The sequence below is a fragment of the Trichosurus vulpecula genome, chromosome 3, assembly GCF_011100635.1.
Source record: "Trichosurus vulpecula isolate mTriVul1 chromosome 3, mTriVul1.pri, whole genome shotgun sequence".
Lineage (NCBI taxonomy): Eukaryota > Metazoa > Chordata > Mammalia > Diprotodontia > Phalangeridae > Trichosurus > Trichosurus vulpecula.
Window position 1 is genome coordinate 5,286,083 of NC_050575.1, and position 144,179 is coordinate 5,430,261.

Sequence of the window (144,179 nt, forward strand, 5' to 3'; positions counted from 1 at the left end):
ATTCACTTATTGCCTTTCACCTGCCCCCCTCTTCCCTTCCAATAGAACTGCTTTTTCTTGCCACTTTCTTGTGAGATAATTAATCCCATTCTATCTCTCCCTTCCTCCTTCTCCCAATATATTCCTCTCTCATCCCTTAATTATATTTATTTATTTTTAGATATCTTCTCTTTATATTCAACTCACCCTGTGCCCTTTGTCTATATATATGTATATTCCCTTCAACTACCCTAATACTGAGATAGGTTTCATGAGTTGCAAATATCATCTTTCCATGTAGGAATGTTAACCAAACTGTTCAACCTTAGCAATTCCCTTAGATTTCTCTTTCCTGTTCACCTTTTCATGCTTCTCTTGATTCTTGCATTTGAAAGTCAAATTTTCAATTCAGCTCTGGTCTTTTCATCTAGAAAGTTTGAAAATCCTCTATTTTATTGAAAGTTCATATTTTGCCCTGGAGAATTATACTCAGTTTTTCTGAGTAGGTGATTCTTGGTTTTAATCCTAGCTCCTTTGACCTCTGCAATATCATATTCCAAGCCATTTGATCCCTTAATGTAGAAGCTGCTAGATCTTGGATTATCCTGATTGTGTTTCCACAATCCTCAATTTGTTTCTTTCTGGCTGCTTACAATATTTTCTCTTTGACCTGGGAGCTCTGGAATTTCATGACAACATTCCTAGGAGTTTTCTTTTTGGGATCTTTTTAAAGAGGGGATGAGTGGATTCGTTCAATTTTTATTTTATCCTCTGCCTCTAGAATATCAGGGCAGTTTTCCTTGATGATTTCTTGAAAGATGATGTCTAGGCTCTTTTTTCAATCATGGCTTTCAGGTAGTCCAATAATTTTTAAATTATCTCTCCTGGATCTATTCTCCAGGTCAGTGGTTTTTCCAATGAGGTACTTCACATTGTCTTCTTTTTTCATTCCTTTGGTTCTGTTTTATAATTTCTTGATTTCTCACAAATTCACTAGCTTCCACTTCCTCCAATCTAATTTTTAAGATAGTATTTTCTTCAGTGGTGTTTTGGATCTCCTTTTCCATTTGGCTAATTCTGCCTTTTAAGGCATTCTTCTCCTCATTGGCTTTTTGGAGTTCTTTTGCCATTTGGGTTAGTCTATTTTTTAAGGTGTTATTTTCTTCAGTATTTTTTGGGTCTCCTTTAGCAAGTTGACTTGTTTTTCATGATTTTCTTGCATCACTCTCATTTCTCTTCCTAATTTTTCCTTCACTTCTCTTACTTGCATTTTAAAATCCTTTTTGAGCTTTTCCATGGCCTGAGACCAATTCATGTTTTTCTTGGAGACTTTTGATGTGGGCTCTTTGACTTTGTTAACTTCTTCTGGCTATATGTTTTGATCTTTTTTGTCACCAAAAAGATTCTATAGTTTGAGTCTTTTTATGTTGCTTGTTCATGTTCCCAGCCAACTACTTCACCCTTGAGCTTTTTGTCAGGGTATGATTGTCTTCAGAGTGGCAAGTGCCTTGTCCCAAGCTTCAGGGTTCCTGCACTGCTGTTTTCAGAGCTATTTCTACACAGCAATCTCTGCTGCACCAGTGCTCCTCCTCCCCCAAGAACCACCAACCAGGGCCACAACCCAGATCCAAGCAGGGCAAAGCAAAAGAACCCTGACTCTGCACCAGTAAAGGGATCCCTGCACTCCTGCTCTGATCTGCCACTTGATTCCTCCCACTGAGTGGGGCCTGGAAAGCAACCTCTGCTGGAGCTCTGGAAGCAGCCACCTGAGCTGCTGTGCCACCTCCACTGCCCTGGGGCTAGGGCCTTGCACTTCTCTCACCCAGATCTAGCAGTTTTCCCATTGAACTGCTAAGCTGTCTTTGGTGTTTGTGGGTTGAGAAGCCTGGTAACTGCTACAGCTCAGTGATTCTAAGGCCTGCTCCACATGATCTATTCCTGGCCTGCTCATTCCTGGTGTGGCCCATACTAGGTTGTGCTCTGCTCCCAGCACGGTGCCATAGACCCTTCCCAGTGACCATCCAGGCTGTCTTGGGCTGGAGACTTGTTTTCCTCTGTCATTCCGTGGGTTCTGTAGCTCTAGGATTTGTTCAGAGCAATTTTTACAGGTTCTTGGAGGGATTTGGGGGAGAGCTTAAGCAAGTCCCTGTTTTCCAGCAGCCATCTTGGCTCTGCCCCCCTTACATGGAAAATTTAACAGTCATAACTGATTTGAGCTGACTCCAGTATACCCCTGTACCCACCCTTAAATTTCAGACTAACCTGGTACTGTTTAAGTAATAATAACAATAATTGATAATTGTACTCCAAAGAGTATGACTCGATTCTCTTACTCAAGTAGGAAATTTTCCTACTGGCATGATTTGTTTATTTGCCTTCACTGTCAAAATTCCTATAATCTTCTCAGGTTGATTAAGAAGTCATTCAGACTTAAAGTGAGTTGTAGGAAAATTCCTGACAACTGATTCATTAATGGGGGGAGAAGGGAGGGTCTGGGATTTATGTGATTACTTGAATTGGAGAGAGTTATAATCTCACTTTCATTTTTCTTTCAGATCAGCAGGGTTGAACCAGATCTATTGCCCTCAAGAGATGAGTGTGACCATTAGGGATACTGCTGTAGGGAATCTCTGAGAGGTCCCTGTAGCTAGGCCATGTCTAGGTTTTTGGGTTCAACCCTTCTCTCTGAGGCTATCTTCAGTCTCTAGAATGACCCTTGAGGGTTGGTGAAGAAGAGGAAAGGGAAAGTTTTCTCAGGACACTGCTGAGGGGGAGTGAGAAGCCTTTGTAGTTGTTTTTTCCACTTTTTCTGTTGACTGCCTATTTCTTCTAATGAACTTGAATTTCTCTAATTGTTAGTGATTGGAGCATTTTTATATGGCTGTTGATGGTTTGGATTTTTCCCCCTAAGAACTGCTTGTGTATATCCTTTGAGAATTAAGCTATTGTGAATGACTATTATTCTTACATATTTAAATAAATTCACAATATACTTTGGATATCAGACCTTTGTTAGATTCACTTGCTGCAAAGATTTTTTTCCAGGCCCTTGTCATCTAACACCTGGACTATTGGCAGGCACCATCATTCTCCTTCTCACATACTCTCTTGATCTCTGTGTCATCCTCAGCTTCTCACTCATTTAGCTTGTGTGTCTAATATGCTGCCATATCTTCTTGTTTCTACCTTTATAACATCTCTCCTATATGTGTCCTCTCCACTCGTACAGACTGTCACCCTGATGCAGGTCCTCATCATCACATGCTTGGACTATTATAATAGTTAGCCACTCTACTCAAATTCTTTGCCTACCCCTTCCCATCTTCCATTCAGCAGGAATTTTCCTAAAGTTCAGGTCTGATCACGTCATCCTCCCACTCATCGGACTGAAATAGCTCTCTGTTTTCTCCAGGATCAAATGTAAAATCCTCTTTTTGGCTTTTAAAGCCTTCTACAGTCTGGCCCCTTCTTACCTCTCCAATCTTCTGACACTTGACTCTCTTCCCTTTATTCTATCATCCTTACACAGAACCCTCCAGTTACATCTTTTCACTGACTCTCCTCCTTGTTTGGAATCCTATTTCTTCACCTTTACCTCCCAACTTCATTGACTTCATTCAAGATTCCTCTCAAATCATAGCTTCTGCAAGAGACCTTTTCTGCTCTCTTCTCAACTTCCCCTATTGGTAGTACCTTTGCTCTGAGGCCACCTGTTCCTTACATTGTATATATCACATATGCACATAATTATTTTCATGTTGTCTTTCAAGTTAAGATGTGAGGCAGGGATCATGTTTTTGCCTTTCTATTCTCAGTACTTAACACAGTGCTTGGCCCATGGTAAGCACTTGAGAAATACTTATTGACATTCTATGCCCTTAGTCCTAAGTTCCCTTCCAAGATCCCTCCAGTGCTAATATTTCACATTTTAAAATTCTATGTTGTATACAATAGCTTTATCTATTCCAACTCTAACATTCCTTGGATCCATTTATACTCTCATTTGTGTGTTTAAATTTCTATATGTAAATATGTATGTGTGTGTATATAGATATATAAACATACATATATATAATCTAGATGTATTTAAACTATATGTTCATATAGTTTAACTATGCAAATAATTTTACTCTTTGAAGGTATCTATTTATCAATGGGCACACAGTGATGGAAAAAAATCGATTTGCTTGTGGGAATTCAAGCTGAATCTAAAAAGTTTGGCTATTTGACAATTATTGTGTTTGGCTGAATGTTGAGATTGCCTTTTTGTTTGTTTATATGTTTGCTTACATGTCCATAACAAGTATCAACAAATAAGGAATCTTCTTGGTCATGCTGTCAGGGAAAACCTTATTGTTTGCCTTATAAAAAATAGACCATTTATCTTCCATCAGTCAATAAAAGTGTATTAAGCAGCTTCAATGTAGCAGTCATTATGCTAGGTTCTGGAATACAAATGCAAAGAATTAAACAATCTCTGCTCTCAAGGAGCTTACATTCTGACAAGCATATGAAAAAATAAAGAAAACAAATGACAAAATAAAAGTTAATGACAAAGTTGTTTGGGGCGGGGGGCACCAGCAGTTGGAAGAACCATGAAAGGCTGAATGTAGGGTACGTTTGAGCTTCTTCTAGAAGGAAGAGAGGAACTCTAGAAGGCAGAAAGGATGAGGGAGAAAATTCCAGGTATGAAGAATATCCAATGAAATGCCCAGAATCAGTAAATGGACTGTCTTGTGTGAAGAAGAGCAAGGAGACCAGTGTCTCTGAATTGTACAGCATATGAGGAGGAAGGAGTGTAAGGAGACTAAAAAAGCAGAAAGCCACATTAAAGGCCTTTGAACACCACAGGGTTATATTTTTGATCCTAAAGGTAATAGGGAGCCATAGGGGTTTAGTGTGTGTGTGTGTGTGTGTGTGTGTGTGTGTGTGTGTGTGTGTGTTGACATGGCCAGACTTATACTTTGGGAAGATCAGTTTAGCTCAGTAGAGGATAAATAAGCAGGGAGAGAATCTTGAGGGAAGGAGACTAACCAGGAGGCCATTGCAATAGTCCAGACATGAGGCAATAAGGGCCTATACCAGGGTAGTAGAAGTATCAGAACAGAGAAAGGGACATACGTGAGAGATGTTACAAAAGTAACATCAATAAGCTTTGGCAGCGGATTGGTTGTGGGGTGTGTGTGTGCGTGCGTGTGTGTGTGTGTGTGTGTGTGTGCATGCATGTGTGTGTATGTGTGTGTGTGTGTGTGAGTGAGAGAGAGAGAGATACTGAGGAGTTGAAGGCAATATCTAGGTTGTAAGTTTTAGTGATTTAATGGTGCCCCAAAAGTAATAGACAAGTTAGGGGGAGGGTTTGGAGGAGAAGATAATGAGTTCAGTTGTGGACATGTTGAATAGGAGGTGTCTACAGAACATCTAGTTTGAGATGTCCTCTAGGCAGTTGGATACATGAAGCTGAAGGTCCTCAGAGAGGTTACGGTTGGAAAAGTAGGTTTGAAAATCATCAGCATAGAGATAATAATTTAATTCATGGCAGCTAAAGAGACCACCAAACGAAATAGTATATAGAGAGAAGAGGGCCCAGGACAAAGCCCTCTGGGATAGCCATGATGAATAGGTATGACCAGGATGATGATCCATTATAGATAAGCCATGTTAGTATTTAATGATGGAGATACTGTGGAGGAGATTCCTTTTCAAGTATAGGTTAGAACAAACAGCCCCTGAGGTTCCTTCCACCTCTGGAATTCAGTGATTGTATAATATTTAATGTTGTGTGAGAGGTGCTAAATAAAAATGTACAGAAGTCACAGCCTCCCATCTCCTACCCCCAGATTGCTTTAATCATACTTTTCAGATTGAATCAATTTCTCCTTGAAGAATGCATCTTTATTGCTTCATTCCCCCAGATATAAGACTTACAATCTTCCCTCTTCTAATATTGATGAGCTGAAATGAAAATATCCAATGGCTGTTATACTCAGCTTTTAGCTCAAAAATTCTTTGTTGTTATATTTGAGCTCATTTTAAAGTTTTATTTTCTTTTAGAATGCCCTTTCATACCATTTTGCACAACATTCTAAGCCACATTCTTAATTGTGTGCCTTTTTCTTGCTTTCTTTCCTCAATTCTATTTCATTCATTTCAATTTGCTACATTGACAAAGCACTGGATTGGAAATCAAGAGTCCTGCCTCAGTCATGAATGTGTTCTGTGATCTTGGGCAAGTTGCTTGTTTTTTAGATTTCAATTTCATCTCTAAAATAATTTCAAAAACTGAAATTTCTTTAATCCTTTAGAGTTTTTGAAGTGCTTTACATTTATAAGAGAATGTTGCCAAAGTCCCTATGATTGGCTTAGGACTCACTGACTGTCTCCATACAAAAAGGGTAGAAATGTGGATAGGAAAATGGTGGAGATGACTTTGCTCCTTGTTCTTGGCTTTCTTCTGTGTCTTTTTTTTCTACTTTGAGAGAATGGAAGAGACTTGGAGTATGAAAAATGGTCATCTATAAACCCTCTCCACCTCTTCCTCTTTTTCCCTTTTTCAAAAGACTGTTTCCTTATTTTGCCAAGTCTAGAAGAGCAACAGTCACTCATGGGCCCAATCCTAATGTTGATTGGTTCAGAAGCTTTAACCTGCTGTGCTTTTCTGACCTGGGCTGCTTCTACTATCCTGGTAGCTTTTTGCTCCTGGGGGCTCACTATATTGATGCCAAATTTATCATGGGCATCTGATCAGTTTTACCTTTACTACAGTTCAGAATTCCTCATCAAACTCATGCAATACCCTCAGTCTTCCTCAGTAGCAAAGATTATAGATATGTGTCACCACGGGCAGTCTTGGTGGTCTTTTTTTCCCAAAAGAATTGGAAAAAGCTGACAAAGCATAGTACATCTAACTCTTTTGTAAAGAGAGAGCCAAGGATTTGAGCTGAGCCAAAAGCTGGAGGCAGTGGAGACTAGAGCCAAGCCATTGCAGAGATTGCATGTTTGGCAGAAACTGTGCATCCAGCTGAGTAGCATCTGACCACGGTGACTGTACAACCAACACCGTATAGGTCAAACAATAGTAGAACAATATGGCACCTCTCAAAAACATTAGCAGCCCTGAAGCTTCGGATGGGAGTGTTGCCCCTTTGCTTGTGGAACTCACCCATATATGTTCCCTGTGTGTGCCTCTTCACATGGTTCTCTATGTATACGCACACAGTTCTTACATATGTATGCATGAGAGAGTATGCCCCAGATATGTGGGAGAAAAGTTTCATCCCTATTAAATGATTGCCTGCTATTTTTCTCACTATTCTACTTCACTAAATGCCTTCTCTTTAAACTAATTTTATACTTTGAGTGGCTATTAAAAGTAAGTATAATGGTAGGGGGTCCTCTACAGTTTTACAGGAGACTCATAGAACATGTTGACCCCAGGGTCGATATCGGGATCCACACCACGAGGCAGGAGGTGCTCCCAGATAGTATATATATATATTACCTTGTTTAGTCTTCATAATCCTACAAAAAGTCCCCACAAACCAGCAGTAATACTCTCCTCTCTATTCTTACTCTCTGCCTGAGGAGCATGGGCTCTAACTTAAACTAGTTGGTATATAACATTTCCTCATCCTTTCTCCCTTTGAGGAGTCCCTACCAAATTTACATTTATATGTGTGGTATAACTGAAAGTTAATTTACTTTCTTGCTCCACTAGGATATATCCTGGTAAAAAAAAAATAATGTGTCTATGTTGTAAGTTCAACCCATTTTTGGGCTGGGTCAAGCAAGTTGTTCTTCAGGGCTGGCTCCTCATTGGACTCAGCCATGGCTACAAATGGCTCTGGTTGTCAGTGGAATCTATAAAGGGTTTGATAGATCTTCCCATCTCCCCATCTACCCAGTCACCCATGTGCTCCCTTCTCTAACCTTTTGTATACACATTCACTTTCAGCTTAGCCTCTAGAGAGTCATTAATCTTTATGGTTCTTCAGCAAACTCAATGACTTCTTATCATTTCATAGTCACTTATGGACCTTCCGTAACACATGACCAGAAAATGACTCCCCAAAGTTCCATATGTTGGTTTGGGGGCAGGCAGGGAATATTGTTCATGTTCTATATAACCTATCAGAAAGGGAAAAGCTGCATATTCTCTAAGGACTGGTCAGGCCCCCATTATAATTAGAATTAAAAAGTTAGAGCAAGAAGGAGCCTTAGAATCTAGAACGTTAGAAAATTGTAAGAGAAAGAACATTAGAACCTAGAATACTTTATATGGAAGAGACCTCATTGGCTACCTAACCTAACTCATTTTGTAGAGAAGATAGAGGCTCTAAAGGTGAAAAAATTTGGCCAATGTCTTATAGCAAATTAGTGATAGAGAAGAGTAAGAACTCAGGTTTCTGAAACTTCTGTCATTACTTTCCTCTGTACCAAATTCTGTTTTGCTGAATATAAGCCCTTTATCTGATACTGGTCAACTGGGGAAGGAAACCAAAGAAACCAAATTCATACAGGGAATTGGCAGAGAAGTACATGGGGGCTTGTGTGATTCTGTGAGTCAAGAAGGTGAAAAACTTCCTTACATCTTCAGAAAAGAAAGCATGGTACAAAAAGGGTAGAAATGATCACAGAGTCATGCAGAGGGCTTTAGCCAAACCTGAAATTATTGACAAGAACAACAGAGTCATGGTTTCTAGCTGATGACTCAAATCACCACCTTCCCTGTTTATTTTCAGCATTTTGATGGCTCCAGAAATGGGGAGATAAATCCCTACTGAAATTCAGATATCATCTCTGGACACTAGAGACTTAATGGTTACTTCCAAAATTAACCAAATCATAAGTTTAGGCAAGGAGATATCTCTACATTCTTGTTTCTGCTTTGGTGATAATGTAAAAAAGAAAGAAAAATGAGTTCTGCCACTGGAGGCTGTGAGAAAAAGAAAGGACATTCTAACCCGATCCAAATTGAACTCTGAAAACAAACCATGTCTTCACTGAACTTACTATAATGGGGGAGGGTGAATGAGTGGTAAACAGCACCACAACTCCTCTCATGCCCTCCAGTCTGATTTGGTGCTGAGTTTGTACCCTGACCCTTCTGGGGAGAATACATGGCCCAATGTTGAAAAGACTTGGTACTTTGATATGACACAAGAAATGCTGGATGGCCCTTTGGTTCTCCCCTACCCAACCTCGTAACAGTAGAAGGGAGGCAAAATGCTATTTCAGTTAAAAAGGAGAGTTTGCTTTTAACTGGTTGTCTTCTTTCCTGCTTCTTGACATGTGGAAAGCATTGCTCTTTCCTTAGGCTTCTTGTGAGAGGTAGCAGATGGGAAGTGCCTTTCTCCCTATTCTACCCTATATTAGCAACATGGTGTCTGTGAATACATGGCACGTAGGCAACCTGAGCCTTGACCTTGGGCTCCTGGCTGCCTTTTATGCTTTGGGTTTCTCATGTGAATATAGGTGACTGAATGGTGATTCTGAAATAGAAATTTCCAGGCTTGGAGGCAGGCTCATGAGTTCAAGATATCTGAACTTTAATAGTCCTTAGTTAGAACTGACTGGCAACAGAAGAAATTTGTGTTTTGGAAGGGATGACCATCAGTAGGAGGAGGAGATCTATCTATCCCAGTCTGACTTACCAGAAGACACTGACTTGAAGGAAATTGTTGGATAGTAAAGAGTTTAGGTGAAATATGAAGCACCAATTTATCAGTTCCACATATTGATTTATGTTCTGAAATTTAAATCTCAAACTCCCAGGAGGACATAATAGTTATATTATTGTAAAAGCTTGTTTAAGCTTTTCTATAAATGCATGAGTGTGGCTCTTCTGTGAATTAAACATTTCTTTTGTGTAGAGGAAATAAACAGTTTACTAATGTTTGATCCTTATTTTAAACCAAGGATCTATTGGTGTGATCGTCTTTCCACAACCTCTCCATCACTGATTATTTCCAAATTTGGTCAGAATTTAATTCAATTTCCAATTTGAAGTTGATCCACTGAAATTACTCTTTAGTCTTTCAGTCAGTTCTGAATTTGGCTGGCATCTTGCCATCTTGCCCACACAAAAAGCATAGGACATCTAGGAATTCCTTGGTTCCTTTCAGGCCTAAGATGTTAATTAGGACTTGAGATCTGTCATTGACACTACAACCCTGCCCTACACTGGGCTTATGTGGGGGGAAAAATGCACTTTTTCTAAGAACTTTCTTTTTTGAGGAGGGGGGTGAAATTGTTCATAGCACATTAATCATTGAGGGATGCATAGTTTCAGTAAAGATAAATTGTACAGGGGAGGGGCACCAAATCCCACCAAATGCAGGAGTTTATTCCTGGTTGTCTGAAGATTGGTCATGGTTTTTTTTTTGGTTTTTTTTTTTTACTGGGTGGAGTCTTGGAAAAGGGAGAGGCCATTTAAAGAACAGATTAGGATTCCAAATGATATCTGAAATGGGTGGCATTCTAGGCAAAGAAAATAATGTCAGCAAAGTAAGGATAGGCTAGAGTAGCTCTAAGTGTCTTGTGGAGCCAGTTGTTAAATTTTCAGAGTGAGCGTTTATTTCTCAAAAATTCATGACCATCACAAATTGGAGCTTGTTTATTGTTTTGTTATTGTCTAGACCTATGAAAGTGTTTATAATGCAGAATCAACTGCAAAGGGTATATGCATACATTTTTCTCCCAGAGGCCAGTTGTTAAATATTTACCAGCACACCCTCTTCCCCTTCCCCTTCACTCATTGCTCTATTAACGTTGCTTTAGTTCCTGGCCCAGCAGAAAGCTCAGGGAATAAATCATCCCCAGACTGAGGGCTAACAACAACAACGATAAATAATAATAATAATAACAACAATAATGACCTTCATATGGCACTTTAAGGTTTACAAAGTGCTTTGCACCAATTATTTTCCTTGAGCTTCCTAACACCCATGCAGCAAAGGTGCAGACATTCAAAAGAAGGGACCTATTTGTGGGACAAAATACTTCAGTTTGACTGGAGCATTGAGACCATCATAATGGCATCAGATTGTGGAAGGCCTTGAATGCTAGGCAATAAGATAGGTTAGAGAAAACTTTACTCTGTAAGTAATTTAGAGTCATTGAAGCATTTTGAGCAATCTTGCAGTGTGGGAAGGGTCTATTGGAGGGGATCTATTTTCTTGTTATCTTAGGATCTCAGTGTTAGAAGGGACGTAATCTAGGTTACCAAGTGATAGGGAACTCATTGCCTCTTGAGGTAGCTCAATTTGGGGATACCTCCAATTGTGTGGAAATTTTGTCCTATGCATCAGCGGCCTCCTTGTGATTCCCCCCCCACCCTTGTCTATACAAAGAAGCATTCAGACCATGGCTATAAAGTAGGACAAGACTGAATTTCCCATGGAGCTTAACGCTCAAAGATGGGCCTGATTCAAGTTATCAGGTCATGAATTCTGAAGATACTGTTTTGATAGATGCAAGGCAATTTCATCATGATGTGCAGAGTCTGATTGGTATGAGGGGACTTTAGGGAACATGAAGGTTTAAAAGAAATCTTTTCTTTGAGAAATATGAGGGAAGACAGGCAGATTGTTTAGAAGTATAATTGAAGTGCCCAAGAAACCAGGGATTCCATTATGTTCATGAGATCCAACGAAATAAGGAGAGAATATAAATAATCACTGATGGACTGCAGAGACAGTCTAGAGCAATATTTAATAATGATGCTAGGGATGTGTGCATTGAAGGCCATTAGATCCTAATTTTGGTTGACTCTGATAAAGCTTAACCCATGCTGCAGTCAACTGCTTTCCAAATACCCTGGGGGAAGGGAAGAGAGGAGTTTGAATTACTTGTTCAGAAATGAATGATGAAAACAATGTTTTTATTATTTTGTTTTGCAATTCTGTCTTGATTAAACATTTAACTATTTTATTGAATGACTCAAAAAGTTCCCAGGTTCAACCATGGTGTGGGTTTGAGCCAGAGGATATAATAATTGTCATCTGAAATGCTCCCACATCAAACTGTTAATGTGAATCAGAGGTGAGTGTCATGTTGGTGAATTCGTAGGGGCCCTTATTTGGGCATGTTTGTCATGGTGATGTACAAAAAGTTTAAGAGGCATAGTTTCTGGGTACCTGATAATTTTACTAATAATGCTAGCATATTATTAACAAAAAGATGTTCATTTAGCCATCTGTCTTAGACCAACGATTCCTCAAGGTACCCTCTCAAAGTTTATATGCCCTTGGGAGAGTGGGTATTCCTAAGGGTGGAAATAAATTCTGATTGGTTAACAATTAATAAGAGAGTGAATATTATAATGAGAAGTGGACCTATTTTAAGGAGGTTCTGGGGTACATGACTCTAATCCCTCAGTCTTGGTCAAAGACGCTTATCTCATCTGACAAAAGGAAAGATCCACATTTTCCCAGACCTGTCTGAGTGAAACACAATGGTCCAGAATCCACCAATTCACCTAACTTTTTGAACAGATCTGAGCTCTCCCTCTCAATATTAGCTCTGTGCATTTCAAAGGCTGCCTGAGCAACCTACAGGGGCTGATTTCTGAATGAGGAAGTAGAAAAGGGGAAAAACCTGGTCCTAATTCAATAATTAGTTATAAAATACAAGAGAGAAATAATAATTTCTCTTCTTACATTTATGAAAGCTTATGTTATTTATGAAGATTTTGAATCAAGATAAGGCACTACTAGCCTAGCACTAGTGGGACACATTTAGCAGAAGGAATGGGAGGAAGCAAGGGTAAATTGTCCTGTTGCTTACTGCCCCCTCCAAAAGCAATGAGTAATGAAATATCCTTAACCCCTATCTACCCAACACCCATATCAATTCCTCATTATCACTACCAGCTGTTTAGTTCTTTATTTCCCTCTATCTCATATTTGACCCTTGCCATCTTGACCTCCTGCACTAAATCCTGATAGCTCCCTGTCAGGTCCCTGTTCTTGCCCCTCACATTCCCCCTCCTTTCTTTCTGGTCCTACTGAAGTCCCTGCCTATGCCACAGAAACACTAAAAAAGTATTAGCGGACTCTTTTTTAGGGAGATGTTACCCAATAGATGGTAAAAATAGCAGATGGGCCTGAGCTAAAACTTATGTAGTTAGCCTAGTTAGCCTAGATGGTAGTAGAGAGCACTTCAGAGACCCTGAGATCAACAATGATTTCCAGTAGAAATAGAAGGTTGAAATATTGTCAAGCAAAGATAATGAAAGATTCAGTGTGGAGTCATGGATCCCAGCAGAAGTCATGGTACTTCTAGTAGAGTACAAAGACAGCAGGAAGAAATATGATGACATCTACAGAGGACATTAACAACTTTGCAGTTACGATCTTGTGGAATAACTGGCTACATTTGTGCCTTTGCCAAAAGTGTCCTGGTGTGGGTACCTATCATGCATGTGCTCTGGTCCCATGTGTCTTTTGGATGTGTGCCCTCCTCTACTAGTGGTGTGGTAACCTGTAGGAGGGTATACCCCATATATTGTCTCATGATTTGATTTGCTATGCTTATGACTGATTAAATATCTTTTGCTTTGAAATAATGTGTTTTATAACTGGATGACACTACCCAGATCCGGACATTTGTGTCTTGGTTGCTTTGTAACCAGGCATCTAGAAAGACACGTCAATGGTCCAGCACTTAGTTACCTGAACCAGTTAAAATTTGAGAACGGTTCCAATACCTTTTAAGGAAAAACTAGCCTGACATGAATAGGGAGAGGTGTGGTAAAGAATACCTAGTATACTCCATATACCATCATCAGCACTTGCCTAAACTATATAATAGCGTCCTTCCTTTCCCCATACTTTCAGGTTTTCCTTCTCTAATTCCTCTTCCATAAAGCTTCTAAAATCATCTTCCCAAAACATGCTGCTCTGTTCATAAATCTTCAATGGCTCCACATTGCTTCTGGGCTAAAATACCAACTCCTCAGCCTTGCATTTAAAAACCCATTCAGTTTGGCTCCAATCTGTCTTTCTTGCCACATTCCCATTTACTCTCCTTCATTCACTAAATATTCTAGCTTAACTGGCTTATTAGATCTTCCAGCATTCCGTCTCCCACCTTCGTACATTTGTTCAAGCAGCCTCCTATAACTATAAAGCTCTTTCTTCCAAACTACACTCCTCTGAATCCTTATCTTCCTTTAAAGGCTCAACTCAGGTACTGCTTCCTGAATGAAGTCCATCTGTTTTGCTGATTCCCTGTTGTTAGTGTTTTCTCCCTCTTCAAATGACTTTGTATTTTCTTATTTCTGTATATATTGTAGCTCCTTGGAGGCAGGGACAGTTTCATTTTTTTTAAATTTCCAGCACAGTTAGAGCAAGGCAATAATAAGTTTGACAAATTAAACTGAAATCAATCACTAAACATTTATTAAACACCTACTATGTGCCAGGCATTGTGTTTAGCACTGGGGATACAAAAAAAGGCAAAAGACAGTTCATGCCTTCAAGGAATTTATAATCTAATGGGGGAGACAACATGCAAACAAATATCTACAAAACAAACTACATTTAAGATAAATAGAAAATAATTAAAAGAGGGAAAGCACCGGAATTGAGAGGAAAGAATTCCTATAGAAGGTGAGATTTTAGTTGGGACCTAAAACAAGCCAGGGATATCAGTAGGCAGAGCAAAGGAGGGAGAGCATTATAGACATGGGGAACAGTCAGAGAGAATGTCTGCAGTCAAGAGATGGAATGTCTTGTTTCCAAAATATCCAGGAGGCCAGTGTCACTGGATGAAAGAATACATGTGCAGGAGTAAACTATACCTTACTTTCCAGAATTCTGGAAAGGTAGGAGGGGACTAGATTATTAAGGGCTTTGAATGCCAAACAACATTTTGTGTTTGCTCATGGAGGCAATAGGAAGCCACTGGAGTTTATTGAGTAGAGGGGGTGTATGTAGGAGTCTAGAGGGTGTGACATGGTTGGACCTGCATTTTAGGAAAACCACTTTAGTAACTGATTGGAGGATAGATTGGAGTGGGGAGAGACTTGAGACAGGTAGCCTCACCAGCAAGCTATTACAGTAATCCAGGTACGAGGTGATGAGGGCCTGCACTAGAGTGGCAGCAATGTCAGAGGAGAGTAGGGTACTATCTAAATGTCAGCTATTTTTAACATACAAAATCTCTGTCAAAGATCTAGTCAATTCTCTTCAGGTTTTCCTGAAAATAGATTTATTTATTATCTCTCATTTTTATATCATCAAGATTTCTGCCCATTTCCCTCTCCATCCCCCTCCCAGAGAGTCGTAACAAATACCTTGTTAGAAAGAAAAAGAGAAAGAAGAAAAAGGAAAAAAAGCCCAGACAAACTGATTGATACATTGAGAAAAAACTGAAATTATATGCAGTGTTGCACATTCTTGGACATCCCCCTTTCTATCTCTGCATAGAAGCAGAGTAAGGTGTTTTCTTATGTCTATTCCTTGGTGCCACGCTTGTTCCTTATTATTTTACAGGATTGACTTAGGATTGTTTCGTGGTGGTTGTTCTTTCCATTTACACAGTTGTAGTCACTATGTTTATTGTTTTCCTGGTCCCACTTATTTCACTTTGCATCATTTTGTACAGGTCTTTCCATGCTACTTTGTATCCATCGTATTTGCCATTTCTTACAGAATAGCTAAATTTCATTACATTCATGTCCCATGATTCTTGTACTATAGTTTAGCCATTCCCCATCTGGTCAGCACCGACTTCGTTTCCATTTCTTTGCTACCATAAAAAAATACTGTTGTAAGCATTTTGTTATATATGGGGACTTTCTGCCAATGACCTCCTTGTGGTATAAATGTAGTAGTGGATTCTGGCTAGGACAAAAGAGGACAGACATTTTAGCCACCTTATTTGCATAAATTGCTTTTTAGAATGGTTGTATTTATTTACAGCCCCATCAATAATGCATTAGTGCATCTTTTTTTTTTAAATAACCTCTACAACATCAACTATTCCCATCTTTTGTCATTTTCACCAATTTGCTGGGTATGAAGTGAAACCTCAGGGTTGTTTTGATTCTCATTTCTCTTACTATTAGTGATTTTAACATTCTTTGTTATGGTCTCATTTGGGAACTGTTTGTTCTTCTCTTTTTGATCACTTATTTGTTGAATAATGGCTTTTGGTTTTAGTCTTTGAATTTTTCAGGGTTATGAGGAAAATGGTAGAATGAAAACATAAGGTAGGTTACCGTTCCAGTCCTAAGACCTCCAATTAAACCAATAAAATGCCCTGTAACAACAATGCTGCTAGTAGCTACTGTAGCTGTGTAAGGCCAATAACAACAGCACACAGAAGGGTTGCAAACACAGGTTCTTTGATCTGCTTTTCTAAGGAAAGCAACTTTAAGGGGCTAACAATCTCACTTTAATCAAACATACATATATCATTCACTTAGCTCAGGGGGAAAAGATCAGCCCCCTGAACTTCAGGGCAAATACAAACAGAAATTATAAACAGATCAACAAACAGACCTCGTCTGATCAAATCACAATAGTTACCAGAGAACTACCAACATCTGGGTTTCAAAGCTGGGGGTGGGGGGCCATTTCAATGGCTTGCCCAGAGTCTTGTCACCCTTTCAATGAGTGTATCCCCAAAAGTCAAATTCTAACCTTCCAGTACATATACAGTTGTTCAGGGCCCTGGGGGCTCGAGGCTCACTATCCAGGGTGTGGGAAAGTTCCTCAACCACCAGCACCACATCACCAAAGACTCCTGATTGTCTTAGTGCTAAGAAACACTCCAAGACAAAAAGATCTCACTTTACCTGCCCCATTCAAATGAGGGCCAGACTTATTGAAGGCATTTGATAACCTTAGCTTCCCAAAAGAGAAGAACAGTAAAATATCTTTCTCTGATTACCATTATATGCCCCTAAATGGAATAAATACAACAATGAAAAGAAGAAAATTGAAACCGCAACAAATAATTCTTCAGAAAAAGAAAACCACAACATAATTGAAGGTCAACTCATCAATTCATTGCCCCTGGAGATCTTTACTCTCTTGTATTCCTGCCTGTCCCACTGCTTTCAGACCTGAGCAGGGATAGTCATACATCCCTCAGGTTGAGTGTAGTGTCAGGCAACCCCCTTCACAAGTTCCCTATTTTTTTCTCCAGCCCTTGAGATTTCTGACTCCCTCAAACTACTCTGGTAGTGGGATTCCCCCCCAAGAAACTGTCAAGAATATGACCATATAAATTATACAAATAGCAGCAAAAGCCCATGTGATTAATAGATGTGGAAAACCTTTGACAGAATTCATCTTTCATTGATATTAAAAATATTTGAAAAACAGTGGAATGGAAAGAACTTGCTCCAAAATCATCAAAAACATATGTTTTGAATCAAAAACTATGATTGTTTGTAAGGTGGACATATTTGAAGCCTTCCTGGCACAAAGGGAGGCAAAGCTAGGATTTCTACCTCCTCCCACCTAGTGCTTGATATATTTCTAGACATTCTAGCTGTTGAAATAAGAAAATAGAAAAAGATTAAAAGTATGAACATCCTAAAAGAGCAGACAAAATTCTTCTCATATGTAGATGATATGAGGCATATTTAGTAAATCCTACAGAATCTGAAAAGAAACTAATTGGCATTATCAATAGCCTCAGTAAGGTAGCAAGATACAAAATAAATGTACCTAAATCAGGCTTTCCATACATCTGTTTGCAGAAGATAGGATGGTGCACTTAGCAAATCCTACAGAATCAGTATGGTGTTATATATAGAAATGAAAAGTAAGATTTTGAGGAATAAAATTTATAAAAAATTCCAATTAATGTATATGATTTAGCTAGAAATTTGCCAAGCCTCTAAATTTAAAAGCTATGCATTTGGTAATCAAACTGACATTCTAAAATATTAGAAGACACTAACATTACACACACACACACACACACACACACATGTGTCAAGAGTAAATTTATTTTATGCTCATAAAACTATTGTTTGAATCCTTGTGATTTATAATATCATTAAGCACTGGAACCCATATAAAACCAACAGCTAGGATTTAACATCACAAAATGTATGACTGATAAACACTCTCTACTTAAGTTGTAACTTTAATATAAAACCCCAGCATGTAGCAATTTCTAGAACTTTCCACGAAGAATTTCACAAGATTATATTGTACAAGACTGGGACATTTGGATGATAGAGAGGAATATCTACTGATCAGTTGTCTCTCTCAAAGCTATTTGAATATTTACTCATGAAACTGGGCTTTGTTGCACATGCCCAAATCATCTAAGATGGAGGCACTCATGTGGGAGATGGCAGGATTCTGCTTCTGGAAAAAAAAAATATGCTGCATTCCCCTAGTATGTGAGTGGGAGCAACCTCTTTCCATTGGCTGTGCAGCCAAAATAGGCTGCATCTTTAAAACTATCAGGCTGGAATATTCTCTCTCTCTCTCTCTCTCTCTCTCTCTCTCTCTCTCTCTCTCTGTCTGTCTCTGTCTCTCTGTCTCTGTCTCTCTTTCTTTCTCCCCCCCTTTCCATCTTTCCCTCTCTCCCGCCCTCCAGAAGGTCTTGTTCTTAAAATTTAGCCACTGTGCACTTACTTGAGTGTGGGGGAATGTATACTCACTTTTAGGCCCTGCAGCCCTGAGAAATGAGCTTGGCAGTTTTGATCTGTTTTGTTTTTCTTTTTCAGTTCTAGGGATAGGTGGCCGAGTCTCTGGACAGCTTAAGCCATGGCAACTTTAGAGCCAAGTTTCTGGGTTGGATATTGCTACCAGCTCATAAGGGGAGTCCTGAGAAGCCAGAGCTCTGTGGGGCAAGCACAAGGGGACTTTGAAGTTGGAATTTGTTAGGACTGTGCTACACAAGGCCTGAATTAAGTTAAGAATCTAATTCTCTTCCCCTTCCTAGAGACTGAGGTGGTTTGGGGGGATAATTCCTTCCAGGTGTTGGAGGGAAAGTTTGAATATTTGTTCTTGCTATATCTTTGAAGTAAATATATAAAAGAGCATCTGTTTAGTGGTTAAATAGAGTTGAGGTGTTAGAACCCCCTAAAATTGAGAGAGCATACTTGATGGGAACTTGAGGCAATAGTAGAGAGACTAAAATCCCTGGACCCTCTTAAGGATTCTAGAGAACTCTAGGGGAGAGGTGAAATATAATATACTTGTCCTCCAGGGAGTGGGAGCCAATGTAGTCTCTGTTATACTAATAAAATCTTATCTCCTATAGATATGATCACTAAACAACTTTTAGTGATTCAAATAATTGCTTCTGACAATAGCAAATTAGTGGGAGAGCCAGGACTTGGATCCAGGTTTCCTAGCTCCCAGTCCAGTGTGTTTCCATTGCTCCTTGTTGCTTCCAGGCTCCTTCAAGCAGGCTCTGAAAAAACCAAGTGTTTTCTAAGTGTGAGTGTGTAAAGCTAATCATGTTTTTCTTTTTTTCCTTTTTGCTCCGTGCTCCATTCTGAATGTCTCCTTTGCTTGTGCAGTGGAGACAGGGATTATTAATGACCTGGTGACTGAGCAATGACTCTTTAGAAAGCAGAGGAATTGCATGTTTGGAAATACTAATTCAAGCACAGCAGGCAGTATTTACATAATCTATTTGGTGTGCATTGAGTTGAGAAAAGTACAGCTGTCTCCTTGTGTCTCCTCTGCACCTCATACTTGGTTCCAGAAGGATGGGAATTCCAATGAATTGTGCTAAGTTGGCCAATTGACCTGTCAGAGTTATTGGCACTGGCTCTCAGTGGTGGCCAGAATGTTTCACTCTACTCTATACACCAGGAGGGTTGCCAGAGGAGTATTTTACAGGATCTCTACCACCTGTCCTTTACAGATTGAAAATGAGAGACAAGGCAGGGGCTTGGAATTCGGCTCAGTATTTGTGGGCTCTCAGTTACAGAATGTGATTAACACAAGGAAAAAATGCTCTGGTGAGGGGTGATAGAGGCAGAAAGAAATTGTGAGGGAGGGGGCCAATCACCCCACTTGAGAAGCCCAGGAGTAAAAAGATTGGTTGATCCCTTGTTTGCAAGTTAGGAAAGCTGGATTCTAGTCTCAGCTCTGCCACTAACTCCCTATGCGGCCTTAAGTAAATCACTTCTCCTATGTGGATCTCCATTTTCTCATCTGTCAAAGTCATGGTAGAACAAGATGATCTCCAGGTTCCCCTGCAGTTCTGTAATTCTGCTATTCTGTGATTTCAGAGGCTCTGGGAAAGAGGGCATCAGATTTTAGAGAGTTTGAATTTAATAGACTATAACCTGTGTTTAAAGGGGGCAGCTCTCTATTACCTCACTTGATTTAGTGATAGAAAGTAGTCACACATGATGAGGTTTTAAGATATAAATGTGATGTGCCTACATCTGATCCAACTGAGGTTCCAATGCATCTTTATGTTGGGTCAAGAAGGTAATGCTATGATTGGCAGAATAAGCATGTTAGCCAGTTGAGACTAAATACCACAAATTTGTAGTGAGCCTAGCCAACATGATTTCATGATTTTCTCCATCTTCATTTAGCAGTACATATGGTAGGAGCAAAGTCAGCAGTTTGGGGGACTGAGCCAAAGCTGAGGTTTGGCAGGACAAGATCTCCAATAGGATAGGGGGCAAGAGACTAAAGAGAAGAAAATGTGGAGTTGAAATGGTTTACCAAAAAGTCAAGATAGGAGAAGTGGGAGAATCCAGCTAGTGCAAGGGTGATGGCCTGGGAAAGAATCGAAGGGTGAAGGGATTAGAGGTCATGGTGAAGATGAAGAATAGGGTTTGGGTTTGCAAGGCAGAACAGTTTGCAAGGAATAACAACAGATTGTGATCAGATAAAGGAATCTCAGAGTTCATGAACACGAAAGTGGTACCTTTGGGGATAATGCCAATATCAAGGGCATAGCAATTTCTTTGTGCATCTGAGGTAGAGTTGAAGAATAGGTCATGGAAAATGAGTAAGTTGTAGAACTAGGAGATTAGAATATTTACACGAATATCAATATGTATGTTGAAATCCCCTAATAAGAGGGCAGGAGTTGGAGGAAAGAGAAAGACTGTGAGCCAGGATTGAACTCATCAAGGAAGGGAGGAGTTTCCTGGAGGTCAGTAGGCAAGAACCACCACAATCTTGATTGGGTGCTAAATCTGTGTTGTATGAACCTCAGAGAAAGAGAGATGAAATTATATTTAGTGCTGGAAAGAATGCCCAGGTAAACTGTGCCATTGGGAGGGAGATAGCTTTCAGTGAGTTCAAGAAGATGGGAAGAGCAAAAAAGCTTTAAGATAAAGGTAAGTCCATTACCTATGGAGCAGGCATTCCAAAGAACACAGGGGAAAAAGTGGGTGGCATTCAGTGAAACTTTGGAGGAATTGAATCAGGGGGATGGGAATGGTCATGGCAGTGGGGAAAGAATAGGGTTTGAACACTGGCAGTTGGGGGTTCAGAATCACTGGGAATGGGAGGGAATGATGAGCTAGGAGCATGTTAATCACTGAGGAATGAGTTCAGGTAACTTCATTGTCCATAGAGATTCAGCCTGAGGGTGGAGTTGTTTTAGGACATTAGGCAGCAATATGTAGATGGAAATGGGGAGAGGGATGGAGTGTCTGGGCTCAGGCAAGAAGACTGCTATGCAGTCTGGAGGGGATTGCTAGAGGGGATTCTTTATTCCTAACATACAATTTCTGAAATGAAATGCCTCCCAGAATGTTGAATCTAGAAGGGGCCCTAGAGATCATCTATGAGGAAACAAGCCCCCCAACCCCACCAAAAATTTTCAAAGGTTATTTGCTGGAGAACCAAAACCAGGACCCATGTGTTGCCTTCTCGTCTAGTGATATTTCTGTTGCAGCAAACTATCATTTAACGATAACCAAAGACATGTATCTCAGGGTATTGAAAGAAATAAAAGTATGTGAAGAGGCTGGTTGACAATTTGTGTGCTATGTTGTAGGAAGATATGTGGTATATAGTGGAAGGGCTTCTCAGTTTTTTATTTGTCAAATAACACAATTGGCCTTTGGGGGGGTCCATCTAAAGTCTACATAACATCCTATAGCCTCATTTTCTTTTTTTGACAGGATTAGTAGGCTAGTTGATGCAGGAAATGCTATAGACATAAGAGCCATAGATTTCAACAATGCGTTTGATAAAATAGATGACTCTTGCGGCCACAATGGAGTGTTGTTTTCTAGGTGATAGCATTAGGTGGGCTTCTAGTTGGTTCAATGACTGAACTCAAAGAATGTTGATTAATGAATCAAAGTCAAACAAAAGAAGTCTGTAGTGAAGTGACTAGAAGTTCTGTCCTTGGCCCAGTTGTCTTCAACATTGCTAATAGCAACTTCAAAGAAGGTGTAGATAGCAAGCTTTTTTAAGTTTTAAGACAACATAAAGCTCAGGATAGCTAATACGCTGACTGAATAATAGGATCAGGAGCCCAAAAGATCTCAGCAGACTGGAGCTTGGTCCATGTATATAGTAAGATGAATTTTAATATTGATAAATGGAAAAGCCTACATTTGGATGAAAAAAATCAACTGTATGTTATGGGGGAGTTGTGATTTGAGGTTAGACATGCAAAAAAGTGTAATACATATCAGTTAACAATGTGGTGGTCAGTAAAAGCTCATATGATCAGATGTTTTGACAGAAAGACAGTGTCTAGTATTCAGGGACTATTAGTTTATGGTCTGTGAACTTGGTTATTTTTTTTCTTTTGATAACTAGAAAGAGAGGACTACTTTGAAACATTACGGTGTAATAGTGGGAAAAGAGCTGGACCTGGAGTCAGGAGAGACATAGTTTTGAATTTTTACTTGGCTCTGTGGTCCAAGCAAATCACTTCACCTCTCAGTTACTGTTTCTGCACCTTTTTAGTATGGTGGAGTTAGAGTGGAGGAAGAGGGGGAAAGGGGTGTGCTAGTAAATGTTTAACAACAAGCTCTCTGGGGGAAAACCACCCACCCCCACCATCACACACTTTTAAGTTTAATCTGCATCATTAACATTTTCTCCAATACTTTCTTAAGGGTAGATAGTCAACAACAAAAAAATAAATCAAGCTGATTTTTGATGTTTGACAATTTCCTAGGTATAAATGCACACACTGAAAATTTAACAATCAACTTTCTCCAGCTGGAATAAGTTGATTTTCACATACCCATTTTAACTCTGGTATAGGAATGGGCATAGGGGCCCTACTTGTGATTTCATTTATTGGTCATATGTTGGAAACATTCCAGGTAGGAAACTCTGCCAGGTTAACACCTTCTTTTCCAATTATAGTCTTAGAGGATTGCCTGGGGACCTTGAAAGGTTAATTGATTGGCTTAGGGTAACACAGCTACTATATCAGAGTCAGGACTTAAACCCAGGTCTTCCTGGTTTCAAGATTCTTATTCATTCTGCCAGGATGCTTCACTTTGGCATTTTGTGCTTTTACAGTCCTAAGTTCATTTCCTTCTCTAAAACCTTGTGGCTCTTTGTAAAAACCACCACTGACCTTTTTCCCTTATTCTCATACCCAGTCTTTGTTTCCCTCGGGCTGCTGTTCCCAGACTTCCCCATTCCCTCGCACAGTTATTTATGCCCAAGTTTTTATTCTGACAGTCAGTGCTCTTTCCATTCCTCACAGGGTCAAGCACAATCTGAATGCTCCGGAGCCCCTGGACGTAGGTGTTGATAGTGTGTAGGCACTGAACAGGATTATCAGAGAGCTGTGATTGAAGCTTCCTTGGGCTTGGTGTTGAGTGATTCAATAAGTTACAGTTCCCACCTGTCACCATCCAGTCATCTCAATCTCTTCTCTCAAACCAAAATTACATTTTGATAGAAATAATGCCACTCAAAGGGTGAAATCAGATCTTAGCATCAAGGGCATTCAGAAAACAAAGAAAAAGTGTCTTCGTCATGAAAAGATTTGGTTACAAATGTAAAGCCCAATTATATTCTCTGCAGGAAGAGCCCTCTCTAACTGGAGAACTCTAATCAATTAATCAATAAACATTTATTAAGCTCCTCTTGGGTACTTGGCACCATACTAGGTGCTGGGGATACAAGTGCAAAGGACTGAAACAATCCCTATTTGCAATGAATTTATATTCCAATGGGGCAGACAACAAGCAACACACACACACACACACACACACACACACACACACAGAGGCACCTATATGTTTGTATAGATCATAAAGTGAACAAATACAAAAATATCCAAAGTGGGGTACTTGTAGCTGGAAGATCAGGAAAGGCTTCGTGCAAAAGATGGTGCTTGAGCGCATTTAGGGTTAGAGGTAAGGCATAGGCAAAGGTGAAGAATGGGAGCATTCCAGAAAAGGAATTACGGAAAGATGGAATGGACAGTGAAAGGACGTGGATATAGGATATGGAATGTGGTGAGGACAGAGATAAAGCCAGTTTGTTTGGATCACAGAGTGTGGGAGGGGGAATAATATCTAATGAGGCTGGAAAATTAGATTGGGGCCAGACTATGTGGAGCTTTATAAGCTAAACAGAGAGAGGCTTCTTATTCCTGTTTTGCATCTCGTGAATTCCTTTGGTAAAAGCTATGGATGTTTTCTCAGAATAATAGCTAGACACCTTCCACTTCCAAACACTCTTATACTTATAACAACTGTATGAGGTTGGAGATGGAAAATATTAATCCCCACCTCTCCTTCTACAGCTGATGAAATTAAGACAAAGCTGATGTGATTTGGCCAGGTCAGTGGCAGACCCTGGATCCTTATGCAGTTTATCCTCTGCTTTATGGTATAGTCACTGGGTACATGTTTAATCTTGCTTTTTAGTCTGTGAATTCCTTGAGGACAGGAACTGAACTTGGTCTTATTTATCTTTGTGTCCTCTTCCTTCCTTTCCCATTTCCAATCCCCTACCCCCATTACCATGCAGTTCCTAGGACAGGACCTGGTACATAATTATGGCTCAATGTCTGTTGACACTTCAGTTGAATATACAAAGAACAGGTGTGACATACAGCATTACACAGGTTGAAATCACTGTTAATCAGGACAAATGCAGAAAACATTGCTGTCATGTTGGTACTAAATGAGAGCTGCATTGATTTTTGTTCCTATTCTGCAGTTTACTGATGTAGTTCTCTTTTGTTGCTTGGCACCTTTCCTGGAGATGAAACAGCAGTTACATTTGAGGACAAGACCCAAGCTTACAAGGTTCCCAGGCCAAAGATGACAAATATGCTTGCTTAAGCCATACTTCGTGAGCTTATTCCCTTCCCAGCACTTCAGCAGAAGACTTCTGGAGCACAAGTTAAAACAAAGATGCTAGACTCATAGACCTCAATTAATAGCACTCAGTAAAGGCCTCTTGGTTTTATGGACACATTAACCCTCAGAGCTAGAAAGTGTCTTTAAAAAATAGAATGTTGGAACAAAGAACAAAATGTTAATACATAGAAGAGACCTTAGAATCACAGAACCATAGAATGTTACAGCTGAAGCAGGCTTCAGATCATAGAACCACAGAGGGGGCCAGTAGAGAGAACAGAAAGGAAGATGCCTTAGAATGAAGAATATGAGAGATGGAAGGAACTTTAGAACATTTTTAGAACATGTGAAGTGGGACTGATCCAGAGGCTTGTATTTCTTTCCTACATCTTTCAAGAGCCTTTGAAACAAAAAAAATACACAGAATCTAAAAATGTCTTTCTAAGGGTCATTGCAGTGGGACACGAAGATATTATTATCCCTTGACTTTCCAGATAAGAAGGACTGAAAAGCTAACAATGAGAAGGAAGAGTTGCCATGATGGGCATGATATTCTCCATGGACCCAAAAGGGGCAATGAATAACTATTTTCCCACTTTCAGCCCTTAGCTGCAGTGCTAAGTGGATATGAGTCAGACACTAGTGGGAACAGGGTTGATTTCAGTGGAGAGAGTGAATTCCCATCCAGTTTGAACTGGGGGGTGAAGCACACAGCAGAGAACCAGTGTGTGCGGGACTTGAGGTTTCCACTGCTGTTTGAATCAGGTCAAGATGCCCAATGTGCAGCTAGAGCTGATAGGATAGCCGTGAGTGACTTGAGCTTAATCCCTTGGGATTACATTAAGCATTTGAACTATCAGCATCTCCCCTCTAGCAGTGGAACTCTTCCACTTAAGGTCTCATCATAGGGTTTTAAACAGTTTTAAATTCATTTTGAACTTAAATACAAAAAGACAAAAAGCCCCCCAACATTTCCATGTACACAGCATAACATAAAAAGAAGATTCATTATATAAAAACGAATTTTCACTTCAGACTGTTCACTTAAAAAAAACCCTATGTACTAAATACTACTTATTGTTTTCAAAGCTACCCTGCTTTTCTGTGCTTCTTTCTAACTTTTCTTTTGTTCTCTGCTATGCACTATTTTTTTTCTCCCTCGCTACCACACTGTAGAGAAGGCTACAATTACAGGCAAATGTCTATCTATGTATACTTTGTCTCTATGTCTCTATCTACGTCTCTGTCTATGTATCTATGTATCTGCTGTCTATGTATTTATGTATGTTTGTATGTATGTATGTATCTATCTATCTGTCTATGTATTTATGTATGTATGTATGTACGTATATCTCTATCTATCTATCTCTGTCTCTACATATCACCATACTATACATTCTTCTGTTTATAGGTTCTTTCTCTGGAGCTGGATAGTATCTTCTTTCATAGGTCCTTTATAGTTGGTTTGGGTATTAATGATACTCAAGGGGAAGTAGTCATCTAAAGTGATTCTTTATACAAAATTTCTGTTACTACGTACACATAACCTATTACACATTGTGTACTGGATCATGTAGCTAGAAAGAGGCTTTAGAAACACAGACTACTGAATTTTAGAGTTGAAAGGAACATTTTAAGGTAGAATGTTAGAACTGGAAGGAACCTTCAAACCTAGAATAAGAACTCACTTTTCTGCAACACTTTAAATTTCATGAACCATATTGCTTGCCAAAATATTGTCAAGTTAGCAGTGTATTTTTATCATTCAAATAGGTTAGGGACCTACTGTTATGATAACATGGAGAAAATTTTGCAAACTTGAAAGAATTTTGATAACTTTGTAACCCTACCTAAATATAAATATTTCTTTCTTTTTTTCTCCTTAAAAATAGCGTACTGTAATGGAATGAGTGAAATCCTAGACTCTGGAGAGACCTGGGTTCAAATCCCACCTCAGTGGGACATACTAGTTATATCATCACAGGAAACTTAGTTAACTTTTTTAAGTCTCTTTTTCCTTATCTACAAAAAGAATGATTATAATGGTACTTCATAGGGCCACCATGAGGATTACAAGAAATATTTGTAAAGTGCTTTTCAAACGTTAAATGCTATGTTAGGTATTATTACATGACTTGTCCAGGGGCCCAAAACTGAAAATCAATATTGAATTCCAGGACTCTCTTGATCACAAGTTGAGATTCCTATCTGACATACTACACCTTTCTCTATCACTGAAATTAGCTAGTTTAATCCCTGTCATTTTATAGAGGAGGAAACTGAAGCCCAGAGAGATTAAATGACATCTTCACTTTATGTCCAAGATCATATGATTAGTGAATGGCATGGTTCAGACTAGAAATCAGATCTTCTGTCTACTCTTTTCTAAGTATTTTATAACTATATGTTTATATATAATTATATATAATATAATATGTTACATTATGCTATATAGATTGGATTGGATGCAGTCAGAGAATATCTGTGCATGCTCTATACTTAGCCAGAGCTATAAGGTGGAAAGGGCATTTGTTTATATTGAATGAAATGGTGATAATAATGACTGTAATTTAACCAATTTTAATAATAAAATTTAGTTAAAATAGCGTAATGCAAATGGCAATCATATCTTGATTTTTGTAGAATTTTCAGCATATAAAGATTTTTTATATTCGTTATTTAATTTGAGCCTCCTAACAATCCTGTGGTATAGCTAGGGCAAGTATTATTATCCTTATTTTGCAGATAGAAAACTGAGTCCCAGAAGGTTAAGGTCACATAATTAGCAAGCAGTCAAGCTGAGAATAGAACTGAAGACTCTTTTGTAGCTCTGAATTGAGCACTCATAAAGATGTTGCTAAGGGAGCTTTCAGATAGGTTCTGAAAATATGCCAAACCTGGTTTCTTCCCTAGGTCATTCTTAGGATCATCAAGTCATAAGGACCCTAGAGATTCTCAGTGGCTTAAATTCCCAGCTGTATTTATGATGAAAAATAATTACAATGACATTCATTTGCCAGTGCCAGTATCCTTAACCTTTAAAGGGGCTGTCCATCAGCTTTGCAGACATGGAGAGAGGCTCATTGATTAAATTAGGCACTGAAATTTGTGATCTCCTTGTTAGGGTTGTCCCATTAGAGGTATCTGAAATTGACGATGCCTAGTGGTCTTATAAGTATGGTTTAAGACCTTCTGAAATGTCTTTGCCTTCCAAAAAGAGCAATTGAACTTTTAGGACTTTTCTAGATGAATAGAACCCACTTACATAACCCTCCCTGACCCTTTACATCCCAGAATAATACAGGCTAATATAACCAGAATGGTGATATTTAGCTACTATATTCAGAGGGGCTTATAAATTCTCTTGTTCTTTAATCATAGTTTCATCTATAGAAATGAAATGTAGGTACATGAAACACAGTTCACTTATTCATTTGTCTCAACTTTCCACAAAGATACAGAAAAGGTTGGTCCTTCTACTCTCCCATCAGTTAAATAGGTTATGGAGTTTGTTCTTTCTACTTCTCCTTGCCCATTTCCCTCTCCCCACATTCCACTAATTAGGTGTCAAGGTACCTCTCATGTACAGTAAGGAATATCTTATCTTGAGACAGAGGAAGTGGATTCAAATTTGAGCCCTATTATATTACTGCCAGTGTGATACTAAAATTACTCAGCCTCTCAGGAACTTGGTTTCTGTAAAAGGAGGGGGAGAGGAAGGAAGAAATATGATGTCCTCCAAGATTCCTTCCAGCTCTGAATTCTATGATCTAAGGCTAGCTATGTTTATTACCTTGGGTTATCAGAGTCTTCTTCCTAAAACTGCTTTAATTGATCATATCACCTTCTTTAAAAAATGTTTAATGGCTTGTCTTTGCCATGAGAATAAACTCCCCATGGTACCACTTCACCTTTCCAGCCATACCACCTGCTCCTCTCCCTGTTTTTCATGCTCCAAATTAAGCTACTAGTGGTTGCCTCAACATATTCCACATTTTCCCATGAAAGTGCATAGCCCATGCTGTTCCCTTTCCCTTGAATTATTTTTATTCCTTCTTTGATTTTCAATTCTTATGAATCATGCAGCCTTCAAGATTGGGAGTTTCTATGAAGTCTTCTCTGACTTTATTCCAAGCCAAAAGTATTCTGTCCTATTAGTTTGTATTGTAGTCATCAGTTGTAGCACATAAATACTAGCTAGACTGTAGTCATTGGTGAACTCTATAGTGCTTATCTTAGTCATTCCTGCTAGACTGCGAGCTCCATGAGGACAGGGACTATGGCAAATTCATCTCATTCTTTATAGCAACTGCTACAGGGCCTCATACTGATTTTTTTTGTGTTTTATTTTTGGCAGAGCAATTGGGGTTAGGTGACTTGCCCAAGGTCACACAACTAGTACATGTGTCACGTATCTGAGGCCGGATTTGAACTCAGGTCCTCCTGACTCCAGGGCTGGTGCTCTACTCACTGCACCACCTAGCTGCCCAAGGGCCTCATACTTATAACACACTTTCATAAGAAAATGTGGAATATAGTTTTTCTAATTTAATATATTTTATTTTTCCCGGAATTACATGTTAAAGCAACTTTTAACATTTTTTTTAAAGTTTTGAGTTCTAAATTCTATCCCTCCCTCCCCCCCCCCCCGCCATGGTAAGCAATCAGATATAGATTATACATGTGCAGTCATATAAAATATTTTTATATCACTCATTTTGTATAAGAAGACTTGAATAAAAGAAAAAGAATGAAAGAAATAAAGTGAAAAATAGCATGCTTCAGCCTATATTCAAACAATATCAGTTCTTTCTCTGGAGGTGGGTATGGATCATGATCCTTTGGGACTGTCTTGAATCATTGTATTGCTGAGAATAGCTAAGTCATTCACAGTTCTTCATCGTACAATATTGCTGTTACTGTGTACAATGTTTTAGTTCTGTTTACTTCACTTTGCATCAGTTCATGTAAGTCTTTCCAGGTTTTTCTGAAATCTGCCTGCTTGCCATTTTTTATAGCACAATAATATTCCATCATGATCATACACCACAGCTTGTTTAGCCATTCCCCACTGATAGGTATCTCTTTGATTTCCAATTCTTAGCCACCACAAAAAGAGCTGCTATAAATATTTTTGTACAAATAGATCCTTCCTCCCACCTTTTTATGTCTTTGGAATATAGGCCTAGCAGTAATATTGCTGGATCAAAGAGTACACATAGTTTTATAGCCCTTCGTGCATAGTTCCAAATTGCTCTCCAGAATGAGTGGATCAGTTCACAGATGCACCAATAGTTCATTAGCGTCCCATTTTCCCCATATTCCCATGAAGGCTTTCTTAATGCTCCAAGTTGCTACTGCCTCCCCCCTCCAAGTACCTTATATTCATTTTGTTTACATTTGAATACATTTATAAGTGTACAGGTTGTCTATGATTGATATACACACATGTATACACACATGTAAATACATATACATATGTGTACATGTATGCAAATGTTCAATGAGGGTAGGGACTGCTTAGGTTTTGTTTTTGTCTGTAGCACAGCACCCAGCATTTAATGGGTACTTAATGTATGCTTATTGTTTTACTGGTTGAGGTCTGTTGTTTCAACATACCATTGACTGTCGATATTTCTGGTATGATAGAGATGAAGGAGAAGATGAGTATCTCCCACCCACTATATAATTGCCAAAGTCCATTTTTGTCACATAGCTTTATAGCATATAAAATTTTGCCATAGTGATAGAAGAATTAACTTGATTGGCTCATGTATTGAGCACTCCCTACCCACCCCCAACTGCTGGTAGAATTGTTAATGGAGTGAAATGGTGAGTTTGCAAGCAGGCAAACTTCTGCCTGCTTGCCTGAAGAGATAAATATACATGTATATTTATGGACTTAGGAGGGACATGATGGCTCTCTTAAAGCATTTGAAGAGCTGTCATATGGAAGAGAGATTAGACTTGTCCTGCTTGGTTATGGAAGGAAGAATCAGAATCATTGGGTGAAAGCTACCAAAAGATTCCATTGCCTCCATAACAATTAAAACTGTCTAAGAGTGGAATAGAATGCTGTAGGAAGCAGTGAGTGCCTAATTATTTGGAGATCTTCAAACATGAGCTGGGTACTGCTACAGAGGCAAAATGAGGATTTATGCCCAAGTCCTCTGATGCTAAATCCAGTGCTCTTTTCACTGTACAAATGTAACTTCTTCCTTTCTACATCTGCTCTATGTTTTGAAATTGCCTTCTCTTTCACCCAATCCCAATTTCCAATTCCTTTGCTCTCAACAAGGATTTAGAATCCTAGCGAAAATAGAATTTTAGAGCTGTCAGTGACTGAACAAAATATTTATGTTAACCAACCCAAGTTCAGAAGAGTGAATCAAAACCCACGTGATTAAGTTATCGAACCACGATCCATTCATTTGACAAACCTTAGTAAGAGCCTACTACCAGACTTGTGTATAATTTGGCTACTTGGATGGGAATAGGCAGCCCAGCTCTATATACTTGCTTCATAAAACCAGCTGGAGTTCACACCGATGGAATAATGACCAAGAATCTCAATGAGAAACTAGAGCAACTTCTACTCCAGAAGTGTGCAAGAAGATCAGCCAGAAGCCCACGGGCTTCTGGAAGGAGGCATACCAGCAAAGCCAGCAAAAGTGCAGGCAAACAAGCCCCATTTCCCAGAATACTGGGCTAGAGACATCTGTAGTCTGAAAGATTATATGTCTGGGAACAGCAAGAGTAGAAGCTCAAGTGGAAAAATGATGAAGAGGAATCTTTCAGAAGACTTGTATGAGCAGATGAAAAGGCAAATCAGCAGAACCAGCAGAACAATTTATACAGTAACAGCAACATTGTGAAGACCACTGTGAGACTTAAGAATACCAAACAATGCGATGACAAACCACAATTCCATCAGACCAATGATGATGCATATTACCTCTGTTCTATCTTCTGATAAAGACATAATGGATTCAAAATGCAAAGTGAGGCATATATTTTCAGATTTGACCAATGTGGGAATTTGCTTTGCTTGACTATCTTTGTTTGTTCTAAGAGTTTTGTTTTTCTCTTTTATTAAAATGGAGAATGAAGTGAGAGGGAAAGAAATGTTTATTGATTAAAAAAATTAAGACAAAATAAAGGCAGTTGAAAAGACAGAAAAAGTCCACTAAAAAAGAAACATATGATCTCCTAAAAGACATGTTTAGAAAAGCCTAGGCAAGAAATACTAGGGATTCTAAGAGGTGGAAGTGAGAAGAATGTTTGTACTCTGCTCGGTGAACAGCCTGAACAAAGCATAGAGATGACAGATTGACTGTCCTGAGTGTAGGAACACCAAGCAGGGCAGTTTGGATAGTCAAGTACACAGAAGAGAAAGTACAATAAGTCTGAAAAGTTAGGCTGGAGCTAGCCTGGAATGGCTTTAAAAGCCAAACAGAAGAGTCTGCATTTTGGCAGTTAAGAAAGACAGATCCACTGAAACTTCTTAAACAGGATACTGCCCTCTATCAATCAATCAGTTTGGTAGCTGTGGGGAGAATTGATTAGACTGGGAAGAGATTGGTGGTGTAGATACTAGTCAGGAGGCTATTTCAGTAGTTCTAGCCATGAGGGGATATGGGCATGAACTAGGGTGGTTGTTGAATAAGTAAAATAAAAGCTATGAGTGGAGATCTTTGGGGGAAGTAAAAATAAAACCTGGCATCTGACTGGAAGTGAGGGGTGCGTGATTGTGAAGGGTGACTCAGAGGTTAAGTAATTAGGTGAATTGTAAGGACTATTGGGCCTGCAACAGACATAGGAAAGGAAGGAAGATAAGCCAGTTTGTACAACTATAGTTAGTGAAAGTTTAGCGCAGTGCCAGGCACATAGTAGGTGCTTAATAAGTGTTTACTGGCTGACTGACTGAAAGGGTAATAGATAGGCAATCTATTATTTGCTTAAAGCAATTCAGAGTAGTCTTCTTATACTTAACTCCCATTTTGTTATCCCTGAACAGGACACTCCATCACCTAATTGTTGGTCCTCAATTCCTTGTATTCTCCTCCTCCTCATCCGGGCTTCCTTGACTTCCTTCAATATGCAGCTCAAATCTTACATTCTGCTAGAGACATTTATCTCTGCCATCTTCCTTTCCCATCTTCTACCCCATCTAGTGCCTTCCCTCTGGAATTACTGGGATTAACTAACATTTACACTTTAATATCTTGTATCTGCAAATTTGTTTGCACATATTATCCCCTGTTAGAGTGTGAGCTCCTTGAGGGAAGGGACCTTGTTTCTCTTCATCAATTTTTGTTTTTTCCTTTGTATCCGACAGTGGCTGGCACACATTGTAAGCACTTAAATGCTTTCTGATTGATTGACCTTCCCAAGAATATTTCTTTTTCCAAGAAAACTTTGCTGACATCAATTAATCTCTAATTGATGGAATATAGGAAGAGTACAGAAAATTTTTGGAACAGAGATTCTTTCCAGTGGATCTTAACTGCTGGATGCCATGACCTTTGAAGTTTCCTGCATGCACAGGATTAAAGAAGTCAATTTCTCTGCATCTCAGATTCCTTTGAATAATAGAAAAATTAAGAGGTTGTACTAAATCACTCAGGTTCTTTCCAGTTTTAAGCTATGATCTTAGAGTCCTGTGCAATTTGGATTAGGCTGTCAGACAGAACTGGCCACCAAACTGCTGAAGTGGAGAAAAGGTAGGTGAAAAGATGACCAAGCCAAGTTTAATGTTTGGCTGAGCCTTGCTTAGACTTCAGGTAATTGAAAGATCATGAGGGTCCCAAGACCATGAAATATAAAGGTGAGGTACTTTCAGGTGTAAATGAAGCATTTCACACCTTGGAAGGGGTCTGAGGCCTTGAACAACTCAAAATGCTCAGAAAAGCAAATGAACTTACCTCAGAACACAAACTACTTTGTCCTTCTGTCCCCTCCCTCCGCCAACCCCAAGAATCTGGGAAATATAAATGACTGGCAACCTTAAGGGAGGATTGCTCTGAACCAGGAAGAATTGTCAAACAGTAGAGGCAACATCAGTCCCTCCTCCTTCCTGGGAAGTGACAAACCTCAAAGACAAGGCCTTGATGAAGTCACAGAGGTGAAGCCTCTATCTGTAAGTTAAGGGTCTCTTTTTCTTCTGAAAGAGCACAATCGCAGTACTGCTGAAAAGAACACTGTAACACCTCGGTAAGCATCTCCCAGCAGCACCCATGTGAGCCAAAGTCTAGAAGTAGTGGAGACTGCATTTGCCCATCAGACAGTGAACCCAGGTAGTCTAGGAGTCTGACTTACAGAGTACAGACACTATACCCTTTGAAGAGCCAGGCCCAGAGGCCTGGCCACTTGTATAGTCAAGCATGGAAGCATCCGGGCAAGATGAGGAGTCAACCCAGCTAGACAAGTCACCTTCCTGGCCTATCCTTGCAATGGGTGTTTCTAGCGGAGATGCCACATCTTTTGGGGGACCACCCCAGCTGAACCATCGCTGATATCCTGCCCTCCAGTGAACTTTATTAGAAATACTCAGAAGGAGAAAGGACATTGAGGCCCTGTGGTTCCAGAGTTGTGAAACTGCCTTAACCACGTGTTCCCAATGCGTGCGCCTTACTAGCGTTGTACTTTAAGCTTATATCTACTCTTCCCCCACCCAGACTGTGTGTGCATCAGGGGACAGTGTGCCCCAGAGTTCTGAGAAGAAGGTTTGGAACTACTGTGCTTGCTGTGACTTTTGAATAAACGTCTTTGCTAACGCATAGATTGATTGTTAATATTGTTAATGGGAAGCATGGGGGTGGGGAGGGGGACGGAGTAGGGGTCATGAGCTATAGTGTTAGGAAGATAGCCAACCGTGGGATTACCTCCAGAACGTGAGGCAGCAGCCACCCTGCTTGCCAGTACTGGTGCAAACTGAAGCAACGAGCCCGGACAGGTTGCTATCTTTACAATTGTACCAGGAGCCCTATGGCCAGAGCTGTTGGCACACTACTAATAGCCATCTTGTCAGTTGTCTTTGGCACAGGCCCTGGAAAGGTTTGAGATTCCGGCAGGAAGGCGGACTCGCTGGTCTGCTGACATTCAGTCACACATCTTTAAGTGACTCATAAATGACTAAGAAGACTCAATTTTTGCCTGTGACATCATCCTCACTATACAAAGATTTATTTTGGGCACCCAGAGGAAACGAGTTCCTCAAAATGGAAACAAATCTTGTCGTACAACTGTTTCAATGATTAATTTGGGCTGTTGGGTGAGTGCTGATGATGGACAGTTTGGGAAGGGCTTTTTCCCTTTTTGAGTGGTTCTTGGGAGGCATCCTTACAATATTCCAGGTAAGAGGAAGTGAGGTCCTGAAGTGGGGTTGTGACTCCTAGCACATAAGAGTGCTATAAAAACTGGAAGCTGGCTGCTATTAAGACTGCGAGTTGTTGCAGGAACACCTGAAGCCCTTATATGTTTTTCGTCATGTCATAGGTACTTTGATTTTAAGCAAAGATTATTGAGGAAATATAGTGTAGTAGGTAGCGTGCTGGACCTGGAGTCACGAAGATCTAGCTCTGACAGTTATTAGATGTATGACCCTAAGAATTTCACTTTGCCTTTTTGAGCCTCAGTTTCCTTATCTGTAAAGTGGGAGTGGTAATAATACATGTAGTACTCACCTCTTGCAATGAATTGTTGTGAAACTCAAATTGTATTATGTATACAAAACACTACATGAATGTCAACTCATTGCTTATCTTAGCATAGATTCAAAGTTGTAAGTGACCTCAGGGGTCATCTCATCTCCCTCCCTTCTCCTCCATTTTATAGATAAGGAAATTCAAAAGAAACATTAATTGAATTTCCTGAATCTATGTAATTAGTGTATAGTGCCATCCTGGACAAAACAGGCAATCCATTCACCACTTCCTCAGAGTTAGGTTGGAGCCAGCTCAGAAGGGCTGTTTGTTAAATTTAAATCGTGAAATTGGTAAATGGTATATATCACGGCTTGATTTATTGTTTCATTTATTGTCTAGACTTGAGAAAGGGATGGAGAAAATGTTGATAATGAAGGTATCACACATTTTTGGAGAGCTGGTTGTTAAACACTTACCGATACTCCCCCACATAACACTCTGCACGGGAAAAATTGTGATCTTCCTATTTGATGCTCTGCTCCCCTTTGAGGGGAGCACTTCCTCTTTCAAACTTACTCTGAGAAAGACATTTTATATCAGTCATCTAAACCTTGGTTTGAATTTAATTCACGGTGTGTTCTTTTCATTCATCTATTCATTCAGCAAATGTTAAATTTATGTAACCTGCCTCTGGCCATCCCTATAGGGTGCAGACAGGTTTGGGGCTGGGGACTGACCTGTTGAACAGGGAAGTGTACACAGATTCTCAAGTTTCAGAGTCTCCTGTGAGTTTTGATTTTTGAAAAGGGAAGAAAGTCTGAGAAAAAGAATAGAATCAGTCTTATGGAGCCAGATAGAAGAGAGGGTTGAGGTACTAGAGATGTGCGCCCTGGCATTGGGCACATTCCCCTTCATCCTACTATGGTTTCTGCTAACAAGCTACAGTTGTTAAACTGGGGCCAAGAGGCCAAACGAGAGACAACACACCAAGCTGAGTGAGACAGTCAGTGAGACACACATAGAGCCCCAGCCATGTTTCTTTCCACCTTTTCCCCATTCAGTGAAAATGTAGCCCTCAATTAACTATTGCAAATATCTACTTTCTGTTTTTCTTCCATTTCGGGGTGGGGGGGAAATTAAGGGAGAAAAACCTCTTTTAGTCCTTACCAATTATAGCTCCCAGACAACCGATAATTCAAATGAACTGCTTTTTCATTTCCTATTAATTTATTTCCCTGGATAGATGAAGCAAAACTCCTCCCTGCCTCTTCCAAAGTGAGGCCAGCTACATCTCCCTCTTAGGCTTCTAGGGATACCCCTTCGGAATCAGGGAAACCTCTCTTGAATGCTTTTGGCTTGAGCTGTCACTCTGGTGTGTTTGCCCTACTGTGATTAATGACCAATTTAATTTAACCCATTAATATCAATTATCCTGTACAAAGATAAAGCAAGAATAGTAGTTATAAGCATTCCTCTCCAATTCCTTGAGAATGTATTCTTTCCTATGCCATTACTATAAGGATAATAGCATCGGGGCAGCTGAGTGGCACAGTCAGTAGAGCACTGGCCCTGGGGTTAGGAGGACCTGAGTTCAAATCCGACCTCAGACACTTGACACACTTAGCTGTGTGACCTTGGGCAAATCACTTAACCCCAATTGCCCTGCCTTCCCCTCTCAAAAAATGAGGATGGGAGTATGCTGTTTTGTTTTTGGTTTTGCCCGTGTAGATGATATATGTCCCTATAGATCTGTCTAGAGGCAGCTCACAGAGAGGCAAGGAGAGAAATCCCTAGTGTTTCCTCTCCCCACCCTCCTCGAAGGGAGACTCTGATTCCTGTTCTCCTCAGAGAGGGGATACTGGCCCACAATTATATCTCTCTGGTCCTTTTAATATTATTTAGGGGAAGTAGTTTTCAGGTTTAAGCTAAAGTCCTGATCACTGTTCCTTAATGGGTGTAACAGTGAGGCTAAAATAATGACAACGTAGATGAGAATTGTCAAAATACCTATGTATACCTATGTATACCTATCACAAAGTAGACAAGACTCTCCACATAGAAGGTGGAAGAAGTAAACCGTTTATTCAAACACCGGAGAACCACATCCCACAAGCCATTTATCCGATCTATCAGAGCAGTAAAACATTCCATGCATAATATCACAACCTGGAGCCTCGCCATCCCAAAACCTCTCCGACCCCCTGCTGGGGGCTTCCCCAAAACAAACTCACAGTACGGCTAAGTCAGCCTGTTCAGCTCTAACAATCATGAGGGTGGCCATTAGCAACCATTACTGCTCTCTCTCTCTCTGTCTCTCTCTCTCTGTTTCTCTGTCTCTCTGTCTCTCTCTGTCTCTCTCTGTCTCTCTGTCTCACTCTGTCTCTGCCTCTCTGTCTCTCTCTCTGTCTGTCTTTCTCTCTCTCTCTCTCTCTCTCTCTTTCCCAGCATTTCCTGTGACATAACTTCCTTTTCCTGTCAGGAAGCTCCTCCCACCACATGTATCTTAGGCTTCCTGTGACATAAGCAGGTCACATGGCCTATTAATGGGTGGGAAAGACCTTCAAATCTAGATTGCTACTACAATGGGGAAGGAGTGTACCAGGCTATATATCCAAGGCTTGACCCTTTTCCTGTCAGATGCCGGGTCTACAATGAATACATATAGCAAATGGCAAAGAAACCCATTTATCTAAGTTGATAGCAAAACGGAAATCAGAGAAAGCCCAGAAAATACACAGAGTAAATGTGTGTTCCCATTGAGAACCAGATAACTCAGTTCATCCAAGAGAGAGAACCCCAGATCTCACCTAAAGTGAAATTCCCTAAAGTGTTTAGGGTAGCAAGCTTGGGATAGTGACATGATAGGGACTTTCAACTTCTCTTATGTTGACTTCTTCCCAGAGACTTTCTCTCTTCATGGATCCAAAGACAGGCTGGAATTGCATATTGCTCTAAAAGCTAGATGCCAGAAAAAGCAGATGTCTTTTTTCTTCTGTTCTCACCAACTCTATTCTCCCCCCTCTCTGTGAATAATCAATCTCCACCAAGAAGGAGAGAGTCTCACATAATTGACCCTTTGGGTCAAGGGTTATACCATGGCCACTGAGAAGAGTGGCAACAGATTTAATGCAGTTTCTACATATATTCTACATATATTAGCAACCATTAGGTTCACTTCCTAATGTGGCATGGACACTGTATGAGCCCCTGTCTATACCAATCTGCCAATCTCTGCTGAATAGGCCTAGAGTTAAAAAAAAACTCGAGTTCAAGTCCAAACTTAGGGACTTACTAATTGTGTGACCCTGGATATGTCATTTAACCACTTGTTTACCTCATTTCCTTATCTGTAAAATGGAGACAGTAATAGCACCTACTCCTGGGGGTTGTGGGGAGCAAATGAGATAATAAATGCCTGGCATAAAGCAAGCATTATGTTATATAAATGTTACCTGTTATTAATATTGTTGTTGTTTTTATTATTATTCCACAGGCCTCGTTTCTGGGCTAGCTGGCTACTCCTAGATCTCCTGATGGCTCATTTTCCTGACATTTCAAAGATCACAAGATCATAGTTCTCAATAACCTTCTTCACCTAAAGGTAAGAAATAGACACAACACAGACAGAAACAACATTGTGCAGGTTCTGGATGAGAGAAAATGCAAGGTCCCTCTCCCACCTTGACATCCATAGTACTCGATTCTCTTTATTCAGTGCCAACCAGTTAGGAAAGAGCCAAAGTTGAAAGACCCAACTGGCCTTCTGAAAGCACTCCAGTTCTGGATATGCCACCAATCAATAGTCTGTCTCCTCATCATACGGTTAATAGACTGACATTGAATATTGAATGTCTGTATCCTTTTTCTAACCCATCCTCCACAATTATTAAAGTGATATTTCTAAAGCAGTGGTTTGATCATATTATTCCCTTAATTTCAAAACTCTAGCAACTCCCTGTTATCTCTAGGATAAAATGCAAACTCTTCTATTTGGCTTTAAAGCCCTCCACAATCTGATTCCACTCTGCCTTTAAGGGTTTATATATTACTAATATTAAACTGGTTTACTTACTGTTTCTTATATACAACATTCCATTTCTCAAATCCATCTCTATGCCTTTGAACAGGCTGAGAGTATGCTCCTTCTTCCTCACCACTTCTCAGACTCCACAGCTCTCTTCAAAGCTCAAGCTCAAATATTACCTCATACATGAGACCTTTCCAGACTGTCCTCTATGCTAGTTTGTTTTGTTCTTATTGTTTTTCAGAAGTCTTCATGACCCCTTTTGGGGATTTTCTTGGCAAAGATACTGGGGTGGCTTTGCCAATTCCTTCTCCAACTCATATTACAGATGAGGAAACTGAGGCAAACAAGGTTAAATGACTTGCTTAGAATGACACAGCTAGTGTCTGAGGCTAATTTGAACTCACGTCCTCCTGACTCTAAGGCTGGTGCTCTATCCACTGTGCTATGTAACTGTCCTCTATGCTAGCTACCTTTTCCCTATCACCCACCCCAAACCCCAACAAAAAAGGAAAGATTTGATTTTTTGGTAGTGGGTGTTTCTAAGAAGAGATAGTATTTCTGAGATATCAGGAAGTTGCAAGATCTTACATTGTGCTATGTGACTGGGGTTCTTTTTCTTGTAGAGAACAGCAAGAATCATTGACTACCATTGGAGGAGTTGCTGATGACAGTGTGGATGAATGGCAACTGACTTTGTGGTTAGGACTAGCGGGCTGTGGCAGCTACAAGCTGCTTCAGTACTAGACTTTAATGGGACCAGAAGCAGAAGAGCTGACCAGAAACCAGCTGAACCCACAGCAAATAGAGGTGAATCAACTCCTGGAGTGGAACTAAGACTGTGGTGACAAGGAATGGAAGATATTAAAATTCCTATAGGCTGGTGACATGGAGGAGTGCTTCCTTTTCTTCCTTGTTTATATAGACCTGAGCTTCCTGGACAACTATTCTCTTGCCTAAATCCTTTCCATGACCTGGCAGTATAGTTCTGATCCCAAAGATCTGAAGGGCAAGCGGGAGGAGGTTTTTGGGGGGAGGTGATTGTAAGCAGAGGGCTCCATGGAGGAGCATTTTAAAGTTTTCCTTTCATTTTCAGTATTCAGTGTATTGTGTTCCTGTAGTATATCGAGTGCTTGTGTCCTGGGAATGTTGATCAATCAATCATTCCATAAACATTTATTAAGTGTCTAGTAAGTGTCTGGCACTGTACTAAGCACTGAGGACACAAAAAGAGGTAAAAGATAGGCCCTGCCCTCAGGGATTTTACAATCTAATGGGGAGACAACATATCCAAAGCTAGGTAGAGGATAAATGGGAGATAATTAACAGAGGGAAGGTGCTGGAATTAAGAGCAGTTGGGAAAGGCTTCCTACAGAAGGTAGGTCTTTAGCTGGGGTTTAAAGGAAGCCAGGGAGGTCAGTAGTCAGAACAGAGGAAGGAAGATCATTTCAGGAATGGGGGACAGCCAGAGAAAATGCCAAGTCAAAAGATGGAGTGTTTTGTTGGTGGAATAGCTAGAAGGCCAGTGTCATGGAATTGAAGATTACATGTTGGGGAGTAAGGTGTAAGAAGACTGGAAAGGTAGGAATGGGGAGGTTATGTAGGGCTCCGAATGTCAGCCAGTGCATTTAGTATTTGCTCCTGGAGGCAATAGGAAGCTACTAGAGTTTATTGAGTAGGGAGATGACATGATTGGTCCTGCAGTTTAGGAAAATCACTTTAGTGGCTGAATGGAGGATGGATTAGAGTAGGCAGAGACTGGAGATAAGCAGATCCAACAGCAGGCTATGGCTATATTCTAGGCATGAAGTGATAAGGGCCTATGCCAAAATGGTAGCAGTGTTAAAGGAGATAAGAGGAATATTTGAGAGATACTACAAAGGTGAAATTGACAGGCCTTGCCAACAGACTGGATGGAGTGTGTGTGTGTGTGTGTGTGTGTGTGTGTGTGTGTATGATGTGCCCCTCCACAATAATAAGAAACTTAGGAGGAGGGGAGGATTTAGGGGGAAAGATGATGAGTTCTATTTTGGACATAATGAGTTTAAGGTGTTTCCTGGATATCCTATTCTAGATTCTGAAAGGCAGTTGGAGATTTGAGATGGAAGGTAAGCAGAAAGATTGGAGAAAGAAAGGTAGATTTGAAGATTGTTACTGCAGAGATGATAACTCAATCTGTGGGAGCTGATGAGATGACCAAAGCAAGTACTACAGAGGGAGGAGAGAAGAGGACCTAGAATAGAACCCTGAGGGACACCTACAATTAGAGGGTATGATCTGGAGCAGGATTCAGCAAAGGAGACAGAGTGGTCAGATAGATAAGAGGAAAATCAGGAGAGAGTACTATCCCAAAAACCTAGGGAGAAGAGAGTCTTAAGGAGGAGAGGATGATCTAAAGTGTCAAAGGCTGCAGAGAGGTAGAGGAGAGTGAGAATTGAGAAAAGGCCAATGGATTTTGCAACTAAGAGAATATTAGTAATGGGAATTAGGAGATTTTGAGAGTAAGGTGGGAGCTCAAGAATTGCATGCAGATTCAGTATATGCATGTATATATATGTATGTATGTATGTATATGTACATGCCCATACACACACACACATTCACTAGCTTAAAATCCAAAAGCCAGGTCTTCTCAGTGCTGCCATTTGGAGCTTTGTTAGTAGTGATGGTGGAATGGTGTAGGCATTTGAAGCTTAAGCACTCTCTAGTGGCCATTAGAGATACTGTAATCTTTTATAAGACTGTGGCACATGCTTTAGAGAGGAAATGAGATGACTGTGCACCTTGTGGTTCAAGGAGCATGCTACATAGTATACAAATCAGATATTACCTTCTTGTGCTTTGTCACTAATATATTGACACGCTGCTATCCTGTAGGATTAAGGAAGGTAATATACAAACAAATTTGATCTGCTGCTACTATTTTAATGCCCCAAGTTTCTCAGGATACCTACACAAAGTTTCACGTTCTGTCCACAGGTGTTACATTTTGTACATGTTTTGTATTTATTTATGTAACAGGAGACTGAGCAATGAGAACCCAGTCCTGGGGCCATACGGATGTTTGGTGAGCCTACTTTTGAGTTCGCATAATAATGCTACTCAACACTGTAGCACCAATGCAATATTCACAGCGCCTCTGGTGGCTATGAATATGCTGGCATAGTTCTGAATCGCAAAATATAAGACTCCCCACATGGAAGACAGAACCAAAACATTTATTCAAACACCAGAAAGCCAAATCCATCACAGCAACAAAGAAGTATATACACATTATCACTGCAGGGGACACTGCCATCCCCAAGTCTTTCCTCTATTAGGACTTTCCCACAAATGAACACCCTTTAAAGCAAAATAACAAACAGGCTCCCTTAAGCAAAATGCCCTTCTCTTACTCATAGCTAGCTGCCTTGCTTCTCTGCTTCTTCTCTCTTTCCCAGCTCTGCCTGCTCTGACCAACTGCCTCTAAGCTCTGCTCTACCCTTTCTGTTCCACCCTTCCTACTACTACAGGCTTCATGTGACTCAAACTCATGTGACTTAGGCTTCTATGTGACTTAAGCAGGTCACATGGGCCTATTAATGAGTGGGAAAGAGCTTCCCCTTTACATTACCATTACAAACACTTCCTAGCACATGCGGATATTCTATTTCCCCTCCACTTATTTCATGGTGAAGTAAAGATCTTTTCCTTGACTATTGAAACTTAACTGAATACATATACAGAAGGTTGCAACTAGAAAAACTACCCTCTACCTCTCATTAGCTATGTTGAAGTAAGGAGGACAAAATGCTGTAAACCTCTGGATGAGGAAAGATGTTTGGGGTCTTCATCTCCTCATTCAGGTTTTCATGAGGTCACCCGTAGGGCCCTACTGTTGTTTCTATCACTGTTGTATCTAATCTGTTTTGCTCTTAGACTAAGGAATATTGAAAAACGGCTGCAACTGCATGAATTTTGGAAGTTTGGAAAAGTGAGCCACAGAGCTCTACTAGAATTTGTCAGCAGCTACTCTTGGTGAAGAGACAGCGATGTGCCTGACCCAGCAGAGCAGCAGATCCAGAAGCGGTGGCTATGCTTCATTCAGACGTGAGCTGGGAAGGGCAAATACTTTGTAGCAACCTCTTTAAGCTTGTGTCCGCTCACTCAAGGGACCAAAGTGGTAGAGAGGAGAGTGTGCCTCTGATTCAGGGAGATGTGTTTCTACTTTATCATTTCAATAAAATGTAGGTAGTAGAATGAATGGAGTACTGTGTTTGAAGTCTGAAAGGCCTGAATTCAAATTTGACCTCAGACACTTACTAGCTGTGTGAACCTGCACAAGTCAGTTAACTTCCGTTTGCCTCACTTCCCTTATCTGTAAAATGGGTTGATAGCATTTACCTCATAGGTCTGTTCTGATGATCAAATGAGATATAATTATAAAGCACTTCATACAGTGCCTGGCCCATCATAAATACTATATAAGTGTTGTGGAAAGCAGGCACTTGATTAAGCTCCCTGCCAGGTCCCTCCAAACACCTACAAAAATGGTTCTGAACAAATTCTAGAGCTGCAGAACCCAAGAAATAGTAAAGGGAAGCAGGGCTCCAGCCCAGGACAGCCTGGATGGTCGCTAGGAAGGCTATATTGCACAGAGCAGGGAGCAGAAGAGAACAGAGCCCAGTGTGGGCTATGCCAGGACCAACCAGACCAGGAGCTGGGCAGAACAGGCATAGCTCCCTGAATCATTGAGCTGTGGCAGTTATCAGAGTTCTCAATCCACAAACACCAAAGACAACAGAGAAAGTTAGTAGGAAAAGCTGCTGGGACAGAGTGAAGGGAGTTCCGGTGGGCCATCACCCTGGGGGCAGCAGAGAAGGTGCGGTTCAGAGGCTGCTTCCAGAGCTACAGCTGCAGTTGCTTCCAGCCCCAGGCCCACCTGGTGGGAGGAAATAAGCAGCAGATTGGAGCAGGAGTGCAAAGCCTGCTTTGCCCTGCCTGGATCTGGGCCACAATCCTGGTTGGTGGTTCTTGGGGGAGAAGGAGCACTGGTGTGGCAGAGCTTGCTATGTATAAGTAGCTCTGAAAATAGCAGCACAGCCCCTCAAGCTTGGGACAAAGTACTCTCTGCTCTACAAGCAGTCATACCCCAATGAAAAACTCAAGGGTCAAGTAGTTAGCTGGGAACATGAACAGGCAGCGAAAATGCTCTCAGATTCAGACTCATACTTTAGAAGCTTTTTTTGGTGATGAAGAAGACCAAGACATACAGCCAGAAGTCAACAAAGTCAAAGAGCCCACATCAAAAGTCTCCAAGAAAAATATGAATCGGTCTCAGGCCATGGAAGAGCTCAAAAAGGATTTGGTAAAACAAGTTAGAGAAGTAGAAGAAAAATTGGGAAGAGAAATGAGAGTGATGAGAGAAAACCATGAAAAACAAGTCAATGACTTGCTAAAGGAGACCCAAAAAATACTGAAGAAAATAACACCTTAAAAATAGACTAACTCAAATGGCAAAAGAGCTCCAAAAAGCAAATGAGGAGAAGAATGCCTTGAAAGGCAGAATTAGCCAAATGGAAAAGGAGATCCAAAAGACCCCTGAAGAAAATACTACCTTAAAAATTAGATTGGAGCAAGTGGAAGCTAGTGACTTCAGGAGAAATTGCGATATTATAAAACAGAACCAAAGGAATGAAAAAGTGGAAGACGCTGTGAGATATCTCATTGGAAAACCACTGACCTGGAAAATAGATCCAGGAGAGATAATTTAAAAATTATTGGACTACCTGAAAACCATGATCAAAAAAAGAGCCTAGATATCATCTTTCAAGAAATTATCAAGGAGAACTGCCCTGATATTCTAGAGCCAGAGGGTAAAATAGAAATTGAAAGAATCCACCTCCTGAAAAAGATCCCAAAAAGAAAACTCTTAGGAATATTATTGCCAAATTCCAGAGCTCCCAGATCAAGGAGAAAATGCTGCAAGCAGCCAGAGAGAATGAATTTGAGTATTGTGGAAACACAACCAGGATAATACAAGATCTAGCAGCTTCTACATGAAGGGATCAAAGGGCTTGGAATACAATATTCCAGTGGTCAATGGAGCCAGGATTAAAACCAAGAATCACCTACCCAGCAAAGCTGAGGATCATGCTCCAAGGCAAAATATGGATTTTCAATAAAATAGAGGACTTCCAAGCTTTCTCAGTGAAAAGACCAGAGCTGAATAGAAAATTCGACTTTCAAACACAAGAATCAAGAGAAGGATGAAAAGGTAAACAAGAAAGAGAATTCATACAGGAGTTACTAAAGTTGAACTGTTATGTCTACATTCTTACATGGAAAGATGATGTGTGTAATTCATGAGACCTTTCTCAGTATTAGGGGAGTTGAAGGGAATGTAGACAGAGGGCACAGGATGTGTTGAATATGAAGGGATGATATCTATGAAAATAAAATCAAATTAAGGGATGAAAGAGGAATATATTGAGAGAGGGAGAAAGGGAGAGATAGAATGGGGTAAATTATCTCACATAAAAGTGGCAAGAAAAAAGCAATTCGTTGGAAGTGAAGAAGGGGCAGGTGAGGGGGAATGAATGAATCTTGCTCTCATCGGATTCGACTTGAGGTATCTTACCCCACAGGAAAGAAGGAGGAAGGGGATAAAAAAGGGGGTATGATAGAAGGGAGGGCAGATAGGGGAGGAGGTAATCAAAAACAAACACTTTTGAAAAGGGACAGGGTCAGGGGAGAAAATTGAATAAAGGCGGACTGGATAGGTGGGAGCAAAATATAGTTAGTCTTTTACAACATGAGTATTGTGGAAGGGTTTTGCATAATGATACATGTGTGACCTATGTTGAATTGATTGCCTTCTTAGGAAGGGTGGGTGGGGAGGGAAGAGGGGAAAGAATTTGGAACTCAAAGTTTTAAAAGCAGATGTTGAAAAAGTTGTTTTTGCATGCAACTGGGAAATAAGATATACAGGCAATGGGGAATAGAAAGCTATTTTGCCCTACAAGAAAGTAAGGGAAAAGGGGATGGGGTGGGGAGTCAGGTGACAGAAGGGAGGGCTGACTGGGGAATGGAACAATCAGAATATATGCCATCTTGGAGTGGGGGGGAGGGTAGAAATGGGGAGAAAATTTGTAATTTAAAATCTTTTGGAAATCAATACTGAAAACTAAAAATATTAAATAAATAATAACTAAAAAAGAAATAATAAATAATAATTAAAATACTATATAAATGTTAGTTATTACTATTATTATTAAAAGGTAATTTGTATTAATTGGTTAGATTTTTAGTGGGGTAGCAATTATAGTTTCAACCAAAGATATAGGGGATTTATTAACTATTAATTGACAATTAAGGCAACCATACTGGTATGGGCAGTCAAGCCAATAGCGTAATAAATATACCCTTAGACCCTCAGTAATGTCCCTAGAATGCTGAGAGGAAGCTATGGCTAGTCACCTCTGATTTGACAGTGTGGGTGGGAATTGGGATTAGATCTCTTAGAGTCTTATCGGGTTACACTTACATATATCTATATGCATATATGTGTACATATATGTATATATGTGTGTGTGTATATATATATATATATATACACATACACATATGTTAACTTTTCACCCAATTGAATGTATACTTGAAAGCAGAGTTTCTTTTGATGGTATCCTTAGCACCCATTACAGTGCCTGGTACATGGTAAGCACCTCATAAATGTTTGTCTTTTGATTGATTGAGTGCTTGAACAACACTAAGGATATTTTAAAAAAATAAGAATCACATGAATAAAGCCATATACCCAATCAGCAAGGATTTATTAAGTATTTACTATATGCCAGCCACCATGCTAAGCAAAAGTGAAAATAGTCTCTGCCTTCAAGGAACTTAAAACCTGACATAAGTATCATCATCTCCTTTTACCAGATGCAGAGATTAGGGGCTTGGAGGTGACATGGCTTACCCATGGTCCAACAGTTACTGAAAGCATTAGTTTCTAGCTCTGGCCTCCTGACCACAGTTGGGGCAGTCCTTCCACTCTATGACACTGCCACTCTTGGCAATTTTGAAGGTGCTTTGAATTTTATATCCACTATCCTGAGGAAAGCCAAATGATGAGGTGTAGGCGAGACAAAAGTCATGGTGATTGGATGGTTCTGTTCCAATGGGGATTTTCTGTGCCCACATGGGTCTGCCCAACATGTCTGTTCTGGACCTAGATGAATGCCTTCAAATTTGATTATTCTACTTTCTGCTGAGGGACACAAGGGCTTTCTGAGCCTGTCAAAGGTGCTATTATATTCCTAACACTGGTAAGAAAGGTGTTCTACCCCCTCACATTGCAATGACTCTGTTCCTTTCAGCAGTTATGAAACACTAATGACATTATGGATAATTTTGTTCTGATTCACATATTGCTTAATTAGAATTTTGCCTGGTAACAGATGGCTGCCTTTATTAAATCACGATATATTTGACCCAACTGGAAGCAGCTGGTTTGGAGGTATATTATTATTTATTTTTTTCCTGCCAGAAAGTCAGGCTGAATGGAATCCAAATGCAAATTATTCAATTCATCTTCCTCAGAGACTGAGGGACTTTTTCCTTGAGACTTTTGGAGTCCCAGAGATGGGCCATGGAAGGTATAAGGAGCTTGTTTGATGCCAGAGGCAGATGCCACTTCACAGAAAAGCAGCAGAGCCATGTATGTGTGCTTAACACTCTGTTTTCTGGGGCTCCTGGGAACTACAGAGCACACATGCAAACCAAATCAACAAACCTGGGATGCTGATTGTTTATGTCAGTGAACAGGACATGGTGATACCTCACTTCTTCAGCAGCACTGAAGAAGGCACTCTTCTACACAAGTGAATTTTCTGAAGTTTGTCATATGAAGTGGACAGATCACTACTATTTCAATTCTTTTGCATGGAAGTCTTTTGAAAAGGTATCACATTTATCTCTGTCTCCTTCAAAAGAAGATAAGCATAATTTAACCTTTTTAAAAATTCAGTGTCCTCGTTACAGTTACCTCTTATTGTGCTGGATTATTTTTGAACTGGAAAAAAGCTTCAAAGTCATTTAAGTTTAATGCCTTCATTTTAGAGATGAGTAAACTGAGGTACAAATAAGTGATTTACCCATGGTCACATGAACAGTAGGTGGCAGATTCTAGATTTGAATCCAAATCCTACGTCTTCAAAGTCAGTATTACGTGGCCTCCTTCAGCCCATACTAAACAATTTTTTTAATTGTATGACTTTTTATGGCTATTTTTTCTGCTTTCATTAATCTTCTCTTTCTGTGTCAGGCTATTAGTGTGACCTCCGCTACCCAATTGATGACTTTTAATCTTACGTAAATCAGGAAAGAGAATCACCAGTTTTATCAAAATTGTGGTTACAGTAAGAATGAATAGGTTCTGAATGAAGTGGTAAGGGGAACTCATTAATAAAGTATGTGAGTTTTAGTGCACAAATGGGTTCAGAGGTCTCTTTTGTCTCATTCCTGTTTCTTGGTTGTTTTCTAGTTATGTGAGGTTAAAGCATAAGTGACCTCTAGGTGAATTTTTTATATGTATAAGTGAATTAAAAATTAAACATATATGCATGTGTTATATGAATATATAACACATGCATGTTATATAAATGTATCACATGTGTATAGTCATTATGTGTGTATATATATATGTGAAAGATATTTCTGTTTATATGTTATCTGCCCCAGTGGAGCACAAGCTCTGGAAGGTTCAAAAATAATAAGAAAGTTTTGCTGGCCAATGATGACTGTGTGTCTGTCATCCAAGGACAGCCTTGTTCAATGAAAATTCTGCCTGAAAGGCAGAAACCAGGGGAAGATAAAAAGTATTTTTGGCAACAACAAATCATGAAATTATCTCCCATTAAAGTTCAGTAGAGAGAGTACTGGACACTTAGGTGGCACAGTGGCTGAAGTTTTGGACCTGGAGGCCTCAGGCACCTACTAGCTGTGTGATTCTGGGCACTTAACCATTGTCTGCCTTAGTTTCTCCATCTCTAAAATGAGGATAATAATAATACCTGACCCCCAGTATTGTTGGGAAGATAAAATGAGATGACATTTGCAAAGCATTCTGCAAACCCTAAAGCACTATATAAATACTGCTGTGATGATCAGAATCAGAACTATTATCTGGAGTCAGAGAATCAAAGTTCAAAACCCAGCTCTGCCATTAACTACCTATGCTATCTTGGGCAAGTCATTTCATGTCTTTGGGCTTCAGTTTCCTCATCTGTGACATGAAAGTGTTGGACTAGAGGGTCTCCAAGGTCTTTTTCAGATCAAAATCTATAATCCTATTACCTCCATCCTACAATGGAGGCAAATTCTGCACTGATGGAATTATGGAACTTGTAAGAAATAAATCAAATCTTTTGAGTATGGATTATACCTGCTTTTAATCAATGACTTTATTAATGTCCATTGTTGAGACTTAAAGTAATCTCACTGAAAAAAAATCAGACAAGTCAGTCACTGCTGAGAGCAATAGGCCTTTCCATTTAGTTTCTTTAAGGGAAGACCATTTGGAGATAACTGAGGAACATTGTGGGGAGGCAAGAGCAACAGAAGGGGGGTATTGGGTCAGTACTTGACACTTCCAAATCAAGTCCTACATTTGGACAGGGACAGGGACAGGGAAGAGGTAGAAATAAGGATATCAAGAGACACACTTAGGCAGTATGGGAGAGTAAAGGAGTATGGGAGTAAAGGAGAAAGGTATTTATAACTGCTTTGTCAGAGGCTTCTCCCATAACAGGGTGCACCTCTTTGCAAAACCCTCACCAATTCTGTGGGAGGGACTTCTTGGTCCCTCCATACATTAGGACAAATCATCAAAATTGAAAATGGCCAGCTGGTTTTGCAGGGAGCGATCGATGCCTACTCAGGCTGGTCTGATTAGTTTCCCCTGGCAGGCAAAGAGGTGGTAATCAGCAAGGTTTGTGGAGGTTTCTAACTTAAAAGGTTCAAGGAATAATAGATATCAGATATTGGTGTGGAAAAGATCCAGAAAAGGGCCATAGCAAGAGGCCCTGGTAGGAGGAGGGTAGAGTCAGCTTGTTGGATAAAAAAACCTAAACTAAAAAGAAACAGATTCTTTTTTTTCAGGCTACAACCCCAAATGAATGATTATTTTTAGACCATCAGCTATGGCCTTTGGCTGCAGAGGTACTCATTCACTTAGAGACATCCTATCCAGAAATTTGAGAGTGTGTCAGTTTGAGACAGTTTGAGGGACAGCTATAAGGCAAAGCAGAGACATTCATTTTCCAAAAAGACCCAGGGACAGAGGGGCAATGTTCAAATGGTTCAAGGAGCAGGACCGCTGGCATCCAAAAAGAGTGCCAGATACAGACTAAAATTAAAAGTAGCTTTGACAATTGACAATTGACTTGAGTAGAAAAGCAAATGCTAGAAGCCCAGCTACATGATTTGTATAGCAGAGGTAATGAACGCAAAGGGTGAGCTTCGTGATGATTCCCAGAAAAGGGAAAAGATACAGGGGACGTGGAGTACGGCATTGGAGTATGAATTGCCTAGACACACGTATTCCATCTATATGTGCTTCATTACCACTGGACTTAAGCTTGTGTCCGCCATTCTCATAGATTTGTTCTTCAGTCATTTCAGTCTTGCCCAACTCTTCATGACCCATTTGGGTTTTCTTAGCAAAGATACTGGAGTGGGTTGCCATTTCCTTCTCCAGTTCATTTTTGCAGATGAGGAACTGAGACAAACGACATTAAGTGACTGATCCAGGGTCCCACATCTTACCACAGGAAGATGAATCTTCCTGACTTCAGACCCAACACTCTATCCGCTGCATAGACCTTAACATGAACAATAATTATGTGTAAAGGAAATATGAGCAAAAGACACTATAGCTAAATAGAAATCTAGCTGTCTTCTCTCAGTAGTTTATGTTCTTGGGTCAAACAAAAATGGGTCTATTTTTTCTGGTTCATTTTATTTCTTCTTTATCTACTCTATTCCATTGACCTACTTTTCTGTGTTTTGTTTTTTGTTTCTCTATTTATTTTAGCAAATACCAAAGAGTTCTTCATCCTCTGCAGACTTTACTCCTGATTCTCTGGATTTCTTTTTCTATCTTGCCTTCTTACAGTGAAAGGTTACTTCACTTCTGGATCTCTTCCTCTGATTGGTCAGTTTCTCCTGGAACTTCCATTTTAAAGTGCCAAGGCCAGCTATATTCATTGCTCCATTCCTCTCCTGGCTCTGCTCCAAACTCCCTAGACTTTTTTCTCCATCTCCTTCCCCACAAGGCTTGCCTTCTTGCTCCCCACCCCTACTTTTCAGCATCCTTTTATGAGTTGTCAAATCCATTAGAATGTTAATTCCTTGCAGGCAGGGACTTTCTTTTGCTTATACAGTAGAACCTCAGTTTATGGGTAACCTGGTTTATGCTGGACGAGAAAAAAATTTTCACAAAATTTGTCTTGCAGGATGAACAAAAATTCGCAGTAAGAACATCATGTTTGGACTTGAAAAAAATCAGTGAGTCAAAACATGAAAGTGATTCTAAAAAAAAAATCATAAGGCAGTAGTGTTAGTCTTACTTTTAGTGAAAGTAGCATAAAAGAGAACACTACCGATATGGAGATCCCTGATGTTCTCATGGAAGGAGATTCTCCTTCCAAGCAATAACCCTGGCCTGGCCAGGGGAAATGGTGCAGAGAACTCGATGTCCTGCACTCACCCACTCTGAATGTATTTATTCCTGATTCAAAATACCAAGTTAGCTTAGATCCACAGGCCAGAAGGGGACCCACTTGAACATATTGCGGCTGCTGCTTTGAAGAGGATGCTCCCTCCCCTGTTTTCAGCTTGGTCCCCTCCTCTGTTTGCAGACCCCTCCCATTTGCTCACAGGCTGTGGCCTGGGCCCTCCTGGCCATCTGCCCCCCATTTCCCCCACTTTAAAGACCAAAAATGTGTGCTTGGAGCCAAGCGACTCTCACTGGTTTAAATGTACCAAGAGCCCAAATAAATCTGCGCGTTTTTGTATTTCAGGTGCATTAGGGACAAAAAAACTTACTTAAAATTATAAAGAATTTTTTTTATATGAATATTTTTGGGGACGTGGTACCAATCACCCAACTTTACACTATTTCCTATGGGAAAATTCGCTTTGCAATACAAACAAAGCAGATGACGAAAAGAGTCTCAGAACAAGTTAAATTCATAAATTGAGGTTCTACTATATTTGTGTAATACTGGAAAAATCAGTTACTGTTAGGAAACCCTGAGAAACCCCCTAGCCACTGACAAGCACCCCCAGAAAGAATGGACTCAGATCTCTTCGGCATTTAGCAGATATCCCTGGAGCCCTGTGACTCCTCCAAGGAATGTCAATAGATAGGACCATCCCGCTGAAGGATAACCTGGCAGACCCTTTCTGTCTAGCAGATATCCCTGGGGCTCCGTGACTGCACCAAGGAGTGTCAATAAGATTATCCCACTTAACAATAACCTGACAGAATCTTTTGATCAGCCAGGACCTTTGTTCCTGTTCCCCCCACCCGATTACCTGGCCTGTAGGTTCCAAGAGATAATTAACCTCTGTACCCCGTATGTCCTATAAAAACCACATCTTCACCCCAACACGGGGCCATTGACTTGGGTAGCACCCCGATGGCCGCCGGCTAATAAATTCTCCATTTAAAACCTATACTCTGTGGAGTGTCTCACTCGCTTCTGGTACAACATTTGTATTTTCAGTGCTCAGTACGGTGCCTAGTACATGGTAAGCTCTTAATAAGTTCTCTTTTACTTCATTGGTTTTGGTGCCTATTGTGTTATACTTTAGGTATGATAATCTGATGTCCTCTTCATTTGTACATTTTCCCATTATGTCTTTGAGAATCTGGAATATTTTTCTTTCTAATTAATCATTATTGATTTTCCCCTAGTTCTATAAATTACCTAATCAGTAATTTGACTGGCATAACAATAGATGAATAAATTACCTTAGGTAGTATTACAATTTTTATTATATTGGCATGACCTAGCCAGAAGCAGTTGATAGATATCTCTCCAATTATTTGTCTTCCTTTATTTGTATGAATAAAGCCAGTCAGTCAACAAGAATTCATTAAATATTTGCTATATTTCAGGCACTGGGCGTACCACTAGGGATACAAAAGAAAGGCTAAAGACACTGCCCCTGCCCTCAGGGAGTTTGAATTCTTGAATTTTCATGAGGGAAACAATTTGTAAATAACTGTTAAAACAAAACAGCCAAACCCCAAGATATAGAGAAAGTAAGATAAGAGTGATTTCAGAGGCAAGATGCTAGTATAAGGGCATTGGGAAAGGCCTCCTGCAGGAGATAGGACTTAGGCTGTCTCTTGAAAGAAGCCAGACAAGTTCAGAGGTAGACATAAGGGAGTTTTCCAGGTGTGGGGCACAGCTAATAGAAAGGAACAGAGTCAAATGATTGAGTATTGTGAGGAGGAGAACAGAAGGAAGATAGTGTAACTGGATTGGAATGCACAGAGGGGAGCAAAGTGTAAGAAGATTGAAAAGTTAGGGAGGATCCAGGTTTTGACAAACTTTAACTGCCAAACAGAGCATTTTATAGATAATCCTGGAGATGACAAAGAGCCACTGGACTTTATTGAGTAGTCGGTGATGTGGTTAGACTATACTTTAGAAAAATCATTTTGGTAGCTGAATGGAGGATGGAGTGAAGTGGAGATGAACTTGAGGCCGGGAGATCAATTACAGTTCAGACAGCGAACAATAGGGAACAATAAAGAAAAAGAAGAGGAAAAGCTTACACTGCCTTTCTCAGGAGGAAACTCTTTTCTGAAATGAGCACCCAGAGTGCAAAGGGCTATGCTCACAGGGATTAGTGACTTAGAGTTGACTGGGAGTCTGGTCTCCTCACACCCTTAGACAAGAAACCAAGCTATGTTGGGTAAGTTTCTATGGCACCCTGCTGCACGTAAAGCAGTCCAACTGGAGATCCAGACAAAACATCGCCTCTGGGTTGCTCCAACATTTAAAGCACTCAAAATCTCCCCAATGAATATTTAGCAACACATATGAAAATGTAAAAGGAATTTGAACTTGTCTAATATTAGGAGGAGCTAGCTTCATTTGAAAAGAAAGCAAGTAAATGCATTTGAGCCCCAAACAAATTTGGGGCTCAGTCAAAAAGGGTCCTTAGCTCTCGAGTTGTATACATGATGAACATATTAACGTAATTAAACTTGGAGAAACCTGACTTTCAGACAGAAGGATCAGGCTCTTTAATCTCATCTCTGGCTCATGATATCCCTACTCCGGAGCTTTGGGGAGAATTTTTTGGAAGGTTAAGGATGTCTCATGCCTGATGTCTCCTCAAAAAGGAGGAATAGAAAGGTTTTCAATGTACGGTGTAATCAAGTATATAGGATAACTATTTCTTTCATTCACAGAAGAAATATTGAACATAAAAGATTCAAAAGTACAAATTTTCAGAAAAATTTAAATAAGCAGTTGCAGTAGCTACTTATACCTACTATTATACTTTCCCAGGAGATTGAGAAAACCTATAACCAAAAACTCCAATGTCAACATGTAAAGTAGTTTATTAGGTTGCCAAACTGTTATTTCGCATTTAGCCTCAGTTTTGCACCATATAAATAATTCCTTCCAGATCCATGTCTTCTGATAGGCCTGGCTAGTGTGTGGTTCATCCTCCCAGAGGCACTGGAATAGTGCCTACAAAAGGGAAGATAGTACTGACAGAGAACCTTGGGTTTCCCAATCTGTGGAACTGAGAAGGTTGCCTCTAAGACTGAGCATGTTTACCTCAGGATCTCTGCTCACTTCCTTACACTCAAGGTAATATGACTAGTGTGTGGGAGTGGGAGAACTCAGGTCTGATTCTGGAATCAGTGTTTTTACCATTATATCACTCCTTGGCTGATGTGTCAAATGGTTTCTTAGATCATCTGAGACCTAGTCAAGTTCATCTATGAATTAAGGGATGCTACAGCAACATAATATAGTCCCACTTATGGTTTGAGATTTCCTAAAATCTTCCTATCAGAGTCTCTGTGATATTATTGCTTATGGTCCAGTGAATAAAATGTAGAATCATAGGATATTGGATTTGGAATAGACCTTAGAACATAAAATGTTAAAACAGGAAGGGACCTTAGAAATCATCTCATCCAATCTCCTCATTTTATAAATGAAAAAAAAATAGGCATGAAAAGATATGGGACCTATCAGGTGTACTTGCTTTTATGAAATGGACATTGTAAATAAAGCCAAGTTAGAGGAAAATGCTGAACTGGGGTTTTTTTTTTTTTTCAGTCCAAGTCCTTGAATGGCAGAGTTTTTTGGTGTTGTGTGAAGAGGAATAAGGCTTAAGGGATATTGGGAAGTTCTAAAACCCAGTACAAGTGCTCACCCTCAGCTAATCAATTTATGTCAAACAAGCAATATCAACAAGGGAATGGCACTCAGATACTCACCAAGCAGGACAGCTAAGGCCTGGGGCAGGGTTCTAAGGCTAAGTGGATCAACTCCTCAAGCATGGAGGGTCTCAAAAGGTGCTCTGCTAGATGTGACAATAAGAACCACACCTCTCATCAAAGAGCTACAATTACCATATTTTGAAGAATTTTGAATGCCAGGCAAAATATTTTGAACTATTATAGTAGTAAGGCAAAATTCATGACCTTGGAGAGGGCCCTGGACATTCCTGAGTGGTTCAGAATCATGAAGCATAAGGAATTCTCTAGGTAGAAGGCAGAGGAAGTATATAACATTTATTTAGATTCCAGAGGATCAGATGCAAGGACCAATGCCCCCAATTTGATGTTGTAGTAATAATATTCCAAAACTGATAAACCCACCTCATTGTAGTAACAAAGAAATTATAACAAAATATTATAGCAAGGAACCAAGCCATACTTGTAACTTCCCCTTCTAGGGCCCTCCTGTAAAAGATCACTCATGAATCCTAACTCTCTGCTCAGCATTCTCTCCTGCAGCTCTGCTGACTCTGAGTTCCTTGATCTCTGCAACTCTTTCTCGCTCAGCACTCTCTGCTCTGCACTCTCTCTTGATGCTGGCTCTCTGCTTCTGAATCCTGCTGCTCTCTGCTCAGCTGCTCCCAGTTCTGCTGTTCCCAGTCCTGCTGCTCTCAGTTCTGGGTCTTTCTATACAGTTCTAGCTGTCATCTGATTGACTAGAACTCAGCACACATACCATTGGAGCTGGTCTTAGCAACTCCCCTTAGGGCCCTGAGGGCTTCACACCCACATTGGCCTTTGCACCTAGTAAGTAGGGGCTTTAGGCCTTCTTACAAACAAAAACATAATCAAGCTTTCCCACCTAGGCCCACCTGAGACCTATTGAATGGGTGGGGAATTTCTTTGATCAGATTAATACTATAACTATTTACATGAGAGCCAATAGAGAACTACTGAAGATTCATGAGCAGAGAAATTACAAAACTAGATTTATGTGTAAGAAAGATGGACTAAAAGTATAGGGAGTAGCAGTAGAAAGACTTATTGGTATGCTTTTAAAAATGCTGCAGTTAGGTGATAAGGAAAGATCACATAATAGGTTGGTTGCAGTGGTGGTGGTGTTTGTCCTTCAGTTTTGAAGAGGACCATGGCATCAGGGAAATGATGACATGACTTGCAGTAGACTTTGATTTGAGTGAGGGAGAGCTGTGCAAGGTCATCAACCTCACTTTCTACTTCAGTCCCATCTGGATCCAGTGACCAGATATTCATCAGAATGACTAGAGATGGCCCAGGATGCAATGGGAGACCCTGGCCCTTTTAGGCTAAGGACTTTTCAGGTACTCACTTAGAGTGAGGTAACACTCATTCAGTGAATAGGCCTCTTTAAGAAGTGAGTCAAGGGATGGCTTCTTTAATTAGAAAAAAAGAAAAAAAATCAAGCTGAGAGGGGATGACCCTTGGGGTTGCAGTTCCAAAGAGAAACAGTTACCGTTGACATTCACTCTAAGCCTGGAGGGCCCAAAATACAGCCATTAAGTGGAGCTAGGCCAGGGACCTATTGTGGTCCAATCAAAGAGCTTCAGAGTGAACTGGATTTAAGGTTTTGTGAAAGAAGAAAGACAGATAGACAGACAGACAGAGAGAAAGAAAGAAAGAAAGAAAGAAAGAAAGAAAGAAAGAAAGAGAGAAAGAAAGAGAGAAAGAAAAAGAAGGAAAGAAAGAAATCTAGCTAGTAAGCCCCAAGTTAAGTGGGCAGCTTCTGGCTATCAAAATTTACCTTCCTTTGGAAAGGAGAGGGAGAAGATGAGCTGAGTTACCAAACTAGCTGGGCCCCCTTCAGGCAGCTTGTTCTACTCACAGGTTGGGCTTGTCCTTCATTTTTGAAGAGGACCACGGCATCAGGGAAATGATGACATGACTTGCAGTTGACTTTGATTTGAGTGAGAGAGGTCACTTAGCCTCACTTTCTCCTCCAGAGCCCCGGTGTGGTGGGAACCAAGAGGAGGGGAAGCAAATCAAAGGTGATTCATTAGTGGAATCCATTGTCCATAAAAGTTGAGGGAGAGGGAAGATTCCAAGCTAATACTAGGGTTTCAAACATGAGACACTATGTGAATGGTGGTGTCACATATTAAAATAGTGAAGTTAGAAGGAGTTGAAGTTTTGAGGGGGAAGATAACTAGTTTAGATTTAGACATTAATTTAGAGGTCCATTTGAAGATGTCTAACATAGCAGTTGGGAATACAAGTCCAGAAGTCCAAAAAGGGGAGAATTAAAGGCATGGGAACCACTGTACAGATGTGGTTGTTGAAACCTTGGGAGTCAGTGAGTTTGACACAGGAGAGAGTATAGAGAAAGAATAAAAGAGGATCAAGGACAGAACCTTGGAGAGCACTCACAACACTCACATAACACTCATATTAATATGAAAAAGCCATCAAAGGAAAGAGGAGAATTTTGAAAGGTAGAAGAATGAGGTGAATGTAATATCTTTGAGGCAAAGGAAGGAAAGAACCTCTGTAGGAGACAGTAGTCAATAGTGTCGAGGCTGCAAAAAGGAACAAGTGAATGAGGATTGAAAATAAGTTTTTGAATTTGGAGAGAGGAATTTGGGGCAAGAGCCAGATTGCAATAGGTTTAGGAGGAACTTTGTTAAAGAACTTAACTGTGAAGGGGAGGAGAGAGAGATAGTAGGATAACTGGATAGGTTAGAAGAGTCAAAGATTTCTTTTTAACATTGGAGACACTTGGTCATGTTTTTAGTCCCATCAGAAGAGAAAGTTTGAAGACATAAGAAAGAAGTGGTATGACTATTGGAACAAGTCTTGGAGGAAGTGGTAGGGAATGAGTCAAGGATGCAATTAGAGGAATTGAGTGAGGAGGTCTCTTAATGGAACAAAATGTAGTAGAAAAGTGTAGATGCTGCTGCCGAGAAGTTTTGGATAAATAAACGGTGGGAGCTAAGGGAACTTATACAACGTGAGTTTTAATGTCTCAGTGAAGTGGGAGACTAGGTTATTTATTGTAAATGTCTTTTTCTCCCAGTTCCTGGTGTTACTGAATGATTAGGTGGGGTCTCTGAAGCACAGAAGTTCGGGTTATTTCCCCTGTATTGCCATTTCCTAGGGAAGACCACCTAAACTAACGTGAAGCATACCTATCCAATTTATAGATGCCACCATTCTAGGGAGGATAAAGAGCACAGGAGGTAAATCAGGGAACTCACAAGACCTTGACAGGCCACAACTGGCTTAAATCTAGCCATATGAAATGCAATAAGGATAAGTGTAACATCTGTCATTTGGGTTCCAACAATCAAATTCTCAAGTACAAAATAAGGGATAGAAAACACTGGGAAAATATCTGAGGGATTTAATGGATTGGAAGTCCAATACCAGTCAGCAGTGTAATGCAGTTACCAAAACAAAACAAAAGACCCTAATGATACCTGGAGTTTCATTAAAAGCTTCTGGGAGTAAGAAGGTGATAGTTCTTTTTTCTTGTCCTGATCAGAGCACATCTGGATTATTCCCCCATTAGACTACCTGTTCCTTCAGAATAGGGACTGTCTTATGGTTCTTTGTATTTCCAGCACTTAGCACTTGGCTTGGCATGTAGTGAGTGCTTAATAAATGCTTGTTGACTTGACTCATTCCCAGTTCTGGGGACCACAGTTTAGGAAGGACATTGATGAGTTGGAGAACATCCCAGAGAATGGCAACCAGGTTATGAAAGGCCTTGAGTTCATTCCACAATAGGATTAGTTGAAGGAACTAGGTGATGTTTAGTTTAGCAAAGAAAAGCTTTAGGAGTTGGAGGTGGGGTAGGTATATCAGCCAGCACACCAGCACAGGTAGGTGTATTAGCCAGCACCCCAGCACACCCAGGGTGGCCTGCTAGCACAGGTTCTTTCATCTGCTTTTATAAAGGAAAGACAGCTCAAAAGGGGTTAACAATCCTACTTTAATTAAACAATATAAGTAAAGAAAGTAAAGGTCATTCACTAGTTCAGGGGAAAGGTCAGCACTCTGAATGTGGAGAAAATACAAGCAGAGAGAAATTAGCACAGAAATCCAACAGACAGCACTCCAACTGTCTTAATGGAGTAATACATCATTAGACCAGGATCACTAGCATCTGGGTTCACAAAGCTGGGGGCTCCTTAACAATGGATACCCAGAGTCTCCTCTGGGCAAACCACAAAGACCTCAGGTGAACATTCTTCTCATGAGTGAGCCCCAAAGCAAAACCTCATCTCAGAACATATATACACTTTTGGCTAATATAATACACTTTTGCCAGAAGGCATCACAACTCTCATGACTTAGTGCCTAATTAGTGTAGTACCAAAAGGTGTGAAAGCCTTCCTGCAAGCAGGCCTTCCTGTAAGCAAGCTTTCCCTTAGGCAAGTTCCTCCCCCAATGGGCTCTATGTGACTCAGGACGTATCACAGGTGTGAACTGTGCCAGAGCTCAAAGTAGGAAGACATCCATGGTTGAAATACCTGTGTACCTTTAGACCTGTTCCAAGTTAAAAAGGGGACACATGTGGTCACATAGGCCTATTAATGGACAGGGAAGATCTTATATTCCATTAACCCTATAGTAGGCTGGGTAGAAATGATAACTGTTGTCGACTATATGAAGGTCTAATCTTCTAATGTGAAAGCTTGGACTTGTTCTGTTTGATTTCAGAGGACAGAACCTGGAACAGGTTCTTTTGCAAAGAAGCAAATTTAGTCTTTAATCAGGAAAAAAATCCTAGAAATGAGTTTTCTCAAAGTGGCATTGACTGCCTTGGAAAGTAGTAGTTTTTTTCTTCTTGGAAGTGTTCACACAGAAGCTAGATGATTACTTCTCATATGTATTGTTGGTGGGCCATGTTTTTGTGATATGGGTTGAACTAAATGGCTAATGATATACCTTCCAACTCTCCAGTTCTGTGGGTTGGAGACTGAATAAAATTATTTGATTTCTATTGCTTGCCATAGTAGCTATTATTAAGGAATTCCCATGAGTAAGTGTTGAGAATTTCAGGAGCCAATGACTACAGCATCTACCCTGGGCCAGGGGAGAGTGTGCCCAAATTCAGAGACAGCTGTTTCACTATTGGGGAAAAGACTGAAAAACCAGAGCTGGAAGCAAGGAAGAAGTTGGGTCGCAAATACCAAACTAAAGTTGAAACCAAGAAGCAAGCTGTAGGAACAGCTAGAAAGGACATGCCAGGAATTGCCAAGTTTGTAAAGCTTGAGGGGGCAAGTTGTTGGTTGTTGTTATCCTTTGTTCTCAAAGAGGACCAAAATGACATCAATATGCTAGAGTCAAGTTTTACTGTGTCTGACTGGCTGATCAGACCAATATGATCTTGGAATGCCCTACCACAGGTTGGGCACAGATCATCTGTGTGAACATTTGGGGTGGATACTTTCAATTTGTGCATCCTGCAGTTCCTTTGAGTTGTTTCAATTCTGTTTTGCTCATAGAACACAGCATTTTCTCTGATGTGGGCATGCCATGCTAAGCAGTCCTGTGCCGGTGTCTCCCATGTCACACAATCAATTCCAAAGTTCTTAAGAGAGACCTTGAGAGTATCCTTGTATCGCGCCTTCTGACCATCATGAATGCTTACCCTGTGTGAATTCTCTATAAAACAGTTTTTTTGGCAAACATACGCTTTGCATTGGAACAACATGGCCAGCCCATTGGAATTGCGCTCTCTGAAGCAGAGTTTGAATGCTTGGCAGTTTAGTCAGAATAGGGACCTCAGTGTCTGATACCTTATCCTGTTAGGTGATCTTCAGAATTGTCTTAGGAAAATTCTGAAGATCACCTACCAGGATACGAGGGGGCAAATAAGAATCCTCCAAAGGTATGATTAAGAGTCAAGAATGAACAGAGGCCGAACTGATGGGGAGTGCAATTCAGGTATGAGATCATGGGATAGTCACAGGGGAGTGAGACTGATTGCTATTCACAAGGGGTGTTTGTGGTTTTATTTTAAGGGAGAAGATGGTGGGTGTTTCTTAAAAGGACTTATCAGGCCAGAACCTTGACATAAATAAACCCCTTAAATGCAGAGTCATGATCAATTCCCTGGTGAGGCTGCAGGAATTCTTAGCTAAGCACTGAACATTTTTGACTATATTTTTCAGGACCTGAGTGAGCAGGAACCAGCCCTGAAAAAGCAATGGTAGCTCAGTCATCCCCTTGATGATGTTCAGGAACCTGGCCTAATTTTATGCTTCATGATTCAAATTCATAAAGCTGTAGTGTCCCTTAGTGGCCCAATTAAGCAGCTTGCCTTGTTTAACAAGGCCGTTGAATATTATTGTGTATTAAAATGTAGCACTTGCACCAGAGGTCGGTCAGGATTAGAGAGGTCTAAGAAAGCATCTTGTGGTTCTCACTGGTACTGAAGAAGGTGATGGAGCTCCTTCTCAAAGAGAAAAAAAAGGGGCTTTTTGAAGGCAGCAGTATGCAACTAACTGGGGGCCAGCTATGAGCTCAAGCCAGTGTCCTAATCTTCCTCTGTACAGAGCCAAGCAGCTGCTCTTCCTTTGGCCAGACCAGGAGGAGCCCTCAGTACTAAAGGGAAAACCCAGAGAATTTTAGAACCCATCAGAGAAGGAAAATGACTATCCACTGGCAAAGCTAGCTTGGGGTGTTTTTAGAACTGGTCTGGGAATGGAGAACTATTCCACCCTTATTTACCTTCATCTAGTTCCTGCTTCTATCTGTCCCAACAGACAAAAAAGGAGAAAAAGGAAAAAAACTAATGGGTCCCCTCTCCTCCCTTAGCTGCAGAGAGGGTAGCTAGCATTTAGAACAGTTATCTCTTTAAGCAGCATTTGGGACTTCTTGTTATTTGTTTGAAACTTTATTAAACACAAACAGTTATCAAGTCTGTGCCAGCTCTGCTTACTTGAATACATCTGGGGAGATTGAAAGGGAGGACATGACAACTCAGAAGGAAAGAGATTTAAATAATTGATGTTGGAAATTGGCAAAGATAACAAAAAGATAGTCAAGATTAGAGAGACTGTGAGAAAATAGGTATACTAGTGCATTATTGGTGGAACTGGGAATAAGTGTAAGTATTTTGGAAAGCAATTTAAAATTATTTGAATAAAGTGATTACATATCTGTATGGTTTGAGCGGCGGGGAGCGGGGGGGGGGGGCGCTACTAGACTTATATTCCAAGGAGGTCATTTTTTAAAAGGAAGTCTCCATATCCACCAAAATAGTAACTTTTTAAGACAGCAAAAATTGGTAATGAAGCAGATGCCTATCCATTTGGGAATAGCTAAGCAATTTGTAATACATGAATGCAACAAAAATGTGCTATAAGAAACAATGAACATAATGAATACAGAAAAACATGAAAAGTTTTATATGATCCGATGCAGATTGAAATAAATCAATTCAGGAGCAGCTAGGTGGCATAGTGAGTAGAGCACCGGCCCTGGAGTCAGGAGGATCTGAGTTCAAATCTGGCCTCAGACACTTGACACATGTACTAGCTGCATGATCTTGGGCAAGTCACTTAACTTCAATTGCCCTGCCAAAAAACAAACAAACAAATAGAAATAAATCAATTCAAGAAAGTTTCTTTTTCCAACAACCACAACAATGTAAATGGAAAGAATAACCATTAAAAATCATAAGTGAGTGCTGTAAAATTAAAAAGAATAAGCACAGCTGCATAGAAGAGATATGAGAAGAGAACCCACTTCTTGGGAGAGTTGAGAGGTCCATAGACATGTACATGTTTTCAATTTTTTTGTGATGTATCAAATGGTTTTGCTGATTTTCTTTTTTCTTAAAATATTTATTTTATGGTATGGTTCTCTGGAAGGTAGAAGAAGAGGAATACATTTTGGTGATTTAAAAAATAGCAATAAAAAATAGAAAAGACCTGAGTATAATTCTACAAGGTTAAAAAAAAGATCTTCGATGGAATAGAGGTCTTCTAAACATTCCTGATGGAAAGGCCAGAACGGAGAACAGAAAGACTTGAAATAGAAAAATGGGAGTAAAGAGAATCATAAAAAGGTAAATAATTGCTCTTTCAAATAAAATCAAGGGTAAAGCAAGAATGTACATTTCCAATATCATGATTTAATATAATGCTACAAATGCAAGCTATAGTGATTAGAAAGAAATTAAGGGAATAAACAGAAGCCAAAAATATTGTGTTTTTATGAAGGTATAGTAGTATACTTAGAGAACTCTAGTCAACTAAAAATAAAATAATAATTTCCAAAGACTTCTTATTAAATTTATGTAAATCATCAGTATATCTGTATATTATCAGGAAAATTCAGTAAGGAGAGAGAGAAGATATTTCAGTCCACGACCAAGCAAGATAGAAGATTAGTCATTTTCTTCAGGCCTCATGAACTCTCAAAACAGGAATTTGGGCAAGACATAAAGTAACCAGGTGTTTTCGCAGACTAAGACAAGAAGCTTAACAGGTAACATGAATTAAAAGCAGAGAAGACTAGTTCCTAATCCTTTATGTACTTACTCAGTACTTCCTACTCCACCTTACCCTAAGTTCTGTGGTATAATTTGTCCCACCAGCATTTTGTTTTTGCTAATGCCAAGGTCTATGCCAGCGTGATCTGTCCCTACCTTCATCACATCATTTTGTGGAAATAAGCTGCATATCTCAACTCTCCCCATCCCCTTGTGGTGAAGACAGAGGTACGGGAAAGTAACATCATGATACCCACCTTGGGAAGCAGACTGTTGTAGCAGTGCTCTGCCAGAAAATAGAAAAACAGAGGGAAATGGGGTAGGGTGCCAGAATATGTATGGAGTTGCACGAGACCTAAAGGAAAGAGAACTGGCACCCAGATAGAACTCATTCTTTCCCCATAAAAAGTCATGCACAGCAAGAACTGGGGATGGTGAAACCTCTATTCCTTGACATGAAAGGAGATTGAGGCAGATTTGAGGTCTAACGTTGGGGAATCTACCATCAAAAGGGAAGGCTTCAGAAAGTGCTGAACAAGTGAAACAAGAGACTGAAATTATCAGGAAAAAAGAAAGTTCAGTTAAAACCCTAGAGTACTGGCAGTTAAATCAAAAGATCAGATTTTAAAGTAGAAAGGAATGTGATCACAAGAATATCTAAATGAATCCAAACATCTCTAAAAAATACTTGAAGAAAAAGAAACTGAACCAACACCTAACCAAGCAGGGTACTCAGTGGATTTCCAGGAGAGCATGAATCACATCAGTATCTTCCTGGATGGTTCAAGAGAAAAATAAGTCTTCAAAACAGAAATTGAGGGGAATAAATGGCAGAATTTGTACAGTAGAAATAATTAGCAGAAGAGCAAAACTTGAATCCATAGTGTTCTCTCTCCAAAGGAGTTAAAGAGAGCAACTGTTTGAGAATACAGATATACTGATATGAAGAATAACCCAGATGAAATGAAAACAAAATGATAATGTTAAAAGAACAAATGATCTTTTTATAAGCAAAACATGTTGATTTCAAAGACAAAATGTATAGAGATATATTAGGCATTAATCATTTGTCTTCCAGAGGAACAAGCCAAGTAAAATAACTAAAGAATGCACAAAATACTTGGTGGTCTCCTTATTAAGACATAGCCACGAACTGCATGAATATAGCTACAAAAGACTCATTATACATTTAGAGGTCTAAATAATTACAGAAATATTAATTGCTCATAAGTAGCCCAAGGTAACATAATAAAATGCCAATACTGCCTAAATTAATTAATTTATTTCATGTCATACCAATCAAACTGCGAAAAGATTACTTTATGTAGCTAGAAAAAATATAATGAAATAATAATGAATTTTCTTTGGAGGAGGTCAATCTCAAGAGAATTTTTTTAAAGTGGAAAGAAGGGAAAAAAATAAAAATGGAAAGGGGCCCAGAAGTACCAGATCTCAAACTATACAACAAGGTAATAATCATCAAAATTATTTATTTAGTACTGTTAAGAGTAGCAACAGATTAGCTATCCAAAATAAAGAATCAAATGAAGCAAATCGACTCATATTTGTCAAACTCCAAAACTAAACTAAAGGGTAGAACATCACCACATTACCAAACCTAAAAGACAACTGGAAAGTAATCTGGCAGAAAATGGGTACATACTAACATCTCGTATCATACACCAAGATAAGTTCAGAATGAATATCTGAATTAGACACAAAAGGTGACATCATAAACAAATTAGAGAAGCAAGGAAAATATTACCTTTCAGATCTATGGACAGGAGAAGAGTTCATGACCAAACAAGTGATAGAGAGGATCAGAGAAGATAAAAAATGGACCAGTTTGTTTACATAAAGTCAAAAAAGTTTCTTTCCAAAAAGCAAACCAATGCAACTGAAATTAAAAAGGAAAGATAACTGGCAAAAATATTTTCATACCATTTTGTTGATAAGAGTCTCTTTTCTAACATATATAAGGAACTGATTTAATTATGTAGGAATAAGCACCATTAACTGAAAGATAAATAGTCAAAGGATATGAATAGAGTGATTTCTAAGGAAGAAGGCCAAACTTCCAATAATCATTAGAAAAAATTTCAAAATTAACTGCTAATTAGAGATATGCAAATTAAAGTAAATGTGAGCTTCTATCTCATATTAAAGTTAACAAAATAAAAGGCAAATATCAAGTATTGACAGGGATTCAGGAAAATAGATACATTAATGTCCTGTTAGTGGAGATCTGAAACTGATGCACTCATTCTGGAGAGCACTCTTAAATTATGCCCCTGAAGTTACTAAAGTATTCACACCCTTGACCCTGTGATATCACTACTAGGCTTATATCTCAAAGAGTTCAAAGAAAGAGAGGAAAAACACACACACACAGACACACACACACAGACACAGATACACACACACACACACACACACACACACACACACACCAGCTCTTTTTATAATAGCCAAAAACTGGGAAAGAAGAGGTTACCCATCAATTGGGGAATGGCTGGCAGAATCTATTTTTATAATCCCGTAGATTTCATGAGCCCCAATTCAAATTTTATATTCATTTACTTTTCTTTTTTTGAATTTATTTTTAATTTTTAGTTTATAATACTCAGTTCCATGAGGTTTTGAGTTCCAAATTTTCTCCCCATCTCTCTCCTACCCCTCCCCCCAAGACAGCATGTAATCCCATATAGGTTCTACATATACCTTTGCATTAAATTTATTTGCACAATAGTTAAGTTGTAAAGAATTATAACCAATGGATTGAATCATGAGAAAGGAGAAACAAAAGCAAAAGAGAAGGAAAGAAAAAAAAGGGCAAATAGTTTCCTCAATCTGCATTCAGACTCCATAATTCTTTCTCTGGATGTGGATAGCTTTTTCTATCAAGAGTCTTTTGGAGCTGTCTTTGAACCTTGTACTGTTGAGAAGAGCCAAGTCTATCAAAGTTAGTCATCACAGATACCGTGTGTCTGTAATCATGTATGATGTCTGCCTGGTTCTGCTCCCCTCACTCAGCATCAGATCACATAAGTCTTTCCAGATTATGATGAAGTCTGTCTGCTCCCCATTTTTTATAGCACAATAGTATTCCATTGCATTTATATACCACAACTTGTTCAGCCATTCCCCAATTGATGGGCATCCCCTTGATTTCCAATTCTTTGCCACCACAAAAAGAGCTGGTATAAATATTTTTGTACATATGGGTTCCTTTCCCACTTGTGTGATTTCTTTTGGATAAAGCCCTAGAAGTGGCATTGCTGGGTCAAAGGGAATGCATATTTTTTATAGCCCTTTGGGCATAGTTTCAAATTGTTCTCCATAATGGCTGGATAAGTTCACAACTCCACCAACAATGTAACAGTGTTCCAATTTTCCCACATCCTCTCCAACATTTATGAATTTCCTGCTTTGTCATGTTGGCCAATCTGACAGGAGAGATGTGGTACCTAAGAGTTGTTTGGATTTGCACTTCTCTAATAAATAGTGATCTTTAATTTCTTTCTCTAAAAACTGCCTGTTCATATCCTTTGACCTTTTCTCAATTGGGGAATGACTTGTATTCCTATAAATTTGGCTCAGTTCTCCGTATATTTTAGAGATGAGGTTTTCATCAGAGACACTGGTTGTAAAAAATTTTTCCCCTTTTTCTGCTTCCCTCTTAATCTTTATTTTCGTATACAGTGTAAGATATTGTTTTATGCCCAGTTTCCTTCATACTATTTTTTAGTTTTCCCAGCAGTTTTGTGAAATAGTGAATTCTTAGCCCAAAAGATAGACTCTTTGGGCTTATCAAAGAGCAGATTGCTATAGTCATTGACTGCTGCATCTTGTGTACCTAACCTATTCCACTGATCCACCACTCTGTTTCTTACAAGTAGTTTTGATGACTGCTGCTTTATAATCCAGTTTATTATCTGGTATGGCTAGGCCTCCTTCCCTAGCATTTCTTTTCATTAATTCTTGGATATTCTGGACATTTGGTTCTTCCAGATGAATTTTGTTATTATTTTATCCAGCTCTCTAAAATAATTTTTTGATAGTTTGATTGGTATGGCACTGAATAAGTAAATTAATGTACATAAAATTATCATTTTTATTATATTCACTTGTCCTAACCATGAGCAACTGATGTTTTTCCCTTTATTTAGATCTAACTTTATTTGCGTGAAAAGTGTTTCGTAATTGGTCCTGGGTTTGTCTTGGCAGATAGACTCCCAAATATTTTATAGTGTCTTCAGTAACTTTAAATGAAATTTCTCTCTCTATCTCTTGCTGTTGGGCTTTGTTAGTAATGTGTAGGAATGCTGAGGATTTATGTGGGTTTATTTTATATCCTGCAACTTTGCTAAAGTTGTTTATTATTTCCAAGCAGTTTTTCACTTGGTTCTCTAGGATTCTCTAGATAAATCATCATATCATTTGCAAAAAGTGATAATTTAGTTTCTTCTTTTCCTATTCTAATTCCTTCAATTTCTTTTTCTTCTCTTATTGCTACAGCTAACATTCCTAGTATTGAATTCGATAATAGGGGTGACAATGGAGATCCTTGTTTTACCACTGATCTTTTTGGAAATGCATCTAGCTTATCCCCATTAAACATAGTGCTTGCTGATGGTTTTGGGTATCGTTTACTTCTCTTATGGCAAAAGACTGAAAGTCAGAGAGCCACATTGTGGAGTTGAACAGATTATCAATGAGACTGCTCAAAAGAATCATTCAGTCATAACAGAGAGGAGCAAAGACTTTATGTCTTGAACATTTGTCTGAGCTGGACACCCCTTACTGGAAAGGTGTCAACTCTAATGGGATTGGAAACCCAAAGCTTTCAGTGTTCAAAGTTACTCATGAGCTCCACCTTGGGGTTCACTACAAATGCTCATGACTACTAGGGTAAGGAAAAGTACCACTATAAAATTATTGGAGCTTATGAGGTAATATCTCTTATAGAAACTGAAAAAGAGAAATTCTGAAGAACTTGACAGAGTCTCCCAAACCAAGTCATTATATGTCATAAGACTCAATGATTTCAAGGTATTGGAAAACACAGAAAGAAAATGAAAGGTATATTTTTTAAAAATTGCTATTGAATTATGGGAGAAGCCAAAACTTTCTAGAATACTCAAATTACAAAATGCTATGCTTTTGTAAGGTGGTAAGATTAGAGGATATATTTAATTTTGGACACATGGAAATAAAACAAGTATAAGATATATTTTTAATTATGGGAATTATATATTTGATAGAACATGTATTGGCTGGGTAGTCAAGAGATTTGGCTTCAAAGCTTGGTGTTTAAATTGCATCATATATATATATATATATATATATATATATATATATATATATATATATATATATATATATATATATATATATATATACATATCACATATATGAGAATTCTGCTTCATTAGGCGTCAACCAAATGACAGGAAGACATCCACTACACTGTTTTATTATGGTTATGAAATCTGCTGATTTTGAGTGTTAAGGTAAACCCAGAATTCTCAATAGCACCTAATACTTCCTTTACAATCTCATTTCTCTAGCATGACTGCTATCATGCAAGGTGAATTATATTTTAATAACTTGATTACCTTTTCCAGCCTCTTATTAACTGGATCTGAAGACTGATATTGACATCTGCTTCTTGACACCATATCAGACCCACAAGGGCACCTTGGCAGATAGACTTCATTTTTCAGAATATGGTGTGTGGCTCATGCCTTCTGTCTGTTCTAATAACTGGAGCACCAGAGGTTACTAGGGCCGGTAATCATAGAACACCCACTGGACCTTGGAATATAAAATATTAGAGCTGAAAGAGACCTTCTAGGTCATCAAACTCCAACTTCTTTTTATAGAGGAGAGATTGAGGCTGAGAAAATAAAATAGACTTTCCAAATATCATATATTTACTAGGTTGGTCAGTCAGTCAATTAACCTTTATTAAGTATCTGCTCAGTGCCAGGTATTGTATTAAGTAGGAGAACTGTGTCTAGAATCCAGGCCTCTTGACTTCTAGCCCATTGTTCTTTTCATCATACTCTGATACTTAATTTAAAACATTCCAGTTAATGACTCCAGTAAAAGACATACAAAAATATATTGGAAATAGCTTCTTTGTCAACAGAGATCATCTGTACTGTCTTTGTCCTATACTGATCACAATTATAGGGATAAAATCTACACAGACAATTCACTTTCCTAATATCTAAGATGTTGGGTAAGTAATTTCCCTTCTCTGAATTAATTCTGTAAAATGAAAGAGATGGGCTAGACAGTTTCAAAAGTCCTTTCCTGCTTTATCCTTCTACATACTATCAACTGGACTTCTTCCAGCTCTGACATCTGTTTTGTTATTCAGAGGCCTATTCCAGCTCTAACATTTATGTTTCTATCTAATAGTGTAACAAACTCAGCAAATTTCAATTTTTACAAGGTTAGACATTAAATTATCATTACAAACACAGAAATATGGGGTAGCATGTGCCCTCTACTGGTCATTTGACATTTTTTTTTTAATTTTTGGTGGGGTGGGATGAAGAGGATGGAGAAGCAGAACTGTGTGTGAATAAGGTGTCTTGGTTGCATCATGCATGTCACTATGAAAAGATGTTAGCGGAAAATTTAATGAAGAGGCTAGTCAATGACCTTCAGTCCTTAGAGACACTAGTTGGTTGTATGACCTTGGGAAAGTCACTTACCCTCTTGACATCTCAGTTTTCTCACACTTAAAATGAGACAACTGAACTAGGCATATTCTTGCAATATAATTTCAATCATTTAAATTTCTGTGTCTTAAGATTATACATCCTGATGCCCCTTCTATCTCTAGGTATTGTTCTCTCTTTAAGCATTCTATGCTAAGTCCTTTCCAATTTTAAGATCCAAATACTCCCAGTTCTACTATTTTAAGTCTATGATGCTAAGGTCCTTTCCAGTTCTAATCCTATTTTCTGTCAGCACTATCAATCAAGACTATACGGTTTCATGATTACAGTAACAAAGAGAGTCACATACACAGAGCAATTACTAGCTGGCTTGCCTGGGTTACTTGGAAGCTGAAGTGAACCTCGGTGTATCTAATGACTGGCAGATCATTCTCTAATAGAACTAAAGCAAAGCAGGCTGCTTTATGATATTCTGGCCTGGTATCTCATTAGGCTCCACCATGAAATCCTGGAAAAGGTTCTCAGGCTGAGCAGAGATTTTTAATGGCTTAAAATGGACAGCGAGGAGGCAGGGAATTTAGGTGGCATCTGTGAGAGGGAAAGTAAAGCTCAGCATGACTAATCCTGGGAGAGAGAGCATTTTTACTGCAGTTGTGACTTTCTGTTGGGAGGCTAAAGGTGATTGAAACAGAGCTAATTGTAGACACTAGTCATGAAACTTCAGCTTCATCATCTTTTTCTACAAAAAGATGCACTCTCGACACATATTCTTCAAAATCTGCAGAGGTAGGTTTCCTTTGAAGAAGGTACGTAGTGTACCTAGTCAAGCGGTCCTTTATTTTTATACTTAGCCTCCTTGGGGATTGTGCAACTACTTCAGCAAATATTTAATTATTTTGGCAGTTTGGTTTATCAAAGCTAATTCATGGGGTCATGGGATATAGAGCTGGAGGAAACCATAGAGATCACATAGTATAGATGCTTGAAACTCAAGATCCATGGACCCCAAAGATTTCAGTGAACTTGGGTGGGAAAAATTATATCTTTATTTTTGCTAGCCCTTAATTAATATTTAGTATTTCCTTCAATTGTTTAAAAACATTATTCTAAGAAAGGATCCATAGTCTTTGCCAGACTACCAGAACTTGGATGAAAAAATATATTTTCACTAATTACCAAGAAAAATTTAACATTTCCTCCAGTTAAAAAGACATTTTTCTGAGAAAAGGTCCATAGGCTTTACCAGACTATCAAAGCAGTCTACAATGTATAAAAGCGTTAAGAACCCCTGATCTAATAATGAAACTAAATTCTAGAGAAATGGAACAACTTACCAAAGGCCACAAAAGCTAATAAATGGCAATCAGAATTGGAACTCAGGTCCTCTGTCTCCAAATCCAACATCTTTTCCACTAATTAACAAAGATATTTGATAAGTCATGGAGAAGTGAACTATCTCCACTAAATATTCAAACATATTAAATAGACACACACACACACACACATAGGATACAGTTGAACAATGAATACTAGAAATATAGGAGATATTTTTGTCATACTATATTTTTTCCAAAGCCATTTCAATACCAGGAACAGTACCTGACATTCAGTAGATGCTTCATAAATGTTTCTTGACTGACAGCATATCAACATAACTATATTTTAATAGTCCTGTCCAACATGGATTATTCCTGTCTTTTGTCATCTTCCTAATTTAAGGGGAATGAGATGAAAGCTCAGGGTTGTTTTGACTTTTATTTCTCTTATTTTTATTCATTTGAAACAATCTTTCATATGATTGTTAAAAATTGGCAATTCATCTTCTCAGAACTGTTTGTTCACATCTTTTAGCCACTTATCCATTGAGGAATGACTCTTGGCATGTGTGAATGTTCTATTTGTGATGATAATTTAGGGAATGACACAGTACCAGGACAGGAGGAACCATGTGACCACATAGAAGACAGAGGCTAGAAGCAATGGCAGAGTAATGAAGAATTTTTAGGCCAATTTGATAGCTACAGGTGTGGGAGTTGATAGCTATGGCAGAATGGTGGAGCAAAAAAAAAGTTTTTGGACAAGGTGAGGGATTCTGTGACCAAGCTCTCTGATGCAAAAAAGAAGTTCGTGGATATTCATTGAGCTATTGGATCAAGCAGAGAAGTATTAAGAACCAAGATTTTGAGAAGAAAACCAAGACCTTAATTTCCATTGGTACTGTGAGTTGTACAGACTAGGAAAGTTTAGGAAAGGGAATCTAACTCTCTATTGACCCCCATTTGGTGGAGTGTACAACCAGATAGTGCTTTAAGTCTGGAGGTGACTGCGTAACTTGAAGGATAGGTTCACTTGAAGAAGAGGAATAAAATAGTGGACTTGAGCGTTTTCTCCTAGGAAGGGGAGGCAGTGTGCAACTCCTAAGGACTGACTCCCACCCCAAGGAATAGAGATTCACTGGAAAGAGGAGTTACCTTGACTATTAGTTGGCTCAGCTATGAGTCTTTTTTGTTTTACATTTTCTATTCAGTGAAATAAAGCCTGTCCTGTATTTGATGTATTGGTAGCATGAATTGCACGGAGGTGCAGGCCATCCACTGATTTGGTAAAGTTTTAGAGAAAAGCCAAATTCTAATTTCAGCAGGCTAAAATTGAGGCAGCAATCAAAATTCATATGTTCAATGGGTTAGGCATAAGCCAAAGTTCTCTTAATTTAAATCCAGTCTATGAAATTCAAGTGCTTTGGTTTTTGGTCATGGTTCTCTTAAATTAAAGTCAGTCTATGAAATTCAAGTGCTTTGGTTTTTGGTCATGGTTCACATTTCTAGGGAGGATTCTTTGGGCATCTTGAAAACTGTACTTCTAATGTAGTCTATGATTGCTTCATTATAATCTATATTCTATAATCTATAGATTCTATAATCTATATTCAACATAATCTATAATATTTAACAAGTCGTAACCATAGAAGAAAGGTAAATGTTAAAAATAATAAAAAAAATCTAAAATTTAGAAGATTTTGTATAAATACAATCAGTGCAGTTAGAATAAGAAGGAAATCTATGGATTGAGGGGGATGGAATCTTTGCATCCAAAATCTCTGAGGAAAGTCTGATATATGAAACCTGTAAGGAATTAACACAAATATATAAGATTAAAAGCCATCTTCCAACAGATGAGTGGTCAAATGAAGAAGTATAAATCACCAATAACCACTTGAAAATGTTCAGAATTACTAGTAAGCAGATAAACGCAAATTAAAATAAACCTGAGGTGCTACCCCAAGCTCATAAGCTAGAAAAATATTAAAAGGTGAAAATGGGCCATAGGAAGATAAGCGTGATAACTTACTGCTGATAGATCTGTGAATTGCTTCATTCATTATGGAAAATGATTTCAAATTATATAAGAAATGTTGTAAAACCATTCAAACCCTTTGACCTGTAGACCCCACTCATCAGTCTTTATCCCAAGGAGGCTAGTAACAGCAAGAAAAGAGCCATGTATATGAAAATGATCGCAGCAGAATTATTTGGATAACAGGAAGTTGGAAATGAAATGTTCCCAATTATTGGGGTTGGCTGAACAGGCTGTAATATTTGAATGTAATGGAATATTACTTTAGCTTAAGTAATGATGAATGAGAATTCAGAGAAATGCGTGGAAGCTTCAAAGGAGTCATACAGAGTGAGAGAAGCAGAGCCAAAAGAAGAGCATATACAATGACTAAAACTACATAAATCAAATAACATAGAAGTCTAAGAAATTTTGGTGAAACATAACAACCAGTATTGTTTCCATACTGCCAATGTTAAAAGACTTAACTTTTCCCCCTCTAATAATCCATCGAAAAAGGTGTTTGTTTGGTTTATAAAGTATTTATTGTGTCAAAACATAATCTATCAATAAATTTTCCTTTCCCTTAAAGCCTTCTCTGGGAACAGCAGCAGGGAAAATTCTGTCTTTCCTCAGCTCCTGCTGCATTGATTGCCTATTCTGCTCATACACAAATATTCTGAAGTCAAGATCTTATTGAGTTGGAAATTCCAACAAAGGAGATTGAAACTCATGCTTGCTCTTCCTATGTAACTCTTATCCATGTCCTTCTCTGCATTTGCCAGAGAGGGTCAGTCCAATCAATATCCTAGGAGTCAGTCCAATCAACATCATTTTCTCCTAACATCATGAAGATAGGAATGGAGAAAGTGAATTGACTACTCATGATCCTTCATTCTTCCAATCTGACCATTCCCATTCAATCTTAATTCTTAGAATTATGGTTTCCCTGAGATTTTTTTAATGAATTACGAAGTCCTATACATTTTATCTCTGAAACATCTTTTACATTTGCCTCCTCCCCCATAATCCCACTGCCATAATCATACACCCTTGTTTTATATACGCTCATCAGTTTTACCCACCTGAACTATAGCAGACTTTTACTTTTTGCCCCATTCACTTCATTTATCCTTCATACTTCAGGCACAATTATTTTTCTTATCGTAGATTTGATCATATTATCCTGCCACCCAAAAATCCTGCCTATTGCTTATTTAAAAAAGTTCAAACTATTTCAAGAGATATTTACGGTCTTCCAGAGTCTGACACTACCCCATCTTTCCAGGATTACCACAAGTCCTCCACAAATGTTACAATCCTGGAAAATTGGATTATTCTAGACCCTTTGAAAGTGCTTTATCATCTTCTTTATCTGTGTTTTTGCTCATGACATTTTATATTACTGAAATGCTCTGTTTAATTCTTACCCATATATTTAAAACTCAATTTTAAGCCCAACTCCTTCGTGAGGCCTTCACTGATTTCCCGCTCAGTAATACCCCTTTTCTACAGCATTTTATTTTATGCCGCTCTAATGAAATGGCCATATATATCATAAATTTTAGGTATTTTTTATTTGCATCTTATTCTGGTGAACTCTATGATGGCAAAGAACATATCTATCTAAATTTTACAACGTCCCTAACCCCTAGCTTACCGTGGCAGTAGCAAACTATAGTTGCTCAATAAATCCTGAGTGGGTGATCAAAGGAAGGTACAGCAACAAAGCTCTATAAATGTGACCACTTATTTTATTCTGGCCTTATTCAGAATCCTCATAAATAATTATGTTTATAATCACCTTTGGTTATATTGAAAATATCGCCTCAGGAAGAGAGGTTGGAAGATATCAGTTCAATAAAGTTGAATCATTCAAAGTTGAATTCCAGTTTTTTCAAGAAGAACAACTGCAACCAAGACTAACATTCACCCAAATAATTCCCCAACTCAGGCCGTATTAGTCTGTCAAAGAATCTGATTCATTCCCTGTTATAACAAATGAGGTCTGCTTGTGTTTGCTTACTTTTCACCTTCACCATTGTTATCAAAAAGAAAAAAAAAACTTGACATGAAAAAACAGTTTGTTTTCCACTGGAAGGGATTATATTATAGCTGTATCATGAAATTAGAGGCAGAAAGGACTTTAGAGATAAGATGAAGAAACTGAGGAACAGAGAAGTTAAGGGACTTTCCCAAAGTCACATAGCTAGCAAATAGCAAAGTCAGGCTTCAAACCCAGGGCTTGACTCCAATACATTTTTTCCTTATTATATGTTATCTCATATTTCCATAGTGCTTTATACTTGGTAAGGCACTTCTCTTTACAATTTTTTTTTGCCCTGTGAGGCAAGTACTGCTTGTCTTGTTATCCCCATTTTAGCGAAGAGTACAAAAATATTGAATTGGAAGAAAATCTGACAGAAGAGAAGCAAAAAGCAGTAACATTAACAGGCCATCCAAATTTTATATAAGCTAAAGTGATTGCTCTTAAAGATAAAACACAGAGACAACTTAAGGAACACAAGTCTTTTAAAAAACATGACAAATCAAAACACCTGAACACCATGATACCAAAAATAACACATGAGAATTCAGAATTTCTGAATGCAGAAAAGAAAGCACCAATTGAGAGAAACCATAGATTAGACTACAGGGGAAAAAACCATTCAAATTCCAAACCAAAAAATTATTTTAGAGAGCTAGAAAAAAAATAACAAAATTCATCCGGAAGAACAAAAGGTCCAGAATATCAAGGGAATTAATGAAAACAAATGCTAGGGAAGGTGGCCTAGCTATACCAGATCTTAAACTGTTTTAAAAAGCAGCAATCATGGGGCAGCTAGGTGGCGCAGTGAATAGAGCACCGGCCCTGGAGTCAGGAGGACCTGAGTTCAAATCCAGCCTCAGACACTTGACACATGTACTAGCTGTGTGACCTTGGGCAAGTCACTTAACCTCGATTGCCCTGCCAAAAAGCAAAAAATAAAAAAAAATAAAAAGCAGCAATCATCAAAACTACTTGGTACTGGCTAAGAAACAGAGGGGTAAATCACTGGAATAGGTTAGGTACATAAAACACAGTACTCAATGACTGTAGTAATCTACTGTTTGATAAATCCAAAGACCACAGCTTTTGAGATAAAAACTCACTATTTAACAAAAATTTCTGGGAAAACTGGAAAATAGTATGGCTGTGCATAGACCAACATCTGACACTGTATACCAAAATAAAATCCAAATGAGTACATGATTTAAATATAAAGGCAGATACTATAAACAAATTAGGGGAGCAAGGAATAGTTTATCTGTCAAATTTATGGAGAATGGAGGAATTTATGACCAAACAAGAGACAGAGAACATTACAAAATGCAAAATGGATCATTTTGTTTACATTAACTTGCAAAGTTTTTGCACAAACAAAGCCAATGCAACCAAGATTAGGAAGGAAGCAGAAAACTGGGGAGGTATTTTTACAACCAGTGTCTCTGATAAAAGCCTCATTTTGAAAATATATAGAGAATTAAGTCAAATTTATAAGAATACAAGTCATTCCCTAATAGATAAATGATCAAAAGATATGAACAGGCAGTTTCCAGAGGAAGAAATAAAAACTATCTACAGTCATATGAAAAAAATGTTCTAAATCAATATTGATTAGAGAAATGCAAATCACAACAACTCTGAGGTTGTTGGCTATCAGATTGGCTAATATGACAAAACAGGAAAATGATAAATGTTGGAGAAGATGTGGGAAAATTGGAACACTAATTCATTGTTGGTGGAGTTGTGAACTGATCCAACCATTCTGTAGAGCAATTTGGAACTATGTTCAAAGGGCTATAAAAAAGTGCATATCCACATAGTTCTCTTAACTCTACAAGCAGACATACCCCGCTGAAAAAGGTGAGGGTCAAGCTGGTTGGCTGGGAATATGGCCAGGCAGTGAAAACGCACCCAGATTCAGTCTCAGACTCTGGAATCTTTCTTTGCTGACAAAGAAGACAAAAATATACAGACAGAAGAAGTCAACAAAGTCAAAGAGCCTACAACAAAAGCCTCCAAGAAAAACATGAACTGGTCTCAGGCCATGGAAGAGCTCAAAAAGAATTTGGAAGAGCAAGTAAGAGAAGTAGAGGAAAAATTGGGAAGAGAAATGAGAAGGATGTGAGAAAACCATGAAAAACAAGTCAATGACTTGCTAAAGGAGTCCCAAAAAATACTGAAAAATACACTGAAGAAAATAACACCTTAAAAATAGACTAACTCAAATGGCAAAAGAGCTCCAAAAAGCAAATGAGGAGAAGAATGCCTTGAAAGGCAGAATTACCCAAATGGAAAAGGAGGTCCAAAAGACCACTGAAGAAAATACTACCTTAAAAATTAGATTGGAGCAAGTGGAAGCTAGTGACTTGATAAGAAATCAAGATATTATAAAACAGAACCAAAGGAATGAAAAAATGGAAGACAATGTCAAATATCTCATTGGAAAAACCACTGACCTGGAAAATAGATCCAGGAGAGATAATTTAAAAATTATTGGACTACCTGAAAGCCATGATCAAAAAGAGAGCCTAGATATCATCTTTCAAGAAATTATCAAGGAGAACTGCCCTGATATTCTAGAGCCACAGGGCAAAATAGAAATTGAAAGAATCCACTGATCGCCTCCTCAAATAGATCCCAAAAAGAAATCTCCTAGGAATATTGTCGCCAAATTCCAGAGCTCCCAGATCAAAGAGAAAATTCTGCAAGCAGCCAGAAAGAAAAAATTTGAGTATTGTGGAAACACAATCAGAATAATCCAAGATCTGGCAGCTTCTACATTAAGAGATTGAAGGGCTTGGAATACGATATTCTGGAGGTCAATGGAGCTAGGATTAAAACCTAGAATCACCTACCCAGCAAAACTGAGTATCATGCTCCAAGGCAAAATATGGACTTTTAATAAAATAGAGGATTTTCAAGCTTTCTCAGTGGAAAGACCAGAGCTGAATAGAAAATTTAACTTTCAAACACAAGAATCACGAGAAGCATGAAAAGGTAATCAAGAAAAAGAACAAGAAAAAGAAATTGCAAGGGACTTACTAAAGGTGAACTGTTTTGTTTACATTCCTACATGGAAAGATGATGTGTATGATTCATGAGACCTCAGTATTGGGGCAGTTGAAGGGAATATGCATATATATATCTTTATGTATATATATGTATATGTATGTATGTACATATGTATGTGTGTATCTATGTATATATGTATATACATACATACATATATATATATATATATATATATATATATATATAGAGAGAGAGAGAGAGAGAGAGAGAGAGAGAGAGAGAAAGAGAGAGAGAGAGAGAGAGCGGGCACAGGGTGAGTTGAAGATGAAGGGAAGATATCTAAAAGAAATAAAATCAAATTAAGGGATGAGAGAGGAATATATTGAGAGAGGGAGATAGGGAGAGATAGAATGGGGTAAATTATGTTGCATAAAAGTGGCAAGAAAAAGCAGTTCTGTAGGATGGGAAGAGAAGGCCGGTGAGGGGGGAATGAGTGAATCTTGCTCTCATCAAATTTGATCTGAGGAGGGAATACAATACATAGTCATTTGGGTATCTTACCCCACAGGAAAAAAGGAGGAAGAAGATAAAAAAGGGGGGGATGGTAAAAGGAAAGGCAGATGGGGGTGGAGGTAATAAAAAACAAACACTTTCAAAAGGGGACAGGGCCAAGGGAGGAAATTCAATAAAGCGGGATAGGTTAGGAAGGAGCAAAATATAGTTAGTCTTTCACAACATGAGTATTGTGGAAGGGTTATACATAATGATACATATGTGGCCTATGTTGAATTGCTTGACTTCTTAGGGAGGATGGGTGGGAAGGGAAGAGGGGAGAGAATTTGGAACTCAAAGTTTTAAAAACAGATGTTCAAAAACAAAAAAAAAGTTTTTGCATGCAACTAGAAAATAAGATACACAGGCAATGGGGCATAGAAATTTTATCTTGCCCTACAAGAAAGGAAGGGAAAAGGGAATGGGAGGGGAGTGGGGTGACAGAAGGGTGGGCTGACTGTGGAACAGGGCAACCAGAATGTACGCCATCTTGGAGTGGGGGTGGGAGGGTAGAAATGGGAAGAAAATTTATAATTCAAACTCTTGTGAAAATCAATGCTGAAAACTAAATAAAAAAATTAAAATAAAAAAATGAAAAAAGGAATTAAAAAAGTGCATATCCTTTGACCCATAAATACCACTTCTACAGCTGTATCTCAAAGAGATCATAAAAATGGGAAAGGACCCACATGTACAAAAATATTTATGGCAGCTCTTTTTGTGGTGACCAAGAACTAGAAATTGAGGGGATGCCCATTATTGGGGAATAGCTGAACAAGTTGTGGTGTATTAATATGGAATACTATTGTATTTTAAAAAATGATGAATAGGTGGACTTCAAAAAAACTTGGAAAGACTTATATGAACTGATGCTGAGTGAAGTGAGCAGAACCAGAAACATTGTACACAGGAACAGCCACAGTGTGCAATGACTGACTTTGATAGACTTAGACCTCCTCAGCAATGCAAGGACCTGAAACAATTCCAAAAGAATCAGGATGAAAAATGCTATCTATCCACATCCAGTGAAAGAACTATGGAGTCTGAATGCAGAGCGAAGCAGACTATTTTCTTTTTTTATTTGTTTTCTTTTCTTTTTTTTTCTTTCTCATGGTTCCTCCCATTCAGCCTAATTCTTCTATACGATATGACTAATGTGAAAATATGTTTAATAGGAACGTATATGTAAAGCCTATGTCAGATTGCATGCTGTCTTGGGGAGGGGGGGAGGAAGGGGGAGAAAATTTAAAACTTACAGAAGTGAATGTTGAAAACTAAAAATAAATAAATTAACATAAAACCTTCAAAATCTGAGGCACAAAAGTCCTTAAATTGAGCAATTCTGATGCCAATATAAAATTCTACCTTCAAGAAAAAAGTAAGGAAAATTTGAATTACGGAAGATTATTTTACACCCATGAGATACCATAGAAGAGAATGGAATAGTATATTCCAAAAATTAAAAAAAAACCCGCAACTGCAACCCCTATCAAGAATGGTTAAAAGTCATATATTCCATTAAAAGTCCATTTTTATCCCTTATAGAATTTCCATCATTCTGTAGGGCAAGTCATTATTTGTTATAAGCTTTCTTTTGTCTTTTGAAATATTATATTCAAAATCTTTGCTTGCTTATATTAGTTGCTACTAAGTTTCATGGGATCCTGACAATGGCTTGCTTGATAATTGAATTCTATCTTTCTGACTCCTTACAGCCAGACTTTCTTTGACTTGGAAGCTCTGGGTTTTGACTATGATATTCCTGGGTATTTTTAGTTTGGAGTTTCTTTCAGTATGTGGTCAGCGGATGTTTAAAAATAGATCCGATAATTTTTTATGGTTTCTTAAAATATGGTAAATAGAGTTTTTTTTTGGGGGGGGGTTTGGTCATGGGAGTCATATAATTCTTATTATTTCTCTGTCTTCTGTTTTCCAGGTTACTTGATTTTTATGTTAAGTATCTTACCTTTTATTCTTCTATTTTTAATCTTTTGTCCTAATATTTCTTGTTACCTCATGGAATAATTGAATTATTTTCATTCCATTCTATTTTTCTTAGAGTCCACTACTTTTGTGTCTTTCTATTTTCTGTTCCAAGCTATTTGTTCTCTTTTCAATTTTTTTCCTCCTAAACTCTTAATTTCATTTTTGGTTTCTTGCTTCATTTCTTCCATCTACTTTTGGAGTCCTTATGGCTAAGATACTTCCCCCCCCTCCACTTCTGGAACTGTACTTATTGTGTTTGTGAGGCCAGTCTATCCTTCTAGGTTTGCATCTTGGACTTCTCTTATTCCATTATATTTCTTTCTTTGGTGTCTTCTGTTTACTCATTTTTTCAGCCTCTGTTTTTGAGATTTGGGAATTTTGTCTTCTGACCAATCCCCTATGGTTCTCTTGGATATGTTGAATGGGTTTTTTGTAACCTATACTTTATGTAGTTTGGCTGTTGCCCCTTCTAATTTGGATGGGAGTATATATTTTATGCCTCACTGATATCTTCAATAACTAGTTTCAGCCTCAGTCTCCTGGTGATCTAGTATGGACACAATCATCAACAGGGAGAAGTTCTCATTCTCTGCGGTGGCTCTAATAAAACCCAGTGTGATAAGGGAGATCATGTTGGTCTCAGGCCTCCTGCACAGCCCTTCCAGGGCTGGCATCCAGGTTCTGAGCTGCTTCTTGCTATTAGTCTTAGTGTTCTGAGGTGTTCATGATATTGCCCCATTCTTCTGTATTAGGGCTATTCCTTCTTCTCTCTCTCTTTTTAAAAAAGACTTTTACGAAGATTTTTTAAGAACATATACCTGAAAAAATAAGTACAAACTCTTCTCTCCAACAACTAGAGGGACACTCTTTGCTATATTACCTTAGTTCTTGGAGAGAGTAAGCTGAAGATTAAAGCAGTTTCTAAAAACAGGTTTCCCCCATCAAATTTACTTCCAAATGTGGCAGACGAATAGATGAATTTGTTCCTTATGCAGAAACCTACATCTTGGTTATAGGGTCATCCACTGGTAGAATGGGTCCTGGTTATTCCCTGGGGCTGTGCTAACAGATGAAAACTTGGCCCATACTTTGGTTTCTGATGCTCCAGAGGCTTGCTTTTCCATCTGGTTGAAGTTCACAAGGTTGCAGTCTAGTCTGCTAATTTTTCATCTAAAAGTAAAAAAGGATAGATGTAACAGAGGTGTATTTAATTAATACCTATGAATTCACTCATGGGCCACATGGCAATGTCCAGATGGGGATATAGGCAAATAGAAGAAGGAAGCCACTACCACCGTTGCCATCACTATGACTACCACTCTCAGCATCAGCAAGGCTATGAGTTTAAGGCTTCATGCTAACTTCAGGTGAAAGAGGGCCCTTCTCCACCTAGAGAATTATAGTAGTCCATGTCTTGTCAGCCTAATACAGCCAGACAGAGCCCCTTTTCTATCCTTATAGTCTATATTTGGAATTTGTCTTTAGGTACCTGATAATTACACTTGGTCTTGGGTGTGACATAACTATACCAATTGGTTTCAGATCTATCTGGGGGAGTCTGGGATAGCTTGCCTGCCTTCCCTGACTTACTTGGCTTCCAGTCATTGGTCCAGAGTTCACTGGTGTACATAGCTTGACTCTTCCCTGGTCTCTATCACTTCTATGTTTATCTGAGCTGGCCCATTAATTTTATTTATGTCATCCCATCAAAGTCAACTTATACCTATACCCTCTGTCTAGTCTGTCTAATTGCCCTAATAGTGATGAAAGTTCTTAAGAATTACAAGTATCATCTTCCCATGTAGGAAAACAAACATTTTAACCTCATTGAATCCCCTATAATTTCTCTTTCTTGTTTACCTTTTTATGCTTCTTTTGAGTCTTGTAATTTGAGAATAAAATTTTCTCTCCAGTTCTTATATTTTCACCAGGAATGCTGGAAAGTCCTCTGTATCATTAAATGTTCACCCCTTCCCCCCCCCCACCAAAGGATTATACTCAGTTTTGCTGGGTAAGTGATTCGTGGTTATAATCCTAGGTGGTAGGTTGTAATCCTTTGTTTTCCAGAATATCATATTCCAAGCCCTCAGATTCTTTTTGTAAAAGCTGTTAAATCCTGTGTTATCCTGACTGTGGCTCTATGACATTGGAATTGTTCCTTTCTTATTGCTTGCAGTATTTTCTCCTTGACCTGGGAGCTCTGGAAATTGGTTATAATCTTCCTTAGAGTTTTTATATTATGATCCTTTTATGGAGGTGATCAGTGGATTCTTTCAATTTCTATTTTTACTCTCTGGTTCTAGAATACCAAGACAGTTTTACTTGATAATTTCTTCAACTATGATGTGCAGGCTCTTTTTTAAATCATGACTTTTAGGTAGTCCAATAATTTTTAAATTATCTCTCTTTAATCTGTTTTCCAGGTCATTTGTTTTCCCAATGAAGTATTTCACATTTTATTCTTTTTTCATTCTGTTGATATTTTTTGGGGTGTCCTATGGAGTCATTAGTTTCCACTTGACTAATTCTAATTTTTAAGGAATTATATTTTTCAGTGACCTTTTTTAAAACTCCTTCTCCATTTGTCTATTTCTACTTCTTTTTTTTAAAATTTAATTTATTTATTTAACATATTTAGTTTTCAGCATTGGTTTTCACAAGAGTTTGAATTACAAATTTTCTCCCCATTTCTCCCCTCCCCCCCACTCCAAGATGGTGTATATTCTGGTTGCCCTGTTCCCCAGTCAGCCCTCCCTTCTGTCATACCACTCCCCTCCCATCCCCTTTTCCCTTCCCCTCTTGTGGGGCAAGCTAAATTTCTACTCCCCATTGCCTGTTTATCTTATTTTCTAGTTGCATGCAAAAAAGCTTTTTTTGTTGTTGTTTTTGAACGTCTGTTTTTAAAAACTTTGAGTTCCAAATTCTCCCCCCTCCTCCCTCCCCACCCATCCTCCCCAAGAAGTCAAGCAATTCAACATAGGCCACATGTGTATCATTATGTATAACCCTTCCACAATACTCATGTTGTGAAAGACTAACTATATTTTGCTCCTTCCCAACCCATCCCCCTTTATTGAATTTTATCCCTTGATCTTGGCCCCTTTTGAAAGTGTTTGTTTTTAATTACCTCCACCCCCATCTGCCCTCCCCTCCATCAGGCCCCCCTTTTTTATCTTCTGTCTATTTCTACTTCTTAAGGAATTCTTTGCTTCAGTGAGTTTTTGTCTATCTTTTTCAATTTTTGTGCTTTCTTTACCAAACTGTTGACTTTTTTCATGATTCTCTTATATCACTCTCATTTCTTATCCCAACTTTTAGTGTACCTTTATTATTTGGTTTTAAAATTCTTTGTTGAGTTCTACCAGGAATTTTTTTGTGGGAGTCTGATACCAATTCACATTTGTTGAGGCTTTGCCTGTACCCATTTTGACATTGTCGTCCCCATCTGAATTTGTGCTTTGATCTTCTCTGTCCCTAAGGTAACTTTCCATGGTCAGGCTTTTTTGTTTGTCTGTTTTTGTTCACTTCCTACCCTACTTTGTGACTATAATTTTTATTTAAAATTTAAGCTTTGCTCCTGGGGTGGAAGGGTTACTGTCCCAAGCTTCAGGTTTTTTACTCTTTTATTTTTAGAGTGGCTATGGGGGTAAGTAAGTTTTTGGCTCCTCCCAGGTGCTATGATCACAAGTTATGGTCACTGCTCTCCTGGCCTGTGCTCTGGTTTGTAAAGACCACAAGAATTCTTTTGCACACTGTAGCTGTGACCTGCATCCCTGCTCCCATGAGGTCACAAGCTCTAGTGTGCTCATCCTCCTCTTCACACTGGAACTATTCTACAGGCTTGTGAACTGGATTGCTGTGTAGGAAATGCAATGGAGTCCTGTGCCCAGTGCCAGTAAAGCGTCTCCTGTAATCTCCTTCTTACGAGTTGTCTGGTCTCCTTATGGATTGAGCTCTGGAAGTGTCTGCTGCTGATTCAGCCACCCCCAAGGCCTGCTGCTGGTTTGCCTCGGTGCTGTGTGGGTACCTCTCACCTTACTTGGACAGTCTTTTCCTGCCAACATAACTTGTTTTGAGCTAGAAAATTGTTTCACCTTATCCTTTTGCTGGTTCTTCTGCTCTTGAATTCATTTTGAGGTTATTTTAAAGTTGTTTGGAGGTGAATTTGGAATATCTTAGGTGAATTTCTGCCTTTACTCTGCCATCTTGTCTCTGCCTCTTGATTTCTTTTTCTAAGATAACATTATTTAAGTATTCTATTTCCTCTGTCAATCTGGGATATTTCCATTTTTGTAAATTTTTATCCATTTCACTTAAATTGTTAGATTTATTGGCATATAACTGGGCAAAATAACTCCCAATAATTGCTTTAATTTGATCTTCCTTCTTGGCAAATTCACCCTTTTCATTTTTGATACTGGTAGTTTGTTGTTTTTTCCTTTCTTTTCAAAAAAATAAAATGAAGCAATGGTTTATCTATTTTGTTGTTTTTTTCTTCATAAAATCAGTGCCTAATTTTATTTATTAATTCAATGGCTTTCTAACTTTCACTTTTATTCATTTCTGATTTTCAGGATTTCCAATTTCTTAATAGGGGATTTTTAATTTGCTTTTTTCCAGTTTTTTTTAAATTGCATACCTAATTCATTGATCTGCTCTTTCTATATTTTATTGATATGAGTGTTTAGAGATAAACATCTCCTCTACGTACTGCTTTGGCTGCATCCCATAAATGTTGGTATGTTGTCCTTTTGTTGTCATTCTCTTTAATGAAATTATTAATTATTTCTATGATCTGTTCTTTAATCCACTCAATATTTAGAATTAAATTTTAGTTAGTTTCCAATTAATTTTTAATCGTTGTTTCCATGGCCTTTTATTGAATGTAACTTTTATTGCATTATGATCTGAAAAGGACGCATTTAATACTTCTAATTTTCCACATTTGGCTGTGAGGTTTTCATGCCCTAATACACACTCATTTTTTTGTAAGTGTCATGTACCACTGAGAAAAAGATATATTCCTTTCTACTCCTACTCAGTTTTCTCCAGAGGTCTATCATATTTAACTTTTCTGAAATTCTTTCTGTCTTCTTAACTTATTTGTATTTTATTTTAGGGCTAGATTTATCTAGTTCTAAGAAGGGAAAATGGAGGCCCCTCACTATCATAGTTTTACTATTTCCTCATATAACTCATTTAATTTTTCCTTAAAGAATTTGGGTACTATACCATTTGATGCACATGTTTAGTATTGATATTACTTCATTATCTATAGTACCTTTTAGCAAAACATACTTTCTTTATTTATCCCTTTTAATTGGATCTTTTTTTTACTTTTGTTTTGAGTGAGGTCATGATTACTACCCCTGTTTTTTTTAACTTCAGCTAAAGCATGATAGATTCTGCTCCAGCCTTTTGCCTTTACTCTCTGTTTGTTTCTCTGCTTCAAATGTGTTTCTTGTAAACAAAAAATGTCAGATTCTGGTTTTTAATCGACTCTGCTATTCACATCTATTTTATGGGTGAGTTTACCCCATTCACATTCACTGTTACGATTATTAAATGTGTATTTCCCTCTATCCTATGTTTCCCTTTTTTATCTCCTCTCTCCTTCTACTCTGTCCCTTCTTAAAAGTGTTTTGCTTCTGACCACCACCTCCCCCCCATCCTTCCTTCTATCAGTTCCCCCTTCTTTAAACCCCATTTCCTTCTGCTTCCCTGTAGGGCAAGATATATTCCTGTACTCAACTGAATATTATTCCCTTTTTGTGCCCATCTTGATGAAAGTAAGGTGCAAACTTGCCTGCCACTCCCATCTTCCCCTTTGCTGTAAAAGCTCTTTCTTTTAAACCTCTTTTATATGAGATAATTTACCCCATTCTATTTCTCCCTTACCCATTCTCCCAGAGCATTTCTTTCTCTCAACCTTTAATTTTATTTTCTTAAAAATTATCTCATCATAGTCAACTCACTCCCATGCCCTCTGTTTAGGTATTCTTCTCCTAACTGCCATAATAATGATAAAGTTCTTAAGAGTTATAAGTATTATCTTCAAACATGTAGGAGTGTAAACAGTATTGAGTCCACTATGATTTCTTTTTCCTGTTTACCTTTTTGTTCTTCTTTTATATCTTGTCTTTAATAGCCAAATTTTCTAGTCAGCTCTTATCTTTTCATCAGCAATGCTTGATTTCTATTTCATTAAATATCCACTCCCCCCCCCCCAAGGATTATACTCAGTTTTTCTGGGTTGGTGATTCTTGGTTGTAACTCTATCTCCTTTGTTTTCCAGAATATCATATTTCAAGCCCTCAGATCCTTCAATGTGAAAGCACCAAATCTTGTGTTATCCTGATTGAGGCTCCATGACATTGGAATTGCTGCTTCCTGGTTGCTTACAATGTTTCTCCTTAAGTTGGGAGCTCTGGAATTTGCCTATAATGTTCCTGGGAGTTTTCATTTTGTAATCTCTTTTTGAATGTGATCAGTTGATCCTTTGAATTTCTATTTTTACCCTTTGGCTCTAGAATATCAAGATGGTTTTCTTTGATAATTTCTTGAATTTTCTTGGCTTTCAGGTAGTCCAATAATGCTTGAATTGTCTCTCCATGATCTATTTTCCACATCAGTTGTTTAACCAATGCATTATTTCACATTTTCTTCTATTTTTCATTTTGTTTTGTTGTGTCTTTGTGTATCATAGAGTTATTAGCTACCACTTGCCCAATTCTAATTTTTAAGGAATTATTTTCTTCAGTGAGCTTTTGTAAATCCTTTTCCATTTGGCCAATTCTTCTCTTTAAGAAGTTCTCTTCAGTGGAGTGTTGTGCTTCTTTTACCATTTGGACAATTCTGTTTTTTTAAGGTGTCATTTTCTTCAATATATTTTTTGTGCTTCCTTTCCAAGCTTTTGACTCTCTTTTCAGAGTTTTTATGTATCACTTTCATTTCTTTTCCTATTTTTCTATATCTCTTCTTTGATTTTAAAATTTATTTTTGAGTTCTTCCAGGAATTCTTTTTGGGCCTGTAACCAATTCAAATTTTTCTTTGTGACTTTTCATGTAGCTGTTTTGACTTTGTTGTCTTCCTCTGAGTTTGTATCTTGTTCTTCCTTGTCACCATAGAAACTTTCTATGGTAAGATTCTTTTTTTTTGCTTTTGTGCTGATTTTCTTACCCTATTTCTTGACTTTTAACTGTATGTTAAAGTTTGGCTTTGCTCCTGGGGTGAAGAGGGCACTGTCTTAAGTTTTAGGTTTTTCATGCTGCTATTTTTTGAGCAAGTACTGGGGGTCTGTAAGCTTTTGGTTCTCCCAAGGTGCTATGATCTGAAGAGAGATGTGGTTACTGCTCTCCTGGCCTGTTCTCTAGTCTGTGAATGACCACAAGTGCTTTTTTTCTGTGACCATGGTTCTTGCTTCTATAGGCATAAGGCTAGTGTGCTATACTTCTCCTCACCTTGGGATTGTGATGGCAAACTGAGTATGACCAATGCAATATAATTTCCTTTGGACCATTTGTCTGGTTTCCTTGCCATCCATGGGCTGAGAGCTGTCTCCTTAAGGCCGCTGCTGGCTTTCAGGTGGTGTGGCTTGCATTATACTGTCTTCTGCTCTCACTCCTTTGAGAAAGATCTTTCCTGCCTACCTTCTAAGTTATCTTGGGCTGGAAAATTGTTTCACCCTGACCTTTTCTTGGTTGGGCCACTCTAAAATTGGTTTTGAGGCATTATTTTAAAATTATTTGGAGGGGAATTTGGGAGATCTCAGATGGGTCCCTGCCTTTACTCTGCCATCTTGGCTCTGCCTCCAAAAGATAGAATTTTGGTTGGAACTCAAAAGAAATCAGATAAGTTAGTAGGCAGAGTTGAAGAGAGAGAGCATTCCAGGAATGGGGGAGAGCCAGAGAAAATTCACAGAGCTGAGTGATGGAGTCTTGTTCATGGAACAACTTGGAGGACAGTGTCACTGAATCAAGGAGTATATGTCAAGGAATAAGGCACAAGAAGACTGGAAAGGTCAGAGGGAGCTAGGTTGTGAATGCTTTAAATGCTAAACTGAGGGTTTCCTATTTGCTCCTGTAGGGTATAGGGAGCCACTGGAGTTTATTGACTAGGGGGGGCAGACATGATCAAAGCTGCACTTTGGGAAAATCATCTTAGTGGCTACATGGAGGGTGGACATGAGTGAGGAGAGATTTTAGGGAGGTAAACACATGAGCAGGCTGGAGTGATGGTAGTGTCAGAGGTGAGGATGGGGCATATTGTTGGTCATCCTTTATTTTTTGAAGAGGGTCAATGACATTACAGGATGGTGCCTTGACTTGTGCATGAATTGGATTTAAGTGAGGCAGAGTGGCACAAAGTCATCAGCCTCACTCTCTTTTCCAGTCACTGAAATCCAGTGGCCTAGGTTGCAGTGGATGACTTTGGAATCTTTGACGTTTGATCAACACTCCACAGCACCTTCTTCAACTGCCTTTGTGGCCACTGGAGCAAGTTGTTCTTATCCACCCATTCTTCTGGGGGAATTCTTCACAAGCTTGGGGTTGACATCCCCCTAATTTCCCCCCCCCCCAAGGGGTATATATGAGATATGTAGTAGAGGTGAAATCAACAGATCTTGGCAACAGCTTGGATGGGGTAGAGGTGAGAGATAGTGAGGAGTCAAATGTAACTCCTGGTTTATAAGCCTGAGGTACTTGAAGGATGGTGTTACCCTCTATAGTAATAGGGAAGATTGGAAGTGGGGAAAATTTAGGGGGAAAGACAATGAGTTCTGTTTTGGACACATTTAGTTTACTATGTCTACTGGACATCCAGTTTAAGATGTCTGAAAGGCAGTTGGAGATGTGATATCAGAGTTCAACAGGAAGGTTGGGGAAGGAAAAGTAGACTTGACAGCCATCAGCAAAGAGATAGCAATTAGATTCATGGGAACTGACAATGTCACCTAGTGAAGTAGTATAGAAGGAGAAAAGAAGAAGGTCCAGGATGGAACCTTGAGGGACATCTATAGTTAAAGGCTTTGATCTGGATAAGGATCCAGTAAAGGAGACTGAAGTGGTCAGATAGGTGAGAGGAAAACCAGGAAAGAATGTGTTGAAAACTTAAAGGCTAGTGGATGTCATTATAGATTAGGGTTATAGGTTGATGCAAGCTGGTCTCTTAGTTTAGGTATGATATTGAAATTAAATAATACATTTGTAGGTCATTCAAGAGCTAACAAAAGGAAATTTTCTTAGCTATAAATTCAGGTCTTCTAAGTTGGTGCTAGTCCTAGCTTACTTTAGAGGTTATTTTTCCTACCTCTCAGAGATAGAGGACATATCTTTTCTAGTACAGAAACCTTCCCAATAGGAAAATTTAAAGTAGAATTCATTATTTTTGTCAATCTGTGGACTTCTGTGCAGTCCTGGATATTCTTAATATAGAACAAATGCTCAGTTTTGCAATCATGGAGTTATAGAGCAGGCAAAGTGGGTCCTAGAATTAATAGAAAATAAAAAATGCAATATATAAAAGAGAACACAGAAATATTTCCCAGAACATAGAATAGGGTAATATAAAACGATGTTACAACTAAAACAGTGTTTAAAATATATGATGTGGGAACAGAATATATCAAAATTAGAAAGATCTTTGAAATGATAGAATGTTACATGTAGAGGAGTCCATTAGCATGAAAAAACTATTAGAAGATAGAATATCATAAATAAAAGGGACCTTAGAATCCAAATTCGTAATTTAATTTTATTTGAAAACTTTTATTAGATGTTGAATTTCATTTTTCAATAAAACATCTGACAAACATGAAACATGAACATTTCAATATATAAAAAGAATGATAGAAAAAGTTCTGTATTTGAAACTGTTAACTTCTATTATGAACAATGTTTTCTAAAAATCACATATTAAATCTAACACAACAGTAGCAAAGTTACACTGGTAGTGTCCGGTCCTTCTGATTCTCATGTTGCTTTCTTCTGTGTATTGCTTAACATCTAATTGATGTCCCTTTTCTTTTTTTTAAATCTCTATCGCTATCCAAATCCCTTCCTCACAACCTTTAGTCTATCACCTACGAATAGAACCCTTCTCTTATAACAAATAAATGTCATCTTACAAAACAAAATCTGGCATTGGCTCTGTCTGAAAGTGTTTATCTTGTTCAACATTTCTGGTCTTCCATCTCTTTGCCAAGAGGTGAGAAGCCTGCTTCATCATCAGTCTTCTGAAACCATGACTGTTCATTGCGTTGATCAGGGTTCTTAAGTATTTCAAGGCTTTTTTTACATTAGTGAAGTCATATAATTTATTTTAGTTCTGCATTACTTCACTATACTAATTTATACAAGATTTCCCCTTGTTTTCCTAAATCTATCTTTTTTATTTTTAAAATTTATTTATTTACTTTTAGTTTTCAACATCCATTTCCACAAGATTTTGAGTTCCAAAATTTCTCCTCATCTCTTCCCTGCCCCTACCCCAAGATGCCATGCATTCTGATTACCTATTCTGCCAGTCTGCCCTCCCTTCTATCACCCCACCCCACCCCTCTCTTATACCTTTGACCCTTACTTTCTTGTAGGGCAAGATAGATTTCGATACCCCATTGCCTGTATATCTTATTTCCCTAAGTCTATCTGAAGCAAAAATGTTAATCTAAAAATATACAGATGATTGAAATTAAATGCAGTTGGGTATTTAGACTAGTTTGGGTTGGTTTCCTTGGCAGAAGGTGGTTGAGGGAAAAGTCCAAAATTGAACTATAAATTGTGGGAAATGAAGTTCAGAGAAATAGTGCCCTAGTGCTTCTCTCTCTCTCTCTCTCTCTCTCTCTCCCTCTCTCTCTCTCTGTCACTCTCTCTCTCTCTCTCTCTCTCTCTACTCTCTCTCTCTCTCTCTCTCTCTCTCTCTCTTCCTCTCTCTCTCTCCTCTCTCTCTCTCTCCTCTCTCTCTCTCTCTCTCTCTCTTCTCTCTTTCCTCTCTCCGTCTCTCCCTCGCCTCTCCTCTGTCTCTCTGCTCCTTTTCTCTCCCTCTCTCTCTCTCTCCTCTCTACCTCCTCTTTCATCTCTCCCTCTCTCTCTCTCCCTCCTCTCTCTCTCTCTCACTCTCTCTCTCTCTGTCTCTCTCTCTTTCTCTCTCTCTCTCTCTCTCTCTCTCTCTCTCTCTCTCTCTCTCTTTCCTCTCTCTCTCTCCCTCTCTCCTCTCTCTCTCTCTCTCTCTCTCTGTCTCTGTCTCTCTCTGTTTCTCTCTCTCTCTCTCTCTCTCTCTCTCACTCTCTCTCTCTCTGTCTCTCTCTCTTTCTCTCTCTCTCTCTCTCTCTCTCTCTCTCTCTCTCTCTCTCTCTCTCTTTCCTCTCTCTCTCTCCCTCCCTCTCTCTCTCTCTCTCTCTCTGTCTTTTTCTCTGATTCTGTCTCTCTCTGAGAGCTGGTGGCCTCAGAGAAAAAAAGTGTATGCCACCCAAGGTAGTGACTGTGATAGGCATCAGATAAGAAGAGAAAAGCCCTTGCAATGAGGATTCCCATATTAGAGACTACAGACTGTATACATACCATTTTCAGTGGTTGAAAACTTTCACTTTTCCTCAGTTGTCCCTTGCTAGTGTCTGTTTTCTGACAGGTACTTTGAACATGTTTTAAGTTATTTTTTCCATTTTGGTAAACTATTTGTATTTCCTGATTTTACTTCACATAAAAATAACTATGGTTCATCATAACTTCTTCATGATGTGTATATGCATATTATTTTTGTGCTGAGAGAATAGCAAATGGAAGGTGACAGTGACCAAAGGGAAATATACAGAATTCAACCAGGTCAGAGGTTTAAACTTCTGTCCAAAACATTAAAGTTTTTTTTCTTAATTAGGAGCTTCATGAGCTATGCATATGAGAGGATCTTATGGTGATAATTTTTAAATGACTTGTTCAATGAACTTGAAAAACAAGAAATAAAATTAACCTGAATGGAGGAAGGGGAGTCTCTTTGCTCTAGGCTAGAATGTGAGCTACGATTAATCAGTCTGGCATCTTAGAATACAGGCACCTCTGGCAAATCTCTCATCTCTGAGTGAGGGGTGGGAGAGAGATGCAGCTAAAGGGAGGACGATATCACTTTGGGTCACCCAAGGAGAGGAGAATTGAGTCATCTGGGAACATTCTGCTCCTGCTTATTTACCTGTGGGAAGGCGAAGGTAAGAAAAGCCTCACAGCAAGATCTGCTAGTTACATAAGTAAGGTATAAGAGTTATTACCTAAATTTGCTCAGCCTCTAAGTTCTTAAAGCTACTAAATACTGATCAAGGCAAAAATAGCCTACTTACAAATGCTTGAATATGCTATAAGATATCAGAAAACACTAACTTTTAAAAATATGTAGAATAGACATGGAACTTGTGGTTTTTTTGGATATGGAACTCCCAGAAGAGGAAACTCCTTCTACTATTGCAGATTGGCATAATTTCTGCTGTTGAAAGTCTTAGGTGCCCAGAGCACTAAGAAATTGAGTTATTTGCCCAAGATCACATAATAAGTATGGGTCAGAAGTAAATTTTGCTTCCAGTTTCTCTTGGCTTCAAGGCCAGCTTTTTATCTACTTCTCTGTCCTTTTTATATGACCAGGTAAAACCATCTATTCTTATAAACCATTACTGTTTGAGTGTGGTTTGAAGTAGCTTTATCTTATCCTGGAAGGTAGATGTAAGAGAATCTCTGCTCCACTTTCCTTTCTCAGCAGTGGATCCTATTTTTTGCTCATGTAACTCCAGGAAAAATAAATGACTCCCCTAAGCTTTTCATTCTTTACTTTTCCTCTGTGTAAATCCAGATGAACTGAGTGGTACATTGAGTACCAGAGATTCTAATGTTTCATCAGTCCCAGAGCAAGGCACCTTAGCCTGTTTGTGTACGGCAGGTATATAATGATTCTAGGACACGAAGAGATTTATAACTACACAGAGTTCTCTCATATGTGGTTATTTTTATAATAAGTGTCTCCTAAAAGGTAGCTTTGACTTGTATAAACTTACTTTTTTGAAAAGAGCATTTAAGTTTCAAGAAAGTGAAAAAAAGGGATGGATGGTGGCATGAAGACATTTTTATAAGACAAAAGGAGTCTCAATTTCTAGACCTGAAGACTCTTGAAGTAAATTGAAAAATTAATTAAAGACAGGAAAACAAAAGACTGAAAGCCTCACATATTAATAACCATTTCAGCATATTTTCAATTGCTAAAACCCACAAATGCCAAGAAAATGAACAATTGGCAACATGGTAACCACTTCCTAGTAATAAGGCACCCATCCATGTTGTCTAAACTAGGCATTTCTGAGATGGTTCCTACTTCCCGTCATCTGAGCCTGAACTATCTATCATGCAGAGAATTTGATTCTTCAGCCCCATTGCCCTACATAATAAGAAAAATTTTAGTTATTCTCTTCTTAGCAAAATACAGAAAACAAAATAAAACAAAATACAAGCAATAGCAAAAAGAAGAAACACATATGTTCATTCAGACTGTTTAAAACAAAATTTAACTGTTTCAAATTGTTCAAACTGCTGAATGCTGACAATCTGTCAAAAAAGAAGAGACAGAATAGATCAGACCTCTGCCATTCTCAGGAAATCAAATTAAGACTTGAGTACATGTCTATCACACATAATTATTCATCAAAAATTAGAACTAATTCAATCTTTTAGTTATTCACATTATCACCTTAACCTAAACAGCTTCTGATGATAAATTATACACTCCTTGGCACTTCAAGATAGAGCAGCAAAAATACATAACCAGCTTTGGAAAAAGGCATTGTTTATGAATATAGAGGAACAAAGTAAACATTTTTGAAAAGATATGACTTTTAATGTGAAATTAAAATTATTTGAAAAGAAAATTGGCATAGATATATACACACATGTGTTTGTACATATGTATATTTATATTTATCTCAGTGTATTTCAATAATATCATTAAATTGGAAAAATTCAAATATTTCAACTCATTCTTTTGAATATTCTTGTTCTGACATTCTCGACTTTCACTTGATGGATATTGTAAGTTTCTGATATCACAAAGGTGGTAATTATAGAGCCTTGTTGGAGATCATGATTGCTAAGCCTGTTCCTTTACAAAAACGTTTATCTGAGGCATAATAAATTCTGTTCCACTCTTTTACTTTTCCTGGTAAATCTTTTTGTTTTAAGTGTGTTTCTTATAAACAACCTATTATTGGATTCTTCTTTCGAACTCATTCTGCCTCCCTCTGTTTTATGGGTGAGTTCATTCCATTCACATTCTTAGTAATGACTGCTAATTGCATTCTCCCCTCTGTCACATCCTCTTCTAATTTTTCCTTTTTGCTACCTTTCTCTTCTCTGCAAAGCAAAAGAAAAGGAGTAAAGAAAAATTATGGGGTCAAAACTAGTAGTCTGTAATTGAAATAGCCTGATGCAACTCCCCTTCCCCTCTTCTCTTCACCTAGACCAAAGTTTATATCTTCTTCTGGAAAATCTTAATTTTGAGAAATAATAATTTCCTCCTCATTCTTCCTCATTTCTTCCTTAATGTTGTCATTTCTGTCTTCTTTCCTCTTTTAAAACCCACAAAAGTATGAAATCACCCTTAGGCTGGTTGTTTCCCCCTTTTCTTTACCCCTTGTGAGCCTTAAAGACAGTGGCACTCTGAAGGAACACTTGTTTCTCTTCCTCCTATTTGAATGTAGGTGCTTGATCATCATTAAGCCCTTTCCAACTGCTCAAATACATTATATTTTTAGGTTTATTTTCTCTCAGATTTTCATATTTCAAAGATTATCTCCCACCTTCTAACTCCCTTGTTTTTATACACATGAAAATCTGGAACAAAGAAGAAAAGTAAATTCCCCAAGAACACAACTAGTTTTTTTAAAAAAAAAAACATTAGAACAGAATTCAGTTGACACAGTGTAGGGGTCTATTTACTTCAACACTCAATCATGCCTGATGCTCTGTTTCCCCTTAGGGTAGATGACTTTGGGCTTCCCTTTTGTTTTCATTCTTCCAGTGTTAACCTTAGAAATTGGGTTCAGGTTGGCCCAGATGCGTTTATCAGAAGGGCATCAAGCCAAAAGATACAACCCGTTTGTCAGCTCTAACGAGCTGTTAGACATACATTTTAACCAACAGCAAAGAGTTCTGGGTACTAGCATTTAGAATAGGGCAGTAGATAATGAAGGTTTGGCAATATACTAGGCTTCTTGGAAGCCACTAGCATTATGAAAATAAACACCAGATGGAAAGGAGGAAATTAACTTGGGAATGATTGCAGGGAAAAGATCTTGGTGAAGTGGTCATTACACTCCCTGCACATTCTGTGTTAGGCCATAAAGGAAGAACATACAAGTTATAAACTCCCAGAGCTTTCCAAATCTAGCTGAAGATGAATCCATTTGTCCAATGTAAAACAATTTCTAGTCAGGCAGATGAATTATCGTATAATTCAGTTGAGGAACTGAAAATTAGAGTATTCAAGAAAAAAGAAGGGCTTTGGGGTGAGATGCTGTGTGGTATAGTAAAGGTAACTCGGATTAGGGGTCAGTGCTGTATTCTCGATGTTGGCATTAACTTCAGCAGAACACTTCATGTCTCTGGGTCTCATTTTCAACAAATGGAACAGGTCACTGGAATAGATAATCTAAGGTCATTTCCAGTCATAACATTTTAGGTTCAATCAGTGAATTACTAAGTATCTTCTTTGTGCCAGGCACTGTTCTGGGCACTAGGGACACAAATATGAAGTGAAATAATATAACTAATTCTTGCATTCAAACAGCATATATATGGGGGGGGCAACATGTATATAAGTATATACACAATAAATATAAAGATAATAAATTCAAAGTAATTTGGTAACCTGGGAGGGAGGGCACTAACAGCTGGAGGAGATCAAAAAAAGCTTCATGTTGAAGCTGACTTTGGAGCAGTGACAGAAAAAAGGGGAGGGCTTCTTTAAGGCAGAGGTGAACAAGCAGATACTTTTACACATGGGACACCTGTCAGTATAAAGACATAGATATAGTAAAGGTGAGGAACAGACACACACACACACACAGACAGAGACAGAGACAGAGAGAGACCGAGAGAGACAGAGACAGAGAGAGAGACAGAGAGAGATAGAGAGACAGAGAGACAAAGAAGTGAGGGAGAAAACACATACAGAAGGTTTTACCAGCAATTCAAATGCTAATGTTCTTTATTGTCATTTCCAATAATAAAGTCATATTAATTTCTGTTGTTGGACCACTTGACAGTGCCAAGAACTTTTTTTTCCAAATCTTCAGTATCTGTGATTGCAGAATCTATAGTTTCCAGAATTTAAGCAAGTCCAGAGACATGATGAGACTGCCTTCCCATGCATGTCTGCCATTCCAAAGGCAAAATGTCTCTACCCACAACCTCCTTCAAGTGTCATCTATCTATTCATCTTTTTAAAAATCACTGGAACCCATTCAGTAAATCCCTTCTGCAGATACACAGTATTTATCTGAGCATTCTTTCTACCAGGATGCATGTCTATCTCTGTACATAGCACACACCCTACTTAGGTGAGTGTGGTTACCTAATTATCTATGCACATGTTGTATGCCCTCAGTTGAATATGAACAACAAATGAAAGGTAAGGATTGCTTCTTTTTTAGTTTTTGTGTCTCTATCTCCTATTATGGTATCTTGCACAATGATATTTAAGGGTAAATGATAATTTAAATTGAATGAATGAGTGAATGAATGACCCATTGCCTTCCTCTTGCCAGGAGGCATATTGAAAAGAGCATTGCACTTGAAATCAGACGCGGGCTATAACCCCCAGTTCTTCTATTTGTCAGCCTTATGACAATGGAGAAGTTGTTTTTTACTTCTTTGAAGGTTAGTTCCTTCATCTGTAAAGTGGGGTTAATAATGCTAGTGTTGGTTGCTTCACAGGGCACATGACTCCATTCTGAACTACTCATGCTGTCTTCAGCAATAAGTATTCATAGGGTACCAGCTATGTGTGTACTCCATCTGAATCGTCCGCATATATCTTACTATGGGGTGGAGATGACTCTAGATTTTCAAAGGCTAGTCTAGTCGAATATAACCTCTGGTAGATCCTACCAAGCTGGAAGGCTTTGACAACATGCCTACAGACTGCCTATGAGTCTGTCATCTAAAGACCATCCTAAGTTTGGAGAGGCTTATAATGAGAAGTTGGGAGGGCCCTCCCAAAATTAATCTGTCTACTAATGTACAGAAGATGAAGAAATTTTGGATCCTTAAAATATTAAAATAATTTTTATGTAAGAGGGACAGGGACCTTTTGCTTGGTGGTAAGAATGATGGACAAAGTTTACCAGCTCTATCTCTCTCCTCTAAGCATTGTTAGATGCCTCCTTGGAGGTTAGGTATGTTTCAAGGTAATTTGCACTAGCAGCTAGAGGCATGGCAGAAGCTGAAAATAAAAATGAAAAATAGAGTATGTTTTCATCCTCAGTCTTCAGATAACTCAGTGGAAGGTACAGATTTTGGGGAAAGTGGGTTGGCGTGGAAGATGTGAAAGGAATGAAATCACTGTAGGTTAGTTACAAGTGAGGCCCAGGGAGCTTTCTGTGAGGTGGTGGCAACCAAGATAATGTAGCCACCTGAGTAACCTTTTTGTGAATCAGCTGGGTGGAAAGTAAAAATGTTTGGATGGGAAACCTGTTGAAAGAGTCAGTCAAGAAAAATTTATTAAATTCCTACTATGTTTCAAGCCCTGGGATAAATTCTGGGGATTCAAAGAAAGGCAAGAGATGGTCTCTGCTCTCAAGCAGCTCAATCTGATGAGGGAGACAAGATTCAAACAACTATGTGCAAACAAGCTATGTTCAGGATATGTAGGAATTAATCAGCAAAGGGAAGGTCCTAGAATTAAGAGGGGTTAGAAATGGTTTTTTGTTGAGGATGGGATTTTAGCTTGGACTTGAAAGAAGCCAGGAGACAGAGACAAGGAGAGGGAGCATTTCAGGCATGGAGGACAGTCAGTGAAAATACACTGGATTGGGAGATAGGTTATTTTATTTGAGGAACATCAAGGAGGCCAGGGTCCCTGGATTTTTAAATTTAATTTAATTTAAATTTTAGGGTAATCTCCAAAATTCCTTTATTTAACATTGGGCACAAAACCAAAGCCCCTTGATTTTTTTTAACATCAACAGTACTTAATAACAAAGGGTCAGAATCAGTATTTCTGGGCTCTTTTCTCTTCTGTTGTACCAAATACAAGGTCACTGGATTTAATAGTGTGTGTGTGTGTGTGTGTGTGTGTGTGTGTGTGTGTGATAGTATGTAATGTGTAGGAAGACTGGAAAGGTAGGAGATACTAGGTCATGAAAGAAAAGTTAGAAGCTATGAAAGCAAAGGACAGCTATTCCAGATGGCAGCAACACCTTGGCAGAGAAGCACCAAGAAAGAGCTTCACAGATGAAAAGCAGCCACCAAAGGCAGAACTTCAAAAGCTGAGGGCTGGCAAGAAGCAAGGAGTTACAACAAAAATGAAGGTAGCAAGCAGTGGAGATAGGAAACCATGAGGCAATGTTACCAGAAGCTAGAATCATGTGAATTCATACTAGAGAAATATTCTAGCTCAAAACGCAACTTTTTCTCGCCTTGGAACATGAATTCCCTGGAGATGGTACCATTTGTGTAGAGAAGGCCTAGGTGAGAATGATTCAATTGCTTGATTTTGTCTCTTATTTACCCATTGGTCTAACGAAATATTTTGCCATTTGATTTGTTAGAACTTAGGTCAAATGTGGGTCCCTATACTGAACTTGAGTAGTGGTTCCCAACGCTAAAATCCTGTCATTCTGGTTCTCTAATTCTGTGAAAGCATAGTTGTTAAGATTCCACTGCTACTGAAGATATCATCACAAGGGAACTCATGCTCTCTAAATTTAAAGAAAGAGGTCCTTATACCTTTTTATCTGATTCTCGTCCACAAAATGGGGATACCAGCTCACGGTTTTCTCTTTGACACTTCAACAACGGTACACAAGTGGGATCACGTAAGTGGGTTGAGAATCCATGATGCTGCTTAGAGAAAAAGCCTGGTACTAATGTGAGTATCTTTGTGAAGCCTGTGATGTATTCATCTTTAATACCTACCACTTAGCAGTAGGACATTAACTCATTCACCATTTATTATACCCCTTCTATGTACAAAGCTCTGTGCCCAGAACCAGGGATACACAGAAAATTAATTCCCGCTTCTGGTCTCAAAGAAATGGCAATACAATGGGAGGAAGACATAGGCAAATGTCTTTGATGTATGAGAGATTGACATGTGTCTGATGTTAAGGTGCAGGCAAAGTGCTATGACAGATCACCTAGGAGAGATGAGGGAAAGCTCATGGCAGAGGTGGCAGCTAAGTTGGATTTTAAATAAAGGACACAACTTCAATAGGCGAGAATTGGAAAAAAGGGAAAGAAGTCAATTCTAGGAAAGCAAGACTCAAAATATAAATATTTGCACCTTTGCTTAATAAATATTTGTTAAATTGAATTGAATTCCAGCCAAATTTCAGAATGGACCTAATACACCTCTGAGGCTTTGGCAGAGAGTGTTAAAATAAATGCTGAGGAAAATTCTTTTCTAAATGCTATCTTCTCTTAAACATTTAATAACACTGTGGCACTGGGAGGGGAGATACAGCACCACGTGAAGACAGATGTGAGTATATTCCTGTGCATTAGCTGTCTTACAATCAACTTTTCCTCCCTGCAGTTGTCACTTGCTTATGGTGCACATCAGAAATATACCTTTGGCTCTTTTTGCTTTCATAGTGTTTGGTGTTGTCAGTGAGTCTATTGCTAAATTCCTTACTCAGTTAAAAATTTCAATTCTGTAAGGCATGTGCAATTAGACTCCCTTGGAGAATGCAGTTCCATCCTGCTGGAGATATTGATCAGATATTAAATGCAGTAGACTAGGGTTTGGGACCCTTGTGTTTAAAATTTTTTTGCTTTGACATTTATTAACAATGCGACCTTGAGCTAGTCACTTCACTCCTCTCTGACTCAGTTTCCTCATTTGAAATATGGGAACAATAATATTTACACTAACCACCTCACAAGGTTGGTGAGGGGAAAACACCCTGGAAACACTGAAACACACAAACACATGAGTTATGATTGTGATTGCCTGTGTTATCACTTCCCATCTCCTGGTATTAATTTTCGTATCTCTAAAAGCAGAAGGTTGTACTTGATCATAGCTAAGTTCTCTCTTAACTCTTAACTATGTCCTAAAGGCCCCTTCGAGCTTTAATCTACTGTGGAAAATGCTCCCAAAAGTTGCCTGGGGACAAGGATCCACAATCTCAGAAGAATCATAATTCTAGCAGGGTTGTGAAACAATGGTAGCATGCTAGGATGAACAGGAGCTCAGATCCCCGCCCTGCCCCCCAACAAACATCCAAATAAAGCCATGAAAAGGGATCAAAAAATGGAAAATAAGTAGAATCAGCTGTAAACTCTTCCACCCCACCCAGGGTTACAGAAAAAAAACCTGCCAGAATCCTGCAGAAATCTAAAACAGATAAAGCCAGAATAGGTGGAAGGAATGCACAAAGCAGAATCCCTGTCTTATTTCCTCAGCACAGGAGAAAGACCCATAGAATAGCCCAGCAGGGAACAACTGTGAGCCTTAGGTCAAGGGAAAGGGGAAGAGAATGCTGGCAGACCCCATCAAGAAAAGATTTCTGAAACCCTGTGGCATGACAGAGCAGGAGGTATGTTGTGTTGTATATGTGTTTGTGTAGGGGGGCTCAGAGTCCTATGGTCTAAGGAGAAAAAGGTTTCAGTAGCGGAGCACACCCAGACTCTAGTTATAGCAAAAGAAAAGCCCTGAATAGTTCATGCCGGGTCACAATATGGATCTGAACCACGGTAGGAAATGAGTTCACCAACTCCTATAGAAGGTAGTCTAATCTTAGCCACAATAGTCAAGACAAAACACAGTCTATCTATACCAACCAGGAGTACAGGAGTAAAATTTGACACACGGACAGGCCCCTAACTCAAACACTGAGGCTTGTGATGAACAAACCAAAGAAACACAAAACAGTGTGAAGAAATGCCTTAGACCAAGAGACACACCAAGGGATAAAGCTTGAAGAAGAGAGTAGCCCTATATAACATAAAGCGTGTGAAGAACCCAATTTACCATTACAAACTCTGACTAGTGCAACAGAAATATTGAAACAGACTTATACTCATTAATGCATGCAATCACTCTCTATTTATTGACAGTATGCGATTATCTATTTAACAAAATGAATATTATTACTTTTTTTGTTCTGGGAACAACAAAGCAGACTAATGTCTGAAGCTTCCGGTGAGTTTTTGTTGTTTTTGTTAAGGGTGTTTATATCATATATCTAAGTTTTGATTGGTGATCGATGACCTAATTTTATAATAAAAGAAAACTACCAAAGTTTTAGTTTGCTAATATCATTAACAGGTGCTCATCAGTTGTTTACCGGACTGGGAGACACTCATGTCATTGCCAAACTACACACAAGTGCTTGCCTTACTATAGTAAACAACTTACATTCCAACGACTTAGTCACAAAATAGAGTTGCTCCTACATGACAACTACTTAATTATAAAATGGAGGCCTAAAAGAAAATGTAGCTGCTCATGCTAAGTTAACATAATTATTCTCACTAGACCTGCAATAAATCCAAGCAGAGCCTCAGAAGGAAAAAAATGTCTTGAATGTAATGATTACAAGATTACTTAGAAAAAAATGAAATTAGATTTAAGAACCTAGATATCCCATTAAAAATTGAATAGTTCGATACTCAATGAAATAACAAGTCCATGAAATATTTATAAACTCAATAAGATAAATAATATTTTTTAAAAACTAAAAAAAAGCAAGGAATATAACTTCAAAAACAACAAACTTGGAAAATAAGGAGAGAGACTCTAAGAATTACTTGATGATTTGAAAATCATAACAAAAAACCCCTTGATACCATATTTCAATGAATCATAAATGAAAACTGCCCAGCTTTCTTAGAACCAGAAGACAAAGTAAAAATAGAAAGAACTGTTACTAGCCCAGAAGCCTAAAATGAAAACTCTCTGGAATGGTGTAGTAAAAATCCAGAGCTTCCAGGTCAAAGGAAAAAATTCTGCAAACAGCCAGGAAGAAAAAATTCAAATACCAAGAAGCCACAGTCGGGTTCACACAAAACTTGGCAGTCACCACTACAAAGAAGAAAGCTTGGAATAAGGTATTCCAGAGGGCAAAAGTTAAAGGTTTAAAACTAAAAATAATCTATATGGCAAAACTAAATTGAATCTAGGCATCAAAAGAAATAGAAAGTTATTAAAAACTTCCTTAATGAGAAGGGCCTATGTGGAGATGAATTGTTTCTTAATAGAGGGATAAAAAACAAATATTTTCTCAGAACCCTAATATCTTCAAGGGCCTGTTAGCAGAATTTTAAATGTACACTAGACAGGACCAGTCTCAAACCTGTGAATAGCTAGAGCTGCACAAAGCAGTACAGAGACAGGAGTTTTAGGAAACACATAGTGGTCTAATTAATTACTTTCAGAGTGGGGAATCAGTCTGCAGACCTTTTGAAGCTCTCCTGAGGAGAGCTCCACATGCTGGAGTAAAGGCACAGTTTATATACATAAATCACAAGTGGGACAGGAAGGGGGAAGGTGAATTGCAAAACAATCATTCCCAGGGCCTGTGTGGTTTCCTTCAATGAGACCATGAGCAGGACAAGACAGGTGTTCTGGAGTCCTGTGGGAATAGTTCCCAAGTTGATTGTTTCAAATTTAAGGGTCTGTTACATGGTGGGACACAGGACCAGAGTTCTGTGATGAACACAGGGTCTACAGTTTTTGATTTGCTTCCCTTAAGGTACATAGGCACAGGAATGTAGTGATTGTGTGAGCATTGTCAAGGGTTTGATTGATCATTTCAAGTTGCATTGTGACTTTCTGACTTCTAAGCCAGAAAAAGCAGCTCTGAGAAAACTAAATTATTAGTATATTCATTACACATATCATATCAATTAATATAAAATTCTAATTCCTTTTACAGGTCATAGAGAAAGGGTGCAAAGAATCAGGGTGTTTTACTCCATTTTGATGGTATAAGAAGCAAACAGAAATTGAAGGCAGAGGAGACCATAATGGAGAGGGGAGGAGTAGTAAAAGGAAGAAATCATTATTATAAAATAGAGGTAAAGAAGATAGAGAGCTTTTAAACACAGAAAAAGAAGTAGGGGGAATGGGCATCTGCTGAGCTCATTTTCATCTGTGCATGACAAAGGAGGGTTGAAAACAGTCAAACTTCTTCACCTACTCCCACTTCCCTCCAGCAACATACATATAAAGAATTTTGTATAGAAACACATTAAACTCAGAAAGGAAATAGGAGGAAATAAGGAGGAGACAGAGAGAGTAGGATAGGTAAGAGAATAGTCATAAGCAAGATAAACTCCAATGTTGAAGTGGGGGCATGATGTAGAAATTAAAAGAAAAGAATGGAAACTTGAGATCAGGGGCAGGGAAAAGCAAAGAGAAGCAAAAAATGGTGTGGAAACAGAATATTTCATTTATAGACCACAAGTGTTAGGTAAATTCAGTCTTATTTTTAAAGAGGGGAAGGGAGCAAAAAGAGGAAAAAGTAAGACAGGACAGGATGGAGGGAAATACACAATGAACAGTTATAATCATGACTGTAAATTGGTTGACTGTATTCACCATTTGGAAAAGAATAGCACAAAGGTTTAGAAAGCAGAACCCCAAATATGTGGTTTACAAGAAAGATACTTGGAACATGAAGGTTTACATAGATATAAAATAAGGAGCTATTATGTGTCAGCCGAAGTAAAACAAAACAAAACAGAAATTACTATCATGATTTCAGGTAAGTAAATCCATGACAAAAAGAGATAAGCAGGAATTTAATGTTTAAAGTCAAAATGGTAGATAGCCTATATCAATACTTCACATATATGACCCAAATAGCATAGCAACTAGTATTTAGAGAAAAAGTTAATCAAATTGCAGAGAAATGGTAAAGCAAGAATAACGGGGAACTTCAGTATACCCCTTTCAGACCTATACATATCAATTAAATATAAACAATAAAGAAATTTAGGGCATGAATCAAATTTTAGAAAAATTGGTGATGATGCAAAAAATTTACATTTTTTCAGACACATGTGGCAACTTTAGAAACATTTTTCATGTCATAAGGTATAAAGACCTCCCCAAAAATGCAGAAAAGCAGAAATATTAAACATATAATTTACTGATCACAATGCAAAAAGTTATATTTATTAAAAGGCCTTTCAAGAAATAATTAATAATAATTCCAAAGAACCTGTGCACTAAAGAACAAATTATGGAAACAATAGAAAAATTAATCAAAGAAAATTATAATAAAAAGACAATACACCAAAATTCATTGGATGTAGCTAAAAAATTTTTCAGAAGAAAATTGATGTCTTGAAATATTTTCATTTTTTAAAGAAAGAGAAAAAGAATAAGAAAACTGATGAATTTAACATGCATTAAACATGTCAACAAAGAAAAAACCCTTAACAACAAAGTAGAAATTTTGAAATTCAAAGAAGAGATTAATAAAATTAAAGGCAGTCCTTCCCCCTCCTCAAATTGATAAATTAAATGAGGAGATTTTTTGTTTTGATTTCGGTTAGGGGAGCCCTTCTTGAAAAGGATAAGTAGTATCTATGCAAAACCACTCCAGTTTCTTTGCCAAGAAAACTCTAACATGGGGTCACAAAGAGTTACACGTGACTGAAATGACTGAACAACAATAAGAACAAAAAAAATCTATAGAAAACCAACAGCAAGCATTATCTGTAATGGGGATAAACTAGAAGCCTTCCCAATAAGATCAGGAGTGAATCAAGGATGTTCATGGTCACCACATTTATTCATTATTGTGCTAGAAATAATAGCTGTGGCAGTAAGACAAGAAAAAAGAATTGAAGGAATGCAATGAGGAAATAAAACCATCACTTTTTGCAGATGACATGATAGTATACTTAGAGAACCCTAGAGAATCAACTAAAAGCTCATTGAAACAACAGCTTCAGCAAAGGTGCAAGATATAAAATAAACCCACATAAATTATTGACATTTCTATATACTACCAACAAAACTCAACAGGAAGAGATGGAAATTCCACTTAAAATAGTTGTAGACAATACAAAATACTTAGGAGTCTTCTTGCCATGACAAACACAGAGATTATATGAACAAAACTACAAAACACTTTTCATACAAATACAGATGTAAACAACTGGAGCAATATTAATTGCTCATGGGCAGGCTGAGCCAATATAATAAAAATGACTATTTTACCTGAGTTAATTTACTTATTCAGTTCCATACCAATAAAACCACCAAGGAATTATTTTTATAGAGCTAGAAAAAAATAGTGAGAAAATTAATTTGGAAGAACAAAAGGTCAAGAATATCAAGGGAATCAATGAAAAAAATCTCAAGTAAGGCAGCCTAGCAGTTCCGGATTTCAAAGTATAATACAAAGTGGTAATCATCAAAACAGTCTGGTAATGGCTGAGAAATAGTATGTTGGATCAGTGCAATAGATTACACACACGATATCTGGTAATAAATGACTATGGTAATTTAGTGTTTGATAAACCCAAAGATCCAAGATTTGGGGGTAAAATATCGCCATCTGACAAAAATTTCTGGGAAAATTGGGAAGCAGTTTGGCAGAAGTGAGGCATAGCGCAACATCTCCTACTGTATAACAAGATAAAGTCAAAATGGACAAATGATTTAGACATAAAGGGTGATATTATAAATAAATTAGGGGAGTATGGAAAAATGTACCTGTCAGATCTATGGATAAGGGAAGAATTTATGACAAAGAGGTAGTATTACAGGAAGTAAATTAGATAATTTTGCTTACCAGAAATTAAAAAGCTTTTGCACAAACAAAACTAATGTAGCAAAAATTAGAAGGAAAACGAGAAACTAGGGGAAAAATTTACAGGAAGTTTCTCTGATAAAGAGATCATTTCTCAAATATATAGGGAACTGAGTCAAATTTACAAAGATAAAAGCCATTCTCCAGCTGACAAATGGTTAAAAGATATGACTAGGCCATTTTCAGAAGAAGAAATCAAAGCTATGAATAGTCATATGAAACATGTTCTAAAACACTATTGATTAAAGAAATGCAAAGTAAAACAACTCTGAGATAACAGCTCACACCTATCAGATTGGATAATATGACAGAAAAAGAGAAATGGTAAAAGGGATGTCAAAAAAATTGGGACACTAATTTGCTGTTCATAGAGTTGTGAAATTATCCAGCCTTTCTGCAGAACAATTCAAACTATGTCCAAAGGACTATAAAACTGTGGCCACCCTTTGATCCAGTAATACCACCACTAGGTCTGTGTCCAAAAGGAATCAACAAAAAGGGAAGAAGGACCTATTTGGACAATATTTATAGCGGTTTTTTTGTGGTGGCAAAAAATTGGAAATTGTGAAGAAGCCCATACATTGGGGAATGGCTGAACAAGTTGTTTTATATGATTATGAAAGAATACTACTGTGCTATAAGAAATGACAAGCAGGATGGTTTTAGAAAAACCAGGGAAGATTTATATGAACTGATGCAAAGTGAAGTGAACAGAGCCAGGAGATCATTGTACACAGTAAAAGCAATATTATAAGGATGATCAACTGTGAAAGACTTAACTACCCTGATAAAGACAATGATCCAAGATATTTTCCAAAGACCCATGATGAAAAATTATATCCACCTCCAAATAGAGAACTGACAAACTCAGAATGTAGATTTGAGCATTTTTTGAAACTTTATTTTATTGTATTATTTTGTTTGTTTTCTTTTATAGCATGACTAATATGGAAATACATTTTGCATGACTTCACATGTATAATCAATATCCAATTGTTTGCTATCTCAAGGAGGGGGGAGAGTTGAGAAGGACAGAAAGAATTTGGGAGTCAAAATTTAAAAAAAAATTGTTAAAATGCTTTTACATGTATTTGGAAAATATTTAGTAAAGTAAATAATATTTTTTTGAAAAATTTAAAAAAGATATTAACAAATAGACTATGGAAACGTATCAGAAAGATTATACACTGTGATCAGGTTGGATTTAAACTAGGTAGATAGAGTTGGTTCAGTATAAGGAAGACAGTGAGGCATAGTAGTATATGCATGTAGTCCATGGTACTTACTACTTAGGCTGAGGCTGGTGTATCTCTTGAGTTTGGGAATTCTGAGTTATAGTAAGGCTAAAGCCAATCACGTGTCAGTATTAAGTCAAACATCAATGTGATAAGCCTTTGGCAAGCTGCCTAAAGAGGGGTGAATTCATTATCAATAATTCTCAGCATATGATAATCAGTAATTTTCAGTGCATCATTTCATGAGAAGCCTCTGGGTTGAGACTTGGCAAAGTAAGAGTCCAATAAAAAGGCAAAAGTTCATAAAGGAATTATATTACATTTCAGTGAAGCTTGCCAAATCTTTATAAATATGACTATTGCAAGAGTGATCTTGAGTCAAGAAGAATTCTTATTTGGTATGTAACTCGGATCAATGCAGTTGTCCTAGTTGTCCCTGCATGAGCTTCCAGAATAATTTAAGTCATACATTACTTGGATTTTACCACCATAGACTTTGGATCTAGGTCACCCACTGCTCCTGCTACAGCATACAAACCCCATAACTCCTCTCATTACTCCTCTGGAGTGTCTAATCCTCTGCCTTTGCCACCAAAGCAGCTGCTTCTTGAGGCTCAGGATGACAACTCTCAAAAGTACAGTATTATCTGTCTCCCATCTACTCTTTCCATTAATGGTCCTCAAGTCATTTATGCAATACTAAATACCGATGAATGTGTTGAAACCAAAACTATTGGACCTTTGGGCCTTTCTGTCTTTGATGGCCACAACTTCTACAATAGGTCCAGATTAGCAGAATAATTGCTTCAGTGTCTTGTCATCCTTCTAGAAGTCAAAGCCTGAAACAGTTATATAAATGTTAGATATTTATCATTTATATTATTATTATTAATTATCAGATTTCTACCCTCAGGCATAAAGATGAAAGTCTTGCAGGAGTGTAGATAGGCAGGCAAATTCACTTCACTGGTCAGCCCAAGTAAGGCCAATATCCTTCACACCCAGCCTAGCCCCTTCCCTGTCCCCATTTCACAGTGAGAAGAAAAGGAGGATTGATCTGAGACAGAGCTGTGGATCCTTTGGGCAGAGTATAAAAGCATGTTAAAAACTTAGATGGGGCATTCCAAAGACCCCAGTGAATCTCCCTGCCAGAAACTTTTGACTTTCTCCACTTCTTTTTATCCATCTTGGAAACTGCTTGGGGGGTGGCAATGGTGAGGAGGGGATTTGAATATATTTTTCTCAAATGGATTGTTTGTTTAAACCCTGAGGCTCTTAGTGATCCATTGCACTAGATTTGGATTATTGACCTATATGGATGGACTAGCTCCACATTTCTATCTGCTGAATCCTTATCTTCCTTCAAGGCTCAATTCAGGTACCTTCTCCTCCATGAAGTCTTCTCTGACACCCCTCAGCTAGATTAAAACCTTGTTTCCTCTACTTCTAAGGCCTCTTGCAATTTTCTCATTTCAACTTGTATTCTAGTTATTTGGGTATATGTCTCTCCTCACTCACTGTGAATCTACTAAATTTCTCTCAGGGGTGGGGAACCTGTTGCCTCAAGGCCACATGTGGCCTTCTAGCTCCTTGGGTGTGGCCTTTTGTCTAAGTCCAAGTTTTACAGAACAAATCCTTTTATTAAGGGGATTTGTTCTGTGAAGTTTGGATTCAGTCAAAGGGCTGTACTTGAGGACCTAGAGGGACATGTGTGGCCTCAAGGCCATAGGTTCCCCACCCTGTCTAGGTCCTTGATGATAGAAACCATGTCATTGCCATCTTTCTAACCTCCACACCTAGCATTGGGTCTTGCACATAATAACAATTCAGGAGATATTTGCTGGATTGAAGGTGAGGAAACTGAAGCCCAGAAAGGCCCAGCTGGTCAAGGTCAAATAGCTAGTTAGCTGTAGGGCTAGAAACAGAAGCCAGGTCTCCTGATCACAATTCAATGCTCTTTCCTTGAAGAAATTTTATTTCAAACAATCAATAAGCATTTATTAAGCACCCACTATGTGCCAGATACTGTTCTAGGTTCTATTAAAACAATCCATGACATAAAATGATGGTAATAATATGTCAAAGTAATAGATTACATTTGTGTAGCACTTTAAGGATGATAAAGCATTGTTCTCACAGTAAATGGCTATGATGCATTTACTACAGTATCACAGATGGGGCAAATTTAGTACATAAAGGTGAAATGGTTTCCAAGTCATAGGTCATCGGGGGTCGTTGTGAAAGCCTGAACTCAGATCCCCAAACTTCCGACTCTATGACATTTTGATGATACCACATTCTTTGTGTTACACCACACTACCTCTTAGAAAATGCTTTTTAATTTCTTAGTACTCATTTCAAAAAGAGTAGGTTGGAATGACCTGAGCAGTGGCAACATGGATGTTCCTGATGCTTCCAAATCATAAGGATTAGAAAGAGGACAGCTCCCTGTGGCTTTTTCTGAAAGTGACCTCAATAACATTGGCTGGATTGCCTTCCATATTTTAATAGCGTTCTGGCAGTGAGATCGTGACAAATAAATTTAAGTGACACGTGGAGTATGGTCCTGGAATTTAAACTATAACCAAGCACTGTATTTATTAGGAAGGTATGACACAAACTAGCTTGACCTGAGTTTTTGAGGCATATTTATAGGACAAAAGCTTTCTTGGCAACCAAACGAATCATTCCGGGTTCTTAAAGACTAATAGAATAAAGCCACTGAGAGCCTCACTTAGGGAGGCTGAAGCTATTCCAATTTTACCTGGCTATTTTTAAGTTTATGGCAACATTTGTTCATCCTGATGATGGATTCCATTCATCAATGGAATGTACAAAGGACACTGGACTTAGAATCAGATGACCTGGGTTCAAATGCCTACCTCTGTCATTTACTGTCTGTGCAACCTTGGGTCACTCCAGCTCTGTAGATCTCTTCCTTTCACTGTAAAATTGGGATAATACTTATGCTATTTTTCTGATAAGCAGGGAAAGCACATAATGGATGGCCAAGTTCAATAAAAATGTGAGCTATAGTAATGATCTAAACTAACTTTCTCATTTTACAGAAGAGGAAACTGAGGCCCACTTCTTGGCATTCAACAGTCTTTGCAATTTGGGTGCAATTTATCTTTCTAGTCTTACCTCTTTTACTCTACTTCATGAACATTCCAGCCAAATTGGACCACTTATCAGTCCTTGATCCTGTCCTCTTTTTCCATCTCTGCCCCTTAGGTCTTGTACATGATTATGGTAGGGTGGCATTACACTCTCACCACAATTACTATAACCAGAGAAGACCTAGATACCTCAATTGAATCAATCAAGCAAAAGTTTAAACAAGGTATAAATAAGCCCTAAGTCAACTTGAAGTGATTGTGGAGTTTTGGCCATTTGACATAAAGCAGATGAAGCCATATAGGAAATATCTCGTGACTGACTAAAAGCATCAGATACCACTCTTGGCCAATGTATAAGTCCAGGAAGTTCAGTAGTGAGTCAGTCACTTGGTAAAGCAGTCTAGTAATGGAAGAGTTCCCCTTTAGAGGATTCCATTTTGAGAATCAGAACCAAGCTCTGAGAGAGATTTACTTTTGCAGGGGTTAGAGAGCGTCTGTTTTGTCTCTATCCTTCCCTGTTCCTTCCTTCCCCTCCTCTTTCATTGACATGTCATCAAAGAAAGTGGAGCAGTAGCAGACCATATATCCATCTGGGAGATGGGATCGGAGAAGCTGGATTTTTAGGAAATTAAACTTCCAGCCAGAGTGATAGTCACTCAACAAAAAGGACCTTCAGGAAATGTAGCCCACTGTGATGGAGAGAAGTGCTGGATATGGATTCTATAAAGGCACTGACCCCTTGAGCCCAACATAAGCATTACCCTTAAGGGTAATTTCAAAAGGACTTTCTCTATAAAGAGCAAAAAGAACTTTTAATAATTAGGCATTGTGTGTTACCTATTTGTCACATATGTTCTCTACACATATATCTCACTGGTCATTGTCTTCATTCTTGAAGAGAACCAGACTGACATCACTATATTGGGGTCAAGGTACAGTGTGTCTGTTTGTAGCTGATCAGGTCAATACAAACTTGGAAAGCTCTCCCACAGGTTGGGAACAAACAGTCCACATGAACATTTGGAGTAAAGATGTCTCTAAATTTGTTCATCTCACATTTCTTTTGAGCTACTGTAATTCTGTTTTGCTCATATAGCACAGAGCCTTCTTTGATACAGGCATGCTATGCTGGGCAGTACTGTGCCAGTATCTTCGATTTCTCCCAACTAATTCCAAAGTTCTTCAGCAAGATCTTGAGAGTGTTCTTGTACCATTTCTTCTGATCTCCATGTGAGCTCTTACCATGCACGAGTTCTCCATAAAATAATTTTTTACATAAATGTATGTCTGGCATTTGAACAATGTGGCCAGCCCATCAGGGTTGCGCTCTCTATAGCAGAGTTTGCTAGGCAGTTGAGTTCAAGGAAGGACCTCAGTGTCCTTATCTTGCCAGGGGATCTTCAGAATCTCCCTAAAACAATTCAAACAGAAGCAATTCAGTTTCCTGGCATGGCACTAGTAGACTGTCGAGTTTCATAGACATACAGTAATGAAGTCAGCCTAATGGCTCTGGAGACCTTTAGTTTGGCAGGCAGATTAATACCTCTTCTTTCCCATGCTTTCCTATGGAACCTCACAAAACACTGAGCTAGCTCTGGCACCTCATCATCTAACTTTTTGGGTGTGTTTCAACCATAGCGTAGCCTCCCTGCCTACCATGGTAAGCAGGCCAAGGTTAGGTTTGGTGAAGCAATTTTTATGGCACCTTTATAGCCCCTTCTTCATGCCAGGAGGTGAGCAATGAGGTTCTTTAAAAAGGCTGCTCAGACACCCCAGGGACTGCCAAATCTCAGTGCTGCTTCAGTTCAATGAGACGACCCTATGAAGGATTGTGATTACATCTCTTGGTGTATCTGCACCTACTGTTTCATCACTTGTCTGCTACTACATGATTTTGAGGTAGGTAAAATGGTAAAATGGTATGGATGATGTCTTTTGACTCACAAATAAATTGAATTTAAATGAGCCAGAGTTGTATAAAGTCATTGGCCTCACCCTCTTTACCAGAATCATTGAAATCTAGTAGCAGGACAAAAATCAAGACAATGGATGATAGCTCGGGATCAGTGGATAAGCTTGGCATCCTTGCTGTTTAAACAAGCTCTAAGTGTTCCACAGTGCCTACTTCCACTGCCTTCATGGCCCATTGGAACAAATTATTCACATCCACCCATTCCACTGGGGGAAATCTTTACATGCTTGGAAAAGAAACCCTCCCCCCCGCAACCTGACCAAGTCACTGAGAGGTTTGAGGTTTGTTGGCTACCTCAACCTTCCAGCCCATCTGCCAGATTGGTTTACAGGGATGTGGCCACTGTTCATGCTATAGCTTCTTTGAGCTACAGATGAGAGTTGGTAGCAGGTGGATATCAAAGGTGGAAAGCAGCACTGAAAAGGACTCAGCAACCCTCACACCAGAGAAACCAGTCTTTTCTGACACCCATACACCCCATATATCTCATTGCTATTGTACTTTAGGTTGGTGCCTACTCTCCATAGGCACCTTGTATTTAAAAGATGAGTATGTCCCACAGTTTGAGGGGGATTATTTTTTACTGTTCTTGCTATGCCATCTTAGTAAATACCTTTCCTAAAAAGCTAATTGTCTACTGACCGATTGTTAGCAAAAAGCAAATTGGTGGGGTTTGTATCATGAACAATGATACCAGAAATCCAGTTCCTCAGTGTTATTTCCTGGAATCCTGAGAGTAGTTGAAGTAACCCTTTAGAAAAATTACCAGCCAAAATGAGCACAAATCTGAAGGGATTGGCTGCAGAAAGAGTTCTACATTTGGGATGGAGCTCCTTTCTATTCCCAACCGTTGAATTTCTTCCCTTTCCTTAACTTAGGTTGTGCCACATCCCAGATAAAATATTATGCTCCCTCTTGCTCAGGTGATCATGATATCTCCCCTCAAATTTTGAAAATCACATCTCCTCTAATTCCATTTTAAGTTCTTTGAGCACAGGTGTTTTTCCCTTTGTGGTTTTGTATCCCCAATTCTTTATATTTACATGTGTAAACAAGTTTTTCTGGAATGATTTGACAAATGACCTGCCCAAGACCACATCAGTTAATGTCACGGCTGGTATTCTATCACATTTTCTGTACTCTGATTCCATACTGAAGGCTCTTTATACTATACGTAGTATTGTACTGGTAAATGTTTAATAATCACCTCTCCAGCAAAAGTACACATTACACACTTCTAAATTTAATATGCATAATTAACAACTTTTTAAATCTAGAAAATCAACAAAACAATAAATCAAGGCCTGATTTGCAGCATTTGCTGATTTCTGAAGTGTAAATACTCACACTGAAAATTCAACACTCTCAAGAGCCCAGTTTTAACTGCTTCTAACCATCCCTGTTCATACCAAACTGCCTCTCAGCAAATCAACCCATCAAATAATCACTAACTACAGACTATGGGCCATGCTTTGTGCTAGGTACTGGATATAAACAGGAGAAATGAAGAAATCCCTTCTAACCAAGAGCTTACATGCCAACCGGGCAGACAACGAGGCCCCATATAAGTACATGGCAGACTAAGCATAGAGAGAGCAAATACAAGTAAATGCAAAGTAGTTAAATACAAAGCAATTTGGGGGAGACTTGCGGTATGGGATTTGGAAAGGGCTTCATGTAATGGTAGTGCTTGAGCCATACCTTAAAGAAAGAGGGATTCTATGGGGCAGAAGTAAGGAAGGATTGCATACTCTAGGAAGTTCTAAGAGGTTCCTAGGGAAGACTAGTTGTGTCTTTTTCTTTAATTTTTTTTTAAAGAACTTGACAATCATCAAGCAAAAATGATCATTTCCACATACAAAGGACCAAGAAAAAAGGCTACATATGTAACCACAAATCTATCACTATATATATAGGACTGTCATGTTAACACATATACAATTACATATTAACATAATATGTGGCACTGTCATGTTAACACATACATATATAATTATACAATAACATTATACATTATATATTATACATTAAATTATACATTAAACATTATATATGTTTATGTATATAATGTTAATATGGCAGTACCAAAGTAGCTTTCCCCCACCCTTGTACCCTTCTGATCTTCTGCTCTCTTCTGTGCATTTTTAGAAATTTTGCTGATGTGCTTTTCTTACTTTTCTTTTTTTTATCATTGTTCTTCCCCTACAACACTACCTCCTTCTCTACTAAAAGCCCTCCTTTGTCATAAACACGTATAATTAGGCAAAATTTTGTGTTTATTGTTGGTGTCTGAAAATGTATATTTCAGTCTGTAACTACAGCCCATCACTATTCAGCGAAGTGGGAAGTGTGCTTACAGCATCAGTCTTCTGGAGTCGAGATTGGTTCCTGTAGTAATCAGAGTTCTTAAGTCTTCCATGGTTTTACTGATATTGATCAATTGCATGTCTGTTCTGGGTCTTACTCCGTTCATGGTCATGACTTGGGTACATTTTCTGTTTTTGACTCACCTTTGATACATTCACTATTCATTTGGATCAACTCCATGCCCCAAGAGGCCACAAAGCATCTCTCTTAAAATCTTGTCCAAAGTAAAAGTCTAAGAGGCAAGGGCAGGCTATGTTCATTCTCACCACAATTTGAATTTTTTATCATTCAAAAAAACTGGCCTACTTGCTTGAAGGGAGGGACCATTTAATTTTTGTCTTTGTATCCTTAATGCAGATATGTAGCACATAATAGGTACTTAATAAATGCTTGTAGATTGATTCATTGATTCACCTTCAGAAGCCCACATTTCTTACTATACACCCAGGACAGGGAAGTTGATTTCAGCCTTACAGAAGAATTAGAATTGCTCTTCAGTGAGCATTGGAAGGTGTTAAGACCCCCAGAGAGTTACTTTAAAGAGGAGAATATTGCTTTCAACTAAACCATGCTCATAGGCACTGTAATATGGCACAAAAGTCTTAGAACTATCAAGAAACCTGTGTTCAACTGTCATCTGTACTGCTAATTAAGGTAGCTAGCAAAGTGGGGGATAGCACTGACTTTAGCATCAAAAGATCAGAATTAAATTATTTACTAGCAGTGTAACTAGCCATGGGCAAATCACTTCTCTCTTCTGGGCCTCAGTATCCTTATCTCAGTCAATTAACCAATAAACATTTATCTGCAAAATAAACAGATTGAATTTGGTGATTTTGATTTTTTTCTTACTGTAATATTCCATGAGTTATTAGCTAAAAGACCTTGAGGAAATCACTTCATCTGAGATTCTGTCCTGTCTTAATCACATGACTATCATGAAGCTCAAATGAGAAAATGGCGCATAGTAGGCATTTAATGTATGCTTGTTGAGTGACTGTCTACACACAGATAGAAAGATAGCTAGATAGCTAGATAGCCCTTCATGATTACAAAGTTCTGGAATGTTTGTTGAGGCATGTGTGCATATGTGCACGTGTGTGTGTGTGTGTGTGTGTATGTGAGTGTGAGTGTGTGTGTGTGTGTGTGAGTGTGTGTGTGTGAGTGTGAGTGTGTGTGTGTGTGTGTATCATATCTTGTTTAGAGGCTACTCTAAACAAGATATTGTGATATCTTCACATTTGTCTGAATTAATGACTAGAGACTGGAATGAATGGGACAGGGAAGGGAGGGAGGGTTTTTTGGGAAGTAGCCACATGTGAGGAAGGGCCTTAAATAATAATCACAGCTATGATAATAAAGACTTCCATTAACATAGCACCTTAAGATTCATAAAGTGCTTTCCCCAGTTTAAGTTCTATTATTACCATTTCATGGCTGATGAAACTAGTTAACAAAGGGTCACCCACCTAGTGAAAGATCAGGACTCCAAACCCAAGTCTCCTGCCTCTATGTCCAGTGCTCTTTCTGCTATACCACAACGAGGGGCCAGGGTGAGCAGCAAATTGTCAATTCCAACAAAGTCAGAATGAGTCAGTCACTGACTGAGCGATTTCTGACATCTTCCAGGGTTCATTTTCCCTTAAGAGTGCTGTCTTCTTCGGCTACCTCAGATCTGGGTCTAGGCCTGTAAATTCTTGGATCACTGGTTGGCACATTGGCTTGAGTAGGATCTACTTATTCATAAACAAGCATTTATTAAATATTTACTATGTGCCAGACACACAGTAAACCCTGGGATGCTATGCATTGGGCTAAGGATGGGGGAGGTGACTCTTGGTTGGCAATTGTCAGAGTTCATTCAGGCTTGAAAGGAGCCCCCAGTTTCTTTGGAGTAGGATACTGTGGCCCACGTCATTGGGTTTTCTCTGAGACTAGGTGCCCAGGAAGATACAATAGCAGTTATAGCCTCTCCATGGGAATGCAAACCTCAGGGACACTCAACCAGCAAATGCCATGGTAATAAAAATATCTGACATTTATACCATAAGTTAAGTTTTCCTAAGTGCTTTACATAACATTGCCTCATTTGGTCATAGGAATAACAATCACCACTCACATTTCTGTAGAACTTCCCGTTTCATATAAAGAAGCAGAAAGAGAAGCAGCATGGCATAGCCAATGGAGAGCCAGCCTAGAATCCAGGAAGCCCCGGGTGGCTCTGATTATGTATATATATACACACACACACACACACACACACATATATATATATATATTGCCTATGAGACCCTGGGCAAGTTATTTAACACTAATAGTTATGGAGGAAGTGCTAATGTGCACTGGTAGAGGAAAATCCTTCCTGGGAACTTCCTTTCCCAAACTGAATCATAGGTCCAATCCCTGCTCATTAAGGTTAGCTCAGCATTTACATCCCCACAACCCTATGAAGGAAGTAGTACGTGTTTTAGAAATGAGGAAATAGCCCCAGAAATATGTGAGCTACCAGTAACACAGATAGTAAGTGATCTTAGGGTTCTTTTCACTATACCACACTGGAAGGAATCATAGAATTTAAAGCTAGATGGGATGTTAAAGACTATTAGTCCAACCCTTTTATCTGACAGATAAGGAAAATGTGGGCGAAATGGGTGGTGATTCACCTAAGGTCAAGCATGTAATAAGTGGCAGATTCAGAATCTGAATCAAGCTGTGCCTTTATTCTTCTCCAATAGCTAGCTAGCATTTATATAGCCCTCTAAGGATTGTAAAATGCTTTACAAATAACATCTCATTTTATTCCTATTGTCTGGAATGATTATCTCTGAATTTCAGAGTACAGATTGGAGTCTCTTTGGCTTAGGAGGTTGTAGAACTGAAAGAGGCTTTAGAAATCACCTGAACTAACCCTTTCTCTTTACAGGTGAAGTCACTGACATTCCTTGACTTGCCCAAGGTCAAACGGAAAGTTAGTGGTAGGTGTAGCACTAGAACACAGTTCTCCTAAATCCCAGTGGAAAGATCTTGCCCTCACATTGATTGACTATAGGATAGGGGATTATAATCTACATGAAACAGAGATTCCCATACTGACACCCTACCAGGAAGACTATTTTGTTGAACTGATTAATGCAAATGTGTCTAAGCACATTGTAATAGTAAAATGCAACACACACAAGTGTAATGGAAGGAGTCAAATGATTTTAAGTCAAAGGATTTGTATTCAAGTTCTGTGTGATTTTGAACAAGTCATTCCACCTCTTTGAGACTCACTTTCCCTTTCAGGTAAATGCAGCAAATAATGTGTGTACTACCTGCCTTTTAGGATTGTAAGGAAAGGCTTTAGATAACTTAAAGCACCTTAGAAAGGTGAGTTATTATTATAATTTCATTCTAGAAATTTGGCTAAACATTGTATGTCTTTTAATATTTCAACACTTTAATATTTTAATTTCAGCTGCTTGTGAAAACAGGTGTCACAAAGAGTGGGATTTCTTAAGACAATCCATTATGGTGAATCCCTAATAAACTTTGTCTTTTCCCTTGGAAAAAAAACCAAAAAACAAAAAAAAAATTTAATTTCAGAGAGGAAAGAGGACTTAATAAGGCTGGTCTAGAGACATATACAGAGACATAGAAAGACTGACAGAGATAATAAAAAAGATAGAGGCACAGAGTCAGAGAAAGACAGAGACAAAGAGAGAAAGTTTAATAGAAATAAGATGAAATTAAGTAAATGAAATTTCAGGATGAATGATTGGTGGAAAAGTGAACATTGAGCCCAAGTAGTCTGTGGCATAATTTCTTTGAAGCAGCAAGTGGAGCCACTGAGACTTGAAATTGCTTCAATGTAAATTGGACTAAGCAATCCTCCTTGTATGGAAGGTAGGTATGTGCCCCATTGTAAGGAGGTACCCATAATTGATTCTTCAGCTACTATTTATCCCTAAGATCTGTGTTTGTTTCTTGATCAAGCTGTATAACTGTGATCCTGTTTCTTTAAAAGTAAAAATACAGTTCTGAGCATGTCTGACAACCAAATAGGTAGAATGGTCTAAGTTATGAACTTGGGTGACTACAATAATAGTGGTACATTCTCCAGCAATAGAGAAGTTCAGAAGAGGCATTGGGTTAGGGGGAAATAGGAGTTCACGTTTGGACATGCTGAGTTGAAGATGTGCCTAAGACATCCAATTTGAAATATTCAATAGGGAATTGGTGATGGAACACTGAAGCTCAGGGCTTGATATATAGATTTGGGAGTCATCAGCATAGAAATTATAATTGAACACATGAGAGTAGTTGAGATCGCCAAGAGAGTGTGTGAGAAGAGAAAAGAGCTTATGACAGAACTTTGGGGAATACCCACTCTTAGAGGTGTAATCTGGATAATGAATGCACAAAGGAAACTGAGAGCAGCAAATAGGTAGAAAGAGATTGAGGAGAGAGTAGAGTCAGGACAGTCGAGAGGAGGGAATATTCAGGTGGAGGATGTAGATGACAGTATCCATTAAGTCAGGTAAGTCGAGGTCTGCAAAAAGATCATTAGATTTGGCAATTCAGAAATCATTGGTAACTCAGGAGAGAGCAATTTCGATACATTTATAAGGTAGGAAGCCGGATTGAAAAGGACTGAAGAGTAAATGAGAGGCAAAAATGTGGAGGAAGAGAATATAAAATTTTCTAGGAATCTGGGCTGTGAAATAAAGAGATAAGATAATAGCCTGAGGGGGTGGCATGGTCTACCGAAGGTTTTTTAAGGAGGGAGAAGCTTTTGGAATGTTTGAAGGCAATAGGGAAGGAACCAGTATTATAGAGAGAAGTCAAAGATTAGGAAGGACATGTGAGTGAGGCTGAAATAACCTGGAGAAGAACGGGATGAGTGGAATCAAGGGCACAGATAAAGGAGTTGTCCTTGGCAAGGAGAAGGGTCACCTCATTGTTAGAGTTTGGAGAAGAGAAAAGTGTGGGAGAATATTTTAAAGAGTTTTGAAATAGAAAGAAGATTGACCTCAGATCGAATGTCTTTGACTTTCTTAGTAAAGTGAGACCAAGGTTCTCAGGTGAGAGATATTCAGGTAATCAGATCAATAGTCATTTATTGAGCACTTACTACATTCAAGGCAATATCTACACATATTTATGTGTATACAAATGTATATAATAAAATATGTTTATAGGTTAAACTAAAGGAAATCTTAAAGGGAGTATGCTAGCATTGAGGGAACTCAGGAAAGGTTTTTTGTATAAGATAGGATTGGATCTGAGTCTTGAAGGAAGCCAGGAGGTGGAGACAAGGAAAGAAAGCGTTCCAGGTAGGAGGAACAGCCAGTGAAAGCCTCCAAGGGAGGAGATGAAGTACCTTATGCAAGGAAGAGCAAGAAAAGCTAATATTGTTGGATCATAGAGAATGTGAAAAGGAAAAACATAGAGGAAGACTACAAAGGTAGGTAGGGACCACGTTGTTTATTGCTTTAAAAGACAAATGGAAGATTTTATATTTCATCCTGGATGGTATTGAAAGCCATTGCACTTTGCTGAGGGGGGGAGCAGGAAAAGAGGTGGGGAACTTTCAGAAGGGAAGAATGGTTTGGAATAGCTTCTATGGGTAGTAAGACAGATGATCAATTCAAGAGGAATAAAAAGACTGCCTTGCTATAGTGAGGGCCCAATTAAAGCTAGATAGTAGGAATTTATAACATACCCCATGAGGACAGCCGTATGACTCTGGCTCCATTTAGCAACATATGAGGAGTGAAGGACTCAGATGATGGGAGTAATGTGGCCCTGAGATTTGGCAAGAGATGAATATCAAGTAATAAGAAAAGGAGACAAAGGATTTGGGAGTAGAATGATCTAATTATGGGATCAAGAAGGGAAGAGGTAAGTAAAGTCAGAACAGAGGAAATTACCTTAGAAAATACTAGGGTGGAGGGGGTAGAGGTCTTGATGATGGCAAAGAATGGGTTTATTGGTGTGAGGCATTAAAAGAAATAAAATACTAGTATACTTTGGAGGAATGTCAGTTTTAAGTTAGTTAAATGGAACACTAATAGGTGATGACAAGATCTAGTGGTAACTATATATGTGGCTGAGATTAAGTAAAACATAGGTTATGGAATTTAATTAGACTGAGGAATTGGGAGATCAAGGAGTTTGATTGGTGCAACAACATGGATGTTTAAGAGTAGGAGCTGGAAAGGAAAGGAATATGATGATCCAGGTTTTGAACTCCTGGAGAAAGAAGAAGAAAGACCTGGTCGAGGGAGGAGAACAGAACCAGAATACTATTCCCACCATCATCTAGATTAAGTGGAAGTTTTTGATACTATAAACTTCAAAGGATGAGACATTGCTGAGTTACAGTGGTAAAGGTAGAATATGGATGTTTCAATGGAGATCAAGGAATATTCCAACTTCCCCTTAAAGACTAGAGTGACGGGATAGAGGGAATTTGAGTAAAGGTATAGCCTATGGTGGAAAGAAGAGCCAAGGATTCAGTGTCATAAGTGGGAATAAAACCCAATGAGGTCTAGTAGATGGAAGGAATGGAAGAGAAGAAGTCCAGGACAAAGAATTTTTCCCACTACTGAACAGGGATTCCCGAGGGTACAGCGGAAAGCATGGGCAAGGTTGGAGTGCGGTAATATTGAAGAGAATAATATAAGGCAATTGGTGATGGGGATTGGGAGATATTTTCTAATGCAAGTAGCAATTGATTAATAGAAGGATGGGAAAGAAACAGAACGTGGGAAAATATTAGTCATTTGGGGGAAATGGCAGGTGGCAGATGAAAAACAAATAGTTCCTGCTCTCTAAGAGATGTCGTTGCTAGACAAGGACTAGGGGTGTAGTTTCTTAGTCACTCTTTCTTGCTTGTCCTCTGAGGCAGTGGCAGGGAGGGGTAATCCTGAGAATTAAGTGGTATAAGTATTAGGCCTATTTTACAGATGGGAAATGGTTAATCTGGGATCTGAACACACGTCTACTGAGTCCACATCCAATGCACTTCACACTAAGGAAGAACTTCACCATTTTGAGATTTAGTCTAGGATTTGCTGATTATTTTTTTCTTCTAAATAAAAATTCATCATGAGCCCATGCCAAGGGCCTCCCCTCTGTGCAAGAGGGTACAAAGACCAAACTCACTAGTGATAGCTGGAGAAACAGCTTGCCTAGTAGATCCAGCCAGGGTTGCCTCATGATGAATGATTTCCAGAGTGAAGTGGCAGGAGCTGGTCACCCAGCATGGCTTCTCCCATGCTGTGACCTGCTGCTCCAAGGAGAAGGAGGGTGTAGCCCTCTGAGCTCACATAGCTTCTAATCCACCATGTCTACAGCATTCCCACCGAAGCAATTTAAACAATCTTGCCACTCAAAGAAAATTTTAAGCTGTCTTGACAGTGCCTGCTTTTGAATTTTTTTTTCATCTCCCCCCATGATTATAGGTCTTTATGGGAATGAACTTTCAGTCTCTAAAGTGACACTAAAACAGGGCAGTGCTTCAGAATGCTAGATTTTTGTGAAAAGTCCAAGAAACTGTTAAGCATGGAAAACCAGTTTGTTTTTGACAAGGCAGGACCTGGACATACCCCAAGGTTTACTAAACTTAATCAAGCATACATCACTCCATTCTATTAACAAATTATTTCATAGAGTCAATAAAATTTAGAGCTGGAGTGGACCTTAAAAATCACAGAACCTCAGAATATTAGCGCCAAAAACATCCCAATAAATATAAAAACAGAAAATGCTGAACAAGGAGCCTTGGAGTAATCACACAATAAACCATAGAGGTGGAAGACAGCTTAGACAGTTTCTACCCCTCTCATATTACAGAGCCAGAAAATGAAGCCCCAAGACTAGGATTAGTTTTTCCCGAGGTCACCTAGCTATTAAGTGGCTGAACCAGAACCCAATCCTATTTCTTCTGGCTTCAAGTGTCCTGCTCAGTGACTAGGTTTGGAGCCTTCCTTCATTCACTCCCACCACCCTAGAGGCCATTTCTGACCTGCTTTGAGTCATTGAAACCACATTATAGCTATCTGTAATGGAAGAGAATGGAATAAGTATTTATAAATTGCATACTATGTGCCAGGAACATTTACAAAGTCAAGCCCTTTACTAATATCTTATTTGATTCTCACAACATTTAACAATTGAGGAAACTGAGACAAACAGGTTGAGTGACTTGCCCAGGGTCATGCTGCTGGTAAGCAGTGGAGGCCAGATTTAAAATCAGGTCTTCCTAACTCCAGGCCCAGTGCTCTATCTAGTATGGCACTATTTCTAGCAAAGATGGAAAAGAGTTGCTATTGCTTGACCAGAACCTGCCCAGGACTTTGGCCTTGAACACCATTTCTCTAATCTCCAAGACCCTGCCCAAGATTAAAACCTCAGATACCAGATCTCTTACTATTAATACCTCTAGATCCTTGTACCCCAGGTTCAATGTATGGCTTCATATCCACTTCGCATCTTCTGCTATCCTTTGGAGGAGTCAAAGGAAACAGCATTGAACATGAATCTCAGTCAGGAGCCTGGGTACCTGAATAGACCCATGGACCTGACCAAATCTTTCTTCTTTTTTGGTGCTTTAGAGAGAACTAACAAAAGTCATTTTTCACCCTGACAGGACACATAAGAGACCTCATACGACGGTTCTACATCCTTGTCCCAAAGCTAACAAATGTGTACCTCTTCTCCGAAAACTTGTGATGCTGAATTGCTGATTGCAGAAGTGAAGACTCCTTTTCCCTGCTACAACTTCCCACTTTCTCATACCAATCCACCTCAGTCTTACCCCCTCTGGAATCCCATTTCTCCTCAGCCCTCCCTTTCCATGAGACCTCTGGAATCTCTATTGTTGATAAACAATTTGCCCCCTGCAAAAGCTCCCTACACATGTGACCACCATCTCCAGTACTGCACCTCTCTACTCAGCCACCTCTCTTCCTGTAATGTTCACTTCATGAATCTTTTATCACCCTATCCAGATCCAGGTTACAGTTATCTTTTGATCCCTCGGTTATGTTCCTTCCTTTCTAAAGTATATACCTGACCAAAAGTCTTTTTCTAGGCTCCCAACCCCATACTTATAGTTGGGAACTTTATTATACAAATTGATTTCTGGTCAAACACTCTGAGTTTATCAGTGTTCTCGACTCCCATGATTTAAAATCTTCATTTCCCTTAGCCATGGTTGGGAATGGAGATATACCTCATCTCACTATCACCCATGAGTACTCTGCCTCCATGATCAAGGACTGAAATTCCTTTCTCTGAACACAACTTTTCTATGCCTCATTCTTCCAAAACCGATTTTGTATCCTGTCAAAAACTTCCAGTCCATTCCATCCTTCCTTCCACTTCTGGTTCATTATTCCTATTACATTATTTTCATGTCTCCAACATCCTAGTCATGTAAGTAACCAATCTAACTGTAAACTGATTTTTACTCTTGAATCCCTTGTCACCTTGTCCTATCACCAGTTATACCTTGCCAAACCCCAACAATAGGTTAACACCCTCCATCATTCTTCTTGACTACAATATGCTGTTGAATGAATCTAAAGGAAATTTCATAGCCATTCTGCTTAAGCCTACTATATAAATTTATCATGGAACAGATCCCTATTCAGCAGTTCTTAAATTTTTACCTTATTTTTACTCCAGCATGCTCCTCTCACTGTCTTTTCCATATCATCTTTTCTCTCCTTGACACTCTTAACATCACCCCTTCTCCCATCTCTTTTGATAGAGGACCTCTCCTATTTTGCTAAGAAAATAGAAGTTATCACAGTAATAGATGCTTGGTAAAAATTGGCAGGTAGAATTGGTATAATAACTATGGAAAATGATTTGGAATTATGTGAGAAAAATCATGAAATTGTTCAAATCCTTTGATCCAGAAATCCTACTGCTGGGAATATATCCCAAGAAAGGCAAAGGGAAAAAGAATGGTTCTATGGAAAACAAAATCACCATAGCATCATCTTCTGTAACAGAAAAAAAGTGGAAATAGTGGGCATCTAACAACCGGAGAATGTTGGAACAAATTGGGGTATATGAACTGTCTGTCTGTCTGTTTGTCTATATCTATCTATCCATCTATCTGTCTGTCTGTCTGTCTATCTAGCTATCTATCATTGCACCACAATAGACAATGGATATAAGGAATTCAGAGTTATGTGGGAAGACATGTATGAAGAGTTGCACAATGAAGCAGAAACAGAGAATCCATCTGTATAATGGTTATAAGAAACTTCATTAAAATAAAACTTAGTTGCAGTATAATTCTAATGACTGATATTGGCCCTAGAAAAGAAATAGAGAAATGAACCTATTAGAGGTAGGAGAATATAGGCTCACAATGCTTTATATGCTGTCATACACGGTCATTTTATCAATTTGCTTGTGGTTTCTTTTGTTACAAGGGAAGCACAACTGGGTGCATATATCAGGAAGTGTCCAGAAAAATGAAAAGGAAAGACATCAATGAAAAAAAAAATGAAGAATAAAAAATGAAGGTCATACATCTGGAATTTTCCCTTCTCCCATAAATTAAACCTCAAAACCCCTTAACTTTATTCACTAGTCCTTCCTGTTTTGCTCTAGTCTTTAAGGAAAAGCTAACCTTTCTCTACACCAAGGCCAACCCTCTGCTTTAGTGCTTGATTTTCTACTATTTCCTCTGAGAGTTTATCCCATAATCATCCTTTATCTCTAGTCTCAAGCTCTTCTTATCCACTGGCTCTTTCCCAAATGCCCACAAACATCCAAATCTCCCCAATCCTTAAATTTTTTTTCACCTTACTCCTCCAGTTGTCCTGTATCCACTTCTTAGCCAAACTCCTAGAAAAAGCTGTCTATGTTTATTTCTTGTCTCTTCCTATTCACTTCTCTACTCCTTGCTATCTGGCTTCTGACCTCACTACTCAATTGAAACGGTTAACTCCAAGATTACCAATAATCTCTTACTTGGTAAGTCTAATGGTTTTTTCTTTGATTCAGCCCTTGATGTCCCTGTAGCATTTGATACCGTTGACCAGCTTTTCTTCTTGGATATTCTTTTCTCCCTAGATTTTTATGACCTTGTTTTCTCCTGGCTCTCCTTCTACATGTTGGCCACTCTTATACCATCATTGTTGTCCGGTTACCTGACTCTTATTCAAGTGTTTGCAATTCCACATCAACCCTCTCAGTCATGCGCTCCACCCAATGTCAAGGGGGTGCTCCTAGGAAGTAGAGAGCTGCTATTCCTAAGCTCCATTTCTCTGGTGGGTGGTAGTGCTCATTTGGTTTGGGAATGTGATTGACGTGTATTTTTCTTATTAGTATCCTTACTCATTTCCTACTCACTAAGAAAGCTCTGTGTTTCTCTCTCATTGCTGTATTTCAATGGACTTTAATCAAAGAATATGGCATAAAAAGTCGAGCACACAAGTATTGCTTAAATATATCATCATTACTCATTGCAATAGAAATGGAAGGAATAACCAAATATAATGAAATAGCTATCACATACACTATTTGCCCTCACTACTTCCCAGACCCAGGCAGCCCTCAATCAATTTGGAGACATATCTGTAATCAACAAGGTTGAAATCTCCCAGTAAATGTTCTGTGCTTAGTCTCACCTGCTGAAGCTTAGTGGATATGTTCACCTTGCACAAGCTTTATGAACAGAAGCAGACCAAACGTAACACCAATGATTTGTCAGCTGTGGCATAAATATAACCTCCAATATAGAGTTAAAATCTAAACATCAGATGATGTCCCAAGTGATGAAAACATTGTCAAATTCCTGAGTGCTACTTGCATTAAGCTTTTCACTGCTGTGGTTAACAATTTAAGTACATTGCTCTTTTTACACATGAATAGGCTGAACCTAATGGAAAAAATGGGAGATTTCAGAAATTCAGAGACGTTTTAATTTCTCAGAAGCAATAATTGTAGCACAAGCCTGGTAACATATAATGGTAGCATTAAAAAACCTCGATAGGCTTAAGTAATAGAAGACTAACAGAGATCCCCTCCATGAACTGGCTAAGTAACTTTCCCTCATCATAGACTTAGTGGGGAAGGGAGGGAAGGAAATAAGCATTTATGTAGTGCCTACTATGTTCCAGGCACTGTGCTATGCACCTTTTTTTTTTAACAAATATTATCTCATTTAATTCTCACAATAACCTTGTGAGGTAGGTGCTACTATCCCTAGTTTACATTTGAGGAAACTGAGGCAAATAGAAGTGATTTGTCCAGGGTCACACAGCTAAGAGAGCACCTAGGGGGCACAGTTAATAGAACACTGGGTCTGGAATCAGGAAGACTCATCTTCATGAGTTTAAATCTGGCCTCACACACTCGCTAGCTGTGTGACCCTGGGTAGGTCACTTAACAGTGTCTACCTCAGTTTCCTCATCTATAAAATAAGCTGAAGAAGGAAATGGCAAGCCACTCTAGTGTCTTTGCCGAGAAAACCCCAAAATGGGCTACAAAGAGTTGAATATGACTGAAATGACTGAACAGCAACACATTTAGGTAGTGTTAGAGACTGGATTTGAACTCAGGTCTTTCTGATTCTAGGCCTGGCATACTATCTACCATGCCATCTAGATGCCTGCTATTTTCAAATTAACGGTCTTGAATATTTTCTATGCTCACTACTGGAAAGCATATACAACAAGAAAAATGCGAATAATACATGTCTGGAATTCATGCTGGCCACTTTAATATGGAAAAAAAGTAAGTCTCTTAATTTTTCTCCTATTAGCCTCATGCTGTAGGCCATAGAGTAAGACAATAAATATTCAGTGGAGCACCAGACTCAGAAAATCCCAAGTAACATTCACCTGCTTCTTAGAGGGAAACCCACACTTTCAGTTCCAATGTCTCCTTCTTCCTCAAAGGAAAAGCAAAGGTCAACTACTCTCACAGGCCACCAAATGCTTTCTCGCTTTTCTAAGAGTAGATATGGATGCACCAGGATTAGCATTTTAGCGTTATGAACTGATATAAAGTTAGAACTTAGAATCATAGAACATTGAATATCAGAGTTGGAAGTGATCTTAGAATCCTAGAACCAAAGAATGTTGGAGTGGGAAGGCACCTTGTTATCATAGAATTTTAGAAATGGAAGGGCACTTAGATAATAAAACATCAGAGCTGGAAGGGACATACAAGCATTCTTTCATCTTACACGTGAGGAAACTGAGGTCTTGAGAAGAAAAGTTGACATACCCCAAATCACACATTTTAGTGGCAAAGGCACTGGTTTAGTGATTGCCAGATTGTTATCCTATTCACATTGTGTCCAAGGAAGCTCATCTCATCCCTTTTCTTAGCTTGCCTGGAGACATCTACTTAGATGGGAGATTTTCCCTTCTTGATGCCAAAGAAAACTCCCCTGTAAGCATCTCACAGCCTTTATTTTCCTTGCAGCAAGTGGTCCTTTGGGGGAAAACTCAAAATACTAACTTAAAGTGTATGCCAGCTACTAAGAGAGAAGACAAAATCAAGCAGGATGGCTAAGGAACATGCTGATTCCAGTTCTTTCCTCTCAATAAAGACTGTCAAATATACCCTTCTCTGAAATAGATTTAACTTCTTATAATTAAAAATTATATTCAGGTGTCCCTATTTTAGAGACATAGCAATCTGCAAGGCAGGAATAGGGCATTTTAGGAAGGCTGCACAACTTAGAAAAACTAATTCCATGGTTCCCAAAGTCTATCTCCTTCCATAATTTCGATGTAATAATAGCTTTCATTTCTGCAGCTCTTGACAATTCACAAAGTACTTTCCTCAAAACAATCATACCATAAAGACAATACAAGGGTCACTCCCTTGTAAAAAAAAAAAAGGAAGCGGAGACTTAGAGAAACTAAATTGCTTGCCTCAAGACTGGAAAGTTAGTAAAGTCAAAATACTAAAAATGAAAAACAAAGTCCTCTGGCTAAGGCTCATTCCATACTGCTTTCTCACTGTAGTGGGAAAATCACTAAATTAGGAAGCTACAGACAAGTATTCTAGTCTTTGCCTTGTTATTTACTGGCTGTGTGACTTCGGTTAAGTCATTTAAGCCTCTCTGAGCCTCAGAATTACAGAATGTTGAAGGCGGAAACAGCCTCAGAAAGCATTCTTCATTTTACAGGTAAATAAACTGAGCCCTGGGCTAGGGGTCAAGTACCATGCCCATGGTCATAGAGTCAGTTTCAGAGCTGGAGCCCATCAGCATCCTGAGTCCTTAGCCTGTGCTCCTTCCCAGGTACTTAAAAATGGAGAAATGGTGACAATCCTTTTTAAGGGCTAAACTGCATAATGCTATATAAATATGTCATAATTATCATTAGTAAGTTACAATTACTGTTATCAGCATCAGCATCAATCCTCACCATTCCTGGTGGCCCTTTCCAAATCTAATAACTATAAAATGTCTTTTGATTTCTGTTTTAAATAAAAATGCAGAATTTATACCAGCATATCCCATGTGACCTAGCAATTTAAAAAGGTGTGTATGAGGGGAGGGGAGGAAAAGTGGTTTGGAGGAGGGATGGTTCTTTAAAGGAGAAAACATTCTCTAATCAGTATTGGAAGAACAGCTTTGCCCAGATTTTTGTTTCCCCCTTCCTGTTACCTTCCTTGCTAGTAACAAGAAAGACCAGATAAACAATTTACTTCACGTTTAACATTGTAGGCAACTGAAAGCCCTGACGCTTTGTCTCACTCTATTATGGGGGTGAGTCACTATGTGCGTGTTTCTGCCATGCTTTGTTATCTGCTTCAGAACCCTGATGACTATGAACGGATAAAAATGATGACTCTCAGAATGCAATATCAGTACAGTGTTATACGGTGGAAATATCACCGACTTTTCAGTCAGGGGACCTGGGTGCAGGTGTTGACTCTGACTAAATTGTTTTCCCTAAATTGTATAACCATGGGTAGAAATCTTTCTCTTAGCCTGCTCGTATGAGGGGGTTGGAATAGATCTCTGACCTTGCTATAAACTGCTTTGAATCTGTAGATCTCGAAATCACTGCTTGATTCCACAAATGTTAATTGAGTGTCCATTATACCCAGAACACCAAATTAGGCACTGAGGGGTTGTAGATTGGGAGTGACCAGGCTGGTCTGGTACCTAAGGTTCAATATGAGAACCAAATGAAATGCTTGTAGATGTTCTAAGAGTGAACAAAAGGAGATTTACTTAACCATAGAAGGGGAAGGATATTTAACGAAGGCTATCTGGCAAGTAAACCATATAGATTTAGCTGAGCCCAGCTCTCCTGTTTCTATGTTACTAGCTTCTGACTAGTGAAACATCAGGGAACAACAGCTGGAGCTCCTTGTGACCTTCCCATGTCCACCTCCAGGCATCTAGGAAGCCATTTCAATAACCTGAGCCTTAGTTCCTTGGGACAGTAAATCTCAAGGACAGTTTCAATATCTTTTAAGAAAAAACAAGCCTAAGATGCATGGCATGGGGTCTTAGGATATTGTTCCACCATAGAGGGAGATATAAAGATAAAGTAAGATATAGCTACTACCTTCAAGGATTTTTTAGTTGAGTGGGAGAGATAATATGTGGACTCAAAATTGTAACCTGAACTAGAATGTGGCAAATGTTATAGGTTGTTAGTATTGGAAGGGACATTTGAAGTCATATAATACTATAGCCATTCTAAGATGAAGTACCTGAGTCCCAGAGAACCTAAGTGACTGCTTCAGGGAATATAGCAAATTGGTGGCAGAGCTGGAACTTGAACCTGGATTTTCATTGTCTAACACATAACTCGAATGTCACTTTTCCAATTAAGGCTTCCATGATGGTTACCCTGTTGCTAACAACCTTCTACTCAGACCTCATATGGTACTTTAGAGAAAGTCAAAAAGTCTTCATAAAAAGAATGTTACCCCAATTTGACATTTCCCTGGCATGGATGTGACTAAAATCAAGATAGATTATGAAGGCTAAGGCAAGAAGTTTCAAGAATGAAGGGAAAACAATTCTGCACAATTAAAGTGCACTTCCAATTTTATATGAGTATGATAGTAAACTATCTTAGAGGCAGCACGGCCAGTAATGTGCAACAAATGCTGGACTTGCAGAGGACATCCTACCTATGCCATCCTGGGCCTTTAATGGTCTCAATTTACTCATCTGTAAAATGACTACAATAATTCTTGCACCCTCTTTCTTGTAGCAGACAGTGAGGAGAAAACATTTTGTAAATCCTACAGTGATATGTGAGTGTGCTGTCATTATCAGGTTTGGTTTCTTATTCCCCTACTACACTGTAACTTTCATAAGGCAGGGAATGCCTTATCTGAACTTCCTATCTCCCCTAGGGTACAGCACAATGCCCTGCTTCTAGGTGATGCTTGATAAATATTTAGCTGAAATATGTGCATAAATAATCAAACTTCTTTGAGTAATATCTCAATTTCTTTATCTGTAAAATGGAGATTTACATTTGCCTCAGCCTAATTCGTAGGGTTAAGGTGAAGATCAAACAAAATAAGATCTGTCAAAGCAATTTGTAAGCTATAAAGTGTGTGTGTATATATATATATATATATATAGGCACATATTTTACACACACATATATGCACACACATATATATGCACACATATGAAAATTATATATGCACAAATTATATATGTATAACATATCCATATGCAAATAATATTATCCTTAGCATTATTCTTAAAGAAGAATGATGAAGAAAGAGTCATTGAAACACTTTGATTTGAGCTGGGAGAAAGCACTAGGTACTGAGTCAGATGACTGGGATTTCAATCTTGTCCCTTTTATATGCTGCCTATATGTCACATTAGACCAATCACTTCTTCCCTCTAATGTTCAAGTTTTTTTTCATCTGAAAAATGAGAAAATTTAGATTACAGGAATGATAAGGTCCTTTCAAACTCTAAATGCTGTGGTTCCGTGACACACAAGGAGAGGAGAGCATTAAGGGATGGGGGAGCAAGACGAGCAAAAGTAAGAAGCATGAAAGTGGAGAGAATGCTTATGGAATGATGAGTAGCCTGGTTTGTCTTGTGTGTAGGTAGTACAAAGCTGCCAAGGTAGTGTGGCAACAGTGTGTAAAGGGCTTTGAATGATAGGATAATGAGTTTGGACTTTATTAAATCAACAATGGAGCTCAACGTGGAAGGACTAGAAAGGTGTCTCTATAATGGCAACCAAGCTAATGATGATACAGCAAAATTAATTTTTATGGAACATCTATCTTTTATTGAACATCTCCTATGTTCAAATCTGGAATTGGATTCAGTTAGAATCCTTAGAAACCTTGGAATCCTGGGATTATAGAATTTCAATTTTTAAAGGAAACTTAGATTCATATAATATAAAATTTTAGTTCTGGAAGGGGCCATAGAGATAATCTGATCCCATTCTAGACTAGTTTTTAACTCTACCACAACATACTACCTGAGGTTGCCAAAGATATAATCAGCAAATCCAAAGGTTTTTTCAGTACTCATTCTCCATTATATTTCATTTGAATTTAACACTGGTGACTATCCAGAGAAGAAAACTAAGGCCCAAAGACAGAAAGTGATTTGGTTTAAGTCATATGGCAGACCTAGGGTTTTCTGAGTCAAAATCCATTAGTCTTTCCATTTCTGTTAGGTCATCACACACAAACTGTGACTATTTTTCATAGTTTGAATTTTTTGCTTCTGGCAACAAATAAATGGCTTGCAGCATTTGGATGCAGGTAAAGGGCAAGAAGTAAGCAAAATATTTGACTAAAGTCTTTCATGCAGTGAGAGTCAAAGGTATCAGAAATTACTATAGAATGTACAACGGAAGGAGAATGGCTGTTCAGGGGAAACAACTGGAATTGTGTTCTTATAAGCCAATGTCCTGATCAAGGTAGTTAGCCCAAAACTATATTTAACAGCATCAAGAAATCCTCTGCTTCTGGTGACCCAGTTAATTAGCATTCTTAAGCATTGCTGAGTAAGATTATTTCAGCCCATGAACTGTGGGATACTCATACAATGAGGTATTCTGGGGTCTAGGGAATCATACTACTACAATATTCTCTTCTTAAACTATTTTGTATATGTATGTGTGTATGTGTGAATTTGTGTGTGTGTGTGTGTGTGTGTGTATGTGTGATATTTTCTCTCTGGGCCAGTTCCTTAAAGTCAAGATTTTGGTGGGGGGTAGGATTTGTATCCTCACTACTTGGAACAAGGCTATACATAAAGTATTACATTAATGAATGCTTGCTGAAAAAATGACCTTAGAAAAGTAGCAGAATACAAGACTGACCTACAAAATCATTTTCATTTTAATATGCCACTGCCAAGAATCAAGGGAAGCTGACAGAAAGAGGAATACCCTTTACAATTATGACAAAATATGTCAGCTATACGGACAGTAACTTATCAAGACAGACTAGAGAGCCATATAGAGATAACTAAATGATTTTTACAATAATTAAAAAGAATTTAACAAACATAAAGGTATCTTTGGTTCCTTGTTAGGTCAGTCAGTGGCAGGCACCTGTGCTACTGGGACTACAAATACAAACAAAAAGAAAGACAATCCCTACCCTAAAGGAACTTACATTCCAATGGGGAAAACAACACATAAAAACAAACTGAAAGGGTGGGGTGAAGAAGGCACCCAGCCTTGGGCTATGATGGTGAAATCTAGAGGAGCATAACCTAGTGGAAAATGCCTATGCACACTTCTTATGTTGAGGTTCTCAGAGACTTCTAATCAGAGGGAGGATCCCCATGGGAGGAAGGTGCTTCTTCTCAAGTCTGGGTTTCACCTGAAATGATCTTCTAGAATGAAGAGGTTGCTTGGGCCTGTTCGAGAAATCTGGGGAAGCACAATGCATTGGGAAAGGAAAGTCAAGCACACATAGTAAAAATAAAACTACTTTGTGAACTAATTTACAGATTTAATGTGGGAACAATGAAAGTAACCAATTGGTTACTTCATAGAATTAGTCCAAATCACACTAAGATTCTTACAAAAAAATAAACAGGTAAAAATCTATGAAAAATGATAAAGGGGCATTAGACATCAATAAAGCAGTACTTATAGTACCTAGCATTCAAAAATGGGAAGATTCAGAGAACAGAACATGGCACCCAGAAATAATCCCAAATTACTATAAAAAATTAGTGTTTAGTAAATCCTCACTCAGAAAACAAAAACAAATCACTGTGGAACAGAATAGCTAGTTAATTAAAACTGCTAGGAAAACTAGATAGTGGTATAGCCAAACAATTTTTACAAGATTTGTATCTGTACCTTATACCATATACCACAATAAACTCATCAATGCTATTATAGATTTGAAAATCACAAATTAGAAAGAGAATAATGAAGTTGTCTAAATTTTGAAAAAGAGGTGCATTTTTATTAATAAAACTAATAAATCATCATATAATTGATGGATTTGGCTACATAAAGAGATTTGAACCACAATAAAAATCCTTGAAATTAAAAGAAAATAATAGATTAAGAAGTAAATTCAATAAATAAAGCTCTGGTATCCAGAATACACAAGGAACTGATGCATAAAGCTATATATTCACTAATGGATTAATAGTCAGAGGACATGAAGGCATTTTATGAGGAAAGAAGTAAAATTTAATAATCACATTTTAAAAATATTCAGATTCTTGATTAGTCCTTGAAATGCACATCAAACAGTCTTAAGATACTATCTTATACTCACTAGAATAGTAAAAACATATTAAAAATTATAAAATCCAATTTTTTGCGGGGTTATGGGGGAGATAGGTACTGTAATACATTATTGGTGGGACTGAAGAAAGCATTTGGAGAGCAATAAGATGCAATGTGAATCACGAAACTGATCAGAGCTCATGACCCAGGGATTCTAGTTCGGAGGCTTTATCCCAAAAACATAATAAAAAGGTAAAAACCACTTATTTATAAAAAAATGGTCATAGTTGTTCTATTCATAATATTAAAATAATTTGGAAACAACTTATATGTTCAACAACTGAAGGATAATTGAAACTTTGTTTTGGATCTGTGATTTCAGCACTGAGGAGAGCTCCCAATTTGAGAACACTTTCTTGCCGTGGAGATTGACAATTCTTCTGTAACTTATAGTATTAAAGAGCTGCCTGGGGGTACTGAGAGGGTAAGCCACTTTCCTGTGGTTTCTCAGCTACCGTGTGTTAGGGTAGCACTTAACTCAGGATCTTCCAGATGTCTGGGCCAGGCTTCTATCCACTATGTCCCACTGCTTCTGAATAATTATAATTTTATAAATTATGGCATAAAAATATAATGGAATGTTATGGTGCTGTAAAAAGATAAATATAGAATGGGTACCAGGCCTGTTATTCCATTAGCCTAGGTAGTTCCTCAGTGAGGAAATTCTCTATCAATGCAGATCAACATCTTCTCTGTAGCCTATATTCAGAGAGAGCATCCTAGAACACTGAGAGGTTAAGAGACTTTCCTCAGGTCAAACAGCCAACCAGTCAGAGGAAGGATCTGAAACAAGGTCTTCTTGGTTTCCAAGCAATATCTCCATGCACTATGCCATCTACCTATCCACAAAACATAAAAGAACATAATGAGACATTTATGTCAGGTGATTCAGAATGGAATCAGTAGAATCAGAACTGTGTAAGCATTGATATGAAACTATATTAAGGAGAAGAAGGAAGAAGATATGGAGCCATTTCAGGGGTTTTCATTTCAGAGTCATTTCATTTTAGAGCCATTTCAACACACTACCTCTAGGGTAAAATAAGAGCTCCTTGGTTTATATTTGAAATCCCTTCACAGTCCGGTTCCAACTTACCTTTCCAACCTTATGATGCATATAACCACTAGGTGGCACTAGCAAGCAAGGAAGGCTGAGTTGTCAACCATCCCCAAAGGAGCTGTTGGAATGTGCTCAGGGAATTCATTTCCTTTGTAGGCGTGAAATTCCCCTAGCAACTTGACTGTTATTGAGCAACTTGAATGTCACATATAAATTTCATTCCTTTTTTGGGGGGGGTTATCACTGGTGGTCCACCTGATATTTGTGTGGCCTCCTGGACAAAGCATTTGCATGATATTAATCTTCTCTGGCTGGCTGTTTATGCTGAATCCAGAGCTACTATCTAACTCTGACAAGTAGCAGCTAACTTGTCACTGATCAAAATACAGGTCAATGGGTTGTTGTTAGCCTACACTGGGAATTTGGCTCCATACATGCAGAACTTTCCAGAAACATCCAACTTCAAAGCCAAGAATTCCAGCTTACTAAGTCCTCTACTGCCAAATCTTATTGTCTCTGATGACCTTTATTCTTTTGGCAAAACAACACCCTGCTCCCAAGCCATCCAGGACGCAATCTGTGTACAGGGCAAATGGCTAGCTTGGGTCTATACAGATTTACATTGGTGCACATGTGAGGTAAGCATGTTCATCCATCCATTGTTCTCTTCTTGGTTTTGTAAGCTTTAGAGGAATTTACACTTGCCTCTCCTATCTCTTTAATCACGTGTTCCATAAGTGGAGTCATTCAAGGGTTGAAAAATATCAGCAATATTCTTAATGAATTAGTGATAGCAGCCAAATCCTAGAACGGTCCTTAAATTTGAAAAATTCTCTGGTTGTAGCAAATTTAGGATCACTTTTATCTTTTCTTGGTTAATTCTCACACCTTGTTTAGATATTATGTGACCCACTTCATCAATTACAAGTTTCAGAACAGCTTCTAGCTCATATAACACTTTCAAAAGATTTTGGTCTTCCAGTTTCTTTGCAAAAAACTTGAAGGACTCTACCCCAATCTTGCTCTCTCCTTCAGTCTCATAGCACCCCTCAGGAGGAGCCAGAAGTTCTAGGTCAGTGGGTTCCTTATTGGGGTCCCTCAGATCCCACCTCCTCTGGAAAGATCTCTTCACTTTTAACTACCAGCTCCATTAGATGCCCCTTGGCTTTTACCGAATGGTTCCTGAAAGCCAAGAACTCTGTCTTTAGCTTCTGAATTTGCCAGCCCAGTGTACTTTTGGCCACAGTGATGGGGCTGTAGTTCCTCATATGGTAGTCCAGAAGCCACTAACCCCATGCATCAAAGTCTTCCCCACCTTTACTGGTTGTTGTGTTTGTCCTTTGTTCTCAAAGAAAATTATGACATGACTTGCAGTTGACTTTGATTTGAGTGAGTGAGGGCTGTGTAAGGTCACTAGCCTCGCTTTCTCCTCAAGAGCCACCTGGGTCCAGTGACCTGATATTCACTAAGATGATTGAAGAGAGCCCAGGATGCACTATCTAGTTTTTTTAAAAGCAGTTTTAATTAACTAGCTATTCTGTTGCACAGTTATTTGTCATTGTTTTCTGAGTGAGGATCTACTAAGCACTAATTTTTATAATAATTTGGATTTATTTCTTTCCATGTTCTGTTCTATTAATCTAACCATTTTGAGTCTTAGGTACTATAATTATTGCCTTATTGATGTCTAATACCCCTTTATAATTTTTCATAACCTTTATATTTTCACCTGGTTACCATTCCCTTTGGTCCTGTCTCTGTAGTAATTCCTATCCCAGGAACAGTGTACCTGTGACTTGACAGTCCTCTGTGATAATATCTTGCCCCTCCCCCCAACCAAAAGAAAAGTTTTTTATCACAGGTTAAAAACATATACATAAAACACATGTAGTTACACTGGTACTCAAACATTTCATCTTAGTTTCTTATCTATAAATTTAGAATAGCAATAGTACTTGTACTGCCTACTTGAACTTGCTGTTGTAAGGAAAATTGATGGTAGTCTATAAAGCACTATTTAATTATGAAGTGCTATCATCATGATTATTAGTATCTTCATTTTCATGAATTTCTGTCTTCTTGCATGTTTACTATGACTTGGTTTTGTTATTCTAATAAGATGCCACTTTCTGGCACTGTTAAAATGAAATAGGGGAGTCATCTAACTGTACTTCAGCACAAGTTCACAGAGCATGTTCAAAATATCACCATTTATGTATTTCAGAAGAAAGAAATAGCTCTTTCTGAAGCTATATTAAATGGATTAGATAAACTTCAAGTAACACTGTCCAAACTAAGTGAAATCTATTTGCTTCATTTGGAAAAAAATTAGAAAAAGAAATATTCTGAACCATGAAGGCATAATTTTGAATAATAACACTTGCCAAAAATAGAACTTTAATAATATATTGGTTCTCTATTTCATAACATTATTATTAACCTCAAGACCTTTGTTAGGGAATGGGGGATCCACTACTTATTTCATCTGGGCAGGTATTTACATGAGAGCATGAGATGAAGGATTATCCAACAGAAGATGGCAACTGACTTTTCTTTCTCTCCTTCATACAATATGATGTTATAACACCTCAGAATTTAAGTGAAATAAAACAGATTTTCTGACAATAGAGCATTGGAATGAGCCAGGATTTGAGATCCTATGGACAGCCTATCCCAGGGAAATTGCCCATTTCTTCACAGTGAAGAAGAAAATTCCAACTCAGAGACTAGAGACCAGGTCTTGAGATGTCTTTCATTATGATTCAACAACATTCAAGATAGCCTGTGAGGCACAGTGGCCAAGAGCTAGAAGAGATTCTCGAGCCAAATAAAGCTGAGCATATCAAACTCTAGAAGACCTAGATTTGGGTGCTGCCTCTGATATGTACTGGATGCGTGACCCTCAGCGAATCACTCAACTTTTCAGAGCCCTGTGCAACTTTCTGAGACTGTCAGTTGGAAAAGCAGTTGTGAAAATGACTGGACAGAGGTAGTTTCCTTATTGGGAGCTTCCTAATATCAAGGAAATCACAAATCCAGTCCAAAAAGGAAAAATCAAACAAACATTTACCTCCAACGTGATTTGCTGTCCTACAGATTTGGAAAAAATATGGTCCACGTCCTCAAGGAAACACACTGAGCAGTTCTTCATAAGTCAAGCAATCAGTTCCAGGTTTACTTTATGAACTTCTCTCACCTGTTTGGCTATATCCATTCACTCTTGTTAAAGGGGAAAATAAAATCTCAAAGAAAATGAAGTTTCATCTATGTACATTTCCAAGTATGGAATCAGAACCCTGGGGCTATCCTATTTTGTTGTGGTTCTGGAGAGCTTGATATCACCACAAATGCCTGTAGATAGAGCAGGTTTTGCTAATCTAAAGAAGCTATTGGGAAAATGTTCCCATAAGAAAAATTGCTGTCCCTAGGCAGGACAATGCGAATGTTCCTAAGATGTTTGAATCATACTGTGTCTTATTAACTTTCCTAACTTTCAACTTTCCTTTCTAGCATTTTACTACCTACCCCATTCATTTTTAAATACTGCACAACACCTCAATTTATTCTTTGTTTTCTCAATCCCTTTATTAAGATTATGCAAATATATAATAAAATCAATTATAAGATTATATAAGTATATAAATTCTTTGGACTCCATCTTGTTACAGAATGTGGATGTGTGACCTGCATGTATGACCATGGCCTAATATCCCCTTGTGTATATATGCAATAAACATGCCTTGGCTAAAACAGAAAAATGTGTACTACTGAATTAGTTATTCAATGATTTTGGGGCTGTGGCTTAACCTCCTATTGAAGCTACCCAAATTGTAGTGGGGAAAAGATAAATAATGCATTCCTTTGAAAAGGATCCTGATGAGCAAGTGTTTAATTTTCCCTATCTTATCTTTATCATTCTGCTTAATGTGAAATCCTTGGGAATCTTGCTAACTGCTCTTATTCAAAAGTGGATTCTTCAAGGGTTTCAAGTAGGTTACTAAATGATAGTGGGCAGAGTGCTGAATTAGGAGACGGAAAGACATTAATTCAAATACTGTGTCAAAGAGGTGGAGTCAAGATGGCAAAGTGGGAGCTAGCAACTTTACCTCTAACCCTTCAAAACATTTTCTGTGATAACTTAGAAAATGCTCCAAATTGAATTTTTGAGAAGGAAAGCAAAAATAAAACCTCCCAAACAAAAAAAAACCCAAAACTAAAAAAAAACCCGAAACTAAAAAAAACCCCACACAAACAAAAGTCCCAGCCCAGGACAGCTTCAGAATATAAACAGGGAAATATGCAGACACTGGAGTGGTGGTTGTCAGGAACAGAGGGAAGCTGAGGAAGTAGTACTGGGCTGTAGCAGAGGCAGTAGATATGTGGAACAGTCGATGACCCAGGGATGGTAAGGAGACGAACACCTGAGCAGAAAGAGATCCACAAGCACCCTGGTATTAGCATTGGAAGCACAAATGTGTCCTATCTAACGGTTTGTCACCCATTACCCAGTTCTGGGTCACAGTTCCAGGGAGAGAGAAACAGTCATGGTTGTGAGGGAGCAAGGTCCCTGCCTGAATAAGTAGCATTACAGACACCAGGAGGGCAATGAACAGTCCTTTTCTTGGTTAACATCATGTTTTGGAAGCACCGGAAACTTGCAGGGCCCCACATCGAATTGTGGAAGCAGCAGAAAGACATAAAAGATGGGAGCTCAAGAGAGTCATCCCTACCTCCCACCCTTGAGGTGAACAGAGCCCAACTCTAACATAAAATCCAAAGGCAAGAAGAAGACTGGAAAAATGAGCTGACAAAAAGAACCTGACCACAAATTCTTCCTGAGACATTCATTAGCTGTGTGACTCTGGGCAAAATGCATCCCCTCGGTCTGCCCCAAGTTTCCTCATCTGTACGTCACAGGACTGTTGTGAGAATAAAATGAGCTAAGGTTTATGAAGTTTAAGGTGCTCTATAAATATTAGTTGTTGTGGTTGTTGTTGGGCAGCTAATTCCCCCAGTCTCTAGGGGTAGAGTCCTAGTTTAGACTCTCTCTCAGTCTGTGGGAGGATTTCTGGTTAAAGAGAGCATCTGGTGTCAATATCTGTTGTGTTTGAGGCTGATGGTAAAATCTTTGAAAACAGCAGCTCTGTCCAACCCTGTTTTGAAGTTATTGAGGTTTCTTTAGACAAAACTTGTCAGATTTGGTTGCTCCTGTCTAAAAAGAAGAGTGAGGTTCTTCTGTCAGACATGACCAATGATACATAAAGTTTTGTTTCCTGGTCCCGGTAACCTGCTGTATCTGTCTCTTTGTTTACCTGTAGTACCTACTACTGGTTTTAAGCAAAACTTTGGTTTTAAGAAGGAAAAGTGGGAGATTGTTTGTGGAGAGCCAATGGCTGGCTCTTTCAGTCTCTGAGACCCAAACATGCTCAGACTGGAGGGAGTGGACGGCTAGCTGAAAGCCTCATTCTGGGGTGGGAGTGGGGTTCTGCCAGTCCCCTTGTTCAGTGTCCATTCTCTTTAGAGAGATGACTGGAGTCTGCTGGTACCTGAATACTCGTGGCTTCTCTTCTTGTCGACACATAAATGGTGCTGACTGTCTGGGCCTGGAATGTGGCTGACTGTTTCAGACCTTTCGATGATCTCAGCAGTATCTATTTTGTTTTGCCTACATGCTGTCCTGTGTGATAGTCACAATCCAGCTTTGTCATTGGTACGAACTAAATTCCATATCTGAAACCTTCTTTTCTTGCTTTACCTGCTCTTAAAACAAAAAAAAATCTGTTTAGAATTCTTTGTAACTAGAAGCTATTTGTAGTGGTTGAAGACATAATAACAGACGGCGTTGATGTGGTAATTTAGGTTTACTCATTGGATCTCCACAACAGCCCTGCAAGATAGCTGCTGTTATTGTCCCCACGTTAGAGATGAGGAAATCAAGGAGCCAAGGATTAAGTGACTTACTTGCCAGCTGGTGTGTGAGGAAGGATCTGAACACAAATCTTCTCATCCTCTTTGCATTTCCCGGTCCTATATCCTGTCTGCTAGGCCACCTAATAGTTTCCTCCAGCAAGCTTACTTCTTTTAGGGTCCATGGTGTCTTCAAATAAGCTACAGGAACAGAAAGTGACCTGGC